The 144,179-nt window shown below is 46.4% G+C and overlaps 3 protein-coding genes and 4 long non-coding RNA genes across 8 annotated transcripts; 5 read left to right on the top strand and 2 right to left on the bottom strand.

Moving 5' to 3' along the window:
• The first annotated feature begins 15,437 nt into the window (after positions 1 to 15,437).
• Positions 15,438 to 16,307, top strand: LOC144899484 (uncharacterized). The gene is made up of 3 exons (XR_013627615.1): positions 15,438 to 15,483; positions 15,812 to 15,886; positions 15,956 to 16,307. It is a non-coding gene; the product is annotated as an uncharacterized LOC144899484 (long non-coding RNA).
• A 4,168-nt stretch (positions 16,308 to 20,475) lies between these two features.
• Positions 20,476 to 29,454, top strand: LOC131102149 (uncharacterized). The gene has a single exon (XM_078792204.1). It carries the CDS (start codon positions 20,527 to 20,529, stop codon positions 27,808 to 27,810), a length of 7,284 nt encoding a protein of 2,427 aa, XP_078648330.1. The 5' UTR covers positions 20,476 to 20,526; the 3' UTR covers positions 27,811 to 29,454.
• A 16,015-nt stretch (positions 29,455 to 45,469) lies between these two features.
• Positions 45,470 to 52,613, top strand: LOC131102151 (uncharacterized). Its single transcript, XM_078792203.1, has 3 exons — positions 45,470 to 45,533; positions 47,343 to 47,430; positions 47,508 to 52,613. The coding sequence occupies exons 2-3, from the start codon at positions 47,391 to 47,393 to the stop codon at positions 51,416 to 51,418; spliced, it is 3,951 nt and encodes a 1,316-aa protein (XP_078648329.1). The 5' UTR covers positions 45,470 to 45,533; positions 47,343 to 47,390; the 3' UTR covers positions 51,419 to 52,613.
• Positions 52,614 to 58,618: 6,005 nt separating this feature from the next.
• On the bottom strand, positions 58,619 to 60,545 carry LOC131101574 (uncharacterized). Of its 2 annotated transcripts, XR_013627614.1 has the most exons (4): positions 60,483 to 60,545; positions 60,343 to 60,405; positions 60,008 to 60,119; positions 58,619 to 59,609 (listed from the first exon to the last, which is right to left on the bottom strand). It is a non-coding gene; the product is annotated as an uncharacterized LOC131101574 (long non-coding RNA). The 2 variants fall into 2 exon arrangements; XR_013627613.1 differs by lacking the exon at positions 58,619 to 59,609 and having other exon boundaries at positions 59,742 to 60,119.
• A 4,471-nt stretch (positions 60,546 to 65,016) lies between these two features.
• Positions 65,017 to 70,192, top strand: LOC144899547 (uncharacterized). Its single transcript, XM_078792202.1, has 3 exons — positions 65,017 to 65,074; positions 66,471 to 66,559; positions 66,637 to 70,192. The coding sequence occupies exons 2-3, from the start codon at positions 66,520 to 66,522 to the stop codon at positions 69,372 to 69,374; spliced, it is 2,778 nt and encodes a 925-aa protein (XP_078648328.1). The 5' UTR covers positions 65,017 to 65,074; positions 66,471 to 66,519; the 3' UTR covers positions 69,375 to 70,192.
• Positions 70,193 to 80,522: 10,330 nt separating this feature from the next.
• Positions 80,523 to 135,008, bottom strand: LOC144899546 (uncharacterized). Its single transcript, XR_013627741.1, has 4 exons — positions 134,832 to 135,008; positions 117,537 to 117,764; positions 116,395 to 116,487; positions 80,523 to 81,222 (listed from the first exon to the last, which is right to left on the bottom strand). It is a non-coding gene; the product is annotated as an uncharacterized LOC144899546 (long non-coding RNA).
• A 244-nt stretch (positions 135,009 to 135,252) lies between these two features.
• On the top strand, positions 135,253 to 138,183 carry LOC131101916 (uncharacterized). The gene is made up of 3 exons (XR_013627740.1): positions 135,253 to 135,303; positions 135,807 to 135,895; positions 137,277 to 138,183. It is a non-coding gene; the product is annotated as an uncharacterized LOC131101916 (long non-coding RNA).
• The last annotated feature ends 5,996 nt before the right edge of the window (positions 138,184 to 144,179 follow it).

Below are 144,179 nucleotides of genomic sequence, written 5' to 3'. Positions count from 1 at the left end.
TATACTCTGACATACTCTGATATACTCTGATATACTCTGATATACTCTGATACACTCTGACATACTCTTATACACTCTGACATACTCTGATATACTCTGATATACTCTGATACACTCTAATATACTCTGATACAGTGGGATATACTCTGATATACTCTGACATACTCTGATACACTCTGATAAAGTGAGATATACTCTGATACATTATGGTATACTCTGATACACTCTGATATACTGTGATATACTCTGATACACTCTGATATACTCTGATACACTCTGATATACTCTGATATACTCTGATACAGTCTGATATACTCTGATACACTCTGATATACTCTGACATACTCTGATACACTCTGATAAAGTGAGATATACTCTGATACATTATGGTATACTCTGATACACTCTGATATACTGTGATATACTGTGATATACTCTGATACACTCTGATATACTCTGATACACTCTGACATACTCTTATACACTCTGACATACTCTGATATACTCTGATATACTCTGATACACTCTAATATACTCTGATACAGTGGGATATACTCTGATATACTCTGACATACTCTGATACACTCTGATAAAGTGAGATATACTCTGATACATTATGGTATACTCTGATACACTCTGATATACTGTGATATACTCTGATACACTCTGATATACTCTGATACAGTCTGATATACTCTGATACACTCTGATATACTCTGACATACTCTGATACACTCTGATAAAGTGAGATATACTCTGATACATTATGGTATACTCTGATACACTCTGATATACTGTGATATACTGTGATATACTCTGATACACCCTGATATACTCTGATATACTGTGATATACTCTGACATACTCTGATATACTGTGATATACTCTGATACACTGATATACTGTGATATACTCTGACATACTCCGATATGCTGTGATATACTCTGATATACTCTGACATACTCTGATATGCTGTGATATACTCTGATACACTCTGATATACTGTGATATACTCTGATATACTCTGATACACTCTGATATACTGTGATATACTGTGATATACTCTGATACACTCTGATATACTGTGATACACTCTGATATACTGTGATATACTCTGATACACTCTGATATACTGTGATATACTGTGATACACTCTTATATACTCTGACATACTCTGATACACTCTGATAAAGTGAGATAAACTCTGATACATTATGGTATACTCTGATATACTCTGACATACTCTTATACATTATGGTATACTCTGATACACTCTGATATACTCTGACATACTCTGATACACTCTGATAAAGTGAGATATACTCTGATACATTATGGTATACTCTGATACACTCTGATATACTCTGACATACTCTGATACACTCTGATAAAGTGAGATATACTCTGATACATTATGGTATACTCTGATACACTCTGATACACACTGATACACTCTGATACATTATGGTATACTCTGATATACTCTGACATACTCTTATACATTCTGACATACTCTGATATACTCTGATACATTATGGTATACTCTGATACTCTCTGACATACTCTGATATACTCTGATACACTCTGATATACTCTGATACACTCTGATATACTCTGATACACTCTGATCTACTCTGATACACTCTGATATACTCTGATATACTCTGATACACTCTGATATACTCTGACATACTCTGATACACTCTGATAAAGTGAGATATACTCTGATACATTATGGTATACTCTGATATACTGTGATATACTCTGATATACTCTGACATACTCTTATACATTCTGACATACTCTGATACACTCTGATAAAGTGAGATATACTCTGATACATTATGGTATACTCTGATATACTCTGATACACTCTGATATACTCTGATACACTCTGATCTACTCTGATACACTCTGATATACTCTGATATACTCTGATACACTCTGATATACTCTGACATACTCTGATACACTCTGATAAAGTGAGATATACTCTGATACATTATGGTATACTCTGATACACTCTGATATACTGTGATATACTCTGATACACTCTGACATACTCTTATACACTCTGACATACTCTGATATACTCTGATACACTCTAATATACTCTGATACAGTGGGATATACTCTGATACACTCTGATATACTCTGACATACTCTTATACACTCTGACATACTCTGATATACCCTGATACACTCTAATATACTCTGATACAGTGGGATATACTCTGATACACTCTGATATACTCTGACATACTCTGATACACTCTGATAAAGTGAGATATACTCTGATACATTATGGTATACTCTGATACACTCTGATACACACTGATACACTCTGATACACTCTGACATACTCTGATACACTCTGATATACTGTGATATATTGTGATACACTCTGACATACTCTGATACACTCTGATTTACTGTGATATATTGTGATACACTCTGATACACTCTGATATACTCTGATATACTCTGATATACTCTGATACACTCTGATATACTCTGATACACTCTGACATACTCTGATACAGTCTGATATACTCTGATACACTCTGATATACTCTGACATACTCTGATACACTCTGACAAAGTGAGAAATACTCTGATACATTATGGTATACTCTGATACACTCTGATATACTGTGATATACTCTGATACACTCTGACATACTCTTATACACTCTGACATACTCTGATATACTCTGATATACTCTGATACACTCTAATATACTCTGATACAGTGGGATATACTCTGATACACTCTGATATACTCTGACATACTCTGATGCACTCTGATAAAGTGAGATATACTCTGATACATTATGGTATACTTTGATACACTCTGATACACTCTGATACACACTGATACCCTCTGATACACTCTGACATACTTTGATACACTCTGATATACTGTGATATATTGTGAAACACTCTGATACACTGATATACTCTGATATACTCTGACATACTCTGATATACTTTGACACACTCTGATACACTCTGATACACTCTGATATACTCTGATACACTGTGACATACTCTGATATATTGTGATACACTCTGATACACTCTGATATACTCTGACATACTCTGATACACTCTGATATATTCTGATACACTCTGACATACTCTGATATACTCTGAAACACTCTGATACACTCTGATATACTCTGATACACTCTGATATACTCTGATACACTCTGATATACTCTGATACACTCTGATATACTCTGATACATTCTGATATACTCTGATACACTCTGAGTGTAGAAATATTTCAATCCATTTTCTCGGGCAAGGCCAATGGCAGCCATCCTCCCTTATATTTCCACCTTCGACATCAAACCCTGATAACTACGTGATAAAGCCGTGGTCAGCCAGCTAGTCCTGCAGCTCAAAGAAGATTTGAGGTCTTCCATCAGGCATGAGGAGATAGTCTGACCAAATACAACAGGCTCTTGTTGCAGCAAAAAACGTGATTATATTTATGATATGTTTATTATTTATTGTATTATTTTGCAACTTGTTCATTCAAGATGTGACTTTAAGTTCTGTTACTGGTCTATAAAATATGACATGGGTTGGCACCTTCCTATCTGGTTGACCTAGATGTACCCTATGCTCCGTCTAGAAACCTACGCTCACAACACGCCGGCCTTTTGACAATCCCGAGAGCCAGGAAGAAGCATGGGGGCTCTAGTGGGCGAGGGAAGCGTCCCAGGCATCCACCCCCCCCCTCTGCTATACTCTGATACAGTGGGATATACTCTGATACACTCTGATATACTCTGACATACTCTGATATACTCTGATATACTGTGATATACTCTGATACACTCTGACATACTCTTATACACTCTGACATACTCTGATATACTCTGATATACTCTGATACACTCTAATATACTCTGATACAGTGGGATATACTCTGATATACTCTGACATACTCTGATACACTCTGATAAAGTGAGATATACTCTGATACATTATGGTATACTCTGATACACTCTGATATACTGTGATATACTCTGATACACTCTGATATACTCTGATACACTCTGATATACTCTGATATACTCTGATACAGTCTGATATACTCTGATACACTCTGATATACTCTGACATACTCTGATACACTCTGATAAAGTGAGATATACTCTGATACATTATGGTATACTCTGATACACTCTGATATACTGTGATATACTGTGATATACTCTGATACACCCTGATATACTCTGATATACTGTGATATACTCTGACATACTCTGATATACTGTGATATACTCTGATACACTGATATACTGTGATATACTCTGACATACTCCGATATGCTGTGATATACTCTGATATACTCTGATATACTCTGACATACTCTGATATGCTGTGATATACTCTGATACACTCTGATATACTGTGATATACTCTGATATACTCTGATACACTCTGATATACTGTGATATACTGTGATATACTCTGATACACTCTGATATACTGTGATACACTCTGATATACTGTGATATACTCTGATACACTCTGATATACTGTGATATACTGTGATACACTCTTATATACTCTGACATACTCTGATACACTCTGATAAAGTGAGATAAACTCTGATACATTATGGTATACTCTGATATACTCTGACATACTCTTATACATTATGGTATACTCTGATACACTCTGATATACTCTGACATACTCTGATACACTCTGATAAAGTGAGATATACTCTGATACATTATGGTATACTCTGATACACTCTGATACACACTGATACACTCTGATACATTATGGTATACTCTGATATACTCTGACATACTCTTATACATTCTGACATACTCTGATATACTCTGATACATTATGGTATACTCTGATACTCTCTGACATACTCTGATATACTCTGATACACTCTGATATACTCTGATACACTCTGATATACTCTGATACACTCTGATCTACTCTGATACACTCTGATATACTCTGATATACTCTGATACACTCTGATATACTCTGACATACTCTGATACACTCTGATAAAGTGAGATATACTCTGATACATTATGGTATACTCTGATATACTGTGATATACTCTGATATACTCTGACATACTCTTATACATTCTGACATACTCTGATATACTCTGATACATTATGGTATACTCTGATACATTCTGATATACTGTGATATACTCTGATACACTCTGACATACTCTTATACACTCTGACATACTCTGATATACTCTGATACACTCTAATATACTCTGATACAGTGGGATATACTCTGATACACTCTGATATACTCTGACATACTCTTATACACTCTGACATACTCTGATATACCCTGATACACTCTAATATACTCTGATACAGTGGGATATACTCTGATACACTCTGATATACTCTGACATACTCTGATACACTCTGATAAAGTGAGATATACTCTGATACATTATGGTATACTCTGATACACTCTGATACACACTGATACACTCTGATACACTCTGACATACTCTGATACACTCTGATATACTGTGATATATTGTGATACACTCTGACATACTCTGATACACTCTGATTTACTGTGATATATTGTGATACACTCTGATACACTCTGATATACTCTGATATACTCTGATATACTCTGATACACTCTGATATACTCTGATACACTCTGACATACTCTGATACAGTCTGATATACTCTGATACACTCTGATATACTCTGACATACTCTGATACACTCTGACAAAGTGAGATATACTCTGATACATTATGGTATACTCTGATACACTCTGATATACTGTGATATACTCTGATACACTCTGACATACTCTTATACACTCTGACATACTCTGATATACTCTGATATACTCTGATACACTCTAATATACTCTGATACAGTGGGATATACTCTGATACACTCTGATATACTCTGACATACTCTGATGCACTCTGATAAAGTGAGATATACTCTGATACATTATGGTATACTTTGATACACTCTGATACACTCTGATACACACTGATACACTCTGATACACTCTGACATACTTTGATACACTCTGATATACTGTGATATATTGTGAAACACTCTGATACACTGATATACTCTGATATACTCTGACATACTCTGATATACTTTGATACACTCTGATACACTCTGATACACTCTGATATACTCTGATACACTGTGACATACTCTGATATACTCTGATATATTGTGATACACTCTGATACACTCTGATATACTCTGACATACTCTGATACACTCTGATATATTCTGATACACTCTGACATACTCTGATATACTCTGATACACTCTGATATACTCTGATACACTCTGATATACTCTGATACACTCTGATATACTCTGATACACTCTGATATACTCTGATACATTCTGATATACTCTGATACACTCTGAGTGTAGAAATATTTCAATCCATTTTCTCGGGCAAGGCCAATGGCAGCCATCCTCCCTTATATTTCCACCTTCGACATCAAACCCTGATAACTACGTGATAAAGCCGTGGTCAGCCAGCTAGTCCTGCAGCTCAAAGAAGATTTGAGGTCTTCCGTCAGGCATGAGGAGATAGTCTGACCAAATACAACAGGCTCTTGTTGCAGCAAAAAACGTGATTATATTTACGATATGTTTATTATTTATTGTATTATTTTGCAACTTGTTCATTCAAGATGTGACTTTAAGTTCTGTTACTGGTCTATAAAATATGACATGGGTTGGCACCTTCCTATCTGGTTGACCTAGATGTACCCTATGCTCCGTCTAGAAACCTACGCTCACAACACGCCGGCCTTTTGACAATCCCGAGAGCCAGGAAGAAGCATGGGGGCTCTAGAGTCTTTTCTAATGGGGCTCCAACGTTGTGGAATGGCCTACCTGTTAATATTAGAGATGCTACCTCAGTAGAAATGTTCATTAAAATATTCCTGGCAGGTTTGATTGCCGCTCCTTCTCTCTCTCTCAGATCAGGGATGCGGTCTATCATCTACTCTTGTCTACTCTTACCTGCTTGTTAAGCCCTTTGAGGCTCTTTTGTGATAAAGGGCTATATAAATAAACTTGACTGGACTTGACTAAGAAGAAAGCCATGCAGCACCAGACAGTACTTGATGTACTGTTGTACTTTTTCACCTCAGTGGAAAGTAGAACAATGTTCATAAAAAGATTCCATTCTATATTTCATTTCATTTCATTTCATCACTCAATTGCTATTGAGTGTTAACAAGATATGATATGGTTGTCACAGACCTACGTTTTATAATATGTGTATTCCGTGTCAAGCAAAGGTTGCCAGGTATGGCTAAGAGAGAGGAATGCCGCATGCTAACTCATGCACTTCCCATTCACTCATATGAACGGGCAGTGCAGCCTCCACTCACCAAACGTAAACAAAGGGCCTCTTTGAGGCCTGAGACTGGTCGGGGGAGCAGGAGAACAAGAACAAGAGGTGAAACTGGGCTGACGTGTTACAGTGAAGGCACCGGGGTTGGGAGTTCATTTTCTTTCTTTTTATTGAGATAACAACACACCAGTCAATTTCAAGTCATTTTGCAGGATGAAGTAGTTCCACAACAGGCTGTTGCAAAACACAAAGTTAAGGTCACAAAAGGAAATGAAATATGTCTAATGAAGAAAATCAATGGTAAGAAATGATAAATTAGACAAGACTAGCCTTCCTATTTTCTCTGACAATGTCTTCTGCATTGGGTAATGGGAGTGTAAATGTGACTATAGGGGTGTTATTTCATGTCTAGAGTGTTCTAATAATGTTAAAAAGTGCATTTAAAAAGTGGTAACCAGGTTGTGTATGTCTTAACTGTCTTATCTTCTCTGATAATGTCTAATACATTGGGTAATGGGAGTGTAAAGGTCACTATAGGGGTGCTATTTTCATAGAGGGCTCTAATCATGTTAAAAAGTGCATTTAGAAGGTGTTTTTTAGAAGAACAGGTTTTCTATGTCTTGTTTTGTCTTAATAGGTCCACTATATTGAGTAATATGAGTGTAAATGTGACACTTGGGGTGTTATTTCATGTCTCGAGGCCTCTAATAATATTAAAAGGTGTATTTAGAAAGTGGTACCCAGGTTGTGTATGTCTTAAATGTCTTATTTTCTCTGAAAATGTCTACTGCATTTGGTAATAGGAGTGTAAAGGTGATTATAGGGGTGCTATTTCATGTCTAGAGGGCTCTAATAATGTTAAAAGTGCATTTAAAAGCTGGTAAAAGGGTTGTGTGTGTTAAATGTCATATTTTCTCTAATAATGTTTATATTGGGTAATAGGAGTGTATAGGTGACTATGGGGTGCTACTTCATATTTAGAGGGCTCTAATAATGTTGAAAGGTGTATGTAGAAGGTGGTAAACCACTTTTCTATGCCTTATATGTCTTATTCTTTGTGATGATGTCACTATATTGAGTAATAGGGGTGTAAAGGTAACTATAGAGGTGTTGTTTCATGTCTAGAGGACTCTAATCATGTTAAAAAGTGTATTTAGAAGGTGGTAAACAGGTTTTCTATGTCTCGTTCTGTCTTACTGGGTCTGCTATATTGGGTAATATGAGTGTAAATGTGGCTATACGTAGGTGTGTTATTTTGTGTCTAGAGGGCTCTAATAATATTAAAAGGTGTATTTAGAAGGTGGTAACTAGGGTGTGTATGTCTTAAATGTCTTATTTTCTCTGATAATGTTTATATCGGGTAACAGGAGTGTAAAGGTGACCGTGGGGTGCTATTTCTTGTTCAGAGGGCTCTAATAATGTTGAAAGGTGTATGTAGAAGGTGGTAATCAGGTTTTTTATGCCTTAATTTAATCATGTGTAAAGGCAAATACACACATGGTATGATGTAGGGAAGTTATAGGACAACCTTGGCACTTTCTAAACCTTAGGCTTTCTTGCTAGGTGATAGCATGATGACTGTTAGCATGTTAGCATTTAAGCTAATTTGCTCATGTCTAAAGGCAACTACACACATGTCATGATGTGGGGACACTGTGGGACTTCATTAAGACTTTTGGGACTTGAAGTTATGATGCTAGGTGCTAGCATGGTAGCCGTTAGCATGTTAGCATTAAAGCTAATTTACTCATGACTAAAGGCAAATATACACAAGGCATGATGCAGGGAGGTTATAGGACAACCTTGGCACTTTCTAAACTTGAGGCTTCCTTGGTAGGTGCGAGCATGATGGCTGTTAGCATGTTAGCATTAAAGCTAATTTACTCATGACTAAAGGCAAATATAGACAAGGCATGATGCAGGGAGGTTATAGGACAACCTTGGCACTTTCTAAACTTGAGGCTTCCTTGGTAGGGGCTAGCATAGGACAACTTTGGTTCTTTCTAAACTTGAGGCCCTCTTGCTAGGTGCTAGCATGATGACTGTTAGCATGTTAGTATTTTAGCTAATTTACTCATGTCTAAAGGCAAATACACACATGGCATGCTGTAGGGAGGTTATACGACAACCTTGGCACTTTCTAAACTTGAGGCATGTCTTGTTTTGTCTCACTGGGTCCACTATATTGGTAATAGGAGTGTAAATGTGACTATCGGGGTGTTGTTTCAATGTCTAGAGGGCTCTAATGTTGAAAGGCATATTTAGAAGATGATAAACAGGTTTTCCATTCTGTAACTTCCACAATTTTCCATTTATGATCAAGGAGTCCTACTTGGTGGTAGTGGACTAGTCGGGTCTGAAAGCTATGAAGCTCCACAAATGAGGGATTACGTACTTATGTACGTGTGTTGTGAAATTGCTTTTGAGACTTTTAATGAACATTCAAAAAGACATGATAGTAAGTGACATGTTTACCACCAGAGTATTAACTGAACTTTTTTTTACCTTGTGAGTCAGCTGGGGTGTGCGTGTGTGTGTGTGTGTGTGCGTGTGTGCATGGGTGTGGTCAAAGTGGCAATTAAAAGAGACACACCTTGAGCAGGAATACACTAGCAAGCTCACCTTAGCTACTTAGCAGCATGCACTAATTATCATAGCTTTGTCGTCACGTACTCCAGCAGGTGATCAGTGACTAAGAACAACACTGCTGTCATTCACTGGGCTTTTTTGCCACAATCCGTCAGGTAATTTGAGTAATTCACTTCCTCCAATTATGAGCATACAATGTGGCAACGAAGACTCCTTTTCAGGTCAGGAGGTAAATGATTGGCCGGGTGGTGGGGAGAATTTGGTCAGGGGACGGGACTTTCCATGGTCGATCATCTTATGAAGGCCGCGTTTCCACGTGTTCACGACAGTTGCTTTGCTACTGGCGGTGTTTCAGCATTCTGAGCCGCCAGCATCTTCTTTTTTTTTTTTTTTTGTCCCGTCCAGCCATTGGGGCAGATAGTATTGTTGATCTAAATGCCCTTACATGCTAAACAGATTTGCTCTGTGTCAGGAAAGGTGTTGGCTACAACTTCCCTGTAACTTCCCCATGAAGAGAGCGAGAGAGACAAAAACAGCAGCAACAAGAATTCCCATAACAACAACAGTGACTAACAGAACAGTTAAATGTCAATGATGGCTAAGGGTCACAATGCAGTGAAATGAAACAGTCCAACTTACCAGTAGCAATAGTAACAATGAAGACATGAACCGTGATAGTAAACACAATTACAGCCATACAGTTACAGTCATTAAAATCTCACTGCTTCATATCATTTTTATTGTAATAATAGCATACCAATAGCATATAGACATCAGGGATAAGATGGTAGATTGTGTAGAGAAGCACCCATGTGCTGTGAGTGTCCATATGGAGGTGTGTACTTCTGTGTATATATTCATATATGTGTGCGTAAGTGTGCTCGTGTATGTGTCCGCCAGCATCTTCAACCGCAAGCAACTGTAGTCGTCCTGGGGGCCTTCAATGGGGACTTTGTCATCCTCTTAACACCACCACTACATAAACACAATACAGTACTCCCTCCCTCATGGCGCCCCATTGCTTCCACACCCGATTGTGAGAAGTGAATTTCCACCAAGTAGGATTCTTTGTTGATAAATAAAATATTTTGGTAGTTGGTATAGCACAGAAAACCACATTTTAAAAATACACATCTTAACATTATTAGAGGCCTCGAGACATGAAATAACACCCCTATAGTCATCATTACACTGCTATTACCCAATATGGTATTCATATTCTGTGCTTAATCCTCACTCGGGTGGGGGTATGCTGGAGCCTATCCCAGCTGACTCTGGGCTGAGGTGGGGGGGGGGGTACACCCTGGACTGGTGGCCAGCCAATCACAGGGCAGATATAAACAAACACAAACAACCATTCCCACCTACATTCATACCTATGGACAATTTGGAGTGGCCAATTAACCGAGCATGTTTTTGGAATGTAATGGTAATACTAGTAATGGTAATGGCAATGGTAATGGTAATGGTAATGGAAATGGTTTTATTTCATTTGAACATGCACCACATTCCAATTGAGTGCATCCCATAATCAGTTCCCAGTTCCGCATGTCCAAAAGGAGTAGGAAGAAGCAAAGCTTATTAAATCCTACCACTCCATCTGGTACTTTCACAATCACTAACTGTTACATTTGTTCACTTCCTGCTTTCCATAATACAGTTTTTTTTAAATAATGCACCTCGTACCGTAGTACTCGGTGATATGAGCATCCAATGCCATAATGGGTACCATAGTAAGTGTCAATATAGTGATATATATAGCACATCATGACTGGTTCAAGACTCTTCATCCTTGTATTTAGCAAACATCAACTGCTTGTATTGTTTCTTGAATTGGCTCATCGTTGTGCATTGTTTGATTTCCTTACTCAATCCATTCCATAGTTTGATTCCACATACTGAAATGCTATGGCTAGCATAACATAGTCCTAGCATAGAAGTGTTTCAAATGTACTTCTTCCCTGAGATCATATTTCTCCTCTCTTGTAGAGAAGTATTGGATGACATTTTTAGCTAATTGCTGATTTTTAGCCTTATGCATTATTTTAGCTGTTTGAAGATGAACTATATCAGCAAGTTGAAGTATTTGTCATTTTACAAATAAGGAGTTAGTATGTTCTCTGTAGGCGGCATTATGAATTATCCTTACTGACCTTTTTTGCAGTACATTTAGCCAGTGAAGATTGCTTTTATAGTTATTAGCCCATATTTCCACACAATAAGTAAGATATGGTAGAACCAGAGAGCAATAAAGAGTGTGGAGTGATTTCTGATTGAGAACTAATTTTGCTTTGTTCAAGATTGAAATTTCTGGCCACCTTATGTTGTATATTTGTTCATATTTTCTTATTTGCTCATATTTTCATCTATTGTGATCCCCAGAAATGTATTTTCCTTCACCCTTTAAATGTCTACACCGTCTATTTGTATTTGTTGGTACGTGTGCTTTCTGCTGTTACTAAACAGCATGATTTTAGTTTTACTTAGGTTCAAGGACAATCTATTATCATCAAACCATCTTTTTAGTGTGACCATTTCTTCTCTGACCTTTCTAATGATTTCGTCTGTACTCCCTCCAGAACAAAAAGCAGTGGTATCATCCGCAAATAATACCAGCTTTCGTAAAGTCTTTCGTAACTTTGGAGATATCATTGATGTACAAGTTGAACAGTTTTGTCCACAGTATTGACCTCTGGACATGACCCACTCCACATGTAATATATGAACTTGCAGATGTGTATTCTCCTAGCTGTACGTATTGCTTCCTGTCAGCTAAGTAGCTTTTGACCCAGTTCAGAACTAATCCTCTTATTCTGTACCTTTCTAATGTTGATTGTATCAAAGGCTTTTGTCAGATCCATGAATACTGCGACTGCACACTTCCTAGGATCTATAGCGTTAGTCATTTCCTCCCTAATTTGGATCAGTGGCATGGAGGTAGAAATGTTAGCTCTGAATCCATACTGACTTTCTGGTAGTAATTTGTTCGCATTAATAAATTTATCCAGCCTATTGTTGAATAGCTTCTCAATAATTTTGGAGAATTGTGGTAGTAAGGAGACTGGCCACCTTCGTGTTTGTAAATGGGTGTTTGTCACCATTTTTACAAATTGGAACAACCTTAGCTGCTTTCATTTCTTGGGGAAATCTTCCGGTCTGAAAAGATAAATTACTGATAAGTACGACGTACTACGATCTCGTTGACTACCATCTTTATAGTGTCCATTTTGATTCTGTTACAATCAATTGATGTTTTTGCTTTACAATTTTTGACAATGTCAATTTCCTTTTTTGTTACATCTGTCCGAAACATAGAATTAGGATTCCTTTCTCCCTTGTCCTTTGTTTTAGAATCCCTTCTTCTAGTTTGGGACCAATATTGACGACAAAGTAGTTGTTGAACTTTTCAACTGTCTCATCCATATTGTCATTATAGGTGCTTTTTGTTACTTTTCCTGAGAATACTATTTAGAATGTCCCAGGTTGCTCGAATATTGTTTTTGTACTTGTCTAATAAGCTGTAATATTCCTTCTTACACACTCTTAGGATTGTAGTCAACTTATTTTGCAAACTCCACACAGAGATGGCTGAGGGGGGATTCCAACCCAGGTCTTCCCATCTCCTGACTCCATGCAAACCACTCGTCCAGAGAAGAAAACTTGCAAGACGAAATCACCCAGCAGAAATGAGCCAGCCCGTTAAGGCTCTTTTGTGATTAAGGGCTGTATAAACTTATATATAAAATAAAATAAAAAACAGCAGAAATTGTACGTAAATGGTAATGGTTTTATTTCATTTGAACATGCATCAGATTCCAAATGAATGCATCCCATAATCAGTTCATAGTTCCACATGTCCAAAAGGAGTAGGAAGAAGCAAAGCTTGTTAAATCCTACCCCCCTCCCACCAGGTACTTTTACAATCACTAACTGTTACATTTGTTCACTTCCTGCTTTCCTAATAAATAATAAATAATAATAAAAAAAGTTTTTTTCAAACTTTTTTTTTAGTAAATAAAGTCAAAGTATTCAAAGTCATACTTTTACGAGGATAAATTCGTAATGTTATGTGGAAAAACTATATTATTTTATTTGCAAAGTAATGATTTAAAGCTGTAATTCTATGAGAAACAAACACAACAAAATAATGTCACTTTGGGAAAAATGTGGTTGGTTAAAAGTTAAATATACATTATGGGGATTAAGTTATGATGTTGCAAGAAAAAAACTTTGGAATTGTTGGAATTTATAGCTTATTAGCAAATATCTCCACCACGTGTTACAATATCGAAGGGGCAAAGTTGTTCCATTTTTCAGGATGTGGCTTTCCTTGCTGGAAAAGGTTTGGCCAGCCCTGCCCTGGCGGATTACGTTGATATGGTTCCACACAGAAGCTGTATTGGATTGGACAAAAAGTACACTCACAAATACTGGAGGCAGTGCAAGACACACACGCCCTAAACCAGGGGTGGGCAAACTGCGGCCCACCAAGCATTTGAATCTGGCCCGCCAGTTGCTTTCTAAGTATTTCAACTTTTAACATACAAACTTTAGTAAAAAAAAAACAAATGACATAGTTTGATGTGGTGTGATGTTTAAAGTGCTCCTAAAAAAGGGACATGAGAACATCCAGCTGATAGTATAAAATTGGACAAACAATTCAAGGAAAATTATAAGTATAAAATAGTGTGTGTGTTAAATATATGTTCTGGCCCCCCGGACAATTTTGTTAACTTAATGCGGCCCACGAGTCAAAATATTTGCCCACCCAGAATACCAGAATTGAAGTTGTATATCTAGCATTTAGGCCAGCAGAGAAGGCTTTGCTGGCCCCAATGGCACACCACTGGCAAATTGCGAGCAGTCAAGTGGCCGTCTTTAGTCTGTCACTCGCCATCTTTGAATCCATGTCACACAGTGTGTTCAAGCTTATTACTTATTGAAATGCTTCCAAAAACACAATCTCGGACATCTGCCTCGACCGGCTGGGTTAGTAGCGACAGGCGGATGCTTGTGTGTCTGTACACACGTGCGATGGACAGTTCAGTCTGAACTCTGAACTGACAGCCACAGCCAACATCATTCTAATACTATGACCGGGTGGCGGTGGCACAGCGTCGGATGCAGGAAGCACCGCAGGATTGTGTGTCCCGGACGCCTTTCCACCATTTCAGTGGAGTCTAAGCACAAGCAAACAGAATCCGATTTCCCAGTCTGGACACATAATGACGTGAGCAGCGTAATTGATTAATTACAGGCTTCAATTGTTCAGAAATGTCGCTTGACAAGCGTCATGTTTTCATTACACACAAAACATTAGCAAGTAATTGCTCAGCAAGTGGGGACAAAGCAATTAAACAATTAGAGCCTCACCTTAATGAGGACGGGCGGGACAATTCTGGATATTACTCTCTTCAAGCTTTATTAAAGCAGGCAAAAGACGGAGACCAGAACATTAAGAGTCAAGTCAACCTCCAGTCCGGGATCTACATACGGACTTCATTCAGTTTGGTAAGTCATCTTGAACTCCAGCATAAAAGGACCATGGCGCAGTTGGACATTGTTGGATTTTGTCTTCATGAGTCTTGTAGAATAAGGAAAGATCAAACTTTGGAATGTTTCTCGAATCGGACTTTATGGACATTGGAAGCATCTGTGTTGGCTTGTTTTGTTTTGTTTTTTTACAAGAGATGGAAAAGAAAATGTCCTTTCATGGATCTCAGAGGACCATTGTGTCCAGTTTAGACATCCAACAATGTCCTGCTCTTCAATGCAAGACATTATTTTCATCTTACTTTCTTACACATCAATATTGTGACACTTGATTTTATTTTTACAGGAGTTAATCACGTTTTGGACAGAAAAAACATTAAGATGATCATAAGGCCTATAATTTTTGTATTTCTACTCATTGGTAAGTAATTCAATGAATAACTATATTTAGTAAAGTACCATCACTGATCACGCTTCTTCATGGAAACAGGAATCAACAATCAATCTGCTGAGGGAGGTTTTCAAGGTACCAGGATTAGTCGACGACTCCTCCAGAACACACTCACCACAACCATGAGTGCAGCCACCACAACAGGAAGCCCTGGTACAACCATGAGTGCAGCCGCCACAGGAAGCCCTGGTACAAGCGTGAGTCCAGCCACCACAGGAAGCCCTGGTACAAGCGTTAGCCCAGCCACCACAGGAAACCCTGGTACAAGCGTTAGCCCAGCCACCACAGGAAGCCCTGGTACAAGCGTTAGCCCAGCCACCACAGGAAGCCCTGGTACAAGTGTTAGCCCAGCCACCACAGGAAGCCCTGGTACAAGCGTTAGCCCAGCCACCACAGGAAGCCCTGGTACAAGCGTTAGCCCAGCTACCACAGGAAACCCTGGTACAAGCGTTAGCCCAGCCACCACAGGAAGCCCTAGTACAAGCATTAACCCAGCCACCACAGGAAGCCCTGGTACAAGCGTTAGCCCAGCCACCACAGGAAGCCCTGGTACAAGCGTTAGCCCAGCCACCACAGGAAGCCCTGGTACAAGCGTTAGCCCAGCCAGCACAGGAAGCCCTGGTACAAGCGTTAGCCCAGCCACCACAGGAAGCCCAGGTACAAGCGTTAGCCCAGCCACCACAGGAATCCCTGGTACAAGCGTTAGCCCAGCCACCACAGGAAGCCCTGGTACAAGCATTAGCCCAGCCACCACAGGAAGCCCTGGTACAAGCGTGAGCCCAGCCACCACAGGAAACCCTGGTACAAGCGTTAGCCCAGCCACCACAGGAAGTCCTGGTACAAGCGTTAGCCCAGCCACCACAGGAAGCCCAGGTACAAGCGTTAGCCCAGCCACCACAGGAAGCCCTGGTACAAGCGTTAGCCCAGCCACCACAGGAAGCCCTGGTACAAGCGTTAGCCCAGCCACCACAGGAAGCCCTGGTACAAGCGTTAGCCCAGCCAGCACAGGAAGCCCTGGTACAAGCGTTAGCCCAGCCACCACAGGAAGCCCAGGTACAAGCGTTAGCCCAGCCACCACAGGAAGCCCTGGTACAAGCGTTAGCCCAGCCACCACAGGAAGCCCTGGTACAAGCATTAGCCCAGCCACCACAGGAAGCCCTGGTACAAGCGTGAGCCCAGCCACCACAGGAAACCCTGGTACAAGCGTTAGCCCAGGCACCACAGGAAGCCCTGGTACAAGCGTTAGCCCAGCCACCATAGGAAACCCTGGTATATCCGTAAGCCCAGGCACCACAGGAAGCCCTGGTACAAGCGTTAGCCCAGCCACCACAGGAAGCCCAGGTACAAGCGTTAGCCCAGCCACCACAGGAAGCCCTGGTACAAGCGTTAGCCTAGCCACCACAGGAAGCCCTGGTACAACCGTGAGCCCAGCCACCACAGGAAGCCCTGGTACAAGCGTGAGCCCAGCCACCACAGGAAGCCCTAGTACATCCGTGAGCCCAGCCACCACAGGAAGCCCTGGTACAACTGTGACTCCAGCCACCACAGGAAGCCCTGGTACAAGCGTTAGCCCAGCCACCACAGGAAACCCTGGTACAACCGTGAGCCCAGCCACCACAGGAAGCCCTGGTACAAGCGTGAGCCCAGCCACCACAGGAAACCCTGGTACAAGCGTGAGCCCAGCCACCACAGGAAGCCCTGGTACAACCGTGAGCCCAGCCACCACAGGAAGCCCTGGTACAACCGTGACTCCAGCCACCACAGGAAACCCTGGTACAAGCGTGACTCCAGCCACCACAAGAAGCCCTGGTACAAACGTTAGCCCAGCCACCACAGGAAGCCCTGGTACAAGCGTCAGCCCAGCCACCACAGGAAGCCCTGGTACATCCGTGAGCCCAGCCGCCCCAGGAAGCCCTGGTACAAGCGTGAGTCCAGCCACCACAGGAAGCCCTGGTACATCCGTGAGCCCAGCCACCACAGGAAGCCCTGGTACAAGCGTGAGCCCAGCCACCACAGGAAGCCTTGGTACAACCGTGAGCCCAGCCACCACAGGAAGCCCTGGTACAAGTGTGAGTCCAGCCACTACAGGAAGCCCTGGTACATCCGTGAGTCCAGCCACTACAGGAAGCCCTGGTACAAGTGTGAGTCCAGCCACTACAGGAAGCCCTGGTACATCCGTGAGTCCAGCCACTCCAGGGAGCCCTGGTACAACTGTGAGCCCAGTCACCACTATGGACGAAACCACAGTAATGATTGTGTCACCAGCTGTACAAAGATCCGCAGAGGCAGCAGTTGCAGCAGCCACAACAGCCACAGCAGCAGCAGCAGCATTGACGGGAGCAGCTGTGGCAGCAACAGCTGCCACTTCAGGTGGATTCTCAGCAGCAAACGCGGCAGGAACTGTTTCATCAGCTGCAGACGCAGCAGCTGCTGCTTCATCTTCTCTTTTACAAGGCACAATAAACGCATCAACAGCAGCACAAGCGGCAGTAGATGCAGCAAATGAGGCTGAAACGGCTGCAGCAACAGCCGCAGAAGTGGCAGCAGCAGCAACAGGACACTTGGCCAGTCTTGCAAATAATCTATCCATTGCAGCAGCAAATGCATCATCTGCAGCGAGAGCAGCAGCAGATGCTGCAGTCTTAGCAGCAAACCTTACAGAATCTGGAAACATAACAGCTAACGCACCACTTATCATAGAAGCTGCAAGAAATGCCAGCCAAGAGGCTCTAGTGGCTGCACAAGCCCTCAGAGCATTACTCAATTCCTCAGCCCTTCCAGCAGCAACAGCGGCCACTGTAAAAGAAGCGCTAGTGTCAGCTGAAACTGCTGCTGAACTGGCAAATGAAACGGCAGCCCAGGCCTTACAGGCACTGGACACAGCAGAACAAGCATTGGCACCAGGCGCAGGAAGTACGGAAGCGGAATTAGCTGCAGCATTAGCCGTAGAACAAGTACAAAATGCCGTAGATTTGGCAAGAGAATCCACAGAGGTGGTATCACAGGCTGTGGAAGCACTTCCTACAATAGATGCTGAGGTTGCCGAAGCTTCAGCAGCAGCCTCCTTAGCAGCAGCAGCAACGGCCCTCGCAGCCTCAGCAGCAGCAGCTACTGGTGCAGATCTAATGGACCAAGTCAACGCTGCCCTTCTAAGGGCAGATGAAGCAACTACAGCTGCTACATTAATTGCAGAGGGACTAGCAGATCCACAAACAGCTGCAGATCTAGCTCGAAGCACCGCAAGTAATGCAGCAGATGCAGCACAATCTGTTGCTCTCGCAGCACTTGGCGCTTCATCACCAGGAAGCGTTGAGGAAGAGCTAGCGCTGCAATCGTTAGCTGCGGCGACGGCAGCCAGACAAGCGGCGATGGCAAACCTTGATGAACTTGATGTTGCTGCAAGAGAAGTTGTGGACGTATCAAGGGATTCTTCAGAACTATTTTCAGAGCTCTCCAGTCAGGTGCCATCCAATTTGACCACTGAAATGCTAGCCGCGCTTCAGGATGCAGAAGAAGTTGCCTTATTCACAGAGTCTACAGGACTCATAGCAGAAACGTTGAGCAGTAGCGCAGACCCACAAGCCACTGCACAAACTCTTGCAAGAGCTGCATCGATTGCAACGCAAGCAGCAAATGAAATGGCGGGACCCACTCCTGGTAGCCCAGGGACCACTGTGAGCCCAGGAACCACCACTGGCCCAGGCACCACTGTGAGCACAGGCACAACAGTGATGACAGCCACCACAGGAAGCCCTGGTACATCAATGAGCCCAGCCACCACAGGAAGCCCTGGTACAAGCGTTAGCCTAGCCACCACAGGAAGCCCTGGTACAAGCGTTAGCCCAGCCACCACAGGAAGCCCTGGTACATCCGTGAGCCCAGCCACCACAGGAAGCCCTGGTACAAGCGTGAGTCCAGCCACCACAGGAAGCCCTGGTACAACCATGAGCCCAGCCACCACAGGAAGCCCTGGTACAACCGTGAGCCCAGCCACCACAGGAAGCCCTGGTACAAGCGTGAGCCCAGCCACCACAGGAAGCCCTGGTACATCCGTGAGCCCAGCCACCACAGGAAGCCCTGGTACAAGCGTGAGTCCAGCCACCACAGGAATCCCTGGTACATCCGTGAGCCCAGCCACCACAGGAAGCCCTGGTACAAGCGTGAGCCCAGCCACCACAGGAAGCCCTGGTACACCCGTGAGCCCAGCCACCACAGGAAGCCCTGGTACAAGCGTGAGTCCAGCCACCACAGGAAGCCCTGGTACATCCGTGAGCCCAGCCACCACAGGAAGCCCTGGTACAACCGTGAGCCCAGCCACCACAGGAAGCCCTGGTACAACCGTGAGCCCAGCCACCACAGGAAGCCCTGGTACAAGCGTGAGTCCAGCCACCACAGGAAGCCCTGGTACATCCGTGAGCCCAGCCACCACAGGAAGCCCTGGTACAAGCGTGAGCCCAGCCACCACAGGAAGCCCTGGTACAACCGTGAGCCCAGCCACCACAGAAAGCCCTGGTACATCCGTGAGCCCATTCACTACAGGAAGCCCTGGTACATCAGTGAGTCCAGCCACTACAGGAAGCCCTGGTACAACTGTCAGCCCAGTCACCACTATGGACGAAACCACAGTAATGATTGTGTCACCAGCTGTACAAAGATCCGCAGAGGCAGCAGTTGCAGCAGCCACAACAGCCACAGCAGCAGCAGCAGCATTGACGGGAGCAGCTGTGGCAGCAACAGCTGCCACTTCAGGTGGATTCTCAGCAGCAAACGCGGCAGGAACTGTTTCATCAGCTGCAGACGCAGCAGCTGCTGCTTCATCTTCTCTTTTACAAGGCACAATAAACGCATCAACAGCAGCACAAGCGGCAGTAGATGCAGCAAATGAGGCTGAAACGGCTGCAGCAACAGCCGCAGAAGTGGCAGCAGCAGCAACAGGAGACTTGGCCAGTCTTGCAAATAATCTATCCATTGCAGCAGCAAATGCATCATCTGCAGCGAGAGCAGCAGCAGATGCTGCAGTCTTAGCAGCAAACCTTACAGAATCTGGAAACATAACAGCTAACGCACCACTTATCATAGAAGCTGCAAGAAATGCCAGCCAAGAGGCTCTAGTGGCTGCACAAGCCCTCAGAGCATTACTCAATTCCTCAGCCCTTCCAGCAGCAACAGCGGCCACTGTAAAAGAAGCGCTAGTGTCAGCTGAAACTGCTGCTGAACTGGCAAATGAAACGGCAGCCCAGGCCTTACAGGCACTGGACACAGCAGAACAAGCATTGGCACCAGGCGCAGGAAGTACGGAAGCGGAATTAGCTGCAGCATTAGCCGTAGAACAAGTACAAAATGCCGTAGATTTGGCAAGAGAATCCACAGAGGCGGTATCACAGGCTGTGGAAGCACTTCCTACAATAGATGCTGAGGTTGCCGAAGCTTCAGCAGCAGCCTCCTTAGCAGCAGCAGCAACGGCCCTCGCAGCCTCAGCAGCAGCAGCTACTGGTGCAGATCTAATGGACCAAGTCAACGCTGCCCTTCTAAGGGCAGATGAAGCAACTACAGCTGCTACATTAATTGCAGAGGGACTAGCAGATCCACAAACAGCTGCAGATCTAGCTCAAAGCACCGCAAGTAATGCAGCAGATGCAGCACAATCTGTTGCTCTCGCAGCACTTGGCGCTTCATCACCAGGAAGCGTTGAGGAAGAGCTAGCGCTGCAATCGTTAGCTGCGGCGACGGCAGCCAGACAAGCGGCGATGGCAAACCTTGGTGAACTTGATGTTGCTGCAAGAGAAGTTGTGGACGTATCAAGGGATTCTTCAGAACTATTTTCAGAGCTCTCCAGTCAGGTGCCATCCAATTTGACCACTGAAATGCTAGCCGCGCTTCAGGATGCAGAAGAAGTTGCCTTATTCACAGAGTCTACAGGACTCATAGCAGAAACGTTGAGCAGTAGCGCAGACCCACAAGCCACTGCACAAACTCTTGCAAGAGCTGCATCGATTGCAACGCAAGCAGCAAATGAAATGGCGAGACCCACTCCTGGTAGCCCAGGGACCACTGTGAGCCCAGGAACCACCACTGGCCCAGGCACCACTGTGAGCACAGGCACAACAGTGATGACAGCCACCACAGGAAGCCCTGGTACATCCGTGAGCCCAGCCACCACAGGAAGCCCTGGTACAAGCGTTAGCCTAGCCACCACAGGAAGCCCTGGTACAAGCGTTAGCCCAGCCACCACAGGAAGCCCTGGTACATCCGTGAGCCCAGCCACCACAGGAAGCCCTGGTACAAGCGTGAGTCCAGCCACCACAGGAAGCCCTGGTACAACCATGAGCCCAGCCACCACAGGAAGCCCTGGTACAACCGTGAGCCCAGCCACCACAGGAAGCCCTGGTACAAGCGTGAGCCCAGCCACCACAGGAAGCCCTGGTACATCCGTGAGCCCAGCCACCACAGGAAGCCCTGGTACAAGCATGAGCCCAGCCACCACAGGAAGCCCTGGTACACCCGTGAGCCCAGCCACCACAGGAAGCCCTGGTACAAGCGTGAGCCCAGCCACCACAGGAAGCCCTGGTACAACCGTGAGCCCAGCCACCACAGAAAGCCCTGGTACATCCGTGAGCCCAGCCACTACAGGAAGCCCTGGTACATCAGTGAGTCCAGCCACTACAGGAAGCCCTGGTACAACTGTCAGCCCAGTCACCACTATGGACGAAACCACAGTAATGATTGTGTCACCAGCTGTACAAAGATCCGCAGAGGCAGCAGTTGCAGCAGCCACAACAGCCACAGCAGCAGCAGCAGCATTGACGGGAGCAGCTGTGGCAGCAACAGCTGCCACTTCAGGTGGATTCTCAGCAGCAAACGCGGCAGGAACTGTTTCATCAGCTGCAGACGCAGCAGCTGCTGCTTCATCTTCTCTTTTACAAGGCACAATAAACGCATCAACAGCAGCACAAGCGGCAGTAGATGCAGCAAATGAGGCTGAAACGGCTGCAGCAACAGCCGCAGAAGTGGCAGCAGCAGCAACAGGAGACTTGGCCAGTCTTGCAAATAATCTATCCATTGCAGCAGCAAATGCATCATCTGCAGCGAGAGCAGCAGCAGATGCTGCAGTCTTAGCAGCAAACCTTACAGAATCTGGAAACATAACAGCTAACGCACCACTTATCATAGAAGCTGCAAGAAATGCCAGCCAAGAGGCTCTAGTGGCTGCACAAGCCCTCAGAGCATTACTCAATTCCTCAGCCCTTCCAGCAGCAACAGCGGCCACTGTAAGAGAAGCGCTAGTGTCAGCTGAAACTGCTGCTGAACTGGCAAATGAAACGGCAGCCCAGGCCTTACAGGCACTGGACACAGCAGAACAAGCATTGGCACCAGGCGCAGGAAGTACGGAAGCGGAATTAGCTGCAGCATTAGCCGTAGAACAAGTACAAAATGCCATAGATTTGGCAAGAGAATCCACAGAGGCGGTATCACAGGCTGTGGAAGCACTTCCTACAATAGATGCTGAGGTTGCCGAAGCTTCAGCAGCAGCCTCCTTAGCAGCAGCAGCAACAGCCCTCGCAACCTCAGCAGCTGCAGCTACTGGTGCAGATCTAACGGACCAAGTCAACGCTGCCCTTCTAAGGGCAGATGAAGCAACTACAGCTGCCACATTAATTGCAGATGGACTAGCAGATCCACAAACAGCTGCAGATCTAGCTCGAAGCACCGCAAGTAATGCAGCAGATGCAGCACAATCTGTTGCTCTCGCAGCACTTGCCGCTTCATCACCAGGAAGCGTTGAGGAAGAGCTAGCGCTGCAATCGTTAGCTGCGGCGACGGCAGCCAGACAAGCGGCGATGGCAAACCCTGGTGAACTTGATGTTGCTGCAAGAGAAGTTGTGGACGTATCAAGGGATTCTTCAGAACTATTTTCAGAGCTCTCCAGTCAGGTGCCATCCAATTTGACCACTGAAATGCTAGCCGTGCTTCAGGATGCAGTAGAAGTTGCCTTATTCACAGAATCTACAGGACTCATAGCAGAAACGTTGAGCAGTAGCGCAGACCCACAAGCCACTGCACAAACTCTTGCAAGAGCTGCATCGATTGCAACGCAAGCAGCAAATGAAATGGCGGGACCGACTCCTGGTAGTCCAGGGACCACTGTGAGCCCAGGAACCACCACTGGCCCAGGCACCACTGTGAGCACAGGCACAACAGTGATGACAGTGACTGCTGCACTACAAAGATCCACAGAGGCAGCAGTTGCAGCAGCCACAACAGCCACGGCAGCAGCGGCAGCAGTAGCGGGAGCAGCTGTGGTGGCAACAGCTGCCACTTCAGGTGGATTCTCGGCAGCAAATGCGGCAGGAACTGTTTCATCAGCTGCAGACGAAGCAGCTGCTGCGTCATCTTCTCTTTTACAAGGCACAATAAACGCATCAACAGCAGCACAAGCTTCAGTAGATGCAGCAAATGAGGCTGAAATGGCTGCAGCAACAGCCGCAGAAGTGGCAGCAGCAGCAACAGGAGACTTGGCCAGTCTTGCAAATAATCTATCCATTGCAGCAGCAAATGCATCATCTGCAGCGAGAGCAGCAGCAGATGCTGCAGTCTTAGCAGCAAACCTTACAGAATCTGGAAACATAACAGCTAACGCACCACTTATCATAGAGGCTGCAAGAAATGCCAGCCAAGAGGCTCTAGTGGCTGCACAAGCCCTCAGAGCATTACTCAATTCCTCAGCCCTTCCAGCAGCAACAGCGGCCACTGTAAGAGAAGCGTTAGTGTCAGCTGAAACTGCTGCTGAACTGGCAAATGAAACGGCAGCCCAGGCCTTACAGGCACTGGACACAGCAGAACAAGCATTGGCACCAGGCGCAGGAAGTACGGAAGCGGAATTAGCTGCAGCATTAGCCGTAGAACAAGTACAAAATGCCGTAGATTTGGCAAGAGAATCCACAGAGGTGGTATCACAGGCTGTGGAAGCACTTCCTACAATAGATGCTGAGGTTGCCGAAGCTTCAGCAGCAGCCTCCTTAGCAGCAGCAGCAACGGCCCTCGCAGCCTCAGCAGCAGCAGCTACTGGTGCAGATCTAACGGACCAAGTCAACGCTGCCCTACTAAGGGCAGATGAAGCAACTACAGCTGCTACATTAATTGCAGATGGACTAGCAGATCCACAAACAGCTGCAGATCTAGCTCGAAGCACCGCAAGTAATGCAGCAGATGCAGCACAATCTGTTGCTCTCGCAGCACTTGGTGCTTCAGCACCAGGAAGCGTTGAGGAAGAGCTAGCGCTGCAATCGTTAGCTGCGGCGACGGCAGCTAGACAAGCGGCGATGGCAAACCCTGGTGAACTTGATGTTGCTGCAAGAGAAGTTGTGGACGTATCAAGGGAGTCTTCAGAACTATTTTCAGAGCTCTCTAGTCAGGTGCCATCCAATTTGACCACTGAAATGCTAGCCGCGCTTCAGGATGCAGAAGAAGTTGCCTTATTCACAGAATCTACAGGACTCATAGCAGAAACGTTGAGCAGTAGCGCAGACCCACAAGCCACTGCACAAACTCTTGCAAGAGCTGCATCGATTGCAACGCAAGCAGCAAATGAAATGGCGGGACCCATTCCTGGTAGCCCAGGGACCACTGTGAGCCTAGTAACCACCATTGGCCCAGGCACCACTGTGAGCACAGGCACAACAGTGATGACAGCGACTGCTGCACTTCAAAGATCCGCAGAGGCAGCAGTTGCAGCAGCCACAACAGCCACGGCAGCAGCGGCCGCAGTAGCGGGAGCAGCTGTGGTGGCAACAGCTGCCACTTCAGGTGGATTCTCGGCAGCAAATGCGGCAGGAACTGTTTCATCAGCTGCAGACGCAGCAGCTGCTGCTTCATCTTCTCTTTTACAAGGCACAATAAACGCATCAACAGCAGCACAAGCGGCAGTAGATGCAGCAAATGAGGCTGAAATGGCTGCAGCAACAGCCGCAGAAGTGGCAGCAGCAGCAACAGGAGACTTGGCCAGTCTTGCAAATAATCTATCCATTGCAGCAGCAAATGCATCATCTGCAGCGAGAGCAGCAGCAGATGCTGCAGTCTTAGCAGCAAACCTTACAGAATCTGGAAACATAACAGCTAACGCACCACTTATCATAGAGGCTGCAAGAAATGCCAGCCAAGAGGCTCTAGTGGCTGCACAAGCCCTCAGAGCATTACTCAATTCCTCAGCCCTTCCAGCAGCAACAGCGGCCACAGTAAGAGAAGCGCTAGTGTCAGCTGAAACTGCTGCTGAACTGGCAAATGAAACGGCAGCCCAGGCCTTACAGGCACTGGACACAGCAGAACAAGCATTGGCACCAGGCGCAGGAAGTACGGAAGCGGAATTAGCTGCAGCATTAGCCGTAGAACAAGTACAAAATGCCGTAGATTTGGCAAGAGAATCCACAGAGGTGGTATCACAGGCTGTGGAAGCACTTCCTACAATAGATGCTGAGGTTGCCGAAGCTTCAGCAGCAGCCTCCTTAGCAGCAGCAGCAACGGCCCTCGCAGCCTCAGCAGCTGCAGCTACTGGTGCAGATCTAACGGACCAAGTCAACGCTGCCCTTCTAAGGGCAGATGAAGCAACTACAGCTGCTACATTAATTGCAGAGGGACTAGCAGATCCACAAACAGCTGCAGATCTAGCTCGAAGCACCGCAAGTAATGCAGCAGATGCAGCACAATCTGTTGCTCTCGCAGCACTTGGCGCTTCATCACCAGGAAGCGTTGAGGAAGAGCTAGCGCTGCAATCGTTAGCTGCGGCGACAGCAGCCAGACAAGCGGCGATGGCAAACCCTGGTGAACTTGATGTTGCTGCAAGAGAAGTTGTGGACGTATCAAGGGAGTCTTCAGAACTATTTTCAGAGCTCTCTAGTCAGGTGCCATCCAACCTGACTGGTGAAATGTTAGCAGCACTTCAGAACGCAGAAGAAGTTGCCTCATTCACAGAATCTACGGGATTAATCGCAGAAACGGTGAGCAGTAGTGTCGACCCGCAAGCCGCTGCACAAGCTGCTGCAAGAGCTTCATCATTAGCAGTGCAAGCAGCAGATGAAATGGTGCAACCCCTTTCTGCACCACAGAGTCCTGGTACACAATCCCCTCTTGATTTGGCCCAAGAAGCAGTGGTGGCTAGCTTAACAGCCTCAGCTGCAGCAGCCACGGCTACTACCTCGGCTGCAGCAGCAGCAACTGCATCATCAGCCATCCCTGCAGCCAGGAGCGCATCGACGGCCGCCAGCGAAGCAGCGAGTGCCGCCACTTCACTGACCGCTGGTCAGGAAACAACAGACTTTGCGGTGCTTGAAGCAAACGAAGCAGCCGGAGCAGCTGAAAATGCGGCCGATGCTGCCATGACAGCAGCACAAACATCTGGATCGACCCTGGAAGAGCAGCTGGCAGGATTAGCCGAGGACTCAGCCAGAACAGCGACAAAGGCGGCAACCGCTGCACAGATGGCAGCCACTGTCCCAGCAACAGAGCAAATGCTATCGGACGCCCTGGCAGTTGCCACAGAAGTAGCCACAGAATCTGCAGATCTGACACAACAGTTGGAAGATTTACTGTCAAGTGCATCACCACAAACTATCGTGGAGCGTGTTGAACTCCAAGGATTGCTGTCTGTGGCGGAGGTAACGCAGGTGTCCACAGAGTTCGCCAGAGAGGCAGCGGCGTTGGGAGTGATGGTGGCCACAACAGGAAACGAGGTGGACATCGAAGCGATGAATGCTTTTGCCGAAGCGTCGGCAAGAGCCGCTGAAGTCGCAGCGAGTACTTCGGGGACGTTTATAACGACCTCGCTGGAAACAAATGGTGCAAACATTGAGATGCTGTCGTTGGCCGCAGCACTCGCCGCCGTGGCTGTGGTGCTCCTATGAAGCGTGTCGTAAATGAAGGACTTGTGAACTGGGTGAAGAACACTATTCTATTTATAGCCTGTATAAGTGTATATGTGATGTTTCATGTCTGCCCCTCATGACTGATACAATTCCAATGTTGGCAAGGATTGTATTTCTCTAGAAGGAAGACAAAAGACAAAAGCCGCTGCGAACAAAGCAGCATTTCCCATTCCATTTGGGAGCATATGACGCAGAAGGACTTTTTCAACTATCCATTGGAACCTGTGGAAAACAACCATCTCACTTTCATGTGGACTGATACAGTACATGCTAACCTGCTAAGAGTTCTTCATACTTGAAGGAAATGCTAGTGTGGAGTTGCCAGTGACAACAGGAGGAGAATGTGAGTGACAGCTTTAGTGACCAGCGCTCCATGAAACCATGCAATGCTGCTCTATGTTGGACAAGTCTATGCTGATGCTTTGGTCACGTTGTTGTCAAAATAAAAATGACTGGACTGATGACTGTCTATATGTGCCCTGTGATTGGCTGGCGACCAGTCCAGGGTGTATCCCCCCTCTCGCCCGAAGACAGCTGGGATAGGCTCCAGCACCCCCGCGACCCTCGTGAGGGTCTGATGACTTCGCTCTGTCCGCACACACCATGCAGCGTTCTTGGTGCTCTGCACGTGTCTATCCCACTGGAAGCACTAATAATTACCGCCTTCTGTAGAGGTTAACACGCCATCTTTTCCATGCTAAAATATACTTATTGATGTCATAGGGAAATGTTAAACGATACTGTTTTACGTAGAAGCTGAAAACATTGTAGGGTACATGATTGTTTTTGGATAATTTTTTAGATAATAAAGAAATAAGACCGCATGGTGTTTAGCATGCAGGTAAGGGTTTAGCATGCAGGCCACACAGTCAGGAGATCCGGAAGACCTGAGTTTGATTTTCTGTGTGGAGTTTGCATGTTCTCCCCGTGCATGTGTGGCTTTTCTCCGGGTACTCCGGTTTCCTCCCACATTCCAAAAACATGCTAGGTTAATTGGCCACTCCAAATTGTCCATCGGTATGAATGTGGGTGGGAATGGTTGTTTGTCTATATGTGCCCCTATATGTGATTGGCTGGCCACCAGTCCAGGGTGGACCCCACGTCTCGCCCGAAGACAGCTGGGACAGGCTCAACAATTCTGGCTATGAAAATGGAAATCCCGTACTCTTGGAACACTGTGAGGGACACGGTCGAATGTCTTTTCCAAGTCCACAAAGCACATGTAGACTGGTTGGGCAAACTCCCAGGTCCCCTCCAGTACCATTGCAAGGGTTTAGCTGGTCCAGTGTTCTGCAACTCCTGTTCATGTTGTGGGTCTTTGGAGCTGTTCTGTGGGTTGACTGCGACTGTATACACCATCCTTGGCCTCACGCTGTAGAACACAAAAGGAGGAGGGCCACCTTTGTCTCTACAGCAGTCCAGCTTCTGAACTTGGGTCCCGCCCTGTCCAGATTTTGCACAACCTCCATTTAGCTTGTTTAATTTTTTTCTTTCATGTTTAATTATTATTTATTCTTCTAGGTATGTGTGTGTTCAGTAGTATTTGCTGTTTTACTTGTCCTTGTCTTGCTTTTGACATTTTTATTTCATATGCTGCTCTCTGTGTCCTTTAAATTTCCCTTTGGGAATAAATAAAGTGTTTGAATTGAATTGAATTGAATTGCTTACCCGAGATTTTTCTTGGCCTGTCACTCCGGGCCTTAACTGGACCTGTGCCTGCGGTCTTCCATTTCTTCACTATGTTCCTCAGAGTGGAACCTGACAGCTGAAATCTCTGAGCTAGCTTTTGTATCCTTCCCCTAGACCAGGGGTGGGCAAATATTTTGACTCGTGGGCCGCATTGAGTTAACAAAATTGTCCAGGGGGCCAGAACATGTATTTAACACACACATTTTCCTTGAATGATTTGTCTAATTGTAGCTGTATGTTCTCATGTGGCTTTTTTCAGGAGCACTTTAAACATCAAACTATGTCACTAAATTTTACATTTAAAAAAAAAATGACTAAATAAGACATGTTGCCAGTTTGTATGTTAAAAGTTGAAATACTGAAAAAGCAACTGGCGGGCCGGATTCAAACACTTGGTGGGCCGCATGTGGCCCCCGGGCCGTAGTTTGCCCACCCCTGCCCTAGACCATGATGTTGAACAATCTCTGCTCTCAGACTGCGTTTTTCTTCCTGGTGTTTTTCTTCTTCTGTTGTTTATTGGCGGTTGGCAAGCAGCTTTGGTGTGCATTAGCGCCATCTGTGGAACAGAATCTAAACCCTTCTATACGCCATTCACAAGTACACTTTTATTCCAAAAAAAATACATATCTATATAAAACATGTGCCGAGCTTAATTATAAAATATTAGCAAGATTGAACTTTATCTTTTCCTGTTCCCGGGTGCGTTCTTTCAGCGAATGCTGAGATATGACGTAACAAGCAGCTCGAGACGTTCTTCGATTTAAAAAAATGGAGGCCAGCAATCGGCACTGGACTGCTGAGGAAAGTTTGTTTTTGATCCAAACAAAATTTCAAGACTGGACGAAGGAAAAACTGGCAATACGGAGTTATTCCAACAAGTGGAAGAAAAACTCGAGAAAGTCGGTATCACGTGATGTTGGTGTTTACGCTTTAATAGCGAAAATATTGGAATATTCCTTTCCATGGGTACCATTGCTTTCGGAAAGGTCATTCGGAAAGATTCCCTTCGGAAAGAGAAAAACTCCAACATATATGGTCCTAATGTTGATGACCCCTCTTTTTGCACACCTTTTTGTCTTCTCTCTCTGCACCCCTGGATTCAAACTTGATCTTGGGAGGAGACTTCAACTTAGTATTTCATCCAGATATAGATACAGGTCTAGCCCAGCTGGGGGACATCGTGAGTCTCAATCAACAACAACACTGAAGAAATATATGATTGATTTTGGTCTTTGTGATGCTTGGCGCTCTTATCACCCTACTCACAGGGAACATACGTACGTATTTCTCACCAGTGCACCACACGTACTCTCCTATTGACTACTTCTTAACAAGTCGCTCAATCTTATCAGACATATCCAATATTCACATACACCCTATCATTATTAGTGATCACGCACCAGTCGCTCTCTTTTTAACTAACCAAACCACAGGTACACCCACCAAATGTTGGAGATTTAATACACCATTGACACCGACTTTCTAAAAGAGAGAGAGTGGACAATGTTTTTAGATTTTAATGACCAACCGGAAACCTCGACTTGTGTTCTCTGGGAGACAGCAAAAAATGATCTTCTATTCATCATACAGTAAAGTCTCGTTATATCAATATTCTCGGGAGTCTGAAAAAATATCGATATAACCGGACTATCGATATATCCGATCCTGCGCCGAACTGCATTAAAAGTGGGCAATAAATGGGGGATCTTTGATATGGCATGTAATTTTCTCCTTGAGTTCATGGATTGCGTATCTAGCATGCTTTTGTACTGTAGTGAAGTGAAAAATAAACTTATGCATCAAACAAAAACATCTTTACACTTTTGACTGTTTCTTTTTTTTTTTTTTTTTGTCCCGTCCAGCCATTGGGGCAGATAGTATTGTTGATCTAAATACCCTTACATGCTAAACAGATTTGCTCTGTGTCAGGAAAGGTGTTGGCTACAACTTCCCTGTACCATGAAATTTTATTTGCCGTTATTTGATGTTTTTGTTATGCCATTTGGAGCGACTGGACCGGAGCAAGAAGAAGAACAGAAAAGAAGAGGAGAGAAGAGAAAGGTGGGGTCGGGAGGGGGGGGGCAGTAGAGGGAGAGACAAAAACAGCAGCAACAAGAATTTCCAAAACAACAACAGTGACAAACAGAACAGTTAAATGTCAATGATGGCTAAAGAGATATCAGTGAAATGAAACAGTCCAACTTACCAGTAGCAATAGTAACGGTGAAGACATGACCCATGATAGTAAACACAATTGGAACCATACGGTTACAGTAATTAAAATCTCACTGCTTGACATCATTATTACTGTAATAATAGCATACAAATACTATATAAACATCAGGGATGAGATAGTAGATTGTATAGAGAAGCACCCATGTGCTGTGAGTGCCCATATGGAGGTGTGTTGTGTATGTGAATGCGAGTGTGTGAATATGTAATTGTCACTGAGAATGACAAAAGGAGAGAGACTGCCTTCTACCACCCAGCAAACCCCGCCCCGCGCAGTCAGGTCAAGCCCCAACCGCCAGAGATCCTCCGGCCCCATGGGTGCGGGCAAAGCCAGGGCCGACTCCCCAAGACCCGCCCCCGAAGCAACCCCCCGAAGAGACCAGCAAGAGGCCATGGAGGAGCAATCCCAACCGGCAACAGGGCGCCAGCAGGCCGGAGGAGAGCCGCACCCCCGAGACCAGCGGGAGACCATACCCCACTAGGGCAGAAGGGCATCGAAGGCCACACACCCGTGGGCACAGGGGCGCCCCCGCCGGCCGGAAGGTAGCCCGTCCATGGCCGGAGGCACCGCCTCCCGCCCCCCACACACCCCCAGGAAGCAGAACCAGGCCCGCCCCAGGTAACCCCAGGCCTGACCACCGACATAGGACCGCCCTGGCCAGGACAGAAGAGGCCCGGGCACACTGCCCCATGGAGGACCGGGCGGTAGAGATGGAACGCCCTACGCCAGACCCCGCAGAGCCCCCCCCGTATATCTATATAGCCATATACCCACATACACACCCACACACACATATACATATATATATATATATATAAAAAGATATCTGAATACAACACAATTAAATACATGCATGGAAAACAAAAACTGCAACGTTTACATTACTTATTCTGCAATACTTTAAAAAAATCTTCCATCTTCTTCTGCTTCCCCTTTTCACCTTTTAACACAAAAGATTCAATATTGTTTAACATTTCTCAACAATCTGATGCATTTTCTCTCGACTCAACTCTCAACTCGTAATTCCATAACAAAATTGTTCGTGCGGATCTTATCTCTAAAACGCTTCACGAGCTTCACAACTCCAATTTATACCTGCTTTCTTCCCTTTTGATGTTTACTAGTATTGTAGATTTACTTATCATATTAATCTTTAAGATACAAGTGGATTGATTTATTTCAAACAACAAGAGATTGCTTCTTTGATCAAGCAATACCGTAAGTTTACTTTCATAATTTATCAGTAAAGCTAGTGCCAAGAATATTGAACACATCTGAAAACACTAAGTCTATTCCCTGAATCTTCCCTCTAAATTATACAAATATTTACTTCTTTACTTCAAAAGACTGTTTAATAGTTACCTCATATTAATTACCTGTAATCCTCTAATTACCGTCCGTCGGTGGAAAAGCCGAAACGGTGTTAGCCGAAAATCAAACAATACGCCGTTTACAGATTTCGCTAATGGTGGTATTGAAATCCTTAAGCAAATATTGATTCAGCTTTAAGCTGCTTTTGTATCGATATAAGCAGACCAAATTGGCTGGCGGGAGATGAAAAGGGCATCGTAGTAACCGGATTATCGTAATAACCGGGTATCGTACTAACCGGAACTAATTATATCATAAAAGACTAGAAATTTGCCGGGAAATGAAAATAGTATTGTAATAAGCAGTACTATCGATATAACCGATATCGATATAACGAGACTTTACTGTATAAGAAAAAGAAAGAAAGATTATTGGAGTTGGAATTGGAGAAAAAAATCAAACTCCTTGAAACCGCTTATGCAGATTCACAAGATGACAATACTCTGAATAACCTAAGAACATTGAAATTACATTTAAAATAAATTACTGAGAAGAAAATTCAGTTCCAATTACAAAGACTACGTTTGGAGAAGTTTGAACATGCCAATAAATCTGGAAAATACTTAGCTAACCAACTAAAACTTAATAAAGAAATCTCCTCCATTAGAAACTCAGAAGGTAACATCACTCACCTTCCAGAGGAAATTCATTCAGTTTTTAGGGACTTTTATAAAGAACTATATATACCTTACATTAACCCTTCTGTTCCAGACATTGAAACATTTCTTAGCACCAATTACCACAATTAGAAAAAAATCAGGTGACAACCCTGGACTTACCCATTTCACTAACAGATCTTTATGATGCTCTACAGCAAATGGCAAATAACAAAGCACCAGAACCGGACGGGTTCCCTGCTGAATATTATAAAACATTCTGGTCATTGCTAGCCCCAGTATTTTTTAAAATGGTTCTGTAAATAAAAGAAAATGCACGCCTACGCCCAAATATGAACTCTGCTGGCAGTCTCACCCAACATTACCTTCCAGTTATCGTCCAATTTCACTTATTAATGCGGATCTTAAAATAATATGCAAAGTATTAGCTAGAAGACTGAAAAAAGTTACCCCTCATATAATACATCCCGATCAATCAGGATTTAAGGAGGGGAGACACTCGGTTAGCAATGTACGCCGCTTAACTAATCTGATTGATCACTCTATCTTCCATAATTTGGAAACCACAATCGTCTCACTAGACGCTGTAAAAGCATTTGACAGAGTTAACTGAAAATTTCTCTTAGCAACCCTACAGAAATTTGGCCTTGGAGACTCATTTAGAACGTGGATCCAAATATTATATAGCACCCTGAAAGCCTCCGTTCGGGCCAATAATCTGATCTCTCCAGAATTGACTTTACAAAGACGTACTAGGCAAGGTTGTCCACTCTCTCCCTCATTGTTTGCTATCTTCATTGAACCTTTTGCAGCCGCAATTGGACAACATGTAAATATTAAAGGGATCCACACAACAAATGTTCATCATAAGATAAGCTTTTATGCTAATGATGTGTTACTCTTCCTAAAAAACTCACACTCCTCACTTCACCAAGCTATCACACTCATCAATAACTTTAGCACCTGTTCGGACGACTCTATTAACTGGTCTAAATCAACAGTATCCATTAATTTAGTTTTCCAGAGCACCCCCTCTATACCACTGCCCTCAGGGAATATCAGGTTTTTGGGTACCAACATTTCCTCCAATCTGTCCTGATCAGACCTGATCAACTTGAATTATACCCCACTGTTAAAATCGATTGAGGATGATCTTGACCGTTGGAGAACTTTGCCAATCTCTCTTATGTTACCTTGTGTGTCAGTTTGGGAGTACGCCCGGTTCCTGTTGTTATTTGGACTCTTACTGCTCTCTTTATGCATCTGCAGATGTGGACCTCCCTTGGGTTGGGCGGAGCTACCTGGCGGGCGCAGCTGTTGCCAATCATCCTCATTTCCGGTCCCCTTCTTAAGGCAGGAGGGTGCTGGATTATTCCTTTGTGGACGTGACAGACCAGCTCCTAGCTGCGGCCCTGCTTCTGTGCCTCTCCAGCGCTGCTCACGCCTCGGCCACGCACCCCCCTACCCATCCGGTAGCCCGCTGGCCTCTAAGACTGCTCACTGCTCTTTCTGGTATTTTGTGTTGTGCCTGCGTGCACTCTGTCACGGAGCCCCCTCATTTGTGCTTTGTCGCCTTTAGTTTATTGCGTCTCGCTCACCTGAACTATTAAAGCAGCTAAAACTTACATGAGCTTGCTGTGTCCTGCATCCTAGGGTCCAACCTCTCTGCCACACGGCCAAATTGTGATAATATTAAGTATTATTATTATTACTACTACTATTATTATTATACATACATAACTATTATTATTAATATTGTCACGATGGGGCGTTACTCCCTCGTGACAGCTTTTGTAGTTCCTTCCTTGCCTCTGTTCCGGTGTCCATGCCCTTATTTTATAACTACTTCCTTTCTTGTTCCCTTGCGTTTTCTCTATCCAGGCTCATTTCACGCACCTGTCCCTAATTTCACACTCTCTATTTAGTTCAGGTGTGTTCAGGTGCGCTTTCGTTTGTGGCTTCATTGTCTTTGGTTTGGCTTGTTTTGTAGTGGCTGTTATGTTTCCTGCTGCTGCCATTATTGCATGAAACAACCTTCTATCTGCACTTTTGGTCCTGCTCTCTGCATCCTGGGGTCTCATCGCAAAGCCCTCAAGTGCAAACGTGACACATATACTATTATTATTATTCTCAATTCATGTATTATTTGAATGAATTAATGATTTTTTTTATTTGTGTATGGAAGGCATGTGTGATGTATCGGGACCACTCTGGCTGTGGCTGTTTCCCCGGCACCTGGAGAGCACATGGGAGGTGGGCTCGGGGTGGGGGAGGGTGCGGTCCTGAGGTGGGCGATCCCTGCTTCTCTCCCTTTGGTAGAGGGGCAGCCAGATGGGGGGGCTGGCTGTGGGTGTGTGGGTGCTGGGGCGGATGGTGGGTAGTGTGGTGCTCTGCACGGCGCTGGCCGGGATTGGTGGGGGGGTTCTTGCATGGGGCCAGGATGGTGGGCTCTGGGTCGTGGGGGAGCTTTGGCCGGGGTATTGGGGGCAGGTCTTCCCACCTCCGAGGTGTCATACTCGGCGGGTCGGTTTGGTGGGGGGATGGGGGATGTGGTGGTGACACGTCTGCGTTGTGGTGGGAGGAGGGCCGGGGGGGGGGGGATTCGCTTTTTGCGCCTGCTGGGGTGTCGCTCTTCTCGTGGGCTCTGCTGCGTGGCACATGTGTCTCTGTCCCTCCCTGGCACTTTTGGCTTGCGTGCCATTGGGGCATGGTCATTCTCTGCTTCATGCGGGCCTCGGTTCTCCTGCGGTCTTGGTGGTTTCGCTCCCTGGGCTGCCATGGGTCCCTTCTGTTCTGGCAGTTGTGGGGGCTGTCTCGGGGCGCGTGGCTTGTCTGGGGTTGTGTAACTAGCGTGATCTCTGGTGGGGCACCCTGCATTGGGGCGGTCATGCTCGGGGGGTTGGCGGGCCATACTGGTTGCCCTGATGGGCCGGGCGGGGCCTGTGGCCGGTGCTGCAGCCCATAGCTTGCTCCAGGTGGTGCTGTGCTGGCTCCCGCTCGGTTGGTCGGTAGTGCGGGGTGGGCGTGTGGGGCCCCGGTTCTCCCTGCTGCATTGCACCACCTCACATACATGCAGGACCTTGGGGAGTGATCTGCAATTGGATGAGCCGGGGGTGAGGGGTTTCCTTTCCTGCTCCTTGTCCCTTGGCATTCCTGTGGCTTGGTCACCCTTCAATTTTAACCGCACTGTAGACACTCAGTTCTTGGGGGGGATCTGGGCAGGTATGGGGTCCACCATAGCTCAGCTGTGCTCTACTTTTAATTACTTCATATGGTACATACACACATATACACACACATAGGTCAGCCCTTTGGAGCAGGGTTATTTTTAGTTGCACAATATACATAATACCATTCCATTACACACATGCGTGTGGCGGACTGGGCTGGAAAGCCCAGTGTCAATGTTGCGGTGCGACCCCAGGATGCAGAGAGCAGGACCAAATGCAGGTAAAATAATATTTATTTTAGCTATAATAGCAGCAAAAGGAAACGCAACTCAACTAGCTGAGGGACAAACTAACAATAATCCCACACAGGGAGAAGCACACACCTGAACTAAATAGACACTGAAATTAGGGACAGGTGTGGTTAACTATGACAACGGACAAAGACAGGGCAAAACAGGAAGTTAAATACCAACATAAGAGTCCAAACCGGAAACCAAACAAACTGCCACGAGGGAACCCACATAGGGCGTGACAGTACACCCCCCTCAGGGACGGATCCCAGACGTCCAAGACAGTTAAAAGTCAAAAAGAGATGGGTGGTGGGGGGACCGGAGGTGGGTTGCCGATGGGACCCTTCAGGGGGTCGGCCGGGGCGGCAGGACCGGCGGAGCCAGCAAGACCCCTCCAAGTGATGGAGGGAATGGTTGGGTCGGTAAACACCCTCCGGGGGGTGCCCTCGACCAAGCGCGAGGTAGGCATCCTCAGGGGGCCACCCTGGGTGTAGAACCTGGGCTCCGGCAGAAAGTCTAGAAGCAGCAGGTGTCCAGCCCTGACGCGGCGACGGTGAAGCAGCAGGCGTCCGGCCTTGATGCGGCGACGGTGAAGCAGCAGGCGTCTGGCCCTGACGCGGCGACGGTGAAGCAGCAGGCGTCCGGCCCTGACGCGGCGACGGTGAAGCAGCAGGCGTCGTCCATGCCAGAGCCTCTCCATCTGCTCCAGCAAGCCCTGCTCCTCGTCTTGCTGGTGGAGGGGCTGTGCCTCCTCACTCCCCCAGCAGGTGGCGCCATCCTCCCCTTCCATCGGCGGGCTGGGCTGTGCTTCCAGCATAGCCCAGCAGGTGGTACTAGCCCCCCCTCTCGAAGGCGGATCCCGGACGCCGTCATCAGAGGGAGCCAAAACCAGGGAAGGGGGAGGGAGGCTTGGAGGAGGGTCACTGGCTCCTCCAGGTCAGCAGTCCCGGCCGCAGCCACTTGTTTGGGCTTGAAGCTGCGAGGCTTGGGCACGGGAGGAATCAGGGATACCGCGCAGCTTGGCATGGGAGCCGGGTCTTGGGAACCCCTGGGGCTGCGCGGCTTGGCGACTGGAGGAATCCGTGAGGCCACACAGCTTGGCGCGGGAGCCGGGTCTTGAGAACACCTGGGGCTGCGTGGCTTAGGGACTGGAGGAATCTGTGGAGTCACGCAGCTTGGCACGAGAGTCGGGGTTTGAGGAACCTTGAAGCTGCGTGGCTTGGGGACTGGAAGAATCTGTGAGGCCACGCAGCTTGGCATGGGAGCCGGGTCTTGAGAACACCTGGGGCTGTGTGGCTTGGGCACAGACGGAATCTGGGATGCCACGCAGCTTGGCACGGGAGCCGGGTCTTGGGAACCCCTGGGGCTGCGCGGCTTGGGCACTGGAGGAATCCGGGATGCCACGCAGCTTGGCACGGGAGCCGGGTCTTGGGAACCCCAGGGGCTGCGCGGCTTGGGCACAGGCGGAATCCGGGATGCCACGCAGCTTGGCACGGGAGCTGTCGGGGAATGCACGACGACTGCTGCGACTCGGCAACAGCGAGAGGGTTGAGCTGTGCCGTGGCGTGACATGGCGAGGCGGAAGAGGGTGGCCACACCTCTTGGCGACGTGCCGTGGGCTGGCGACGCCGCCGCGTCGGAGGATGTGCAGTGGGTACAGGGAACACCGACGCCATGGGCACTAGGGTGCCGTCCGGCCCCCACACCATAGTATCCAGTTCCTCCGGGGTGTACCTTGCACATTCCTGCTCCATCGCCTTGAAGAACTGCCGGGTCCATTCGTCGAGCTCTGCGAGATCGTCGTCGGGTTCATCGAAGCCGGCAGGGCATGAGGGCGGGTGCACCTTAGCTTGGCGTGGAGGGGAGGACGAGCTTGGCTTCGCTCTGTGGCGCCGCGGCTTGCGTCGGCGTCGCGGAGGGTTTGGAGTGCCGTCGGTGGGTCCGGGATACAGCCATGCCGTGGAAACGAACGTGTCGTCCGGACCGCGCACCAAGTCCTCCATCTCCCATGGTGGTATCGCCATCTCCTCGTCCTCCATGGCCTTGAGGAGCTGCCAGGTCCAATAATCGCTCTCCGCGAGGTCGTCGTCACTTGGTGGGATCATTCTGTCACGGTACGGCATGTCAATGTTGCGGTGCGACCCCAGGATGCAGAGAGCAGGACCAAATGCAGGTAAAATAATATTTATTTTAGCTATAATAGCAGCAAGAAGAAACGCAACTCAACTAGCTGAGGGACAAACTAACAATAATCCCACACAGGGAGAAGCACACACCTGAACTAAATAGACACTGAAATTAGGGACAGGTGTGGTTAACTATGACAACGGACAAAGACAGGGCAAAACAGGAAGTTAAATACCAACATAAGAGTCCAAAACGGAAACCAAACAAACTGCCACGAGGGAACCCACATAGGGCGTGACACCTACCCTGCGTTTGGCCCACTGGCTGCTGGGGCATGGCGTCTCGCTCAGGGCGGTCTCGGGGCTGTGGCTCTCCTCTGACCTGTTGCCGCCCGGTTTCTGGTCGGGATTGCTTCTCCATGGCCCCTTGCTGGTCTCTTTGGGGGGATGCTTCGGGGGTGGGGTCCCGCACCCACGGGGCTGGTGGTTCTCTGGCGGTGGGAGTTTGACCTGGCTGTGTGGCGCGGGGTTTACTGGGTGGTAGGAGGGAGTCCCTCTCCTTTTGTCATTCTCAGTGACAATTACACATTCACACACTCACACATACACACACATCTAAGCACAGATATGAATATGCACACCAACAGAAGTACACACCTCCATATGCTCCCTCACAGCACATGGGTGCTTCTCTACTCAATCTACCATCTTATCCCTGATGTCTATATGCTATTGGTATGCTATTATTACAGTAATAATGATGTCAAGCAGTGAGATTTTAATTACTGTAACTGTATGGCTGTAATTGTGTTTACTATCACGGTTCATGTCTTCATTGTTACTATTGCTACTGGTAAGTTGAACTGTTTCATTTCACTGATATCATCTCCATTGTGACCCTTAGCCATCATTGACATTTAACTCATGCAGTCCTGTTTGTCACTGTTGTTGTTATGGGAATTGTTGTTGCTGCTGTTTTTGTCTCCCTCTCTACTGTTCAACTGTTACTGTAACTGTTGTTACATAGTTTATCTGATGCCTTAGGCTCATCACCTGACACTAGTTCACCTGTTGATTTTGTGTCATGTTAGCTTGCAATGGGACTTGCAAGGGTTAAAAGGGGGAGGATGTTACATGGTTAAAATCCTTAGCCTCAGCATTTTTAACCATACTCTCTTTGGCCCTTGAAGGCACCATGTCATGACATGCTCACCTGGGTTCACTCATTCAATCACTAAGCAAGAAGCTACATAAGCTGCGCTGACTTCACTCTCCTCAGTTGCGTGGGAAGAGAAGCCAGGGACCCCAACTGCAGGCCAGGTGCCCTGCCTGTGGGATTGAGTCCACTCCTTGCGTGAGAAAACAAGGCCAGGAGCCTGGACCTTCACCACTCTCGTCTTCCACCCTCTCACTCACAACTAGCACATCTGGACATTACCTCCTCACTCCATAGATTCCACATGCTACCGTGTGGTCCCATTCATTTGAGTTGTGCGTCCATCGGAAACCGGAAAACTGGACTACCGGGTGTGTATACAAGTATTGTATATATTTAAGTTCTGTTTTACACTTTATGTTCAATATAATTCACAAACCACCTCCTTGTAGACTGTTCCCCTCATCCTCCCCAGCTCTTGCTGTGTATGCCGGCGACTTCAATAGCCATCACACTGACCAGAGGCACAGCAGCTCCAATGCTGATGGCGACTCCCTGGCAGACTAGGCCTCAACGCTTGATGTGACACCCATGTACGATCCAAAGGTGTTAGAATAAAATGTAGACACAAGTATTATAGTGCCAGTTATCACCCTTATATGCATTTGCTTAGACAATAGAAAGAGTGTTTGAATGTGCTGAAAAAGAAATGTTCCCGCCACCCTGATCAGAGACCCCCAGCGACCCCCAGGTCCTGGAGGTGCCTGGATGTGCCAACAGCAACCTTGCAGATGTTCAGCTCGTGCAACTGCCTTCTCCACCCCCCCCCTTAGAGTTGCACGACCATGTACTAGGGACCCCCAAATAGAATAAAAAGAGGAGTGTGAACTGCATATTCAGAGTGGAGCGGCATGTCACTGGGTATGTTGTTTCACTCTCCTCGCTGCGAGTAACTTTGAATATTGTTGTCTGTCTCTTCTGTATTTCTGCATTTAAGTGTTTTTAAAAGTGTCACAGGAGTTTGAACCTTACAAAAGGTAAACAGCACCTTCCCCTGTGCACGTTGGAACAGCGACACCAACCCAGATGTAGATATTGCTCAACGGCACTTCCAGTGGGACATATCCTGGATATGTTTCTTTGGCCACAGCATCCACAATTCTTCATCAGCATCCCATCTGTGGTCCAACCTGTGGTTCCTAGTCTACCACCTCCATGCTCCAACAACCTGACAGAAGCCTATCAGTGCGAGATGCTTACGACCGCTGCTAAAAACAACATCCCAGAGGAATTTGCAAAGCCTATATCCCGAACTAAACCTCCCACCCGCCAACAAAAGCAATCAAACAACTCGATCCCAAACAACGTCTTGCAGGCTGAGGAGTAGGGTGGTTTTCCCAATTGCTCTAGTTTGTTGCCCGTTGGCCATGATGAACTTTGGTATTTCACTTGGTTCCAGTACTTCGACTTCCTTATGTATCGTCTTCCATAGGGAGTGGCTCGTCAGAGAGTAAGAGGACGGTAATCATACGCAACGTCTTGCAAACACTGATTAGGTGTTTGCCCATTGGAATGTCGTTGCTCCACAACCCCTGATTGATAGTCAAGTGCTGGCTGGGAGTTGATCATGCTCCAGGGTATGTGTGTAATTGTGCTGTGTGTAAAAGTACTTGTGTGAGAATTGATGTGGATAAAAAATTGTGGGGATACATAGAAGTAATTCAATGTACGTATGTGTTAGGTGTGGTGCTCCAACTAAATGGGTGTTCTTGCAAATGAGTGCGTAAATGCACGTTTGTGTGCGTGTGTGCTTGAGCTGATATTTTACAAGCCACACAACTAAACATTTCACACTCCCAAATGTTATATAAGCGTCACTATTAAATGAATAAAAGGGCCAATGACCCCTGCTAACAACCACCACTCTGTGGCAATCGCACCCTCTTAGTAGGTCGCGGGTCGACCAGATATCAGCTGAGAGAAAACAAAAAATAACATAATGGTCGTTTGCCTCCAAAACGGATGTCTAGTTGCATCAAATCAATGGCGTATGCCGCCCTCTACTAAACTAACTCAACCTCCCACCCGCCATCTAAACCTGGCCTATATAAAATAGGACCAGTATAAATTAATCAATGTGTACAAAATATTCTAATCAATATACAATACAAGTCATATCGTAATTAATAACTTAATTATTGTACAATATATTTGTTCAAAAAGATGAATCCTCTTATAATAAATAATCAAAAGTACTAAATTTGAGTCTTAAACTCCAGTCTGAGTTTGATCTTCTCTCGACCTCCAAAGTTGATGCTAAGTATGATGCTAAAAACCAAACAGCAGTACTTTGAGATCGGAGACAAGGCTGGCAAGCTTTTTGCCCACCAAGCTAGATCCTTTCTAGATGGATCCCCACAATTAAATCACCATCCGGGACGACCATCCGGGAATTGATAAACGACACATTTCTAGACTTTTATTCAAAATTGTACACTTCAGAGAATTCACTAGACGTTTGGGAAGGCCATAACCCCATGGCACCGCTACCCCAAAATCAATAATGACACGGCAAGCAAGATGGGAGCCTCAATAGGAGGAGGTTGGAGGTGAAGGAAGCCATTGGGCAGTTACAAAATGGAAGATCTCCTGGCCCTGACGGGTTCACCGTAGAATTTTATCAAGAATATTCAGACCACTTTCTACAGAGGGACCATCGAGAGCCTGCTGACCAGCTGCATCTCCGTCTGGTCTGGGAGCTGCAAGGCCTCGGACTGGATGTGGTGAGGACAGCGGAGAAGATCATTGGGACCCGCTCCCCCCCATTAAGGACATAGCAAACACCCGTCGGATCTACTCTGACCCCACACACCCCCAGCATGGACTGTTTTCTCGCCTGGCATCGGGCAGAAGGCTCTGCAGCATCCGCTGTAGGACGACCAGGTTCAGAGACAGCTACTTCCCCCACCTGCCTACACGCACAACCAAAACTTTAAATTATTGTTATTAATTCTAAATTATTTCAATTATTTGCACAAATTACTGTTTACGCTGTACATTGTTCATATTTGATGTAATCTATTTATTCTCCACATTATTATTTATTATTTATTATTACACGGGAGCCAGGCAACGACATTTCGTTGGCAATTTCACTGCTGTGTTATTGTGCAATGACAGTAAAGAAAGTCTATGTCTATGTCTAAGAATATTCAGACCTTATATGCCCTCATTTGGTTCACGTTTACAACGAATCCGACTCTGTTGGCAAACTACCCCCAACTATGTTAGCGGCTAACATCTCCCTTTAGTTGAAAAAAGATAAGGATCCCCAGGAATGTGGTCATTATTTTCAATGTTGGCCAAAAGAAGGCCACACGCCTTCAAGAGACCTTACCGATTATAATCTCTGCGGATCAGACCGGGTTTATGACCGGTCGGAACTCATCATTTAATACCAGACGGCTCTTGAACGTGATTGTCTCCCCGAACCCTGATATACCCGAAGTGGTGGTCTCACTGGACTCAGAGAAGGCATTCGATAGGGTCCAATGGGAATTCCTGTACTCTGTGCGAGAAAAATTTGGCTTCAGCTCCAATTTCATTAAATGGATAAAATTGCTTTATAGTAATTCCCCAACTGGCCACATTCTTACTAACGGGGTAAGTCAATTTTAAAATTTGAAAGTATTACCAGTATTCCCAGTATTACAATATCACCCACAATTTGTCCCGCTATGCTGACCTAATATTGTACGTGTCAAACCCTGTTACAGCCATACCGGTCATTTCAGACATTTGAACTCAATTCGGCAACTACTCGGGTCATAAATTACATTTTAGTAAAAGGGATCTCCTCCCCATCAACTCTAGGAAGATGCTTGTCACTTCCTTCCCATTTCAGACCACCTGGGGGGTTCCGCTACTTAGGTGTGTTTGTTCCCGCATCCCCCTGGGACCTCTTCACCAAGAACTTTTGGAACGGTCTCGCACTGCCTAATTTTATTCGCTATTATTGGGCATGTAACATTGATAAGCTCCTTAATTGGATTGACCGAGGAGCTGCCGCAGGCCCATGCTGAGCTCAAATGGAATGACAATCTTCTAGGTAGTCCTTACAATCTCTTCTGATCGCACAACTTCCCCTTAAGATTCACAACGTCTCCGACTCTGTTGTTGTTGACTTGCTGAAAATATGGAATCAATTCCATAAAAATGGTGGGTTAAAGGAACCTTCAACTCTTGCCTCAATAGCCGACAATCACCTTTTCTTGCCATCTCAATCTGACGCTACATTTATTAAGTGGAGAGAGAAAGGTCTGTTATACATCAGGGACGTAGAAGAAGACAGTATGTTTACTGACCTTATCAAACTCGCAATTCTTCGTACAAGCCACTTACCATCCATTTCCTGAAATGGATATAAGGGTGATAACTAACACTATATTCATTCTATCTACATTTTATTCTAACAACCATAGTTTGCTTTTATACTGTATCTTCACATGGTTTGGTCTTATTGTCGTTTAGGGTTAGGGTTAGGATTAGGGTTAAGGTTAGGGTTAGGGCTAACCTACATCCTGTCCTGCCTGTTCAATCTTTTTCTTTTCATCCGTTCCTCTGTTCCCTACATGCCCTGTTCCAAACAGTTCCAAGTATTTCTAACACTGGCTGGAGAGGTAAACACCTGAGTGGTCAAGCTGACCGGGGTGCTGTTGGGGGTTTGGAGTGGCTGAATAAATAGGAGACAAAAGGCTGTACACTTGTGTGTGTGTGTGTGTGTATTTCATTTCAACGTGCGTCACTTAATTGTTCATGAAAGCGATGATTGAAAATGTTGCTTGACAAGATTTTCTACTAATTACACACCTAACCATATCATTCGAAGGATCAATTATTAATTGAAAAAAATGGTCTAAGTCACCGTCAAGAGGGCGTGACGTCATGCTGTTTAGTAAGGCAGCATATAAACCTTAGACCAGGACAGAGACCAGGACATTCAGAGTCAAGTCAACCTCCAGTCTGGGATGGAACTACAGACCTCGGTGAGGTGAGTCCTTCCTCTTCCTTGAACTCCTGTGAAAAGAGTGTTTGTCCTTTAGACAGAGGCAGAAGACCATGCCACCTTTAGACATTGTTGGACTTTGTCTCCATATGTCTTGTAGAACAAAGGCAGCTTCAACTTTAAGATGAGTTTAAAGTCGGTTTATAGTGGGGGGGGGGGTTTAAATTGTCCTTTCATGGATCTTGGAGCACCGTTGAGTCGGTCCATCAATGTCCATCAACGCTCTTCACTGCAGGGACATTCTTCTCAAGTTTTTCTGTAAAAACGCAACAAGCCAACTTTGTTTGTACGGGACTCTTTAAAAACAACAACCACCGACCAAAGGGCTAAATAGGAATAAAATGGGTAAAAAGTACAAGACAAAAATGAAATACATAAAAACAACAAAAAAAACTCTGGTTATTTGGGTTCGGGTTACGGGGGCGGTAGTCTCAGTAGGTGACTCCAAGGTGTTCCCAAGTCAGCTGTGAGACATAGTCCCTTTAGCATGTCCTGGGTAGTTCTGGCATACACTTTTGGTGCAACTTCATCAGTGTTGTATCCTGGGTTCGCTGGGTGTTTCGGGTCTCACAACAGATACCCTTGCCCAGATGACCCAGTCGGGTTGATCAGTCCCGGTTGTGCCTTTAGTGCTTTAGTTGTTGCCCAGGGATCTACCCGCTCGATCCACAGCCATCTAGATGCATTTTCTGCTGCCTCAGTGATGTTCTTGATGGCTCGTCTGTTGTGCTCTCCTTTCACTCCCAACATCTTGAGTGCTCTGATGAGAGACAAATCTTCTGCACTCGACCTCGATGAGGTTGCATGGGGTCCTCCATCCTCTACTTCAGCATTGACCTGCCAGCTCTTCGTACTTGGCCCTCTTCCTCTCAAAGGACTCTTCCATATGGTCTTCCCAGGGAACTCCAGCAGGACCACTTGCCTAGTTGTTTCTGACACCAGGACCATGTCTGGCCTGAGAGTGGTCATGGCAATGTTTTCTGGGAATTTGAGGGTCAACTTTCAGCTGCCAGTCTAGAGCTGTCACCAGCAGCCCCCCTGCTTGACTCCGGCACTGCTTTGGCTCCTCCCCAGGCCTAACAACGGGTATGGACTGCGTTGTTGGTTGTTGGTGTGGTGAGATCCCTGTGCTGATGACGTCTGCGATGACCCGCTGCACTTGATCATGGCGTCAGCGGTAGTGCCCGTCCCCCAGTGCTCTTGGGCTGATGTGACCTGATCCAAATCTGCTAGAATATGTATTAAGCACATTTGGACCTTAATGAGGTTAGCTTTAACACAGCTACAATATGCAAAAGCAAGAAGGGGGAGTGAGACAAAAAAGGTTTGGAACCTGTCATTAAAAATTCATCCATCCATCCATCCATCCATTTTCGATGCCGCTGATCCTCACCAAGGTCGTGGGTATGCTGGGGCCTATCCCAGCTGATGAACAGACTATTTCACTTAAATTCTTCTCTTGAAGAAATTACTTTTCTCAGTGCTTTTTGTTTGTCTCACTCTGCTTTCTTGCTTTGCATATTGTAGCTCTTCTTAAGATCCACATGTGCAAAAACTACATCCTAGCTTTTTGTACAGTGCTCTTACCATTTTGATTTACTAACCTCATAATTAGGTTTTGAGAAAGAGTCTCAAGGTGAATAATAACACTTTCTCTTTGAAGTACACTTACGTTAAACTGACTGATGTTTACCGATCAAGATCTCAGTTTTCCTATTTTACATTTGGTGAGAAACAGATGTATTTAAAAAAATTCACTATCAATACTAATACGCTTTGTTTTTGTTTTTACAGACAATAATCACATTTTGTTTGGGACATCAGAGCACATAAAACATCAAGATGACCAAGAAGACTACAGTTCTTATTTTTCTGCTTATTGGTAAGCCATCTCAACGATCAACTACAATATATACTGCAGCTAAATGCCATCACTGACCAACTTCTCAATGGAAACAGCCATCAACAGTCAGTCTGCTGAGGGAGGATCTGAATACACCAGGATTGGTAGACGACTTCTGGAGACAACAATAGACCTCCCCAGCACTGCTACTACCTTGACCCCAGGCACCCCCAGCAGCACTGGCGCCATCGCTGCCACTACCCTGAGCTCAGGCACCCCCAGCAGCACTGCCCCCACCGCTGCCACTACCCTGAGCCCAGGCACCCCCAGCAGCACTGCCCCCACCGCTGCCACTACCCTGAGCCCAGGCACCCCCAGCAGCACTGCCGCCACCGCTGCCACTACCCTGAGCCCAGGCACCCCCAGCAGCACTGCCGCTACTGCTGCCACTACCTTGAGCCCAGGCACCCCAAGCAGCACTGCCGCCACCGCTGCCACTACCCTGAGCCCAGGCACCCCCAGCAGCACTGCCGCCACCGCTGCCACTACCTTGAGCCCAGGCACCCCCAGCAGCACTGCCGCCACCGCTGCCACTACCCTGAGCCCAGGCACCCCCAGCAGCACTGCCGCCACCGCTGCCACTACCCTGAGCCCAGGCACCCCCAGCAGCACTGCCGCCACCGCTGCCACTACCCTGAGCCCAGGCACCCCCAGCAGCACTGCCGCCACCGCTGCCACTACCCTGAGCCCAGGCACCCCCAGCAGCACTGCCGCCACCGCTGCCACTACCCTGAGCCCAGGCACCCCCAGCAGCACTGCCGCCACCGCTGCCACTACCTTGAGCCCAGGCACCCCCAGCAGCACTGCCGCCACCGCTGCCACTACCCTGAGCCCAGGCACCCCCAGCAGCACTGCCGCCACTGCTGCCACTACCTTGAGCCCAGGCACCCCCAGCAGCACTGCCGCCACCGCTGCCACTACCTTGAGCTCAGACACACCCAACAGCACTGCCGCCACCACTGCCAGCACTATGAGCCTAGGCACTACTGCCACCACTATGAGTTTAGGCACTACTAACACTACTGCCACCACTGTGAGGCTAGGCACCACCAACACTACTGCCACCACTGTGGACCCAGGCACCACCAACACTACTGCCACCACTGTGGACCCAGGCACCACCAACATTACTGCCACCACTGTGGACCCAGGCACCACCAACACTACTGCCACCACTGTGGACCCAGGCACCACCAACACTACTGCCACCACTGTGGACCCAGGCACCACCAACACTACTGCCACCACTGTGGACCCAGGCACCACCAACACTACTGCCACCACTGTGGACCCAGGCACCACCAACACTACTGCCACCACTGTGGACCCAGGCACCACCAACACTACTGCCACCACTGTGGACCCAGGCACCACCAACACAACTGCCACCACTGTGGACCCAGGCACCACCAACACTACTGCCACCACTGTGGACCCAGGCACCACCAACACTACTGCCACCACTGTGGACCCAGGCACCACCAACACTACTGCCACCACTGTGGACCCAGGCACCACCAACACTACTGCCACCACTGTGGACCCAGGCACCACCAACACTACTGCCACCACTGTGGACCCAGGCACCACCAACACTACTGCCACCACTGTGGACCCAGGCACCACCAACACTACTGCCACCACTGTGGACCCAGGCACCACCAACACTACTGCCACCACTGTGGACCCAGGCACCACCAACACGACTGCCCCCACTGTGGACCCAGGCACCACCAACACTACTGCCACCACTGTGGACCCAGGAACCACAGTAATGATTGTGTCTCCAGCAGTACAAAGAATTGCAGAGGCAGCAGTTGCAGCAGCCACAACAGCCACAGCAGCAGCAGCAGCATTGACGGGAGCAGCTGTGGCAGCAACAGCTGCCACTTCAGGTGGATTCTCAGCAACAAATGCGGCAGGAAATGTTTCATCAGCTGCAGACGCAGCAGCTGCTGCTTCAGGTTCTCTTTTACAAAGCACAATAAACGCATCAACAGCAGCACAAGCAGCAGTAGATGCAGCAAATGAAGCTGAAATGGCTGCAGCAACAGCCGCAGAAGTGGCAGCAGCAGCAACAGGAGACTTGGCCAGTCTTGCAAATAAACTATCCATTGCAGCAGCAAATGCATCATCTGCAGCGAGAGCAGCAGCAGATGCTGCAGTCTTAGCAGCAAACCTTACAGAATCTGGAAACATAACAGCCAACGCACCACTTATCATAGAGGCTGCAAGAAATGCCAGCCAAGAGGCTCTAGTGGCTGCACAAGCCCTCAGAGCATTACTCAATTCCTCAGCCCTTCCAGCAGCAACAGCGGCCACTGTAAGAGAAGCGTTAGTGTCAGCTGAAACTGCTGCTGAACTGGCAAATGAAACGGCAGCTCAGGCCTTACAGGCACTGGACACAGCAGAACAAGCATTGGCACCAGGCGCAGGAAGTACGGAAGCCGAATTAGCTGCAGCATTAGCCGTAGAACAAGTACAAAATGCCGTAGATTTGGCAAGAGAATCCACAGAGGTGGTATCACAGGCTGTGGAAGCACTTCCTACAAGTGATGAAGAAGTTGCCGAAGCTTCAGCAGCAGCCTCCTTAGCAGCAGCAGCAACGGCCCTCGCAGCCTCAGCAGCAGCAGCTACTGGTGCAGATCTAACGGACCAAGTCAACGCTGCCCTACTAAGGGCAGATGAAGCATCTACAATTGCTGCATTAATTGCAGATGGACAAGCAGATCCACAAACAGCTGTAGCACAAGCTCGAAGTGCCGCAAATTCTGCAGCAGACGCAGCAGAAACAGTTGCTTTTGCAGCCCTAAATGCTTCAGCACCAGGAAGCATTGAGGAAGAGCTAGCGCTGCAATCGTTAGCTGCAGCAATGGCAGCCAGACAAGCCGCGATGGTAAACCCTGGTGAACTTGATGTTGCTGCAAGAGAAGTTGTGGACGTAGCAAGGAATGCTTCAGAACTATTCTCAGAGCTCTCTAGTCGGGTGCTATCCCTTCGGGTTGTTGTAACGCTGGCAGCACTTGAGGATGCACTTGAAGTCGCCTTGTTTGCTGAATCTACAGGAATCCTAGCAGAAATGGTGAGCAGTGCTGCAGACCCGCAAGCTGCTGCACAAGCTGCTGCAAGAGCTTCATCAATGACAACGCAAACAGCAAATGAAAGCTTTTCTGGTCCTGGTACACAATCCCTTCTTGATTTGGCCCAAGAAGCAGTGGTGGCTAGCTTAACAGCCTCAGCTGCAGCAGCCACGGCTACTACCTCGGCTGCAGCAGCAGCAACTGCATCATCAGCCATCCCCGCAGCCATGAGCGCATCGACGGCCGCCAGCGAAGCAGCGAGTGCTGCCACTTCACTGACCGCTGGCCAGGAAACAACGGACTTTGCGGTGCTTGAAGCAAACGAAGCAGCCGGAGCAGCTGAAAATGCGTCCGATGCTGCCATGACAGCAGCACAAACATCTGGATCGACCCTGGAAGAGCAGCTGGCAGGATTAGCCGAGGACTCAGCCAGAACAGCGACAAAGGCGGCAACCGCTGCACAGATGGCAGCCACTGTCCCAGCAACAGAGCAAATGCTATCGGACGCCCTGGCAGTTGCCACAGAAGTAGCCACAGAATCTGCAAATCTGACACAACAGTTGGAAGATTTACTGTCAAGTGCATCACCACGAACTATCGTGGAGCGTGTTGAACTCCAAGGATTGCTGTCTGTGGCGGAGGTAGCGCAGGTGTCCACAGAGTTCTCCAGAGAGGCAGCAGCGTTGGGAGTGATGGTGGCCACAACAGGAAACCAGATGGACATCGAAGCGATGAACGCTTTTGCCGAAGCGTCGGCAAGAGCCGCTGAAGTCGCAGCGAGTACTTCGGGGACGTTTATAACGACCTCGCTGGAAACAAATGGTGCAAACATTGAGATGCTGTCGTTGGCCGCAGCACTCGCCGCCGTGGCTGTGGTGCTCCTATGAAGCGTGTCGTAAATGAAGGACTTGTGAACTGGGTGAAGAACACTATTCTATTTATAGCCTGTATAAGTGTATATGTGATGTTTCATGTCTGCCCCTCATGACTGATACAATTCCAATGTTGGCAAGGATTGTATTTCTCTAGAAGGAAGAAAAAAGACAAAAGCCGCTGCGAACAAAGCAGCATTTCCCATTCCATTTGGGAGCATATGACGCAGAAGGACTTTTTCAACTATCCATTGGAACCTGTGGAAAACAACCATCTCACTTTCATGTGGACTGATACAGTACATGCTAACCTACTAAGAGTTCTTCATACTTGCCAGTGACAACAGGAGGAGAATGTGAGTGACAGCTTTAGTGACCAGCGCTCCATGAAACCATGCAATGCTGCTCTATGTTGGACAAGTCTATGCTGATGCTTTAGTCACGTTGTTGTCAAAATAAAAATGACTGGACTGATGACTTCGCTCTGTCCGCACACACCGTGCAGCATTCTTGGTGCTCTGCGCATGTCTATCCCACTGGAAGCACTAATAATGACCATGGTTTGATGTCATAGAGAAATGTTAAACGATACTGTTTTTCATCAAAGCTGAAAACATTGTCATGTACATGGTTGTTTTTGAATGAAGATGTCAAACTATAGTTAAAATGAAGTTTGCAAGACATCAAGAGAAGTTCCAAAGGTTTACTGGTTGTAATCGTCACTGTGCAATTTGAATTTTTAACCCTAACCCTTTTCTAAAATATAGCCATTAATTAATCATACTGCCATGACCTTTTTAGTAAAATAATGTTGAAGTAGTATTGAAGAAAATTTCACATATTTAATGCTTAAATTCATCATTTTCAAGTCTAAAAGGTAGTTAACAGAACTAAAATACCAATTTGCTTTGAAAGACCCAATGATATGCAGTATTGTAGAGTGTAGAGTTCTTCTTTCTCTTTGGGCATTTCCCTGCAGGGGTCGCCACAGCAAACCGATCTCCTGCATCCAACCCTGTCTTCTGCATCTGTCTCTCTCATGTCCTCCTTCACTATCAGAATCACAATCAGAAACGGTTTTATTGCCAGGTATGATCAAAGACATACTAGGAATTTGTTTTGGTGAAGTAGGTGCAGACACATCTATTAAAAAATGAAAATACAAACTATACAGAATAAACAGTATAAATATATGTACACAGTCTGTTTTACTTTGATATTATATTATATATACTAAGTGCAGTCTGATTGTTTTCCTAAGAGTCCAAACTGAGCGTTAATGTAACGCATATAGTGAAAGTGTCAAAGTGGCAGGATGAGGCAGAGGTGGGGTGTGAAGAGTGTCGGGGGGGGGGGTTCTGCAGACCGAATGACACGCCGCAGCCTGCCTTTGTCCTTAGCAGTGGCAGCAGCGTACCAGATGGTGATGGAGGAGGTGAGGATGGACTCAATGATGGAGGTGTAGAAGTGCACCATCATTGTCTTTGGCAGGATGAATTTCTTCAGCTGCCGTAGGAATGTAGGAAGTACATCCTCTGCTGAGCCTTCTTGATGAGGGAGCTGCTGTTCGGCTCCCACTTGAGGTCCTGGAAGATGATGGTACCCAGGAAGCGGAAGGACTCCACAATGTCAATGGTAGAGTCACAGAGGGTGATGGGGACAGGAGAGGCTGAGTTCTTCCTGTTGTCCACAACCATCTCTACTGTTTTTAGGGCGTTGAGCTTCAGGTTGTTCAGGTTGCACCAAGTCGCCAGATGGTCAACCTCCCACCTGGAGGCGGACTCGTCGCTGTCAGAGATGAGTCCAATGAGGGTGGTGTCGTCCGCAAACTTCAGGAGCTTGACAGACTGGTGACTGGCGGTGCAACTGTTTGTGTACAGGGAGAAGAGCAGAGGAGAAAGAACGCAGCCCTGGGGGGATCCGGTGCTGATGGTTCTTGTATCGGAGACGTGTTTCCCCAGCTTCACGCACTGTTTCCTGTCAGACAGGAAGTCTGTAATCCACCTGCAGGTGGAGTCAGGCACGCTCAGCTGGGAGAGCTTCTCTTGGAGCAGAGTTGGGAGGATGGTGTTGAAGGCAGAGCTGAAGTCCACAAACAGGATCTTAGCATAGGTTCCTGCAGAGTCCAAGGTGCTGGAGGATGAAGTGGAGGGTCAAGTTGACTGCATCGTCTACAGACCTGTTGGCTCTGTAGGCAAACTGCAGGGGGTCTAAGAGAGGGTCGGTGATGGCTTTGAGGTGTGAGAGCACAAGGCGCTCAAAGGACTTCATGACCACGGAGGTCAGGGCGATGGGTCTGAAGTCATTAAGTCCTGTGGTCCTTGGCTTTTTGGGAACAGGGATGATGGTTGAGGTCTTGAAGCAGGCAGGCACGTGGCATGTCTCCAGTGAGGTGTTGTAGATATCTGTGAACACTGGAAACAACTGATCAGCGCAGTGCTTCAAGGCGGACGGAGACACAGAGTCCGGTCCAGCTGCTTTCCGGGGATTCTGTCTCCTGAAGAGTTTGTTTACGTCTCTTTCATGGATGGAAAGAGTCGTCCCTGAGGTGGGTGAGGAGGGGTAGGCGAGGGCCTTTAAGGCGGGTCTTGGTGGAGATGACTGTAGCTGGAGCTGTTGGAAGGTGTCGAGGGGGGTGGTTGCTGGACTGTCCTTTTGTCTTTCAAAGCGGCAGTAGAACTCGTTCAGGTCGTTGGATACGTGTCGATTGTTGATGGAGTGGGGGGCTTTAGGCTTGTAGTTGGTGATCTGCCTGATCCCTTTCCAGACGGACTCAGAGTCGTTAGCTGAGAATTGGTGTTGGAGCTTCTCAGAGTACTGTCGTTTAGCCTCTTTCACCACCTTGCTAAACTTGTACTTGGACTCTTTGTATTTGTTTTTGTCCCCACTCCTGAAGGCCTCCTCCTTCGCCAACCTTAACTGTCTGAGTTTGGATGTGAACCAGGGTTTGTCGTTGTTGTAGCTCACCCCGGTGCGTGATGGAACGCAGCAGTCCTCACAGAAGCTGATGTAGGACGTCACAGCCTCTGTGTACTCATGCAGATTGTCGGTAGCAGTCCTGAACACATCCCAGTCAGTGGAGTCCAAACACGCCTGGAGATCCTCTACACCCTCCCTGGTCCACTTCCTTGATGTTCTCACTACAGGTTTGCAGAGCTTTAGTTTCTGCCTGTACGCAGGAATCAGGTGGACCATGATGTGGTCAGAGTGTCCCAGTGCGGCACGGGGGACGGCGTGATAAGCATCCCTGACTGTAGTGTAACAGTGATCCAGAATATTCTCCTCTCTGGTCGGGCATTTAATGAACTGTTTGTATTTAGGGAGTTCCTGGGTAAGGTTGCCTTTGTTAAAGTCGCCAAGGACAATAACTAAGGAGTCCGGGTTGGTCCGCTCCACACACAGTATCTGGTCGGCGAGCATGCGGTGTGCGTCCTGCACGTTGGCCTGCGGCGGGATGTAGACGCCAACCAGAATGAATGAAGCGAACTCACGGGGTGAATAAAAGGGCTTGCAGTTAATGGTGAAAGATTCCAGGTCAGGAGAACAGTGCTGCTGGATCACTGTCACAGCGTTGCACCAACCACTGTTGATGTAGAAACAGATTCCTCCACCTTTATTTTTGCCGGAAAGTTCTGTGTCTCTGTCCGCGCGATGGAGTTGGAAGCCAGCCAGCTGTAGCGCAGAGTCCGGTAATAATCCACAGAGCCACATCTCAATAAAGCACAAAACCGCAGATGAATAGAAGTCCCTGTTTTTTCCCAACAGCAGTTGTAGTTCCTCTAGTTTGTTGGGAAGTGAACACACGTTAGAGAGAAATATCCCCGGTAGCGACGTGCGTAATCCCCGCTGCAAAGGCGCACAAGCGCGCCGGCCAGTTTTCCTCTCCTCCGGCGTTTCACTGCATGTGCAAGGGTGAGCGCACCTTTGACCAGTGTGTCCAAAATTTCCACTGTTGGAAGCAGAAATTTGGGGGATAAATCCTCTGCTGTTGCTCCCCTGATGTACATGAGCTCTTCTCTGGTGAAAGAGCTCCCGGTACCGGCACAGTTTTATAACACAAAACAAAACAAAGCAAGGCGCACCAACAAACAATGTGACAAACAAATGACAATGAAGCCAAAAAAAAAAGAGCACACACCTGAACTAAATAGGGCTGTTACATGAGGGTAACGCCCCATCGTGACAAAGAGCAGCGTAAAGGTGACTATTGGGTGTTATATCATATCTGGAGGGCTAGAATAATGTTAACAAATTGATTTAGAATGTTGTAAACACGTTTTCCATGCTCTAACTACCAAATATTCTATTCTATTCTGAACCCAGAAAGGCTCAGAAAGAAGTATGGAGGCTCTAAAGCCTTTCCATTCAGGCCCCAATGTTGTGCAATGCTCTACCTGTTAAAACTACAGCTGCTACCTCAGTAGAAATGTTCAAGTCCCGACTTAAGACTCATTTCTACACTTTAGCATTTAGATAAAAATATTCCCTGCCTGTTTGACTGCCGCTCCTTCTTTCTCTCTCTCTCTCTCTCTCTACCCCCCCCCCACCCCCAGAATATTTACCCAAACGGCCGGGAGAGCATCGCCACCCCAGCAGGCCCAACCCTGAGGCGCATGGCCCCCAACCCCACACGCCAGCCACCAGGCACCCGTCCCCACGAGCGAGATCAGGCCCCATCCCAACACACAGCCTGGTCTCCGCAGCAGCCACCACAGTGCAGCAACCCCAAGCTACCGCCCAGACCACAGGCCACCAGCAACATGGGCCCCGCTTCCTGGAGACTGCTGAGCGCCACCCGCCCCCCCAAGGGCACAGAAGTGCTCGCAATCCAAGACAGTCCAAGGGAAGTACCACCAACCGCGCCCCAAGGGCAAGCCCCAGCATCAGCTGGTTCCAGCGGGACCCCCAGGAAGGCTAGGCAGGCCAAATCATCACGCAGCCCAGGCCACCCCAAGCGAGCCGCCGCACCCCAGGCTCTCTGGTCCAGCCCAGCACACCCGCGTGTGTAATGGAATGGTATTGTGCAATTAAAAATAGGCCTGCACCAAAGGGCTGTGCAGGTGCATGTGTGTGTATGTATCATATGAAGTAGTTAAAGTAAGTAGCTATAGTTAACCCATGCCTACCCAGATTCACCCCCCCACCCCCATAAGTGTCTACAGTGTGGTTAAAATTGAAGGGTGACAAAGGAATGCCAAGGGAAAAGGAGCAGGCAAGGAAACCCCTCACCCCCGGCACATCCGATTGCAGATCACCCCCAAGATCCTGCATGTATGTGCCCCCGGTCCCCCTAAGGCAGGGGGCTTCACCTGAGATCGCACCAGCTACGCCACCTGTCAGGTTCAAACTCCTGTGACACTTGTAAAAACACTTAAATACGGAAATACAGAAGAGACAGACAACAATATTCAAAGTTACTCGCAGCGAGGAGAGTGAAACAACATACCCAGTGACATGCCGCTCCACTCTGAATATGCAGTTCACAAACTTCTCTTTTTATTCTGTTTTCGTGGGTCCCTACTACATGGTCATGCAACTCTAAGGGGGGGAGAAGGCAGTTGCACGAGCTGTATTTGTTTGTCTATGTGTGTGTGTATATGTGAGAGTCATTACTTTTATTGTTTTATGAGTTCTTATCTTGACACATTCTTGCAGGATTAACATGAACATCTGCAGGGTTGCTGTTGGTGCATCCAGGCACCTCCAGGACCTGGGGGTCGCTGGGGTTCTCTGATCAGGGTCACGGGAACATTTCTTCTTCAGCACATTCAAACACTTTCTATTGTCTTAGCAAACGGACATAAGGGTGATAACTAACACTATATTCATTCTATCTACATTTTATTCTAACATTTCCCTCCTGTTTATCACACATTTATCTGTTTGCAGTTGCTCCTTGAGTCTCCTCTCGTTTTTTTTACCTAGAAGGTAATCTTTGTCATAAAATGTGCTTACATCTAAATGGAAGTGTTCTCGTCATCTGAGTCAAAGTACTTGTCTTGGTCAGGGAACAAGTCAGGGGAATATCTATAATGGCTATCCGAGTCATCATCACTGTCATTGCTGCCACCTGCCACCAGTAGGGGGTACATTTCATTTACCTTTGTTGACATTGGTGCCATGGTTAAATCCACAGTCCATGTGATTCTAACCTTTAAGATAGGGATACAACAACATCCACGTAAGGCACACAAAAGAAGCGCAACAGCGAGTGCAATAAGCATGGACATCACATAAGGAGACCATTGCCCCCAAAATGCTCTCCACCAGTCACTAAACATCTCAGTGTCAACACCAGAGTTCCTTCATCTTGGTGTTTAGCGCCTTTAAACCAGAAATCGCACATGTCAGCATTCCTGTGGAATCTGTATTGTTGGGGATGAACGTGCAACATTGGTCGCCAAACATGGAGCACACTCCCTGCTGATGTGCCAGCAGTCCATCCAAGGCGATGTGATTCTGGAAGGCCATGAGTGACGGGGCATGGAGTTTTTCTCCAATTGCTGTGAGTACGGCCTCGGTGTAGATCCCAAGCTTCTGTATGTTATACTGGAGGTAGTTAATCCTAGCCACATTTTTGTTAATTGTTATGTTATAATAATACTTTCAAAACCTGCTGCAATCTGATCAGGATGCATTGTTCGGTTTTCTGGACAAGGGCATGTGCTATAATCTTCACTGCTCAGCACGATGCCTCAGAGTCTAGAACTCTGAAGTCCCCTATGTCACAGACTGGTCTTTAACTTCCTCGTCAGACTCCCGAACAATGACTACTTTACAATGGGTTTGATGTATCCAAGTGTTTCTTTCTGCAATTCTTAATCCTGTTGGTGTTGTTAACAATACTTGATAAGGCCCTTCCCACTTGGGAGAGTGCCAGTGTTTTTTTTACACTTTTAATCAATCTCCCAATCTCCTGGTTTCAGTCTCATGTATTCTATCAAAGTGGACACTTTGTTTCTTCCATGCATTTTTTGTTCTACCAGTCCTCCACTTTGGGGATGGTACGCACCATGGTTCTTTAAGTCCATGTGGAACATTGTTCCTATTTTCTTTACAAGTTGATTTACAAAGTAAATACCAAGTTAAACTGTGATCAGTACCAGTTAACCATCAGGTCAACTCCATCCCATCTGAAGCCAATCTACAAAAGCTCTGGAATGCAAGAATCAGGGCTGACCTTCCTTCACGTTTATTTAGCTCAATAATGTCCATGTGTATTACTTGAAATTAATATTGTGGTTTTGGAAATTGGCCACGCCTCGGTCACAAGTTGCCCAGGACGTTGTGTTTTGCACACGTTAAAAACGCTCTACATGTTTTGAATAAGATTTTTTTAATACAAATTAAAGTGGGTGTTAATAGTGTGACACATGCCTCCTGTTGACCCACGTGTAACATCATGGCTCAACATAGCAGCCCACTTATACAATTTTTTGGCAAGATTGGTTTATTATCTCTCTTCTCAACATTTTTTGTCCAGGGTTGCTTCATTCCTAAGCCAGTGGTCAATTTCCTGTTTTGGACTCTGTTGTTGCATGTCTGCCAGTATCTTGTAACAGTACTTGTCATTTTTTAGTGTTAAGATGGTTCAGTTCCTTTGGTGCCGCTTGTTTTACCATTTTATCAGCGAATGCATTTCCTAAAGATATTGGATCGGAATTAACTAACCCTAACCCTGGTGAGGTCCGTCGGTGGCCTTGTGCTGGTCTTGACTCCTCAGCTCTGGTGCTTGGCCTCCCAAGGCAGTCTCTCTCCTTTTGTCATTCTCAGTGAAAATTACACATTCACACAAACGAGCACACATATATATAAATATATACACAGAAGTACACACCTCCATATGGACACTCACAGCACATGGGTGCTTCTCTACACAATCTACCATCTTATCCCTGATGTCTATATGTTATTGGTATGCTATTATTACAGTAATAATGATGTCAAGCAGTGAGATTTTAATTACTGTAACTGTATGGCTGTAATTGTTTTTACTATCACGGTTCATGTCTTCATTGTTACTATTGCTACTGGTAAGTTGGACTCTTTCATTTCACTGATATCATCTCCATTGTGACCCTTAGCCATCATTGACATTTAACTCATGCAGTCCTGTTTGTCACTCTTGTTCTTATGGTGCACTTCTACACCTCCATCATTGAGTCCATCCTCACCTCCTCCATCACCATCTGGTACGCTGCTGCCACTGCAAAGGACAAATGTAGAGTGTACAATGTGCTATTACCTTTAACATTAGCTTTAGACACTTTAAATTGTAATTGTAATATCTAGGCTAGAATCAGAAAATCCAGATTTCGGCTCTGGGAGTGAGAAGGAAAAAGGCGAGGCAATTTGAAGTTGTGGTGGTACCATATATTATAAAGTGAAAAACCAGAACAATACAAATTCACAACACTAATTTACAAATACATTTCAATGAGCTCAATTTACAAAACGCATTCATCTCATATACTGAGAGTCCCAAAACATACAACTGTCCAATGGCCCAGTAATCGAGTGTCCAGAGGGTCAGGAGTGGAGGAAAGGAGTGAAGTTTTTTTATGAAGGCCAAAGAGGGACAAAAGGAAAAGGACGGCCTCCTACCAGCCCGATCAGAGCAGAGCAGGTGGGTGACAGCTCATCAGTTCATCTGGGCTTCCAGCTTCCAGGCGTGTTGCCTCAATGCAGGGTTCCTAGCTTGCCATCAAAACCTGGCCTATGTAAAATAGGACCAGCAGACATATCAGACAGTCGTATCATAACTTCAATTGTACAATATATTATCATTTATAATAAATAATTGCACTTATGTATTATTCATTATAATCAAACTAGTATTAATCTTATAATCCAATCAATCAATTGAGAGAACAGGCTGACATACAAAGATACTAATAAACGGTGCTAATGCCGTTTAGCAATGAAATGCCAACACTCACCAATTCCATAGATGTGATCGAACACTGCTCTTTTTAGTTCAGCGTTGCGCCGGTGGACGGCCCCTATATTCCGAATCATGCATGTAAAATATTTAGACGTTCTCCATGTATAAACTTCAACAACGAAAACTTTTAAATACCTGCAGCGATTCTCCACATGCGTCCCTCACCGCTACCGGTGTGTAGTCCCTTCCGAACTATATATACGGCACTGATTGGCGGCGCACCGTCACGTGACCTAATGACGTTGCACCCCAAACATTGTACGCACGGTAAATTTAGTAAATTTAATTATTTATATTGTTTATATAACTTTATTTTCCATCTTGAATTAATATTTATATTATTGTTTATATAACTATTTTCCATCTGGGTTCTACAAAGGCAGGCTGCGGCGTGTCATTCGGTCTGCAGAGAAGGTGGTTGGCTGCAATCTCCCGTCCCTCCAGGATCTGTACGCTTCCAGGACCCTGAGGCGTGCAGAAAGGATTGTGGCCGCTCCCTCTCACCCCGGACATAGACTCTTTGAGACGCTCCCCTCTGGCAGGTGGGAATTGTTGTTGCTGCTGTTTTTGTCTCTCTCTCTACTGTCCCCCCCCCCCCCAAAACTCATAAAACTCAAGAACTCATAAAACATTAAAAGTAATTACTCTCGCATATACACACACACATATACAAACAAATACAGCTCGTGCAACTGTGACCCGTTGACACATGCATCACCACGGCAGCCCAGGGAGGGACACCACCGAGACCGCAGGAGAACTGGGAACCACATGAGGCAGAGTACAACCATGCCAGCCAAAAGTGCCAAGGAGGGACAGAGACACGTGTGCCACACGAGAAGAGCGACACCCCAACGGACGCAAAAGCGAATGCTCACGCACAGCCCCGCCTTCCGCCACACCGCAGACATCACATGACATCACACACTAGAACAAGTCGGGGCACAGGTGATGAGTGAGCCTGTTAGAACGGGTGTGGCGTCTGTAACATTATGGCTGACTGGCGCGAGGCCCGACCTTAACAATACACATAGCTCTATCTGTAGAATAAAGTGACATATGTATTATGCAAACCGATCCACAATCCATGAAAGTACCTCAGTCGGTCTTGCCTTCTACTGAGGTAGCACTTGGTGAGAAACCTGAAACTCCCTCTTTGGTCTCTTTCACTTGTGATAATTCCACAAATAACTATCACTTATTAACTTCTTATTGTGTGTGTAACAAGTCAAAATATAGCATGGGTTCTAGACGGAACAATGTTATTAATATTACTACGACTAATTCTCTGGGGGTGAACAGCCTCACTTAGTCAACTTTAAAGAAAACTCATTAACGATCTCAGAAGAGACCATAATCTCTACATGATGAATCTTTGCGAGACCTGGTTGAAACCAAATGATTTAATATCCCTTAATGAGGCAACTCCACCTAATTTTCCCGAGTTCTCAGGTTTCACGTCCTAGTAGGAAAGGTGAGGGTGTTCTCACTCTGCTCTTAACTTTAGTACTTTGCTCAAAATCCAACTTTAAAACATTTGAGGTCCTCATCTTGCGATCAACAGCGTCGTTGCCATTTTATCTGGCACTTCTCCCCCGGTCTTGTCTTGTCCCCCCGTTCCCTACTCTGGCTTCTTGGATCAATTCTCTGAATTTACTGAAGACCTGGTAACACACGCAGACAATATTGTACAATATTGTATGGGTGACTTCAATGTCCATGTCAATTCTCCCGAGGAGTCCCTTAGTGTGGCTTTTCCGACAATAATTGATACTTTTGGCTTTGTTCAATTCATTCACACCAATGGAAATACCTTAGATTTAGTCTCGGGACATTACGACCTCCAATGGAACAGTCCTTCCTTATACAAGCATTGTGTCTGACCATATTTCATGACGTTTGAAGTTTTAACCCAATGCCACCGCTCTGACCGGAATCAGTGCTCAAGCAGTCCTAATATTAGTTCTTCAACTGTCACTGCACCGTTTCCTCTTTTTCTTCATATACGTGTCTTATGGTTAATATTACAAATTATTTTAACAAGGTTTTATGAAATGCTCTTGATATCGTAGCACCTTTAAGATATAATTCTCGTCCTAAAAGACTTACTTCATGGTTTACAGATGAAGCTCAAAGGCTGAAACAGTTATGTCAGAGAATGTAGGGCAAATGGCGTGCAACTAAACTTGAGGTCTTCCGTCAGGCATGGGGAGATAGTCTGACCAAATACAAACAGGCTCTCCTTGCTGCAAAAAACAATTATTTTTCTCAATTAATTGACCTTAATAAGAATAACCATAAATACCGATTGGACACAGTAGCATTGCTAACACAGAAGAGGACCTCTTCTAGTAGTTCCTCTTACTCGGCCAATGAGTTCTTGCAATTTTTCACAAATAAAGTCGAGCTCATCAGGAATGAAATAATTGTCACCCCCTCAATTGTAAATATTATAAATCTATCACTTTCATCTGGCACCGTGCCTGCGGCTTTCAAGACTCCGATGATTCCACCAAGCCTTGATCCTGAGAGTATTTCTAACTTTTGGCCGGTGTCTAACCTTCCATTTATTTCCACAATCCTTGAAAAAAATTGTAGCACAACAGCTCAATGATCACATGGCTTTGGGTGATCTATTTGAACCTCTTCAGTCTGGTTTCAGGATGGACTCTACTGAATCAGCCCTTGCTGAAGTCACAAATGATCTTCTATCTATGGACTGTGACATCCTCAATATTGTTACCGGATCTCAGTGCTGCCTTCGATACCGTCAATCACGCCATCCTACTGGGACGCCTTCAAACGCATATTGGTGTTACTGGTCCAGTACTCAGGATCTTCGGGATCAGATGTGACTTTTTTCGTCCTGTCCAGCCATTGGTACAGATTAGTATTATTGATGTAAATGCCCTTACATGCCCCCAGGTGGGGTGGGTGTTAACAGAAGGGAGAAATTTGAGAGAGAGAGACAAAAACAACAGCAACAACAACAATTCCAATGACAACAAGAGAGACAAACAAGACTAAATCAGTTAAATGTCAATGATGGCTAAGGGTCACAATGGAGATGATATCAGTGAAATGAAACAGTCCAACTTACCAGTAGCAATAGTAACAATGAAGACATGAACCGTGATAGGAAACACAATTACAGCCATACAGTTACAGTAATTACAATTTCATTGTTTGACATCATTATTACTGTATGGCTGTAATGTACAAAAGGAGAGGGACTGCCTCCTACCACCCAGTAAATCCCGGCCCATGCAGCAAAGCCAAGCTCCCACCACCAGAGAACCACCGGCCCCACGGGAGCGGGCAAAGCCAAGACCGGCCCTCCAATATCGTGCCCCCGAACCCCCCAAGAGACCAGTAAGGGGCACCGAGAAGCAATCCCAACAGAGAAACAGGGTGCCAGCAGCCCGGAGGAGAGCCAACCCTTGAGACCGGCGAGAGACCACACCCCACTAGGGTTGAAGGGCATTGAGGATCATAACACCAGCGGGCCCGGGGGCGCCCCCGCCAGCTGGAAAAAGAGCCCGCACACGGATGGAAGCGGTGTCTCCCCACGCCACCACCCACCCCCAGGAAGCGGAGCCGGGCCCACCCCAGGCAACCCCAAACCTGACCATTGACACAGGACCGCAGGACCAGAGCTCAACCCCTGTACCCCGTTAATTTAAAAAAAGAAGTAATAAATAAATAATTAAAATAATAAATACATAAAAACAACTCAGACACACGCACAACCCTGTGCCCACTCAACATGCCCGCACGCACACACCGAGGTCGTTCCCCCGGGGTGTTACAGGGTGGGGGATCCACGGGTCCCACAATCCAGGCCTCGACAGCCGCTTGTGTCAGCGTCACTCACAGACGGACACGGACAGACGGAAGAGTGGATACCTATCTCTCAAAGTCACCATGAATACGCAATCAGATGTTTGTTTGGTGTCAGCATTTTTTACCTGAGGCCTGGAACACACGTCACGTGCTGGAAGACACAGCCATCCCTACGAGAGCGGATATTGGTGCCGTATTACATATATATATGTAATACGGCACATATATTACATAATATCATCAAAGTACATTTTAATGCATCACAGAATGGATATCAATACAGCGATACAGTGCTGTTTGAGGTTTTATCCAAATAGGTACCTCCCAATGACGTGCATTGTTAGTCAGCTCATATGAAATAAGAAGCGCAGAAAAGGGAAAGAAATTTGTTGATGATTGCCAAAATGTTCCAAAAGTGCAGTTTTCCTACAAGAGGTCCTTGTGGCCTTGATTGACTTGCAGAGTTTCATCTCCAACAACAGGTAAATGCCTGAGTGGTGAAGCTGACCAGGGCGCTGCCAAGGTTTGGAGTGGTTGAATGAAGGGAAGGGAACAACCTGTACACTTGTGTGTATGTGCGTCTGTTTCACTTCAACGTGCGTCACTTAATTGTTCATGAAACAAACGCATGATTGAAAATGTTGCTTGACAAGATTTTGTACTACTTAAACACCCAACCAAAACTTTAAGACGGCCAATTAACTACCTAAGAATAGTACAAACTGATTGAAAACACAATGTCTAATTTGTTGTAATGAGGGCGTGATAAGTTTTAGCGTCATCGTCTTTAGCAAGGCGCCATATAAACCTTACACCAGGACAAAGATTGGGACATTCAGAGTCAAGTCAACCTCCAGTCTGGAATCGAACTACGGACTTTGACGGTGAGTCCTTCCTCCTCCTTCAAATCCTGGAAAAAGATGAGTGTTTGTCCTTCACACAGAGTCAGAGGACCATGCTACTTTTGGACGTTGTTGGATTTTGTCTCCGTAAGACTCCGTAAGACCATAAGAGAACAAGGAGAACGTTTTTTTGGTTTTTTTTTGTCGTAGGGGTAGAAACAATAACGAGCGTTTGTGAGAAAATGTCCTTTCATGGATCTTGAAGCATCGTTGAGTCTGGGAAAGTTTTGACGTCCCTCAATGTCCCGCTCTTCACTGCAGGGACATTTTTCATGCTGTTTTCTGTAAAAACCCAACAAGCCAAGCGACTTTATTTGCACAGGACTTTTTAAAAACAGCACGCACTGATCGAAGAGCTGAATATGAATAAAATGAGCAAAAAGTACAAGATGAAAAATGAACGACATCATTGAAATCTAACTGTCCAGGACTACGAACGAGGGGTCCAACGATTCACAAAATCCACGGCTCGGTTCGCTTCGATATACTTACGCTTTGATACGCTTACGCTTCGATACAAACAAAACAGCTTGCCTTTTTTGAATGAGAATTTTATTTCAATTGCCAACATTTGTCCGTCATTTCTCTAAGTACAGTTCTGCTGCACACACTTGGCACAATATATAAACGTATATAAACGTATCTGATGGAGAGCCAGGTGGTGCATTTTTAGAAAGTCAAATAGTAAATATTACAAAGGATTTTGTTATTGATAGCATACAACTTCAGGAAAAAATGACTGCTACATTTTTTTACAGCATTATCAATATGAATGTATTTATTATGACTTATTTTGACCAAGGTAAAAAATTTCGCCTTCCAGGTAGTACGAGCACTTTACATTTCGACTTACATCCCGACGTGAAATGAAGGGTTGGGCCTAATTGGCCCATTTGGGAGCCGCAACTACAAAGACACAAGCGCACCAACAAAAGACGAAAATGAGAGCATGAGGCAGGAAATGCCAAATAACTGCTAAAAAACAATTGTGTCAGTATCGGTTGATATTGGTGTCAGTAATAAAACGCTGGGCAATATCCATCTTTTTCTATGCCGCTTAACCTCACTAGGGTCATGGGTATGCTGGAGTCTATCCCAGCTGTCGTCGGGCAAGAGGCGGGGTGCACCCTGGACTATATTTGGTTTAATGTGGCTGATAAAGTTGAGATCCGAGTCCATTATTACACTTAGATTGCTAACCTCATAATTAGGTTTTGAGAAAGAGTCTCTTACGTTACACTTACATTAAACTGACTGACGTGCAACAAGACTTTTACCGATCAAGATCTCAGTTTTCCTATTTTACATTTGGCGAGAAACAGATGTATTTGAAAAAAATCCCCATCAATACTAATATGCTTTGTTTCTGTTTTTACAGAAAAAAATTCACATTTTGTTTGGGGCATCAGAGCACATAAAACATCAAGATGACCAAGAAGACTACAGTTCTTATTTTTCTGCTTATTGGTAAGCCATCTCAACGATCAACTACAATATATACTGCAGCTAAATGCCATCACTGACCAACTTCTCAATGGAAACAGCCATCAACAGTCAGTCTGCTGAGGGAGGATCTGAATACACCAGGATTGGTAGACGACTTCTGGAGACAACAATAGACCTCCCCAGCACTGTCCCTACCGCTGCCAGCACTACGAGCCCAGGCACCACTAACACTGCTGCCCCCACTGTGGGCCTGGGCACCACCAACACTGCTGCCCCCACTGTGGGCCTGGGCACCACCAACACTGCTGCCCCCACTGTGGGCCCGGGCACCACCAACACTGCTGCCCCCACTGTGGGCCCGGGCACCACCAACACTGCTGCCCCCACTGTGGGCCCGGGCACCACCAACACTGCTGCCCCCACTGTGGGCCTGAGTACCACCAACACTGCTGCCCCCACTGTGGGCCCGGGCACCACCACCACTGCTGTCCCCACTGTGGACCCAGGCACCACCAACACTGCTGCCCCCACTGTGGGCCCGGGCACTACCACCACTACTGCCCCCACTGTGGGCCTGGGCACCACCAACACTGCTGCCCCAACTGTGGGCCTGGGCACTACCACCACTGCTGCCCCCACTGTGGGCCCAGTGGCACCAGCTGTACAAATGTCCACAGAGGCAGCAGTTGCAGCAGCCACAGCAGCCACAGCAGCAGCAGCAGCATTGACGGGAGCAGCTGTGGCAGCAACAGCTGCCACTTCAGGTGGATTCTCAGCAACAAATGCAGCAGGAAATGTTTCATCAGCTGCAGATGCAGCAGCTGCTGCGTCATCTTCTCTTTTACAAGGCACAATAAACGCATCAACAGCAGCACAAGCGGCAGTAGATGCAGCAAATGAGGCTGAAATGGCTGCAGCAACAGCCGCAGAAGTGGCAGCAGCAGCAACAGGAGACTTGGCCAGTCTTGCAAATAATCTATCCATTGCAGCAGCAAATGCATCATCTGCAGCGAGAGCAGCAGCAGATGCTGCAGTCTTAGCAGCAAACCTTACAGAATCTGGAAACATAACAGCCAACGCACCACTTATCATAGAGGCTGCAAGAAATGCCAGCCAAGAGGCTCAAGTGGCTGCACAAGCCCTCAGAGCATTACTCAATTCCTCAGCCCTTCCAGCAGCAACAGCGGCCACAGTAAGAGAAGCGTTAGTGTCAGCTGAAACTGCTGCTGAACTGGCAAATGAAACGGCAGCCCAGGCCTTACAGGCACTGGACACAGCAGAACAAGCATTGGCACCAGGCGCAGGAAGTACGGAAGCGGAATTAGCTGCAGCATTAGCCGTAGAACAAGTACAAAATGCCGTAGATTTGGCAAGAGAATCCACAGAGGTGGTATCACAGGCTGTGGAAGCACTTCCTACAAGTGATGAAGAAGTTGCCGAAGCTTCAGCAGCAGCCTCCTTAGCAGCAGCAGCAACGGCCCTCGCAGCCTCAGCAGCTGCAGCTACTGGTGCAGATCTAACAGAACAAGTCAACGCTGCCCTTCTAAGGGCAGATGAAGCATCTACAGCTGCTGTATTAATTGCAGATGGACAAGCAGATCCACAAACAGCTGTAGCACAAGCTCAAAGTGCCGCAAATTCTGCAGCAGACGCAGCAGAAACAGTTGCTTTTGCAGCACTAAATGCTTCAGCACCAGGAAGCATTGAGGAAGAGCTAGCGCTGCAATCGTTGGCTGCAGCAATGGCAGCCAGACAAGCGGCGATGGCAAACCCTGGTGAACTTGATGTTGCTGCAGGAGAAGTTGTGGACGTATCAAGGAATTCTTCAGAGCTGTTTTCAGAGCTCTCTAGTCAGGTCCCATCCAACCTGACTGGTGAAATGTTAGCAGCACTTGAGGATGCAGGACAGGTCGCCTTGTTTGCTGAATCTACAGGAGTCCTAGCAGAAACGGTGAGCAGTGCTGCAGACCCGCAAGCTGCTGCACAAGCCACTGCAAGAGCTTCATCAATAGCAACGCAAGCAGCAAATGAAAGCTTTTCTGGTCCTGGTACACAATCCCCTCTTGATTTGGCCCAAGAAGCAGTGGTGGCTAGCTTAACAGCCTCAGCTGCAGCAGCCACGGCTACTACCTCGGCTGCAGCAGCAGCAACTGCATCATCAGCCATCCCCGCAGCCAGGAGCGCATCGACGGCCGCCAGCGAAGCAGCGAGTGCCGCCACATCACTGACCGCTGGCCAGGAAACAACGGACTTTGCGGTGCTTGAAGCAAACGAAGCAGCCGGAGCAGCTGAAAATGCGTCCGATGCTGCCATGACAGCAGCACAAACATCTGGATCGACCCTGGAAGAGCAGCTGGCAGGATTAGCCGAGGACTCAGCCAGAACAGCGACAAAGGCGGCAACCGCTGCACAGATGGCAGCCACTGTCCCAGCAACAGAGCAAATGCTATCGGACGCCCTGGCAGTTGCCACAGAAGTAGCCACAGAATCTGCAGATCTGACACAACAGTTGGAAGATTTACTGTCAAGTGCATCACCACAAACTATCGTGGAGCGTGTTGAACTCCAAGGATTGCTGTCTGTGGCGGAGGTAACGCAGGTGTCCACAGAGTTCGCCAGAGAGGCAGCGGCGTTGGGAGTGATGGTGGCCACAACAGGAAACGAGGTGGACATCGAAGCGATGAATGCTTTTGCCGAAGCGTCGGCAAGAGCCGCTGAAGTCGCAGCGAGTACTTCGGGGACGTTTATAACGACCTCGCTGGAAACAAATGGTGCAAACATTGAGATGCTGTCGTTGGCCGCAGCACTCGCCGCCGTGGCTGTGGTGCTCCTATGAAGCGTGTCGTAAATGAAGGACTTGTGAACTGGGTGAAGAACACTATTCTATTTATAGCCTGTATAAGTGTATATGTGATGTTTCATGTCTGCCCCTCATGACTGATACAATTCCAATGTTGGCAAGGATTGTATTTCTCTAGAAGGAAGACAAAAGACAAAAGCCGCTGCGAACAAAGCAGCATTTCCCATTCCATTTGGGAGCATATGACGCAGAAGGACTTTTTCAACTATCCATTGGAACCTGTGGAAAACAACCATCTCACTTTCATGTGGACTGATACAGTACATGCTAACCTGCTAAGAGTTCTTCATACTTGAAGGAAATGCTAGTGTGGAGTTGCCAGTGACAACAGGAGGAGAATGTGAGTGACAGCTTTAGTGACCAGCGCTCCATGAAACCATGCAATGCTGCTCTATGTTGGACAAGTCTATGCTGATGCTTTGGTCACGTTGTTAATAAAAATGACTGGACTGATGACTTCGCTCTGTCCGCACACACCATGCAGCGTTCTTGGTGCTCTGCACCTGTCTATCCCACTAGAAGCACTAATAATGACCGCCTTCTGTAGAGGTTAACACGCCATCTTTTCCATGCTAAAATATACTTATTGATGTCATAGAGAAATGTTAAACGATACTGTTTTACGTAGAAGCTGAAAACATTGTCGGGTACATGATTGTTTTTGGATGAAGATGCCAAACTATAGTCAAAATGAACTTTGCAAGACATCATCAAGAACAGTTCCAAAGGTTTATTGGTTGTCATCTCTAACCACATTGCATTTCGACTCAATATTAGAAAATAAAATCATGCTACACCATCTGAATGCTCAGGCTGAGTTTCTCACTCAACAGGATTACATATGCTAACTGAACCTGGACATGATTTTTCAGGAGTGGGAAATACGAGATGCAGAAACTTACAACCCAGGACAGGGTGCACTCGTCAGATTGAGAACCTACCAGGTGCATGATCCTCATCGGCCCCTGAGGCTTTCCCGGGAGTATAATGGCTTCCCGTGGCGTTCCTCAGAGAACAGCTGGATCCGTTCACCTGTCTGAGGCTCCGGCTACGAACTTACTAGCCGCCCGTGGCGTGTCAATGTCTGCAGACGAGACTCTGTGCAGCAAAATCTGGACTGGACTTGACTGGACTGGACTGGGCTGGGCTGCACTGGCCTGGACTACCATCAGAGGCCACCATGGCTAATATACCACATACGCCACCTGGTGGACAGGTCATCTGTTACTGACAGTTACATTAAACTCAGCAGCAGGCTAATCCAAGCATCTTACTTGTTTTCCACCAGCATTCCTGCTCTACATGGCCAAACTTTAGGTGGTATATTGGCGCTATCTCCTCCTCATTTTCCTTGAGAAAACATGAACAGTAAAAAAATAGATCCTTCAGACAGATCCTTCAATGATTTATGAATGACATCAATGAATCACTGATGACAAAGTTGTCCTTTTCATTTCCAAATTCAAGTGTTTTGAGTTGTAGGGATGATTTACAGTATAGCCAAGCTAATATACAGCAGAAACAAACGGTGAATCATTTCTGTCAAAATGGTATTTTAGACAATAACAATAATCAACCATTGCAAAATAAATAAATTCTCTGGTCTTGGGTGCTTGGCCACCCCATGACGTGGGCCCAGGCGGGGCACTCCTGCTCTGGGGATTTGCTACCTGACGGGTGTCGGCTGGTGCTGAAGTTAGGGGGCCCAGGGGTTTTCTTGGAAGATCTTGGGGGGCATCCTTGCCTTTGCACCCTGGTCTCCTAGCTGTGAGGTCTGAGCACTAACCACTTGTCCGCCGTGCCGCCCCTGTTATGTATTCCCAGAGTTAAAACACGAACACACGGTGAGGCATCTTTCCAGTTTTATGGCCCCCGTTTGTGGAACAGCCTGCCGAAAGACCTGAGGGCCGTAGAGAACGTTGAGATTTTTTAAAATAGGCTCAAGACCCACTTATTTAATTTAGCTTTTAACTCTTGCTCTTCGTGTACTCTTTTTTAACTTTTGAACTTGACTTTTATCTAATGATTTTTTTATACCCTATACCTTTTGTTTTGGATCTTAACCAAATGTTTTTGTTTTATGTTTATTTCTATATATACTTTCTATATTCTTATTTTATGTTTTTATATTTCTTATCCCATACATCCAGTGCTTTTTCAGTGGGGGCTCTCTGCGCTGGGGGCTGTCCTCGGTTGGGGGCCGGGGTGTCCCTTCTTGTGGGGCTTACCGACTGGGGTGGCTGGGAGCTCTGTGGTGGTGCCCCACTGCAGCGCTACCTACCTGCCTACCTGTTGTGTGGTGGCCCCCTGAGTTGCAACCCCCAGTGTATGAAATACACGCTCTATGCAATGTCATAAGTAGCCACAGGAGGGCAGCATCAACCTGTCCAGCTCCATGATGCTGTGTGACCTTTTCAGACCTTTTTAAAAAGGCCACAAGGGAAAAAAAAGCGAAGATGGCAGCAAAGGATTCAAGGAAGGAAAAGGTGATGTTTGGATGATGATGATTTCATGTGGCTGTTAAAGTCCATTATCACCCCAGAGATTGACATCCAATGCCATAATGGGTACCGTAGTAAGTGTCAATATAGTGATATATATATCACTGGTTCAAGACTCTTCATCCTTGTATTTAGCAAACATCAACTGCTTGTATTGTTTCTTGAATTGGCTCATCGTTGTGCATTGTTTGATTTCCTTACTCAATCCATTCCATAGTTTGATTCCACATACTGAAATGCTATGGCTAGCATAACGTAGTCCTAGCATAGAAGTGTTTCAAATGTACTTCTTCCCTGAGATCATATTTCTCCTCTCTTGTAGAGAAGTATTGGATGACATTTTTAGCTAATTGCTTATTTTTAGCCTTATGCATTATTTTAGCTGTTTGAAGATGAACTATATCAGCAAGTTGAAGTATTTGTCATTTTACAAATAAGGAGTTAGTATGTTCTCTGTAGGCGGCATTATGAATTATCCTTACTGACCTTTTTTGCAGTACATTTAGCCAGTGAAGATTGCTTTTATAGTTATTAGCCCATATTTCCACACAATAAGTAAGCTATGGTAGAACCAGAGAGCAATAAAGAGTGTGGAGTGATTTCTGATTGAGAACAAATTTTGCTTTGTTCAATATTGAAATATTTCTGGCCACCTTATGTTGTATATTTGTAATATGAGGCTCATATTTTCATCTATTGTGATCCCCAGAAATGCATTTTCCTTCACCCTTTAAATGTCTACACCGTCTATTTGTATTTGTTGGTACGTGTGCTTTCTGCTGTTACCAAACAACATGATTTTAGTTTTACTTAGGTTCAAGGACAATCTATTATCATCAAACCATCTTTTTAGTGTGACCATTTCTTCTCTGACCTTTCTAATAATATCTTCTGTACTCCCTCCGAAACAAAAAGCAGTGGTATCATCCCCAAATAATACCAGCTTTAAGTCTTTCGTAACTTTGGAGATATCATTGATGTACAAGTTGAACAGTTTTGGTCCCAGTATTGACCCCTGGGGAACTCCGCACGTAATATATGAACTTGCAGATGTGTATTCTCCTAGCTGTACGTATTGCTTCCTGTCAGCTAAGTAGCTTTTGACCCAGTTCATAACTAATCCTCTTATTCTGTACCTTTCTAATGTAGTTATTAGGATGTCATGATTGATTGTATCAAAGGCTTTTGTCAGATCCATGAATACTGCGACTGCACACTTCTTATGATCTATAGCGTTAGTCATTTCCTCCCTTATTTTGATCAGTGGCATGGAGGTAGAAATGTTAGCTCTGTATCCGTACTGACTTTCTGATAGTAATTCGTTCGCATTAACAAATGTATCCAGCCTGTTGTTGAATAGCTTCTCAATAATTTTGGAGAATTGTGGTACTAGAAGATTGGCCAATAGTTTGTAAATTGGTGTTTGTCACCATTTTTAAAAATTGGAACAACCTTAGCTGAGGGAGGCTGGGCAAAGGGTCAGAAATCCACAAACACACAATCCCCTTCTCCAAGCTATGGAAGATGCATGTGGAGACATTCCAGCGGATGCTTTCCATGGCTAGGCGATATTTCCCCCGCTGCTTGGCCAGACAAAACCTTGCATGGGATGTAGATGACGTGCTGTGCCCTGACCCAAACAGAAGACGTGATGCAGCATAGTCTTTTGCTTTGTTATTGATTGATTTTTTGTTCATGATTATTATTATTTCTTTAAGTGAAGCTGTATACATTTAGATGCAGACCACTGTATGTGGAACTTTGTGTTGGCTGTGATGAACACTTCGTAGATTGTTTTTCTGTGAAAAATAAAAAAATATGTTTCTGTGTAACTTTGTGTTCTGAGTCAAAAAAATACCAAAAAACAATTCTAAAACATTTTGCAAGAAGTGTCAGACTGAACACAAAAAGGCCCGAGTCATCATGAATATGATGTAATCACAGTGTTTTACACTGAGCACATCAGTGTTCAACTGGTTCATACAAATGTTTGTTCATATCGTGGTTTGTGTGCGTCATTTGGAGACAAAACACCATTTTGAGAAGAATAAAGACTGTTTTGGTTGTAAAGTTTCATTTTGCAGGAGAATTGAGGGCTTTTCAGAAATGTGTGAGTGATTTTTGGATTTGTGTGTAGAGTTCTGAGAATATGAGGCATCCTTTCAGAAAATGTGTTTAAACAATCGAGAAAATCGAGAAAAAAAAAAGTTTCAGAAAGTTAGAGGTGAACCATGAACTATTTAGGTGAACCAGGAGGTGAGGGAGGGGGGTGGGAGTGTAGGGTTAGGTTTGGAAGAAAGGTAGAGCTGGGTGTCATCCGCGAAGCAGTGGAAGTGAATGTTAAATTTGCGGAAGATATGGCTGAGGGGGAGAAGGTAGGTTATGAAAATAAGGGGCCCCAGGACAGAGCCCTGGGGCACACCTGAGGTGACTGAGGGATCGGAGGAGAAAGACTGAAGTTGTATGAACTGAGTGCGGTCTGTAAGATAAGAGTGGAACCAGTGGAGGGGGGTGTGGGTGATGCCAATTGAGGAGAGTCTACTGAGGAGGATGGGGTGTGAGATGGTGTCAAAGGCTGCACTCAGGTCGAGGAGGATGAGAATTGAACGTGAACCGGTGTCAGCTGCAGTGAGGAGATCGTTGGTGATTTTGATAAGTGCAGTTTCAGTGCTGTGACGGGGACGGAAGCCGGACTAGAAGGGTTCATACAGACTGTTAAGAAGTGAGATGTGTGTGAAGTTGGGAGGAGACTATTCTTTCAAGAATCTTGGAAATGAAAGGTAAGTTGGAGATAGGGCGGAGGTTATTGACGTTTTTGAGATCTGAACCAGGTTTTTCCAGAATTGGGGTGACAGCAGCAGTTCTGAAAGCTAGAGGGACAATTCCGGTAGACAGTGAAGAGTGGATAATGGTAGAAATGAGAGGAAGCAGAGAGGAGAGGCAAGATTTGACCAGGATTGTGGGGATGGGGTTCAGCTGGCATGTGGAGGGCTTTGATTTGTGAATGAGGTCAGATATTTCAGAGGCATTGGGGAGTTGAAAGGAGGAAAAAGGCTGACTGTAGAGAAAGGGTTCGGGTTCGGGAATAACTGTCACGCCCTGTGTGGGTTCCTAAGTGACAGTTTGGGTTTGAGTTTCCTGTCTGGGCTTTGGTTTCCGTTTTGGACTCTTATGTTGGTATTTAACTTCCTGTTTTGCCCTGTCTTCGTTCGTTGTCATAGTTACCCACACCTGTCCCTAATTTCAGTGTCTATTTAGTTCAGGTGTGTGCTTCTCCCTGTGTGGGATTATTGTTGTTTGTCCGTCAGCTAGTTGAGTTGCTTGAGTTATTATTTTACCTGCATTTGGTCCTGCTCTCTGCATCCTGGGGTCGCACCGCAACACAGACATGCCGCACCGTGACAGAATAATCCCACCAAGAGACGACGACCTCGCGGAGAACGATTTTTGGACCTGGCAGCGTTTCAAAGCCTTGGAAGATGAGGAGATGGCGAGACCGCCATGGGAACTGGAGGAGATGGTGCGCGGGCCGGACGACACGCTCGTTTCAATGGCGTGGTTTTATCCCGGACCCACCGATGACACTCCAGACCGGCCGTGACGCCGATGCAAGCCGCGGCTCCGGAAGGCGAAGCCACGCTCGTTTTCCCCTCCAATAAATGCCAATAAACAACAGAAGAAGAAAAACACCAGGAAGAAGAACGCAGTCTGACAACTTTCCGTTTGAGCGGATACAAGATACCTCAATCGGATTGGGGAAAGGAATATTCCACCCCTGGGAATCCGATTATATATTTATTCGGATTGGCACTTTTCTTTCGGAATGAGGTGTATACAAAGGTTACATTCTTTCTGAATGGAATTGGAATATTTGGGTCCATTTGTATACGGCTATTGTCTGCTTGGATATTCTTTAGATGGTTAAACATTTTTTGTCTTTTTTCTCCAGACCCGACTCCCCTGACATTCCAAGTGGCAAATTGCAATGAGACATCCTAGACTAGCTTATGGTGATGTGTGTGTATAGATGTACAAATGTGAAGTATACGTATGTATCTGTAGGTAATGTAAGCGTATACATTTAAATATATGCTTAAATTGCACAAAGGTATATTATAATGTAGTCCTCCTGATCTAACTAGTGAAAGGTAATATTTGTGTATGCATGTGTGAGATGTGTGTGTGTAAGGCAGTGATGAAGGATTGTGTATCAGATGTACAGTACGAGCCACCTGTGTGTAAATGTGTGCATGCATGTGTGTCTTTATGTATCCAATGTTTGTATTTGCCGGTTTGTGACTTTGTGAGTGTGTGTGAGCTGTCGAGACATGTTGATGCAGAGGACAGACAGGTGACAGACGGGAAGATTATTAGCATTGGGGATGTTCACTTACCATATTGGGATGATTAATACAGCCATGGTTGCGGTATAGCTGTCCATTGGCAAAGAGTTTATCCACCGTGATGACAGCTCGGCACCCCTCGGTGATGAACTTCTTTTGGACAGGGAACAGGCGACGGCGTCTGTCGAGGATCTCCCTTGGAAAATGGTCGTTCCCGCTGAAGTCCGTCCCCTTCAGCTCTCGGCCTTTCACCTGCTCCTTCTGCTTGAAGTGTTCAAATTTTGCCCCGATGGGTCTCGGCCTTCTATTTTCTGGCTTTCTGACTTCTTCTTGGCTCCCAGCCGGTGGACACGATGGAAGGTGATGTTCTCAATGATGTCAGCTGGGAGTTTGAGCCGTTTGCTGCTGTGTTGTTTCTCTGTTGAGTTGCACTTTTGGACTCTGCTTTTGGTTTCTACTTTTGCCTTGTTTTTTCTAGTGGACACCCTTTGTTACACGACTGTGTTTCTGCATTTTGGGTTCCAGACCGGCTCTCTCCACCTGTCGTGATGTTAATGTTAATGTTAATGTTAATGTTAATGTTAATGTTAATGTTAATGTTAATGTTAATGTTAATGTTACTATTACTATTACATTACGATTACTATTACATGACTATAACTTTTACTATTACAATACTAATACTTTTACATTTATTACTATTACTATTACTATTACTATTACTATTACTATTACTATTACTATTACTATTACTATTCATTCATGCATTTTCCTCCACTTATCCGGGTCCGGGTCGCGGCGGTAGCAGTCTTAGTGGGGAAGCCCAGATTTCCCGGTCCCCGGCCACCTCCTCCAGCTCCACCGGGAGGACACCAAGGGGTTCCCAGGCCAGCTGTGAGACATAATCCCTCCAGCGTGTCCTAGGTCTGCACCGGGGCCTTTTCCCAGCTGGGCATGCCCGGAACACTTCACCAGGGAGGCGTCCGGGAGGCATCCGGACTAGATGCCCGATCCACCTCAACTGACTCCTCTTGAGTCATCCTCCCGGATGACTGAGCTCCTCACCCTATCTCTTAGGGTGAGTCCAGCTACCCTACGGAGGAAACTCATTTCAGCCGCCTGTATCCGCCATCTCATTCTTTCGGTCATGACCCAAAGCTCATGACCATAGGTGGGGGTGGGAACATAGATCGACCGGTAAATTGAAAGCTTTGCCTTCCGGCTCAGCTCTCTTTTCACCACGACGGTCCGGTACAGCAACCGCATTACTGCCGAGGCTGCACCAATCCGTCTGTCGACTTCACGCTCCTACCTTCCCTCACTCGTGAACAAGGCCCCGAGATACTTGGCGGAGGCCAACGTTTACCGGAAACAGGCTCGACTTACTACTGGCATAGCACGTAGTAGCGTGCCACCAATCCCGTACTCCCGGAGCACCCCCCAAAGGCCACGAGGGTCACGGTCGAATGCCTTTTCCAGATCCACAAATCACATGTAGACTGGTTGGGCAAACTCCCATGCACCCTCAAGCATCCTCGTGAGGGTGTAGAACTGGTCCAGTGTTCCACGACCAGGACGAAAACCGCATTGGACCACTTGTAACAGAGTTTCGACCAACGGTTGTACCTTTCCCAGCACTTTCCCAGGGAGGCTGAGGAGTGTGATCCATAATGTGAAGCATAAGGGTCCGGTGAATTGTGTGTTGGGTGGCGGTCAAGGGCGGGTGCCTGGGCGACCTGGTCTTTGGCGGCCAAATCTAGTTCTTGGGACATGGAATGTCACTTCTCTGGTGGGGAAAGAACCTGAACTTGTGCGAGAGGTTGAGATATTCCAACTAGACATAGTTGGACTCACCTCCAACTCACCCACAGTTTGGGTTCTGCAAGCAAACTCCTCGAGAGGGGCTGGATCTTGTTCTACTCTGGAGTTGCTGCAGGGGAGAGGTGGCGAGCTGGAGTGGGCTTATTAATAGCCCCCCGGCTTGGTGCCTCTGTGTTGAGAGGGTGAACGAGAGGGTCATTTCCCTACGCCTTCGGGCTGGGGAAAGGGTCATGACTGTCATTTGTGCGTATGCACCAAATGGCAGTTCGGAGTACCCGGCCTTCTTGGAGTCCATCAGGGGGGTGCTGGAGAGCACCCCCAACTGGTGACTCCGTCGTTCTACTGGGAGACTTCAACGGCCATGTGGGCAATGACAGTGTGACCTGGAGGGGCGTGATTGGGAGGAACGGCCTCCCTGATCTGAACCTGTGCGGTGTGATGTTACTGGAGTTCTGTGTAAACCACAGTTTGTCCATAACTAACACCATGTTCCAACATAGGGATGTCCATAAGTGCACCAGTGCGCCAGGACACCCTAGGCCGCAGTTCTATGATCGACTTTGTAGTCGTATCAACAGACCTGCGTCCGCATGTTCTATATTACTATTACTACTACTATTACTATTACTATTACTATTACTATTACTATTACTATTACATTACTATTACATAACTTACTTTTACTATTACATTACTAATACTTTTACTGTTATTACTATTACTATTACATTACATTACTATTACATTACTATTACATTACTATTACATTACTATTACATTACTATTACATAACTTACTTTTACCATTACATTACTAATACTTTTACTTTTACTTTTACTTTTACTTTTACTTTTACTTTTATTACTATTACTATTACTATTACAGAACTTACTTTTACTATTACATTACTAATACTTTTACATTTATTACTATTACTGTTACTATTGCTATTACATTACTATTACATTACTATTACATTACTATTACAATACTGTTACTATTACATTATCACTATTACATTATTACTATTACTATTACTATTACTATTACATTACTATTACTATTACTATTGCTATTACATGACTATTACTTTTACGATTACATTACTAATACTTTTACTTTTATTACTATTACTATTACTATTACTATTACTATTACTATTACTATTATTACTATTATGAGTGGCATGTTCTCCCCTTGCACGCGTGGCTTTTCTCCGGGTACTCCGGTTTCCTCCCCCATTCCAAAAACATGCTAGGTTAATTGGCCACTCCAAATTGTCCATAGGTATGAATGTGAGTGTGAATGGTTTTTTGTCTATATGTGCCCTGGGATTGACTGGCCACCAGTCCAGGGTGTACCCCCCCTCTTGCCTGAAGACAGCTGGGATAGGCTCCAGCATACCCCTCCCCAGTGAGGATAAGTGGCATAGAAAATGAATGAATTATTATTATTGGTGAGTGCAGAGGCATACCAAAACATCATCAATCACATCTTTCGTGTGGAAGTGAACTACCAACACATGCCAGGCGGTGATGGCACGTTAAAAAGCTTCCGTTTAATACGGCATGTGAAGAACATACGTACACTTGATCGAGTTTGTGATGGCTGTGATCATCAGATCATCAGAGATGCTAACGTATCACTGGGAGCCATATGGCAATGACGGCCAGAAGGCTATACTAACAACCCAAAGAATTACTATATTTTATTATATAATCCATCACATCAGGTGACAAGCCTTCCCAGCGGCGGGGTCGCCGAGTGCTCTCTCGTACCTGAAAGTCCTGCTGGAGCTCCAGCAATGTACTCTCACATCCGAAGAGTCCTTCAAGAAAGCATCCGAATGAGGGACTTCATTCTTGCGGAAACAACAAATGGTTGGAAATGTCACCTGACAAGACTGTATCCATTACGCACCAACCCAAACAATACAAGCAACAATGGACTTACTCCCAACAGTAAAAACTAATTAGAATAAATGCTCTGATCAGCTTAATGAGGGTGGGACACGTCTTGACGTCAGGTTCTTTATTTCATCGGCATGTAAGAACAGAGCCCAGGACAGGAAGTTTGTGTGGTGAGTCCTCCCGCCTTTTAGGATGCCTATTTGTGACAAAGAGGCATCATGTCCGTATGCAGAGGAGCAGTCTGGTAGAATGAAGAGAAGTCAGACTGGATTCACTGGGAGTGTTTTCCAATAGACTAGAATATGCACTAGAATGGGCTTTTATTGTCACTGCACCAGAAGACACAACAACATTGAATGGGTGCTTCCTCCACAGCAGCGCACATTACGAAATACGAAAGACACTCAGGCAGTCCAACCTTAGATTAGGGCATTCAAAACAAAATAGAAACTCGAAATAAAGCAAATGTGGATAGGAAGACCGGTACCGTGGACCCTTGGTTAGCATCACTGATGCCACTGAAGGTGCCACTGAATCCATTTTTCCATAAGACGAATACAAACACTGCACACAAAGACACACATCACCATTTCTATACTATATTAAAATAGTACAACTACAAAAGGTTGTTGTGGGTGAACATTTTTGAGAATCAAGTACTGATGACATCATAGATAGGCTACCTATCTGACTTCCTGGTCTGGGTGCCATTTTGTAACTTAGCAGGCTTTCTTCTTTGTTAGAAGCTAAAGATGATTGGTGATCATAAATACAGGAAGAACACAGTTGGACTCAAACAGTGTGTACTAACCTGACAAGACGCTTGCAGTGTTGTACCCTAAGCAGAAAATGTACACAAACCAAATACATTTCCCCAGTTGACTGTCAAAAGTTAGATGCTAACCGAGCATTGATTAAGCCAACCAAGGTCCACATCGTTAATCCACATCGTTACAGATGCTGTTGGTTGGGTGGGAAAGGGGACAAGCCTGAGGAGAACCTGTGAGAGATGATACCAGGAGATCAGGGCCAAGTCTGACAGACTGAGGGTGGTTGATCAGGAAGTGTTTAATCCAGGAGCAGGTGAGGGGGCGGATCTGGAGATGGAGCCGATTGGGGACCTAGATGTCAGGGAGAGGTCCTGGATGCTGAGTTGTAGTCTTTACGTAGGTCTTGTTCTCCAGATGCCCCGGCACTGACTGGAGCGTTAGATTACATCTTCTGTGGACCAATCTGTCCTCCAGGCAACCTGTTGGGGATCAGAGAGATCAGAGACCAGTCATTCAAAATTGCCTTCTTGAGATCCAGGAGCACGACACCACCAACTGATGTTTTCAGTGAAATAACAAGTTTCAGCTTGGGTGGAGTAATTGGCTCTAAATTGGATCTAAATTGGCTCTAATTGTAAGGGGTGTAGAACAAAGGGTGCGGCGTTTAAACGATTAATCATTTGTTTTGCTGGCAGGTTCTCCGTAATCTCTGTTACCCTGGACACTGGTGGGTCTATAGTTTACCATAGAACTCTCCACTTGTCAAAATGGAGCTGCTTTCCACATGCTTGGGGACATTTTTGGTAGAACAGATGAATAATAACTTTGGAGACGGGCCATGTTTTGAGCATCACGGCATCCACACCAAACAACCATCTGGTCGGAAGCTGCACTGTAATTGAGCGTCTCATGGATAGCATACAGTAACATAGCGGCGAGCCTATTTCTGGTGTCTTCAGTTGATAACCTACTATGCAGTCCCACAACCCTTGTGGCCCACTGGTTCAAAGCGCTAAGTTTTTGTGGCCCTATAGGTGGCGCTTGAGGCCCAAGTCTGGGTCCCGGCCCTATGGTTACAGTTTTTCTCGATTGTTTAAACACATTTTCTGAAAGGATGCCTCATATTCTCAGAACTCTACACACAAATCCAAAAATCACTCACACATTTCTGAAAAGCCCTCAATTCTCCTGCAAAATGAAACTTTACATCCAAAACAGTCTTTATTCTTCTCAAAATGGTGTTTTGTCTCCAAATGACGCACACCAACCACAATATGAACAAACATTTGTATGAACCAGTTGAACACTGATGTGCTCAGTGTAAAACACTGTGATTACATCATATTCATCATGACTCGGGCCTTTTTGTGTTCAGTGTGACACTTCTTGCAAAATATTTTAGAATTGTTTTTTGGGTTTTTATGTATTTTTTGGACTCAGAACACAAAATTACACATAAATATATATTTGTTATTTTTCACAGAAAAACCATGTACGAAGTGTTCATCACAGCCAACACAAAGTTCCACATACAGTGGCCTGCATCTAAATGTATACAGCTTCAGTTAAAGAAATAATAATAATCATAAACAAAAAATCAATCAATAACAAAGCAAAAGACTATGCTGCATCACGTCTTCTGTTTGGGACAGGTCACAGCACGTCATCTACATCACATGCAAGGTTTTGTCTGGCCAAGCAGCGGGGGAAATATCGCCTATGGCGAATCCAGCCATGGAAAGCATCCGCTGGAATGTCTCCACATGCATCTTCCATAGCTTGGAGAAGGGGATTGTGTGTTTGTGGATTTCTGACCCTTTGTCCAGCCTCCCTCATTGTTAGACCATGGTTTACCACATGGTCAACCAAAGTGGCCCTGATCTCATCACAGATTGTGGCCCTCATCCCTCCTAGTCCTCGTCCTCTCATTCTCACACTTCTGGCTCTCCCTCTGATTTCAGTGTTGGCGTCCATTGTTCCAAAGAACAAAAAAGAAGAACAGAGAAACTCACCTGTTGCCGTTTTATGCTAAAGCTCTGATTGCTAAATGTAAAAATGTGTGCCAGGTGTTTACCCATGTGACGAGTCAGTGTGAATAATAGGAATATTAATTTGATTGTTTTGAGTGACATTGTGTTCTTTGTGAAAAGAATAAGTTTACTTCATGAAAATTGTGCCAAAACTCGGAAAATTGTGTGTAGTGTTTTGAAAAAAGTGTGTTGTAGATCTGCAGTCTGAGTGTAAAGCAGGACTTGTGCTTATAGTTTAGCAGACTTGGTTCATGTAGTTTGTGCATTGGTTATATGCTGTGGTCATTGTGTCTCAGGCATCACAAATTGTGTGTAAACAATCGAGAAAAACTGTAAAGAGGACCAATCATGCTCCACACAGAAGGCTTTCTAGATCTTCCAGATTCTGCAGTATTTCCATGGACTTCTTGTTTTCTGCCCAAACAGTCTATTAATTTACACCACCCCGGTCGTGATCTAGGCCACTCCACTGTGATGAGTTGCACTTCCAAGCGCTCCCGAGGACTTCTGGACAACTACTGAGCGCATGATGTCCAATTATTTACACAAAACAAACAAAGTTAGGACCATGAAAAACGGATACTTACAGTTTGCTATTCTGACGCTGCAACACGACCAAGTAACGTTGGCAAGGTCGTCCATATTCACAATATGGTCCCGTGAGCCTTCACAGATGGGTGTATTTTTCTCTTGCTGGCCAGGAATCAGAAACTCCAAATATGTCCCGCGTGCCATTGCTAACACGTAGACGGGGAGGGGGGCATGCCAGGTCCAGGTTGCACTGACATCATTACAATTCAGAGTTTAAAAAAAAATCTGTGAAATCATGTGCTGCTTTCAGGGCTCACTTCCAAATCTCATTACTGCCGCTTTGGCATCGCTTAACATGACAATACAACACAATACCGTGCACAGGCTGCACACGTGATAAAAAGGGCTTCTGTTTGAAAAACACAACATGAAAAAGTTCAGCGTGGTGTCCAACACTCAGCACAAAACTCTGCCATTTGGCTTTTAGCAACAAAAAAGGGAACGAGGCAGGTCGATTTTGACCCTAGGTTAGTGATACTGTTGTCATGTTTGATTTCAGGCCCCACGGACTGTGGAAAAGCGTTTTTTGTAAAAAGTATTTTCTAAAAGTGAACATGTAATGTGTAGCTCCAAATGTGGTGTGGATTTCAAGCTTTTATCAAGCCACGCACCATGAAACACAAACAACAAGCAAGACGTACAGCCTGATTCTTTCCATGCGACCAGACGCATCTCATCATCCCGGACGACCACGCCCACAAGCGTCATCAAATCTAAAATGTGAGTGAGTGAGACCTCTCACTCTGACACAAACATGTTTTTTTAATTCCAGTGTCAGCTCCAAATAAGATGAGTTTATTTACGATACTGGTTCTAAATTCGAAATGTTTGCAAACTGAGACCTGGGGGCCACATGCGGCCCGCTAAGTGTTCTTGAACCCTGGAGCTGAGTGCGGCCCGCAAGTCAATAAGGCCTTGGGTATACTAGTCGCTGGCAAGCAAAAGAGACGGACTCTGCAGTCTGCTGAGTCTTTTGCAGTACCTTTTGAAAAGACCATTTCGGGGTTTGAAAGCGAAAACGTTTTCAAAGTAGGAATGAGTGTGTGAAATGGGAGATTTTGTCACTAGACAGGTCTTCATATTAAAGGGTGAGAAAAAGAGTAAGTCTTTGAGGAAGCAGAGGCAAGAATTCTCCGCCCTCACCGGGGTAGAAGCTTGAGAATTACCTCAAAGAAAAGTTCATTACTCTCTCACTGACAAACAACCCTGTTGTTAGTTTTCCCTAGGAAGCTCATCATAACAGGGACCAAATTATTCCCAAGATGGGAAATAAAAGTGGGAAACCACAAGTCAAAAAAGAAGAATTAAAGTGCAAGGATTGGTGTTACATTTTTCAACTCCAACCAACCCAAATAAACCATCTAAAAATATGGATTAACAAGTATGGTTTTGATGGACAATTATCCATCCCTAAATTAATCAAATGACAACATGATATTACAAAAAACAACAAGAATAATAATAGTAGTAATAATAATAATAATAACAACAATAATAATAATGGAATAGAAAATGCTGAAATACAAATAAACACATACAAATAAATCCGATCCAATATCTTTGGCTCTTTGGCCATTTGGCGACTTGGTGCAACCTAAACAACCTGGAGCTCAACGCCCTAAAAACAGTAGACAACAGGAAGAACTCAGCCTCTCCTGTCCCCATCACCCTCTGTGACTCTACCATTGACATTGTGGAGTCCTTCCGCTTCCTGGGTACCATCATCTCCCAGGACCTCAAGTGGGAGCCGAACATCAGCTCCCTCATCAAGAAGGCTCAGCAGAGGATGTATTTCCTACATTCCTACGGCAGCTGAAGAAATTCATCCTGCCAAAGACAATGATGGTGTACTTCTACACCTCCATCATTGAGTCCATCCTCACCTCCTCCATCACCATCTGGTACGCTGCTGCCACTGCTAAGGACAAAGGCAGGCTGCGGCGTGTCATTCGGTCTGCAGAGAAGGTGATTGGCTGCAATCTCCCGTCCAGGAACCTGAGGCGTGCAGAAAGGATTGTGGCCGATCCCTCTCACCCCGGACACAGACTCTTTGAGACGCTCCCCTCTGGCAGGAGGCTGCGGGCCATCAGGACCAAAACCTCACGCCACAAGAACAGTTTCTTCCCGTCTGCTGTCAGCCTCATCAACAAGGCCCGGAACCCGGAAATGTGTCTGCACCTACTTCACCAAAACAAATTCCTAGTATGTGTTTGATCATACCTGGCAATAAACCCTTTTCTGATTCTGATTCTGATTCTGTGTGTCACACTATTAACACCCACTGTACTACATGTGGATTTAACGTATGGATTTAATTCTTTTTTTTTTTAATGTTTGTAGAGCGTGTTTAACATGTGCAAAACCCAATGCCCAGGGCAGTTTGCGACCTAGGCCAATTTCCAAAACCACAGTATTCAGTAATACACATGGACTTTATTGAGCTAAATAAAAGTGTAAAAAAAAACACTGACACTCTCCCAAGTGGGAAGGACCTCATCAAGTATTGTTAACGACACCGACTGCATTGAAATTGCAGAAAGAAGTACTTGGGTACATCAATCGCATTGTAAAGTAGTCATTGTTCGGGAGTCTGACAAGGAAGGTAAAGACCCATCTGTGACGCAGGGGACTTCAGAGTTCTACACTCTGGGGCATCGTGCTGAGCAGTGAAGATTATAGCACATACCCTCGGCCAGAAAACCGAACAATGCATCCTGGTTTTAAGGGCACTATAGCAGAATGGCACAAAATGTAACAGTAACCAAAATGCCCACCGGCTGACCAATAACTATAGTAGTCGGGTTAAGCTATAAATAATATAATAATTAATACCTGGTAAATGTTCATGTCAATGTGACTGTTGTAACAAATCCAATAGTAAAAATGAAAGGCATCACCATCATGAAAACAGATGCATCAGTAGATTTTAAAATGTTAGTATCAGGAATTTTTAACAACTGGTTTTTAAACATTGAACAAGCAGCAGAAAGTGCCGCAAACTATGTTAAAAATAGTAGTTGTGTTGCATGTATGACCATGACCCCACTTCTCCGGATTGTACCAGCACTGGTACCAGGACGCTACTTGCGTCCTTAAAGTAATGACACTGTCACCATCATGTTTATCTTTCAGCGCATGCTCAGATATGACGTGACACGCAGATCCAGACGTTCTTCACTTTTAAAAATGGAGGCCAGCAATCGGCACTGGACTAAGCAAAGTTTGTTTTTGATTCAAACTAAATTCCAAGACTGGACAGACGAAAAACTGATAATACAGAGTTATTCCAACAAGTGAAAGAAAAACTGATGTTGATGTTTACGTTTTACTGGGCATACCCCATTGACTATTCTGTTTGATTTTCACCGCGCATGTAGACGAGAGATTGGAATAATCCTTTCCATGGATACCGTTGTTTCCCGAAAGGTCATTCGGAAAGAGAAAAACATGTAAAAACGTGGCTACTGTCGAGTGTCTGTGGTGTAAAGACTGGCCGAGCAATGTAATATTGGTCCGTGTGGCAACACCTACCTTGTTCCACCGATAGACTTATTGATGCACGTGTGAGGTCGTGGTGACATTTTGTAACATTTTTGGTTTGTGGTGTGTCACAAGATTTTTCCAATGTAAAAAACTCTGCTCTAGAGCAGACGTGTGGTGGTGGTGCGGGGACGAATACCTTGATGACATCGTATATATGCGACCGGAACATGTGCAGTAGTGACATTACTGATTCCAGTATCTATCTACCCTATGAATGTTGACATGTTACTAAATGCTATCATTGAAGCAGATAAACATCACCTCCCAAACTATGTAACTCCTCCGATAGAGGTAACGAGGCCACAACGCAAACAAGAGGGTCGCAGGGGGAGCGGATATCAGCTGTAAGAAAAAGGAAACACTGGAAAATGGTGGTTTGCCTCCACAACGGCAGTTTAATGACTCCAAACCAAACCTGCATATCATCCCCTCCCAACCTAACTAACTAACTCAACTTCCCACCCGCCAACTAAGACAACCATGGAACACCAACTTAATCCCAAACGTTTACCCCCCACCCTGAAAGGGTCCCAAAGTTCACCTAAGAGTCAAAGTTTGGCCCATTTGCCATGATGGACCTCGGAATTCCGCTTGGCTCTAGGATTTCGCCCTCCTTCCTTATCGCCTGACTCATCAGAGAGGAGGAGCACCCAGAGTCAAGGACTGTATCCCCACGCGAGCCTCGCAGGCCTACAGGCACGGCCAAAAGGGCTTGTTCTCCCACTGCAAAGACGAGGTCAGCTGCTGTGCTTCGGCTTGACCCCTGCTCCGCCTTCTTGCCCGGCCTTTTCGCTGGGTTAGCCTGTTGTACACGGCTCCAATAGTCTTTGGCGTTACTCCAGTCCCTCTCAATTAGGGAGCCAACCTTAACCATCTGGTCCTTTGTGGATATGATACCCCGCAAACCGCTGGCCAGCCTTGGGTTACAGGCACCGAGTATGCGTCGCACGATTTCATCTTCCTCCATGTCAGGTCTCCATTTCAGCCACGGGGCGCAGTAATCATATGCAAAGTCACGCAAACACCGATTGGGGGTTTGCACATTGCAACGTAGCTGCTCCTCAATCTCAGATTGGTAGTTGGTGGGCAACAAAAGCCTCAAGAAAGGACTGCTTGAAGGTAGCCCAGCATGTTATTTTATTGCGAGCCGCCAACCTCCCGAGAGCCAGGAAGTTCTCACATTGCTCAATGAATTCTGTTACATCAGCTGAACTCCTGGACTCTCCAAACTGGGGAAACTCCAACCTTATAGGAGGTCTCGCTGTGACCGCCGGTGGAATGGGAAAAGTGGCATCGATGCCGGGTAGCTGGTTGCTGACTGACGCTGGAGGTGCAGGCGAGGCAGGTGACTCTTGGTCAGGGTCTTCTTAAGCTCTTCGTCCCACCTTGCATCTCGGCGTTTCAAGCAGGCTACAACCATTTGATCAAACTGCTGTAGCTTGGTGTCCACATACGCCTTTAATTCCGCCATCATCGTCTCCATTGTTGCTCTAAGCCCCTCATCCCAACTGAGGGTGCTGTCCACGGCCTCCTTGAGTCTATTCTCCAACACGTCCACCTTTTGTTGGAGGGACTGAAAGTGTTCCATGTAGAGCCCTGTTTCGTTATCACCCTCTTCAGCCTGTGCGGCGTCCTGATCCGGCTGGTCCAAATACATGGACCCTAACAGGCTGGTCAGTTCTGTGACTGCTGTGTGGGTATGCCTGTAGGTGACATGTCGGCAGGGCTCAAGGAGCGGTGTCGGGTCCTGGGCTGCTTCTGCTCCGTCCCCTCTGTCGTCCTCGTCTGACACCTGCTGGCTGGAAGTTGACATAACTCCAGTTCATGGATGCAAATGTGTTATGCTGTGTGTTGTTGTATGAGAATATGCGTGGATGGAAAATAGTAGAAATACCTTGGCCAAAATTGCTTACTGAATAAGTTAGCCTTGACACTGCACAAAATGCGCATTCACGTGAATGAGGGCGCAAATGCCCGTGTGTGTGCGTGCGCAAATGTGCCGCGAGCTGATATTGTTTCATGCCCACAACTAAATCGGAACGCAGCGCATGCGTAAAGTTCACCCTCCCCAAATGTATGTACAAGCAGAACTGAAAAATGTATGAGACGACAAGGAGCGCTGATATCAATACTAACTACCCCGGCATTTAGCCAGCTGATCAGAGGAGCATTGAACATGGATGGTAAAGTCACCACATATCCATATATGGCCAGACTTCAACATGATTTCTGCCAAAAAGAAAGAAACCATTTAGTCTTTGCTAGAATTACTAGGTGGGCGATAAACAACAGCATAGGCTTTGGTGGAAAGTGGGCGGCACTTAAAATCCTGCTTGTAGACAGTAGCGGTAGCCCCGTCCCTCCTGGCAAGTCGCGACATGTTGATGACAAAAATAGTCTGGGGGGGAGGAGCTCGAGAAAGCACGGTTGACGCCCGGCTGGTGGGGGTCCAACAGGGAGCCGTCTGCCGGCACAGGTGCAAGCAGCTCGTGAGGGAGCCACCACTCGTCCCACTCTTCCCACCTGGCGAGGAATCACACACGGGGCCCTGGTTTGGGTGGTGGGGTGGCTGAGCTTTTTTTAACAGGGCAGGTGCCCGCATGCTCTCAGCCAACCTGGCTTACGGCCTTCAGCATGGTATCATCCCCAAACCCACACCTGTTGCTCTGTCCCACACTGATTGATGTCCCCCAGGTCCATGCTCCTATACACACAGTTCCACCTCTGACCACCATACACACAATACTGGACTTGGACCTCAAACTTACACCAACACCTCTTTCATTCCGGTAATCATTACACTGCATCAACACATCAGACACCACCACACTCACTCTGTGAACCCTCATAACCTTCGACCACTCAATAGACACCCATACCCCACCTCCATGATCAACAAGCCGCCTGTCACCATCAATGTAGCACTTTTTAATGTTCGCTCTCTTTTAAATAGAACCTTTTTAATGAATGATGTGATTTTAGATATTAAGTTGGACTGTCTTCTTTTGACATGGCTTGGCACGGACGCATCTGTTGTTCTCACTGAGGACTGCCCACCAAATTTTCATTTTTTATATTCTACTAGAGAGGGTAGAAGAATCCTCATCATAAATGACTCGCTGATCTCAAATGGAGTGTCTTTTACACAGTTACAAGTCATTTGAGCACCATACCTTTACTTTTAGCAGCCCTCCGATTCAAGGTATTACTGTATACAGACCACCCCATCACTCTGGTTCTTTTATCAGTGAATTCTCTGAACTTTTATCAATCATTCACACTTCTTATAACAGGATTTTATTATCTGGTGATTTTAATCTACATGTTGATGATACCTCGGATCCGATATCCAGAGAGTTTTTAAACCTTTGAAATTGTCTTGATTTTAAGCAGCACGTCACACAGCCAACTCACAACAGAGGACACACCCAGGACCTGGTCATAACCCATGGCCTGTCCATCGATGTGTCCACTGTTGTTGACCTGGCTATGTCCGACCACTACTGTGTATTTTTTAGCATCACCAGTTTTAACCAGGAGGAGGCCCCAGTGAGAACAGTAAGGAGGCGCTATCTAACTTCTGAAGTAGCTGCAAATTTTATTGAGATTTTACAGAGCACTCCTGCTGGAATTTTACCTGCACCTTGTGATTTTATCGTTGATAATTTTAACAGTAAACTGAAGTCAACTCTGGACTCAGTAGCTCCACCTGTAACGAAAAGAATAAAAAGAAAACCTACACCCCCGTGGAGAAAAAACGATGAAATCAATAAACTGAAAAGAAAATGCAAGAGTACTGAGAGAAGATGGAGAAAAACGAAATTGATGGTTCATTACGAGATTTTACGTCAACAACTCAAAACCTACAATCACGCAGTCAAAAAGGCACGAATTTCCCATTTCTCACAACTCATTTCCAACCACAAAAACAATCCCCGCTTCCTCTTCTCCACCGTTAATATTTTAACAGGCACCAATTTTAATAAAGGTTTTAAGACACCAACAGATGATCTTTGTGAAAACTTTGCAGACCACTTCAGAATTAAAATCAAGGACATCAGATCCTGCCTGTTACCTCAGAAAGTCTTGTCTGTTACCACACCTGGACTGTTGTCCTTGCCTGAGGCGAGACTGGAGAGTTTTGCCCTGGTTGATGCAAGGACACTTGGTTGAGTTTTCTCCCAAGTAAGCCCAACAACCTGCCTTTTAGATCCAATTCCCACATCACTCTTAAAATCACTTTATGGATTCTTTGAGGAGCAGTTTTTAAACATCTTGAATTGCTCTCTTCAGACGGGTGTCTTCACCACTGCCTTTAAAACGGCGGTGGTGAAGCCCCTTTCGAAGAAGAGCAATTTAGACCCCAACAATCTTAATAATTACCGACCCGTATCCAACTTGCCGTTTTTAAGTAAAATTTTCGAAAAACTGTTTTTTTTTTACCAACTTAATGACTTTTTAAACAGAAATAGCATCTTGGAGAAACATCAGTCTGGCTTTAGGAGGAACCACAGTACCGAGACAGCACTTTTAAAGATTTTAAACAACATCAGGTGGAATTTAGATAACAAAAAGCTCACAGTGTTGATTCTACTGGATCTAAGCTCTGCTTTTGATACAGTGGACCATCATGTTTTATTAAATAGACTCAGACACCTGGTCGGCCTCTCCGGTACTGTTCTTAACTGGTTTTGTTCTTATCTCACAGACCGATGATTTTATGTAAGTATGGATACATGTTCCTCAGGAACCCATGAAATTGAATGTGGGGTTCCCCAAGGCTCAATTTTAGGTCCGCTCCTTTTTAATCTTTACATGCTTCCCCTTGGGGACGTCATCAGGAAGTACGGCATCAGCTTCCATAGTTTCCATGCTGACGATACACAGCTATACATCGCCGTGTCTGCTGATGACTCAGGGCCACTTGATGCCCTTTTTAACTGCATTGTAGACATCAAGTCATGAATGGCAGACAATTTCCTGCAGCTCAACCAGGACAAAACTGAGGTTTTAGTTATAGGTCCTGAAGGCCAGAGAGAAAACTTTTACCAAAACTACAGGATCTTAAACCAGCCGAATCTGTTAAAAATTTGGGTGTGATTTTTGACTCTGAGCTAAATTTTATCCCACATATCAAAAATATAACAAAAATAGGTTTTTATCATCTTAAGAACATAGCCAGAGTCCGCCCGTTTCTCTCTCAGGCCAGTACGGAGGTGCTAATGCATGCTTTTATATCCTGTCGTTTAGAACACAGTAATGCCCTGCTCTCCGGTCTTCCCCAAAAAAGTATTTTAAATCTCCAATTATTACAGAACTCAGCCGCACGTGTGCTGACGAGGACCAGAGGGCGGGAGCACATTACACCAGTTTTAAAGTCGCTACATTGGCTCCCCGTCCGCTTCAGGATCGATTTTAAGATTCTCTTACTGGTTTTTAAATGTCTTTACCAAAAGTATCCAGTGACATCATGATGCCTGCTGATGTTGGGAGATGTACAGTCTTCGTCCTGTTGGACCTGTCTTCGGCCTTTGACATGGTGGACCACACCATTCTAATAAACAGACTGCAAGACCTGGTTGGGATGCCAGGTCCAGTCCTTTGCTGGTTTACCTCATACTTGACTGGCAGAAGTTTCAGTGTGTCTGCCAACCATATAATGTCAGAGCCGGAAATGTACTATGTGGTGTCCCCCAGGGCTCAGTCCTGGGCCCCATTCTGTTTTTATTATATGGCCAATACAGCAATTTGGCGATGTTTCCTACCATCTTTTTAGATGGATGGATGGATAGACTTCCTTTATTGTCACTGCACAATAACACAGCAATGAAATTGCCAACGAATGGCCGATGATCTTCAACTGTACTGCTCATTTAAACCATCTGAGACCTACAAAGTGACCTCCTTGATCAACTGCCTGAGTGTGAAGCAGTGGTTCAATGAAAGCGGTTTCCAACTGAAGACTGAGATATCAGAGACCCTTGTCATTGCCCCAGATGCTGCTATCCCTACTGTTAAACAGCATTCAGGTGATCTGAGCCTCTCTGCTAAAACAAAAGTGAGAAACCTGGGAGTGATCTTTGACAAGAGCATGTCACTAGAGCATCATTCCAGGCAGCTGGCAAAAAACTGTTTCTTTCAGTTGCGCAATATTGCCAAAGTCAGGTCCATGGTTTCTAGAAGTGACCTTGAAATAATAATTCATGCATTTGTGTCCTCGCGGTTGGACTACTGTAACTGTCTCTTCACAAGTAGTCCAAAATGCTGCAGCGAGGCTCCTGACCAACACCAACAGGAGAGCCCACATTACACTCGTGCTAAAATCCCTTCACTGGCTCCCTGTTGTATACCGTGTCCAATATAAAATCTTGGTGCTTACTTTCGGAGCCCTGCATGGTCAGGCCCCTGCATACCTTTGCCATCTTATCAGCCCGACACCTCAGCCCGCCGTCTAAAGTTGTCTGGGCAGCATTTGTTACTGGTCCCACGGACTTCCTTTAAAACTCCAGGAGATCGATCGTTCAAAGCAACTGTGTCCCGGCTTTGGAATGAACTTCCTCTCAACCTGCGTAAACCAGCTTACTTACTTACGTACCTTCTTACTGGACTACCATCCCAGGCCATGACTCAATGGCAAGAATATTTTACCTGGATATTCTTGGAACCGCTAGACTTTTTTTCCAAAGACTTTGTGGCCGACTTGGAAGATGTCAGTTTCAGGATACTGCATATTCATTTTGTCAACTACAAATTATTTGGCACTTGCCAAGATTTAAAATGATTTTCCTGATGATGATTGAGGGAGGGGCATAGTTCAGGCGGGAGAGTGGTGGCCTCCCAACCTGAAAGTTGTGGGTTTGATCCTCCTGTGATCATGTGAAGTACAGTTGGTCCAGTTGGTCTTATCCAATGATCTATTTGAGATTTGACTAGCATGAGTTAAGATAGACCTGGATATTCCTGGAACCACAAGACTTCTCTTCTTTTTGGCCTCCTTGGAAGATGAATTTGGGCTCACTTCGAGATCAGTCACTTTCAAGATACGGCCAACATGCCATTTTATTTTTGCTTTGGATTCTTTCTCAAGTAAAATGAAGTAGCCTCATGGACGGATCATTTCACTTGTTGGAATCATTTTTTCCTGATATCTAGTCTGTTTGTCTACTTTATCGGCTTGATTCTTATTTTAAGGTCTGTCAAGTTTCATGATATACATTTATTAAAGGTAGGGCAGGTTGCTTGGTTTCCAGGTATTTCACTCTTTGTCAGTTGTAACACATCCTTAGAATAAGTATTTCCTGTCACGTATCGGCATCACTGTGTTGCGGTGCGACCCCAGGGTGCAGAGAGCAGGACCGAATGCAGGTAAAATAATATTTATTTTATCAATAATAGCAGCAAAAGAAAACACAACTCAGCATCAGCGAGGACAACCAAACAATGATCCCACAAAAGGGAGATGCACACACCTGAACTAAATAAGACCACAAATTAGGGACAGGTGTAAATGATTAAGGCAACCAAGGAAGACAGGAAAATACAAAATAAGAGTGTGAAACGGAAACCAAAACCTAGACCGGAGCTCAAACATAAACTGTCACGCAGGAACTCACGCAGGGCGTGACAGTACACCCCCCTCAAGGACGGATCCTAGACGTCCAAAACAAGTAGCAGTCAAAGAGGGATGGGTGGTGGGGGAACCGGAGGTGGGTCGCCGACGGGACCCTTCAGGGGGTCGGCCGGGGCGGCCGGCCCGGCGGAGCCAGCAAGACCCCTCCACGCGATGGAGGGAATGGTTGGGTCGGTGTACACCCTCCGGGGGGCGCCCTCGACCAAGCGCGAGGTAGGCATCCTCAGGCGGGCGCCCTGGGAGTAGACCCAGGTCTCCGGCCGAAAGTCTAGAGGCCGTCCGGCCCCGACGCGGAGACGGCGAAGAAGCAGGCGTCCGGTCCCGGCGCGGGGAAGGAGGCGTCCGGTCCCGGCGCGGGGAAGCAGGCGTCCGGTCCCGGCGCGGGGAAGCAGGCGTCCGGTCCCGGCGCGGGGAAGCAGCAGGCATCCGGTCCCGGCGCGGGGAAGCAGCAGGCGTCCGGTCCCGGCGCGGGGAAGCAGCAGGCGTCCGGTCCCGGCGCGAAGAAGCAGCAGGCGTCCGGTCCCGGCGCGAAGAAGCAGCAGGCGTCCGGTCCCGACGCGAAGAAGCAGGCGTCCGGTCCCGACGCGGGGACGGCGAAGCAGCGGACGTCCGACCCTGACGCGCCGACGGCGAAGCAGCAGACGTCCGACCCTGACGCGCCGACGGCGAAGCAGCAGACGTCCGACCCTGACGCGCCGACGGCGAAGCAGCAGACGTCCGACCCTGACGCGCCGACGGCGAAGCAGCAGACGTCCGACCCTGACGCGCCGACGGCGAAGCAGCAGACGTCCGACCCTGACGCGCCGACGGCGAAGCAGCAGACGTCCGACCCTGACGCGCCGACGGCGAAGCAGCAGACGTCCGACCCTGACGCGCCGACGGCGAAGCAGCAGGCGTCCGACCCTGACGCGCCGACGGCGAAGCAGCAGGCGTCCGACCCTGACGCGCCGACGGCGAAGCAGCAGGCGTCCGACCCTGACGCGCCGACGGCGAAGCAGCAGGCGTCCGACCCTGACGCGCCGACGGCGAAGCAGCAGGCGTCCGACCCTGACGCGCCGACGGCGAAGCAGCAGGCGTCCGACCCTGACGCGCCGACGGCGAAGCAGCAGGCGTCCGACCCTGACGCGCCGACGGCGAAGCAGCAGGCGTCCGACCCTGACGCGGCGACGGCGAAGCAGCAGGCGTCCGACCCTGACGCGGCGACGGCGAAGCAGCAGGCGTCCGACCCTGACGCGGCGACGGCGAAGCAGCAGGCGTCCGACCCTGACGCGGCGACGGCGAAGCAGCAGGCGTCCGACCCTGACGCGGCGACGCCGAAGCAGCAGGCGTCCGACCCTGACGCGGCGACGCCGAAGCAGCAGGCGTCCGACCCTGACGCGGCGACGCCGAAGCAGCAGGCGTCCGACCCTGACGCGGCGACGCCGAAGCAGCAGGCGTCCGACCCTGACGCGGCGACGCCGAAGCAGCAGGCGTCCGACCCTGACGCGGCGACGCCGAAGCAGCAGGCGTCCGACCCTGACGCGGCGACGCCGAAGCAGCAGGCGTCCGACCCTGACGCGGCGACGCCGAAGCAGCAGGCGTCGTCCCTGCCAGAGCCTGTCCATCTGCTCCAGCAAGCCCTGCTGCTCGTCCTGCAGGTGGAGAGGGCTGTGCCTCCTCACTCCCCCAGCAGGTGGCGCCATCCTCCCCTTCCATCGGCGGGCTGGGCTGTGCTTCCACCGTAGCCCAGCAGGTGGTACTAGCCCCCCCTCTCGAAGGCGGATCCCAGACGCCGTAATCCGAGGGAGCCGAAACCAGGGCAGGGAGGAGGGAGGCTTGGAGGAGGGCCACTGGCTCCTCCAGGTCAACAGTCCCGGCCACAGCCACCTGCCTGGTCCCGAAGCTGCGCGGCTTGGGCACGGGCGGGATCAGGGACGCCACGCAGCTTGGCATGGGAGCCGGGTCTTGAAAACCCCTCGGGCTGCGCGGCTTGGGCACGGGCGAAATCCGGGATGCCACGCAGCTTGGCACGAGAGCCGGGTCTTGGGAACCCCAGTGGCTGCGTGGCTTGGGCACGGGCGCCAGGTCTTGGGGAAACCTGGGACTGTGTGGCTTAGGAACTGGAGGAATCCGAGAGGCCACGCAGCTTGGCACGGGAGCCGGGTCTTGGAAACCCCTGGGGCTGCGTGGCTTGGGAACTGGCAGAATCTGTGAGGCCACGCAGCTTGGCACGGGAGCCGGGTCTTGAAAACCCCAGGGGCTGCGTGGCTTGGGAACTGGAGGAATCTGAGATGCCACGCAGCTTGGCACGGGAGCCGGGTCTTGGAAACCCCAGGGGCTGCGTGGCTTGGGAACTGGAGGAATCCGAGAGGCCACGCAGCTTGGCACGGGAGCCGGGTCTTGGGGACACCTGGAGCTGCGTGGCTTGGGAACTGGAGGAATCCGGGGAGCCTCGCCACTTGCCACGGGAGCCGTCAGGGAACGCCCGACGGGCTGAAACTCGGCAGCAGCGAGAGAGTTCAGCTGTGCCGTGGCGTGACATGGAGAGGCGGAAGAGGGCGGCCACACCTCTTGGCGACGTGCCGTGCGCCGGCGACGCCGCCGCGTCGGAGGGTGTGCAGCGGTTACCGGGAACACCGACGCCATGGGCACTAGGGTGCCGTCCGGCCCCCACACCATGGTTTCCAGTTCCTCCGGAGTATACCTAGCACATTCTTGCTCCATTGCCTTGAAGAACTGCCGGGTCCATTCGTCGAACTCCGCGAGGTCGTCGTCGGGTCCGTCGAAGCCGGCAGGGCAAGAGGGCGGGTGCACCTCGACTTGGCGTGGAGGGGAAGACGAGCTAGGCGTCGCTCTGTGGCGCCGCGGCTTGCGTCGGCGTCGCGAAGGGTTTGGAGCGTCGTCGGCGGGTCCGGGATACAGCCACGCCGTAGCGACGAACGTGTCGTCCGGACCGCACACCAAATCCTCCATCTCCCATGGCGGCATCGCCATCTCCTCGTCCTCCATCGCCTTGAGGAGCTGCCAGGTCCAATAATCGCTCTCCGCGAGGTCGTCGTCACTTGGTGGGATCATTCTGTTACGTATCGGCATCACTGTGTTGCGGTGCGACCCCAGGGTGCAGAGAGCAGGACCGAATGCAGGTAAAATAATATTTATTTTATCAATAATAGCAGCAAAAGAAAACACAACTCAGCATCAGCGAGGACAACCAAACAATGATCCCACAAAGGGGAGATGCACACACCTGAACTAAATAAGACCACAAATTAGGGACAGGTGTAAATGATTAAGGCAACCAAGGAAGACAGGAAGTGAAACAGGAAAATACAAAATAAGAGTGTGAAACGGAAACCAAAACCTAGACCGGAGCTCAAACATAAACTGTCACGCAGGAACTCACGCAGGGCGTGACAATTTCCATCTTAAATCCATCCATCCATTTTCTAGTATATATATGTATTATGTATATGTTCTATACTGGTGGCCAGCCAATCCCAGGGCACATATAGACAAACAACCATTCCCACCCACATTCATACCTATGGACAATTTGAAGTCACCAATGAAGCTAACAAGTTTTGGGGATGGGGGAGGAAACCATCGGAGAAAAGCCACGCATGCACGGGGAGAACATGCAAACTCCTCTCCTGACTGGTGGCCTCCATGCTAACCACCACCGTACGGCTCAAGCTTTAAATGTCCTGCTTATTTTTTGGTCTAAAAATCTTACAGCTAGGATTTCAGTCCTGCTTATTTCTTGATAAAGAAATAAGGATTGGAAAGTAAAATACTTAAACTAGCTGCATGGACAGATCATTTCACTAGTTTGAAGTATTTTTCCCCAAATCTAGTCTTTGTATCTTATATTTGGCCAGCCCTTTTTTGAAGTGTATTGCACATTAATATGTATATATGTGTGTAATACTGTAATACTATGTAATATGTATATATAACATACGTATTAGTACAAAATGAATATGCAGTATCCTGAAAGTGACATCTTCCAAAGAGGCCAAAAAGTTTTTAGAAGAGAAGTCTAGTGGTTTCAGGAATATTCAGGTCTATCTTAACTCATGCTAGTCAAATCCCAAACAGATCATTGGATAAGATGGTAAACAGTCTTTGACTTGGTTTGTGCTTTTCCACTGCCAAGGTACTCCAAGGCGCTTTGACACTGTTAGCACATTTAGCTAGTGGTGACGCAGCATCAGGACCAACTGGGGCTTCACTATCTTGCCCAAAGATACTGTACTTCACATGATCACAGGAGGATCAAACCCGCAACCTTTGGATTGGGAGGCCACCACTCTACCGCCTGAACCGTGCCACCCCATCATGAATATTTATTGTCTTGAAGTAGAATACCATGGCTGTAGAAGCTCTGCCATTGAGTCATTGTTGGGATCGGTCATGAAAGATCCTTTCTAGTCCGTCACTGACAGGATTCTGTTGGAGGAAGTCAACGTTCAAACATTAGCCTTTAGCACTTCTTACATCAAGCCTCTGAAACAAGATTTTATTTGTTGGGAAAACCAAAAGAAGTCATTTGGAGAGTTATTTGCTGCTTTTGAACATTTCTGAACCAAAGTAGATAAAAAGGAATCCCTCACTGTAAAATGATGGCTGTGCTATAAAGTCAGTAAGTCAACAGGCAAATGATCCAACACATCTAGAAATATCATTTGAGATCTTGGAAAAGTGTACCTGTTCAATCTTTTCAATCCACCGTTTGCCCACTTCTGTTTGCCGTACCTTTTGGTTCAGTGTGGCCACCGTGTGATTTGCATACCAAAGCAGAACAAGGAGTACAGTTGCGGGTTATTGTTGCTGAGGGAACCACCCAAAAACTGTACATACAATAAGACTGTACAGGATCATCTAAACATGAACAAAAGGAGCCCAAAACCTCCAACCTCCTTTGATCAAACATCAAACATGTTGTAGAAATGTTGCTTGGTGAGTTGCTATTGACGGCACACCCAACCTTGAGCATTTCACAGCTAAATGACTTCAGAAGAAAGGAAAAAGCTCATTACCAGGATACCTTAATGAGGGCGTGACCTGTCTGGGCGCCACACGCTTTCATCTGGCAGCATATAAAAGTTGGACCAGGACGGAGACCACAACATGAAGACTCAAGTCAAACTGCAGTCCGGGTTCTAACAACAGACTTTGGTCAGTGTGGTAAGTCCTTTCTTCACCTTGACTTCCAGCGTAAAGATGAGAGGACCATGCCGCTTTTGGACCTTGTCTCCATCAATCTTGTGGAATCAGGGCTTAAAGTATTCCGGATTATATATATACTTGTATATACGTATCATGTTCTTCACACAATTTGTATGTGGAAACACGAAACAGGATTTGAGAGAAAATGTCCTTTCATGGATCTCAGAACAGTTGAGTCCAGTCCAAGTTTGGACATCCGACCATGTCCTGCTCACCAAAGCAGGAACATTTTTCTTGACCGGAAGTTCCAGTGGAGACAGCCAGCTCAGTCCTGGAGGACCAAAGGGTTTCAGTGACACACAATGATGTAACATCACACTGGTAGAGCAAAACATGAACAGGAGGAGAAAGATGTCAGTCGTCCTCCTGAGCTCTGACCAACAGGACATCATCACTTTCTATATGCCCTTCAATGTTCCTTCTCCCTGTCTTACAGGAAGCCATCTGACTTTATCTTGGACATCAGAGGACACAAAGACAACACAATGATGATCAAGACTTTCATTCTTGTATTTCTGCTCGTAGGTAAGTCATCAAACACTCGACAAGACGTGAAATATCAAACTATATACTGAGACTCCAGAACTACATACTGATATCTGACTCCATGTTGATATAGGAATACATACTGATATAGGAATATACAGGGACACATGCTGATATAGGAATATATAGGAATACATACTGATATAGGACTATATAGGAATATAATAATATATTGTTTGTGTATATGTGCCCTGTGATTGGCTGGCCACCAGTCCAGGGTGTACGCTGCCTCTTGCCTGAAGACAGCTGGGATAGGCTCCAGCACCCCCGCGACCCTCGTGAGGATAAGCGGTAGAAAATGAATGAATGAATGGTTCACTTAAATGACAAAAAAGGAAATGATCTACAAAACTTGGGGAAAGGAGATGATTTCAAAGTAAAAAAGACAGGAAGCAAAAGAAGCAAAAAGGAGCAAAGAAAGACATGCCTGCACTTGACAGAAGCAGGAAGCAGACATACTGATACATAGTACATCATACATACTGATACATAGTACATCATACATACTGATAAATAGTACATCATACATACTGATACATAGTACATCATACATACTGATACATAGTACATCATACATACTGATAAATAGTACATCATACATACTGATACATAGTACATCATACATACTGATAAATAGTACATCATACATGCTGATACATAGTACATCATACATACTGATACATAGTACATCATACATACTGATAAATAGTACATCATACATACTGATACATAGTACATCATACATACTGATATATGATTGCCTTCCTTTCTAAAAGGGACCAACAGTATGCCAAGAAGAAGACATTCTGGCCTTTGGAAACGTGAAGATGCTTTGGAACAATCAAACAGACCACTGAAGGAATATGGAGGAAGATACTATGATGATGATTATGATAAAGAAGACGATGGTGACAATGACAATGATGAAGACGAGGATGAAGATGATGGCAATGAAGATGAGGATGAAGATGATGACAATGATGAGGATGATGATGAGGAAGATGATGAAGATGAGGACAATGAAGATGATGATGATGACAATGATGAAGGTGCTGCTGATGATGATGGTGATGACAATGATGATGAGGACGATGATGATGATAATGATGAGGATGATGATGAAGAGGATGATGATAATGAAGATGAGGACGATGAAGATGATGACAATAATGATGATGAAGGTGATGATGATGACAATGATGAAGGTGATGATGACGATGATGAAGGTGATGATGACAATGATGATGATGACGATGATGAAGGTGATGATGACGATGATGATGATGATGAGGACGATGATGATAATGATGATGATGGTAATGAAGATGATGATAATGATGATGATGAAGGTGAGGATGATGAAGATGATGATGGGGATGATGACGATGATGAAAATGATGATGAAGATGATGAGGACGATGATGAAGATGACGATAATGATGAAGAAAATGATGGTGATGAAGATGATGATGAAGGTAATGATGATGACGAAGATGATGATGACAACAATGATGATGACAACAATGATGATGAAGATGACAACGACGATGATGACAATGAAGACGAAGATGATGATGACGATGATGAAGGTGCTGATGATGAAAATGAGGAGGAGGAGGAGGAGAATGATGAAGATGATGACGATGATGAAGGTGATGACGACGACAATGAAGATGATGGTGATGACAATGATGATGACAGAGATGATGATGATGACGATGAAGACGGTGATAATGATGACAATGATGGTGATGATGATGAAGAGGAAGATGATGAAAGTAATGATGATGATGATGATGATGAAGACGATAATGATGACGAAGATGGTGATGATGATGACGAGGATGATGAGGAAGATGATGAAGGTGATGAAGATGGTGATGAAGGTGATGATGATGACGACAATGATGACGGAGATGATGACAATGAAGACGAGGATGATGATGAAGGCGATGATGATGAAGAAGAAGATGATGATGAAGAAGAAGATGATGATGAAGGTGATGACAATGATGACGATGATGATGATGACGAAGATGATGATGACGAAGATGTTGATGATGGCGATGATGAGGATGGTGATGAGGAAGATAACGATGATGAAAATGACGATGATGAAGATGATGGTGATGATAATGATGATGACGGCAATGAAGATGATGATGAAAGTAACGATGATGGCAATGAAGATGATGATGAGGGTGATGAAGATAATGATGACGAAGGTGATGACGATGACAATGAAGATGATGGTGATGATGATATTGATGACGAAGATGGTGATGATGATGACGAGGATGATGACGAGGATGATGACGAGGATGACGACAGAGATGATGATGATGACGATGATGATGATGAAGATGGTGATGATGATGACGAGGATGATGTAGGTGATGAAGAAGATGATGATGATGAAGACGACGATGACAGAGATGATGACAATGAGGATGAGGATGATGATGATGAAGGTGGTGACGATGTAGGTGATGATGAAGAAGATGATGACGATGAAGGCAATGATGATAATGACGAAGATGATGATGAGGAGGAGGATGATGATGAGGAAGATAACGATGATGAAGATGGTGATGATGGAGATGGAGAAGGTGAAGATGATGACAGAGACGGTGAAGATGATGATAGAGACGGTGGAGATGATGATAGAGACGGTGGAGATGATGACAGAGACGGTGGAGATGATGATAGAGACGGTGAAGATGATGATAGAAACGGTGAAGATGATGACAGAGACGGTGAAGATGATGACAGAGACGGTGGAGATGATGATAGAGACGGTGAAGATGATGATAGAAACGGTGAAGATGATGACAGAGACGGTGAAGATGATGACAGAGACGGTGGAGATGATGATAGAGACGGTGAAGATGATGATAGAAACGATGAAGATGATGACAGAGACGGTGAAGATGATGACAGAGACGGTGAAGATGATGACAGAGACGGAGAAGATGATGACAGAGACGGTGGAGATGATGACAGAGACGGTGGAGATGATGATAGAGACGGTGAAGATGATGATAGAGACGGTGAAGATGATGATAGAGACGGTGGAGATGATGACAGAGACGGTGGAGATGATGATAGAGACGGTGAAGATGATGACAGAGACGGTGAAGATGATGACAGAGACGGTGGAGATGATGATAGAGACGGTGAAGATGATGACAGAGACGGTGAAGATGATGACAGAGACGGTGAAGATGATGACAGAGACGGTGGAGATGATGACAGAGACGGTGGAGATGATGATAGAGACGGTGAAGATGATGATAGAGACGGTGAAGATGATGATAGAGACGGTGGAGATGATGACAGAGACGGTGGAGATGATGATAGAGACGGTGAAGATGATGATAGAAACGATGAAGATGATGACAGAGACGGTGAAGATGATGACAGAGACGGTGAAGATGATGACAGAGACGGTGAAGATGATGACAGAGACGGTGGAGATGATGACAGAGACAGAGAAGATGATGACAGAGACGGTGGAGATGATTGTCCAGATGAAAACAAGATGGTGATCAAGGGTACCAGCCTGGTGGTGAAGTTGGGTATCGGTGCCAAAGGTGCTGCCATTGAGGTTAAAGGCAGCGATGTGGTGGTTGAGTTAGCGCTACATAGTCAAGTTAGCAGTCACAATGTTAGCGACCATGACAACGATGGTGGTGTCAAGGTTCTCGTCCCCAAGTAACACATCTACCTCATCCTACTCTACCCATCCATTTCTATGGCGCTTTTCCTCACAGGGGGTATGCTGGAGCCTATCCCAGCTCTCTTTGGCTGTCTCCACCCCGGACCGGCACACAAACTCTGCCATCTTGCTGGACATTCTATCTTGTTTCTGTTTGCTCCTTTTCCACCAAGACCAACACAAGAGTTCCTGGACCTCCAAGGCTCCTGGGGTTCCTGTGTGTTTTGTGTTTCCACCGCACTTCAGAGTTGAATTGATTTATTCAAATCAGGCTGATGGCGTGTGAAGGATTTTTATATTTGTCATGATTCACATGACATGTCAGACCTTTGCTGTTGTTTCTCATCATTTCCTGTTTGGACTTTTGTTTTGTCGTGTTCATTTCATGTGGCCACTCACCCTTGCTTACACTTCACGTGTTGACAATTTGTCCACACAGAGCAGCTACCATATCCCATTTTGATCCAATGATCTACCAATGTACACCATCTGGCGTCCGCCTGTTGCCTTGTTGCCTTGTTGCCTTGTTGCCTTGTAGCCTTGTTGCCGTGTTGCCTTGTTGCCTTGTTGCCTTGTTGCCTTGTTGCCTTGTTGCCTTGTTGCCGTGTTGCCTTGTTGCCTTGTTGCCTTGCCACTCTGCCTGCAAGGTTTTTTAAGAATGTTTCAATTAAACCGACTGCACATATGTCTCTGCTGTCGGGTGTCCTCCCAAAACAACCATGGTGATACCAGGCTAATAATACTGTAGACCAGGAACAGGGGCCCCTAACCTTTTTATGAACAACCTCCAGAACACAATGCAGAGGAAAGAAAGGCGGGTTACAATGCCCCACTTTTGTCTTCATTTTTACAACCTCGACATTGCCAGTTGGAGTTGGATGTCTTCTTCTGATCTTTGTGAGCTTGTCGAACAAACGACTGACACATTAACGCCACCATCTGGTCAGAAGCTGCACTTTAACTGAGCATCTCTAGGAACCTCTGCTATAGAATATATCAAAGCTCTCTTTTCTGAGGAAAAGCTAACGGTCAACAACTAAACAACCTCCCATCTGCCAGTCAGGTTTTGGCCCGCATCATAGCACCCAAACTGCTCCTGGTCGTCAATGGCATGGCTATGAACACAACGTAGCATTTCAGTCTGAGTATTGATGGATTTGAGTTTCACATTTGACACAGTTGACCATAATATCAAAAACTGGGCGGGACTCTGCGGTACAGTCCTCCTCACACATGGTGAGTGGAGCTTGGTGGAGAAGACTGCTTCTCGCTGTTAACTATTATTATGTCATTACTTCAGATGTCAGATGTTCTTCCAAACAGATATGCTTATAGGTCAAAGGTCGGGGTGAAATCAACTTCAGTTCTGCTTCCTGCCTTTTCCTCAGTAGCTGTCTCTAGACCAGGGATGTCAAAGCCAAATACGCCGAGGGCCAAAAAATCTTATTTGCTACAAGCCGAGGGCTGGACTGGTTTAATGTTTATTAAAACATATTGAAATTATTGCACATAGCTTATTGAACCAAGACCAAACACAGCGGACATATTATTTCATGATGAAATAAATAAAGCAATATTTCCTTATGGATTTGTCAGAAATTTCAAGTGAAAATATTTTTCAACAGGCAAAAAGAAAAATCCTGAAATGTCCTGTACATTAAATGAACAAAGCAATATTTAGTCAGTAACTTCAAAGGAAACATTTTCAACAGGCAAACAGCAAAAAAGTAAATGTACTTTAAAACCAAAATGTGTTTCTTAATATTAAGATGAATGCATAAATAAGTGGATGCATTATAAACTTCAAATGCATTATTGTGTTATCATCTTACTGATCCCTGCTTTCAAAGAGTCAAATAAGAAAAGGAAATGCAGTTCCAACAAGGTTCCCTTTAGATATGATGAGACTGAATAATGACAGCCTTTATTGGGAGCCCCTATTGGTAATTCATGTCTTCAAGATTGACCTCTTTGCTAGCAGTTTGTGTTGTTTTTGTACATGCAGATCACTTCAGCTGCAATGCTGTGTCCTGTGTATTTGTTTGTAGATCTATCGTTATTTTGTTACAGTCGTATATATTATATGTTACTGAACGGTTGGCAAGCTGTGCCATGTGCATTTTTGGTGTCCGCTGCGAGCGCCATCTACGTCCCCCTTTGTCCCCCTGTCCCACATCTGGTGAGTCTGGATCTGGTCACCCTACCGTGAACATGTACTCTGCCTCCCACCTGGCTTGAAACCCCCTTGTTCTTAACGCCCACCTCACGCTTGGCCATTTTTCAGGAGGGGCTAGATGAAAGTTGATCTCTGTTCTGACTGCTGATGAATAATGAAGCAGCAACTTTGCGGGCTACCATTGCATTGTGGGTAATGCAGTGTTGGTACGTGCAAAACACGAGCAGGCGGCTCAGGGTACGACTACTCCGGTGTGACTGATAACACTCCCAAGCGCTGCGGACTGCTGCTCAGGAGAAGCAGGATGTAAGGGCGGTGCCTCCACCTCGCCTGTCCGAGGAGGAGAACTGATTGTCGGACACACGAGTAGGGCTCGACAATAACGATGTACCGATGGCCCGGGGTAAGTTAAAACAAAATTGGGGCAAGTAAATCCAATCAGTGATATTCCCGTCGGGCAAGTGCACTTTGGCATGCCATACTGCCAAGGGTTTTTTTAAAAGTGGTTCTTGTTGGATGTTGGTAAAACACGGTCTGCGTAATTCCGGTCGTAATTTGCAAACCAATCCTTGGAAATCTTGGAATGGACCAATCAGAATCATTTATTAAGATGGTCCAGCCGTTCTTGTTCGCGATCAACCAATCAGCGATGGTTTGACTAGGAAAACATCCATCATGGCGTCCCTGCCAACATGGTCTAATTCTTCACCAACTTGTGAAGGAAAGCAGCAAAAAGTGATGAACCTAAACAAGTATTTTATTAGCGGCAGCAAATCAAAGGATGGCACAGGTGAGTGAATCACATTGCTGTGACAATTTGAAGTGGTCCCAATGAAACACCACCGATTAGATCCAATACCAGGTGCTGATTTTGCACAAGCTACAAAATCTAGCGCTTCCATTTCTCTGTGTATTTTTCTCACCTTTGCTTCACAAATTATTGTTTGACCATTGAGTATTTTTTCTGGATTAAAAACACTTTACTAGTACACAAATGTGTCTATTCAATAATGTTTCATTGTGGTGCACAACTTATAAATATCACTGCTTACTACGACTACGATATGTAAGGTAGTATGGCATGCCATGTTAACATACGTTTCAGACATTCCTCCAAATACAATGCATCAGTACTATTATCTGATGAATTATTAGCATATTCGGGAAAGTCCAGGCAAGTAGTTCTCATTTTTGTTTTTAATGTAGAGCCCTGAGGAGTGTTGGCAAATAATGAGACACAAACCATCTCTGTAGTAGTGGGAAAAGGTCTCATGTTTATTTAGTACATCATTGAAATAGACCCCATGAGCAATAGCAACGACGTGGGTTACCAGAATTCTTTAGAAAGTCCTTTGGCAGAACATCTTGGAATTTGATCACATCCAAACACATCTTGTGTAACAATCGCTCACGTTGGCCTCCCAAAGTCGTGTACCTCTCTTAAGTTTGATCACCCCAAAGAGAGTGTACAATTTTACAATATATCCACCCCTATTGGGGGCCCCAAACCCCTTGGCGCCTTGGCACGTTACCATTAAAGCCTTTCCATTTTTCAAATAAAGTTCATGGATTAAGTTAATGGGGATGAACTTAGTTATGCATGCTTGCTTTCTCCACCCGCTCCCGTTACCACATTACCCCAAAACTTGGTGCTCCCCTGGTGGCTGTATGTGGCGATACAAGACACCGTCCCTTAGTTTGATTCTGGCCCACTGCTGGACCAACTGGAAAAGCAGCAATAGCTTGGCATGTGGCAGCAACTGAGGGTACATTTGTTGTCTGTTCATGAACTTCTTGGGGCACTTTCAAGCCAGGAAACAGAGATGTTATGCTCCGGGAATGCAACTGACACAACAACGCATCAGCATTACGATTGGTTGGTCCCGGTTGGGACTGGATCTCAAAATCAAAGACTGCCAATTCTAATGCCAATCGTGGCTCCACAGGCCCCACTTTAGCTGACTGCAGATAACTGAGGGGGTTGTTGTCAGTGAAAACCACCAATGCATTTCCTAGCAAATACTCTAGAAATTTTTCAGTCAATGCCCATTTCAATGCCAGGAATTCCAGCTTTCTGGAGTTGTAGTTGGATATATTCCTTTCAGTGGCTTTGAGGCCCTTTTCCATCCTGGTTCTGGGATAGCAGGGCCCCAAGTCCGCCATGACTTCGATTTCAAGGACAAATGGTTTAGTGAAATGTTCAGTGCAATGTCGCATTCAACCGCCTAGGACACCTTTCCCAGGTTTGCCTTTTTTCTTTTTTTTTTTTTTTTTTTTTTTTGTCCCGTCCAGCCATTGGGGCAGATAGTATTGTTGATCTAAATGCCCTTACATGCTAGACAGATTTGCTCTGTGTCAGGAAAGGTGTTGGCTACAACTTCCCTGTACCATGAAATTTTATTCATGGGGTGGACCGGAGCAAGAAGAAGAACAGAAAAGAAGAGGAGAGAAGAGAAAGGTGGGGTCGGGGGGGGGGCAGTAGAGGGAGAGACAAAAACAGCAGCAACAAGAATTCCCAAAACAACAACAGTGACAAACAGAACAGTTAAATGTCAATGATGGCTAAGGGTCACACTGGAGATGATATCAGTGAAATGAAACAGTCCAACTTACCAGTAGCAATAGTAACGATGAAGACATGACCCATGATAGTAAACACAATTGCAACCATATGGTTACAGTAATTAAAATCTCACTGCTTGACATCATTATTACTGTAATAATAGCATACAAATACTATATAAACATCAGGGATAAGATAGTAGATTGTATAGAGAAGCACCCATGTGCTGTGAGTGCCCATATGGAGGTGTGTTGTGTATGTGAATGCGAGTGTGTGAATGTGTAATTGTCACTGAGAATGACAAAAGGAGAGAGACTGCCTTCTACCACCCAGCAAACCCCGCCCTGCGCAGCCAGGTCAAGCCCCCACCGCCAGAGATCCTCCGGCCCCGTGGGTGTGGGCAAAGCCAGGGCCGACTCCCCAAGACCCGCCCCCGAAGCAACTCCCCGAAGAGACCAGCAAGAGGCCATGGAGGAGCAATCCCAACCGGCAACAGGGCGCCAGCAGGCCGGAGGAGAGCCGCACCCCCGAGACCAGCGGGAGACCATACCCCACTAGGGCAGAAGGGCATCGAAGGCCACACACCCGTGGGCACAGGGGTGCCCCCGCCGGCCGGAAGGGAGCCCGTCCACGGCCGGAGGCACCGCCTCCTGCCCCCCACACACCCCCAGGAAGCAGAACCAGGCCCGCCCCAGGCAACCCCAGGCCTGACCACCGACATAGGACCGCCCCGGCCAGGACCGGGCGGTAGAGATGGAACGCCCTACGCCAGACCCCCGCAGAGCCCCCCCCCCGTATATCCATATGGCCATATACCCACATACACACCCACACACACATATACATATATATATATATATATATAATTATAATAAAACTAATCATTATTTATCTAAGTATTTAAAACAATAAATACATAAAATAAACTCAAACACATGCACACCCCATCCACTCAATACACACACATGCAAGCACATGCTGTGGACGTCCCCGGTTTGCCTTTTTTCTTGGTGCCGTCTAATTTCGCTACTTATTTGATCATCTTTTCCGGTGCCTGCCTCGCTGCACCAGAGGCATCTAGTTTTCCGACAGCTGAGAGTAAACACCCCCTCCCACCACCTGGCTGTGTGCTCCCACTTCAGAGCCCTTGGCTCTTAGAAGCTGTTAGATTCACCCTACAGAATCTGGCCATGTGGCCTTCCCTATTACAGCGATGGCAGATGGGTTTGCCGTCTGCTTGGAGACTGAAAGGTTTAGCTAGATGAGGGGTTAGCATCACCCTGAGTAGGTCGTGAAGACTGGTCAATGACATGCTTCATAATAGTATCGAACTGAGCATGCTCTTTGCGAAGGCACTCTTATCTCTGCTATCTCGTCATTAGGGCTAGCAGTAACTGCATTTGCAATTGCCTCAAAACTATTCACTGCCTGGGAATATGCGTCACAAGAGTAAGCACAAGGCCTAACAAGGCCTAACAAGGCCTGACTCTACCTCCCTGTCCACTTGTTTCCAAAGACAAAGAAACAGCTGGTTCTTGAAGGACACAGTGTTTCAGCTCTCTGCGTAACATGTCATCATGCACGTGTTCGATGAATTGCTCACACTCAACAGCTCATCTGAACTTCGAATACCACCAGGAGTTTTACGTATCATGACAGCAATTAAAGATTTCAAAGCATGCTCGTCATGTGAAGATTCCCCCTCCCGCTGAGAATGTTGGAAAAACTGTAACTGTGCTGCTACATAAGACCGGGAGCAACTGGAGTTTTCAGTCAAGATAGCAACAATTTAGAGTAGAGTGAAAATTAACCTCAGACGTGGCACCTCCACCTGAATGGTCAGTAATAAACAGCTAAACTGTTCGGCTATTGACATGTGCTGACGTCAGGACATCGGCGTACCGCTTCAATCCATTGTTCAACAGTTCAGTTCACTTTTGCTCTCGAGGGACATTTACCACGTAGTTGACCTTTACAAAGCCACCTTTAGGTGACCTTTACAATGCCACCTTCAGGTGACCTTTACAATGCTACCTTTAGGTGACCTTTACAATCCCACCTTCAGGTGACCTTTACAATGCCACCTTTATGTGACCTTTACAATGTCACCTACTGAGCTGCCACTTGGGGCCACATGACAGGAAGTAGTGGATGACCCTGGCACGGATCTGGTACCTGCGATTGTCCCTGCAGCTGCTCGCTCATTAGCTGCTTTAAGCTGTTGTAGCTACCTACTGTATATAGTACTACCTACTGTATAGTACTACCTACTGTATATAGTACTACCTACTGTATAGTACTACCTACTGTATAGTACTACCTACTGTATATAGTACTAACTACTGTATACAGTACTACCTACTCTATAGTACTACCTACTGTATATAGTACTACCTACTGTATAGTACTACCTACTGTATAGTACTACCTACTGTATATAGTACTACCTACTGTATAGTGCTACCTACTGTATAGTGCTACCTACTGTATAGTACTACCTACTGTATATAGTACTACCTACTGTATAGTACTACCTACTGTATATAGAACTACCTACCGGATATAGTGATACCTAGTATATATAATACTACCTACTGTGTAGTGTATAGTAATACCTACTGTATATAGACCTACCTACTGTATATAGTACTACATACTGTTTAAAGTAATATCTACTGTATATAGTACTACCTACTTAGTACTACCAAGCTACTGTATATAGTATTACTTTCAGTATATAGTACTACCTACTGTACATAGTATAATGTAAACATATATAGTGCTACCTACTGTATATAGTACATAGTATATAGTTAGTTATAGAGTTGTGGAGTATCTCAAACAGATGATGAGGGTTTTTCAGGTCTTGTGTTGCTTTCTGCCATCAAGTGGTGAAGTCAGAGACAGCAGCCTTGGCTAGCAGGTAGCTGCTATCCTGTTCATGTTTATGTTAGCTATGGCGTCTCCAAGCATCTTTGACCTTTGACACTTGGTTCACTTGGTTCTTCCTTCTGCCGCTTTGTACGCCATGAGATAGTTTTCGCCTGGTTTGTTATAAGCAGTCACATTTTGCTCTGACGGCGGTAGAAATCTGTTAGTTGGCTTTAGACCGGTGCGGCAAGTCTACCACAAGAGTCTTTCCAGAGTCTTGGGAAAGAACCAGGATCGTTGCGGTTGGACGTGAGTTTTATCACCCTTTCCTTTGGAGGGAATTGTGGACGTCTTACCACTGGATTCCACCGGGAGCGTTTCATGATGTCCCGTCCTGCCGATATCAGCTTTCACAGGGAGACTTTGTTTGGATGGCTCCTCTGGACATGTTGAGAGTTGTAGTCTCAGGCTCATCAGAACAATCAACAAAAATGGTTCAAAAAGTCTTGTTTCACTTCACAGACAAGGAATTGCAAACGTGGTAGACGTGTGTAGACGTCTATGTGAGGAAATTGGACACAGCACATAAAGTGTCTGCAGCCATCAAACCAGAAAGCCACCCGGAAGGTCTTCCCGTGGGAGGAGGTTTTTGGTAATGGTAATGGTTTTATTTCATTTCAACATGCATCAGATTACAATTGAGTGCATCCCATAATCAGTTCCCAGTTCCACATCTCCAAAAGGAGTGGGAAGAAGCAAAGCTTATGAAATCCTTCCCCTCCATCTGGTACTTTTACAATCAGTAACTGTTACATTTGTTCACTTCCTGCTTTCCATAACACAGTTTAAGGTTTTTGTTTTGTTTTGTTTTTTTTGTCCCGTACCGGAGTACGAGGTGATATGAGCATACAATGACATTATGTGTACTATAGTAACTGTCCTGTTTTTCATTGTTTAGCTACTAGCATGCCAGACTGGTTGGTCTGGAGGTGCTCACCAGTCCTTACTGGCAGCATGCAGCCACTAGAGGACCTCATTCTCCACAACAAGGTCAGGTTTACTGCTGCTACTCCAGTCCAATACCAGAACTAGACTGGGAGTCAACAGCAAATGGTGAAGCTACCTGAAATAAAAGAATCATATACGTCCACATATGATGAACCACCTGAGGTGATGTAAGGTAGCCTGGTCCAGACCGTAGTACAGTACGTACCGGTCCAATCGTGAACGGTCCTAGCAACAAAAACAATACATCATACCAATACATAATAGCATGTGTGGAGTATAAATCTATCCCCCCGAGAGCCATCTTTCTACGCCCTTTATGGGCATTATTTATTTTCCCAGCGTTACAAATTAGTAGGAAGTACAATAAAAACTTTGTTTATAAAGGGCTTTGACTGCATAAAGTATGAAAATATGCAACACAAGTGCCTGACCGAGTTAAAAGCAAACTTCTCGACAAAATAGCACCATTCTCCACAGGAAGGATGGAGGTCGCCTGATGGCAGACAGGCCACTGTCCTTTGTAGGGGCAGGCTTTATGAAATTAATAGGCCGCATGTTGCGTTTGATCGGGGCTGCAAAGCAAGGCACCATGGAGCCCAGGAACATTGCAAGTGGCAGGATTTGATCAGATCGAATTACATCCCAGACGTCCGTGTTCATCATGTCTTTGGCACCAGTTTTTCATGAAAGTAGAAGTAACCCGAAATGTTCACTTCCCTTCCGTTCTTCAGTTCTATGCATTTTCAATCCTTTGACTTCATGTTTTTTTCAGACTGTGCTTGCAAAGAACTACAGAGATCAGTGTGGAGCAGCTTGCAGCATGCGGTGTATTAATAACACGACAAGACGCGGGCCATATTGTACGATAACTGTTGGACCTTTTCCACGTTGAGCGAAAAATAGGCTTACGCTAACCTTCAGGACCAGACTCAGCCGCCCTGAAAGACAAACATCACTCTTTTCAGGACAACAATGGGCCAGAGAACCCTAACCCTAAAGGGAGGAGGGGGGCCATCTCAGACAGACAGGGGGGGTTCCTTATTAAAATCTAAAAGGCAGGAGGGCCCAACATGACTTGTTTTTCATGGGGCCCAGAAATGCCCCCACTATTGACTGTATGACATGATAGGGAAACCTTCATTGAAATAAAAACATATTTGACTGACGTAGTATATCAATGGTAGTAGTAGTATATCAGTAGTATATCAATGGTGAAACCTCCAGAGGATGTGAGAGTACATTGGTGGAGCTCTAGCAGGACTTCCAGGGAACACGGACTAGAACTATCCATGTGTTAGTCCCACCTCGCCATTGGGCGTGAACCGACAGCCAAATGTCTTCTACGACAACCTCAACCATCCATCAGTTGACATCCAGTCAATAAACTGATAAATAAACTGTTGAGAAACTGATATCTATTCATTTATATTGATTTATTTAATTTATATTGATTTATTTAATTTATATTGATTTATTTAATTTATATTGATTTATTTCATTTATATTGATTTTTTTCATTTGTATTGATTTTATTTACCATACAGACTGAACTGGGAAGTGAAACAAACTGCAACAAAATGGAGAGCAGTGAAGCACGCAAGGTATTCAACAAACTTATACATGTCGGCAGGTCAGGTCCCCCCCATTTGAGAAGCAATGGGCTTGGGTAAGTCTGTACTCCACCCAACCACCCATGCACCCATTCATCCTCCCACCCACCCAAGTCCACCCATCCTCCCACCCACTGACCCATCCACTCATCCACCCATCCAAAATCCATCCACCCACGCATCCACCCATCCTCCCACCCATCCATCCACCCACGCATCCACCCACCCATCCTCCCACTCATCCATCCATCCACCCATCTATCCACCCACCCATCCATCCATCCACCCACGCATCCACCCACGCATCCACCCACACATCCATCCACCCATCCATCCATCCATGCATCCACCCCCCCATCCTCCCACTCATCCATCCACCCACCCATCCTTCCATCCATTCATCCATCCACCCACGCATCCACCCACCCATCCATCCACCCATCCATCCACCCATGCATCCACCCCCCCATCCTCCCACTCATCCATCCACCCACCCATCCTTCCATCCATTCATCCATCCACCCACGCATCCACCCATGCATCCACCCATCCATCCACCCATGCATCCACCCCCCCATCCTCCCACTCATCCATCCACCCACCCACCCACCCATCCATTCATCCATCCATCCATCCACCCACCCATCCTCCCACTCATCCATCTATCCACCCATCTATCCACCCACCCATCCATCCACCCACACATCCACCCACGCATCCACCCACCCATCCATCCACCCACGCATCCACCCCCATCCTCCCACCCATCTATCAACCCACCCATCCATCCATCCACCCACGCATCCACCCACGCATCCACCCACCCATCTATCCACCCACGCATCCATCCCCCATCCTCCCACCCATCTATCAACCCACCCATCCATCCATCCACCCACCCACCCACCCATCCATTCATCCATCCACCCACGCATCCACCCATGCATCCACCCACCCATCCATCCACCCACACATCCACCCCCCATCCTCCCACTCATCCATCCACCCCCCCATCCTCCCACTCATCCATCCATCCACCCACCCATCCATCCACCCACCCACCCACCCACCCATCCTCCCAGTCACCCACCAGGAAGTACATATATAGATGATTAGATGGAAGGCGGGTAGACATCAAGGAAAGCACCCCCATTGTGTCACAGGAAAGAAGCTGAACTGGATGGCTACACACTCCTGTTTTTCAAGTTCAAATGAACACACCAACATTTTTATATTAGCGCTGTGTTACACAATGTTCTTGCATGGAGGACAGGGCTGGGCAAACACATCCAGCCTGCCACTTGCTTCCAAACTACGTAACATCTTGTGTTTGCCATACAAGCTGTCTGGTCACATTGAAGCCGAAACCACCTTGTGATGGATGAAGGAGCTTTTTACGTGTCAGCATGCGGCCAGACAACACAAACACAAGTCAACACACGAGTGGACATACACTCTGTCTGTTCAGAAGAGGAGGGACATTCACATCCGTGTTTCATCCTTCATAGTTCATATTTATATCACATTTCATGCAATATTTACTTGGATTATTTGATTTTAAAGTGGCCCTGAAAAAATGACCAAAAAAGCACATCAAGAAGATTAGACTTTTCACTTTACAGCTTACACCTAAAATAAGACAAGTCATTCCAGGTGGACTATTTTTAATTTCTATAAATATGCAATTCTCACGACCAGTCCAGGCCTTTCGCCCCGAAGACAGCTGGGATAGGCTCCAGCACCCCAATCCTCATCCAAATCTTAAGAACAGATGAAAAATGTCAAGCATGTACATCATAATGACCAAATGTTGGATCATAAGGAGGTTGGAAAGTAGAGCTGAAAAAACTGAAAAACATGAGCAGTCTGGACATGTTCAAGATAGGGGTCAATCTTTTCCATGAAGAAATGAAAGTCAGAAAGGTAAGTGGTTTCAGCCACGCCCACTAGGATGTTCACTGAAACCTCTTGATGGCTCCACATGAAACAATCAAACGTGAACGCCCTGGTGAAACATGTAACCGTTCATGAAACAATTAAGACGTGGTTAGAAATGTTGCTTGACCAGATTCTCCTTTCTAAGGAAACGCTACCTGAACATTAACGCCAATTAGCCGCTGAGGACAATAAATAGTCATTCAATAATTGAGTTCTTACCTGCATGAAGGCGTGGCAAGAGTTGATCTCAGGCTATTCATGAAGGCGGCGTGTAACGCTAAGACCGGGGGACCGAAGGCGCGTCACTCCCATCTGGAATCCATCAACAGACGTCATTCAGTGTCGTAAGGCTGTTCTTCATCTTGAATTCCAATATAAAGGTGCGTGTTTGAAAGTGTATTGTGCGTCATCGTGGACACCGAGGCATGGTACTTTTGGACTTATGTGGACTTTGTCTCCATGAGGCTTGTAGAATAAAGATTAGAAGACAGATTAAACTGGATGTACTTTGAGATGATTTGCAGCCATCTTTGTTCAACTTGAGCCTGGTTCACTATGGTTTTATGTGGAAGCACTAACCATCCATGAAAATGTCCTTTCATGGATTTCAGAAGGAACATTTTTCTTGACCAGAAATTCCAGTGGAGACAGCCAGCTCAGTCCTGGAGACCAAAGGGTTTCAGTGACACACAATGATGTAACATCACACTGGTAGAGCAAAACATGAACAGGAGGAGAGAGATGTCAGTCATCCTGAGCTCTGACCAACAGGACACCGTACCCTGATGGACGCCACTTTCTATATGCCATTCAGTGTTCCTTCTCCCTGTCTTTTAGGTAAGTCATCAAACACTCCACAAGATGTGGAATATCAAACTATATACTGAGACTCCAGAACTACATACTGATATCTGACTCCATGCTGATATAGGAATACATACTGATATAGGAATATATAGGAATACATGCTGATATAGGAATACATAGGAATACATACTGATATAGGAATATATAGGAATACATACTGATATAGGAATATATAGGAATACATGCTGATATAGGAATATATAGGAATACATACTGATATAGGAATATATAGGAATACATGCTGATATAGGAATATATAGGAATACATACTGATATAGGAATATATAGGAATACATGCTGATATAGGAATATATAGAAATACATGCTGATATAGGAATATATAGGAATACATACTGATATAGGAATATATAGGAATACATGCTGATATAGGAATATATAGGAATACATACTGATATAGGAATATATAGGAATACATGCTGATATAGGAATATATAGGAATACATACTGATATAGGAATATATAGGAACACATACTTGTCACGATCAGGCTTCTCCCCTTCATGACAGCTTAGTTTTCCTCTGTTCCTCGTCCGTGCCCTTATTTTGTATTCACTTCCTCTGTTGCTCTGTTCTGTTTTCCATTCCTTTCAATTATCTCCAACACCTGTTTTCTATTTTCTGTTGCCTATTCAGTTCAGGTGTGCGCTTCCCTTTGTTGTCGGTTCATTGCCATTGCTGAGTTGGTCATGCTGTTGCGTCGTTCTGCAACATAGCGAAAATAAATATATTTTTTCCTGCATTTGGGTCCTTATCTCTGCACCCTGGGGTCGAACCGTAAAACTCACAAGCCGCAACGTGACAATACTGAGATAGGAATATATAGGAATACATACTGATATAGGAATATATACTGACATGGGAATATATAAGAATACATACTGATATAAGAATATATACTGAAATAGGAATATATAGGAATACATACTGACATAGGAATATATAGGAATACATACTGATATAGGAATATATACTGACATGGGAATATATAGGAATACATACAGATATAAGAATATATACTGACATAGGAATATACAGGAATACATACTGATATAGGAATATATAGGAATATATACTGATATAGGAATATATAGGAATACATACTGATGTAGGAATATATAGGAATACATACTGATATAGGAATATATAGGAATACATACTGATATAGGAATATATAGGAATACATACTGATATAGGAATATATAGGAATACATACTGATATAGGAATATATAGGAATACATACTGATATAGGAATACATTCCTTTACAACAGGAAGAGTGTGCAAGCAAAGACTCCAGATGACATGGATGGAGCAGTTGATGTAACAGGAGATGGAGCAGGTCATGTAACAGGAGATGGAGCGACCCAGCAAAGCAGGTTGTTTCTTTGGATGACCAGCAGCTTTGGGTTGGGTTGAGTCCAGGCACATTGGGGCACCATATTGTTATTCATGTTTTTGATGATGTCGTGAAACTTTTTGTGGCCTGCGATATGTCCTCCAGTTGGAACCCCAGATAGTCAGAAGTGATCAGTCTTTGAGATGAACTGTTATTAACTTGACATTTATTTCCTGTTCCACCTGTCTGTCATCAATCACTGACGTCCTGGGGAAGTGTGTTGGTTAGTGATGAAGATGCCAAATAACGGCTAAATGGTAATGCTTAGCTACGTTGATGGGCTTGAATACCTGTATGTTTTTTCTGTCATCAAGCAAACATTAAAAATATCTCATCTAACTTGATCATTATTACGCTTCAACTGTGGCCGTTATTTTATGGAAACATGTATCCACCACTGAAACATCTAAGTCCATCCATCCATCCATCCATTTGCCTCCACTTATCCGGGTCCAGGTCACAGGGGCAGCAGTCTCAGTAGGGAAGCCCAGACTTCCCGGTCCCCGGTCACCTCCTCCAGCTCCATCGGGAGGACACCAAGGCGTTCCCAGGCCAGCTGTGAGACATAATCCCTTCAGCGTGTCCAAGGTCTGTCACAGGGCCTTTTCCTGGGTGGGCATGCCCGGAACACCTCACCAGGGAGGCATCCAGACTAGATGCCAGAGCCACCTCAACTGGCCCCTCTCCATGTGAAGGAGAAGAGGCCTTCTCTGAGCCCCTCCCAGATGACTGAGCTCCTCACCCTATCTCTTAGGGTGAGTCCAGCTACCCTACGGAGGAAACTCATTTCAGCCGCTAGTATCCACCATCTCAATCATTCTTTCCGTCTGTTGACCTCACGGTCCCACCTTCCCTCACTCATGAACAAGACCCCGAGATACTTAAACTCCTCCACCTGGAGCAGGACCTCATTCCCAACCCGGAGGGCGCACGCCACGCTTTTCCAAACTGAGAACAATGATCATCTGCAAATAGCAGAGATGAGATCCTAAGGCCCCGGAACCGGACTCCCTCAACGCATTGGCTGTGCCTAAAACTCTGTCCATGAAAATTGTCAACAGAATGGGTGACAAAGGGCAACCTTGGCAGAGGCCAACGTTCACCGGAAACAGGCTGGACTTACTGCTGGCAATGCCAACCAAGCTCCTCCCCCGTTTGTGCAAGGACCGGATGGCACGTTGTAGCGTGGCACCAATCCTGTACTCCCAGAGCACCCCCAAAAGGGTGCCGCGGGGGACACGGTCGAATCCCTTTTCCACAGCACATGTGAAGTGGCTAATGCTAGCAGGCCTTAATGTATGGTGAATAGCATTAAGCAGGCTAATGTCAAATGTGTTACTGATATTATTGTACTAAAGATATGTGAAAAGTATACATTGGCTGTGGACATTGTCACTAGATTGACATGAGAAGACAAAGTCTTAACATCACAAATGCTACTGTATGGTAATGGTAATGGTAATGGTAATGGTTTTATTTCATTTGAACATGCATCAGATTACAATTGAGTGCATCCCATAATCAGTTCCCAGTTCCACATGTCCAAAAGGAGTAGGAAGAAACAAAGCTTATTAAATCCTACCCCTCCATCTGGTACTTTTACAATCACTAACTGTTACATTTGTTCACTTCCTGTCAATATAGTGATATATATAGAACATCATGACTGGTTCAAGACTCTTCATCCTTGTATTTAGCAAACATCAACTGCTTGCATTGTTTCTTGAATTGGCTCATTGTTGTGCATTGTTTGATTTCCTTACTCAATCCATTCCATAGTTTGATTCCACATACTGAAATGCTATGGCTAGCATAACGTAGTCCTAGCATAGAAGTGTTTCAAATGTACTTCTTCCCTGAGATCATATTTCTCCTCTCTTGTAGAGAAGTATTGGATGACATTTTTAGCTAATTGGTTATTTTTAGCCTTATGCATTATTTTAGCTGTTTGAAGATGAACTATATCAGCAAGTTGAAGTATTTGTCATTTTACAAATAAGGAGTTAGTATGTTCTCTGTAGGCGGCATTATGAATTATCCTTACTGACCTTTTTTGCAGTACATTTAGCCATTGAAGATTGCTTTTATAGTTATTAGCCCATATTTCCACACAATAAGTAAGATATGGTAGAACCAGAGAGCAATCCACCCACCCAATATTGAAATATTTCCGGCCACTTTATGTTGTATATTTGTAATATGAGGTTTCCAGCTCATATTTTCATCTATTGTGACCCCCAGAAATGTATTTTCCTTCACCCTTTCAATGTCTACACCGTCTATTTGTATTTGTTGGTACGTGTGCTTTCTGCTGTTACCAAACAGCATGATTTTAGTTTTACTTAGGTTCAAGGACAATCTATTATCATAAAACCATCTTTTTAGTGTGACCATTTCAAAGGACATGTAGACCGGTTGGGCAAACTACCATGCACCCTCTGTCAAGTTCAAACTCCTGTGACACTTGTAAAAACACTTAAATACAGAAATACAGAAGAAACAGACAACAATATTCAAAGTTTCTCGCAGCGAGGAGAGTGAAACAACATACCCAGTGACATGCCGCTCCACTCTGAATATGCAGTTCACACTCCTCTCTTTTTATTCTCTTTCGGGGGTCCCTACTACATGGTCGTGCAACTCTAAGGGGAGGGGGAGAAGGCAGTTGCACGAGCTGTATTTGTTTGTCTATGTGTGTGTGTGTGTATGTGAGAGCAACTACTTTTAATGTTTTATGAGTTCTTTATCTTGACACATTCTTGCAGGATTAACATGAGCATCTGCAGAGTCGCTGTTGGTGCATCCAGGCACCTCCAGGACCTGGGGGTCACTGGGGGGTCTCTGATCAGGGTCACGGGAACATTCCTTCTTCAGCACATTCGAACACTCTCTCTATTATCTAAGAAAATGGATATAAGGGTGATAACTAACAAATTAATACCTGTATCTACATTTTATTCTAACACCCTCCAGCACCCTTGTGAGGGTGTAGAGCTGGTCCAGTGTTTCGCGACCAGGACACAAACCGCATTGGACCTCTTGTATCAAAGGTTTCGACCAACGGTCGTACCCTTCTCTCCAGCACCATGGAATAGACTTTCCCAGGAAGGCTGAGGTGTGTGATCCCTCTATAGTTGGAGCACATCCTGCGGTCACCCTTCTTAAAGAGAAGAGCGGGGCAACCACCCCGGCCTGCCAATCCAAAGGTACTGTTCTTGACTTCCACGTAATGTTGAAGAGACGTGTCAGCCAAGATAGTCCCTTAACATCCGGAGCTTTTTGGAATTCCGGGCGCAACTCGTCCACCCCCAGAGCTTTGCCACTGAGGAGCATTTTGACCACCCCAGATACCTCAGCCTCGGTGATGGAACTGCCCGCGTGTCCTCAGACTCTGCTTCCTCTATGGAAGGTATGTTAGTGGGATTGAGAAGGGCCTCAAAGAATTCCTTCCACCATCCAACTACATCCTCAGTCTAGGTCAGCAGGTCCCCGTCCCCACTGTAAACCGCGTGGACCGGGCACTGCTTCCCTTTTCTGAGGCTCCGGACGGTTTGCCAGAACATCTTCGAGGCCGACCGAAAGTTGTGCTCCACTGACTCACCAAATTCCTCCCACACCTGAAGTTTTACCTCGACAACTGCCAAAGCCACGTGCCACTCGGACTGACGGCACCTGTCAGCTGTTTCAGGATTCCCACAAGCCAGAAGCCATCCATGCTTGATAGGACTCCTTCTTCAGCTTGACCTCTGGTGTCCACCATCGGGTGACTGGCACCGACCACCTTGTGGCAACAGCAACAGTTCCCTCAACCCCCCCTCGGCTCACCAATTGTCAACATCAACAGCTGCTCTTCCTCCATAGCCCCTTTACCTCAAGGTGTTCCCCAAGGTTTGGTGTTGGCCCTCTTCTCTTCATCCTCTACATCCTCCCACTTGACAATATCATCTGTTGTCATGGCCTCAGTTTCCACAGCTACGCCAATGATATTCAGTTGTACATCTCCAATATCTACTCCACCCTTGCCAACCGTTTAACCAACATCAAAACTTGGATGGAACACACTTCCTTAAACTCAACAGTGACAAAAGATGACTACACCATTATCATCATTGGCCCCAAAAACATCACAACATCCACCCATAACTTCTGTCTCCAACTGGATAGCGCCACCCTCATTCCTTCTTCTGTCATCCCTAACCTTGGCCTCCTCCTCGACCCTACTCTAAAGTAGTATAATAGACCCTATTGAACCCCACGTCAAACAATTAACCTGGACTGCATTTTTTCCCACCTGTATTGTCTAACTTTTTATACCCGACTTTTTATACCTTGTTTTTAGCTCTGAATGAATGACCTTTCAGAATCGCATCACCTTGGATGGACTGCTGGCGCATCAGCAGGGAGTATGCTCCATGTTTGGCGACCAATGTTGCACGTTCATCACCAACAATACAGATTGTATTGTTATTAATATATTATACGTATATATAGATTATTATAGTGTTAGTTATCACCCGTATATCCGTTTGCTTAGACAATAGAAAGAGTGTTTGAGTGTTTTGAAGCAGGAATGTTCCGTAACCCTAATCAGCGCCACAGGTCTTGGAGGTGCCTGGGAACGCCAGCAGTGACCTTGCAGATGTTCTTGCTCATCATGCAAAAATGTGCCAAGAACACATGCACAAAAAAAGTAATTACTCTCACATACACACACACAGACACACACACATAGATGAACAAGTACAGCTCGTGCAACTGCTTGCTCCCCCCCTTAGAGTTGCACGACCATGTAGTAGGGACCTCCAAAAAAATAAAAAGAGAGGAGCGTGAACTGCATATTCAGAGTGGAGCTGCATGTCACCGGGTATGTTGTTTCACTCTCCTTGCTGCAAGTAACTTTGAATTTAGTTGTCTGTCTGTAATCAAGTGTTTTTACAAGTGTCACAGGAGTTTGAACCTGACAGGTGCTTAGGCGACCTGGTCTTTGGCGGCCAAATCTGGTTCTTCGGACATAATAATAAATAATAATAATAAATTTTATTTGTGTAGCGCTTTTCAGAGTACTCAAAGACGCTTTACAGTAGAGAAAAAAGATGAAAATAGAGTTGAGTAAAAACAGAGTAAACGATGCATTAAAATACAATATCCATACATTCATTCACAGCTAAGACAAGGCTAAAAACGGGGCGCAGAAGTCAGGTATAAAAAGTTATACATTAAAAACGGATTTAAACAGGTGGGTTTTGAGTTGTTTTTTGAAGGTGGGAAGGTCGGGGCAAGCACGGAGTGAATGGGGCAAAGAGTTCCAGAAGGTGGGGGCAGCGATGGAAAATGCTCTGTCTCCCCAGGTTCGAAGCTTGGTCTTACAGGCGAGTGCCAGGAGGTTGGAGTCTGAGGAGCAAATGGGATGTGGGGGATTGTGTGGTGGTGAGGAGGCGAGCAGCTGAGTTCTGAATATATTGTAGTTTGTTGAGGGTTTTGGATGGTGTACTGTAAAGAATACTGTTGCAGTAGTCGATTCTGGATGTGATAAACGCGTGGATCAGGAATTCAGTGGCAAAGAATGAAAGTGATGGAGCCGGGCTATGTTCTTAAGATGAAAAAATGCTATCCAGTTTAATTGTTTGACGCGGGGTTCAAATGAAAGAGTAGGGTCCAGGAGGATGCAGAGGTTGCGGATGAGTGTGGCGCTGTCCAGTTGGAGACAGAAGTTATGGGTGGATGTTGTGATGTTTTGGGGGCCAATGATGATAATATCTGTATATCTATTGTGTTTTGATGTCAGTTAAGCAGTTGGTGAGGGTGGAGTTGATGGAGGTGGTGGAGATGTAAAGCTGAATGTGCTGTGTTTGGGACGGAAGCCGGACTGGAAGAATTCAAACAGGCTGTTGGAGTTGAGGTGAGTTTGTAGTTGAGCAGCTATGACACACGATTTTGGACAGGAAGGGGAGGTTGGATATGGGACGGAAATTGCGACTGAATATACCATAACCACAGTTTTGAGGTGAGAGAGGGCCACTAATGAAGATGGACTTGCCAGTTTTACAAAGGAATTGAAAGAGATTATGAAACTGTACTTTGGTGATTTCAGACTGACGGCGGAAAGCATCGACGCAACCTACATGATGCAACCTACATGACGCAACCTACATGTACGATTATTCTACGGATTGAAGGGGGGAGAGATCGCTCAACAATGTCAACAAGCTTTGTGTGGATGAGGGGGACAGTGGCTCCGGGAAAACAGGATGTTATGGCGTTGAAGAACTGAATGTTCCTCGTTATGGAGTCCCCAATGATGAGGGTGGTCAGGGAAAAAGTGGGCGGGGTGGTGCCAAAGAAACCTGGACAGATGATAGGGGCAGGATCACATGGGTTGGCAGCGTCACATGGGTTGGCAGCGTCACATGGGTTGGCGGCGTCACATGGGTTGGCGGCGACAGGGCAGCTGAAGTGGTAGAAGTTAAAGAAGCAAGATGGCGCCGTGGTGCAGGGGTGAAATTCACAACGGAGAGGCGAAGAGAGCCTTGGGGCCACGATGGCAGTTTAGCTGGAGTGGAGGTCGCCAAGGACTTGCTGCACCAGCAGGATGGCAGTGGTGACAGGAGCTGCCGGAGGGAGAGCTGGGGGAACATCCGCCTGAGCATGGATGACATCATGGAATGGCAGAGATGGACTATCCGTTGAGGCAGCGGGGGAGGCTGGATGAGTGGTTGATTCGGACCGTGGAGATGGGAGACGGAAGGTGATGGTGTTCATTAAGAGCTCAGCCTCGCGGCCTGCACATGGTAAAAATGCGCTCCTCCAACTCATGGATTTTTCCCAGGAGGATCGAGCAGTCGGGGCAGCCGGAAGTAGAGCTGAGTGGGCCATGGTGGGTAAGGTTGCTGAAAAACAGGCAGACGGCCAGTACAAGGCTGAAAGTGCACAAATCTGCTTACGACAGGCAGCAGTGGAGTAGTAGCGTGGTGGTTAGCCAAGACAGGGACTTACACGAGGGGGCTCCAATGGAGCCCACTGTGTAGATACGGCGTTGTGTTAGCAACTAAGAGTAACTACAGTGCAGGATAGGAAGGAGTGAGACTTACAGACAAGGGCCCAGAAAGGGGCCCAACTGAGAGTACACTTCTGAGATCCACAGAAATTCAGGGCATGGAATGTCACTTCTCTGGTGGTGAAATAGCCTGAACTTTTGAGGTTGAGACATTCCGACTAGATATCCCAATAACCCACAGTTTGGGTTCCGGAACCCAACTCCTCTAGAGGGGCTGGACCTTGTTCTACTCTGGAGTTGCTCCAGGGGAGAGGCGGCGAGGCTTGGTGCCTCTGTGTTGGAGTCATCCCCGGTGAATGACAGGGTCATTTCCTTACGCCTTCAGGCTGGGGAAAGGGTCCTGACTGTTGTTTGTGCGTACACGCCAAACGGCAGCTCAGAGTACTCTGCCTTCTTCGAGTTCTTGGAGGGGCGTGCTGGAGAGCACCCCAGCTGGTGACTCCGTCGTTCTACTTGGAGACTTCAACGCCCATGTGGGCAATGACGGTGTGCTGGAGGGGCGTGATTGGGAGGAACGGCTTCCCTGATCTGAACCTGTATGGTGTGTGATGTTACTGGGCTTCTGTGCGAGCCACAGTTTGTCCGTAACTAACACCAAGTTCAAACATAGGGATCCATAAGTGCACTTGGCACCAGGACACCCTAGGCTGCAGGTCTATGATCGACTTTGTAGTCGTATCATCACACCTGCGTCCGCATGTTCTGGACACACGGGTGAAGAGAGGGGCTGAGCTGTCAACTGATCACCAGTTGAAAGTGGTGATGAGCTGGATTAGATGGTGGGGGAGGGGGGGGTGCTGGACAGACAGGCTGTATGGGTGTGCTGGGAATGTCTGGCAGAGTCTCCCTTTCATCGAGTCTTCAACTCTCACCTCCGGCAGACCTTCTCCTGCATCCTCGGGGGAGGACCAGGATAGTCTGAATGGGCCATGTTCCATGCCTCCATTGCTGTGGCAGCTGATCGGAGCTGCGGCCGCATGGTGGTCGGTGCCAGTCCTGGCGGCAGGCCCTGAACCCAATGGTGGACACCAGAGGTCTGGGCCACTGTCAAGCTGAAGAAGGAGTCCTATCGAGAATAGATGGCTTGTGGGACTCCTGAAGCAGCTGACAGGTACCATCAGGCCAAGGAGAACGCGGCTTTTGCGGTTGTCGAGGCAAAACCTCGGGTGTGGGAGGACTTTCGGTCAGCCTCGAAGATGTTCTGGCAAACCATCCGGCGCCTCAGAAAAGGGAAGTAATCCGTCCACACTGTTTACAGTGGAAGGAATACTTTGAGACCCTTCTCAATCCCACTGACATACCTTCCATAGAGGAAGCAGAGTCTGAGGACACATACGTGGACAGTGCCATCACCGTGGCTGAGGTATCTGGGGTGGTTAAAACGCTCCTCAGTGGCAAAGCTCCGGGGGTGGACAAGTGCCGCCCAGAATTCCTCAATGCTCTGGATGTTGAGAGACTGTCTTTGCTGGCACGTCTCTTCATCATATCGTAACAATAGTAACAATGAAGACATGAACCGTTATAGTAAACACAATTACAGCCATACAGTTACAGTAATTAAAATCTCACTGCTTGACATCATTATTACTGTAATAATAGCATACCAATAGCATATAGATATCAGGGATAAGATGGTAGATTGTGTAGAGAAGCACCCATGTGCTGTGAGTGTCCATATGGAGGTGTGTACTCCTGTTGGTGTGCATATTCATGTGTGCGTAAGTGTGCTCATATGTGTGAATGCGTGTGTGTGAATGTGTAATTGTCACTGAGAATGACAAAAGGAGAGGGACTGCCTTCTACCACCCAGTAAACCCTGCCCCGCGCAGCCAGGTCAAGCTCTCACCGCCAGAGATCCACCGGCCCCGTGAGTGCGGGCAAAGCCAGGGCCGACTCCCCAAGAAGCATCCCTCCGATGAGACCAGCAAGAGGCCATGGAGGAGCAATCCCGACCAGGAACAGGGCGCCAGCAGGCCGCAGGAGAGCCACACCCCCGAGACCGGTGGGAGACCATACCCCACTAGGGCAGAAGGGCATCAAGGGCCACACACCAGCGGGCACAAGGGCGCCCCTGCCAACTGGAAGGGAGCCCGCCCACGGCCGCAGGCGCCGCTTCTAAGCCCAAGGAGACACAGACCACCAAGGGATAGCACCCCGACCCCGTTGTCGGGGCTACAACAGTGAGGCAGACAAAGGTGTGGCCGAGGCTGGGAGGCCTGCATATGAGCAACCGGAGGGGGCACGCAGGCGAGCAGCAAGGCAACCCACCATGCCAGCCAACACCCACCGGGCAGCGCACCCCCAGAGAGGAAGTGCCACAGCTCCAAGCCATGGGGAGGCCAAGCACCAGAGCCAAGGAGTCAAGACCAGTGCTAGGCCAACAACGGACCCCAATATCCACCGGGAGGCCCGACCCACCCCCAGAAGCAGCAGCGCACCACCCACGTACCGAAGAACCATCCCCGAAGACAGACCGGGGATGGGCAAAGACAAGGAAAGCGATGCAGCAGAGTATATAGACCAGTGGTAGCAGACACCCAAACGCCCAGGAGAGCATCGCCCCCCCCCCAGTAGGCCCGACCCCGAGGCGCATGCCCCCCACTCGCCACACGCCACCCTGGCCCCCGTCCCCACGAGCGAGATCAGGCCCCATCCCAACACACAGCCCGGTCCCCGCAGCAGCCACCACAGCGCAGCAACCCCAATCCACCGCCGCAGACTTCAGGCCACCAGTGGCATGGACCCCACTGCCCGGAGCCCGCTGAATGCCCCCCCCCAAGGGCACGGAGGTGCCCATGACCCAGGACAGACCAAGGAAGGTACCGCCAACCGTGCCCCTAAGGCAAGCCCCAGCGTCAGCTGGTTCCAGCGGGAGTGTATGGGAGTTTGCCCAACTGATCTAGATGTGCTTTGTAGACTTGGAAAAGGCATTCGACCGTGTCCCTCGCTGCGTCCTTTGGGGGGTGCTCCAGGAGTACAGGATTGGTGGACGCGCTACTACGTGCCATCCGGTCCTTGTACAAACAGGCAGGAGTTTGGTTCGCATTGCCAGTTGTAAATCGAGCCTGTTTCCGGTGAATTTTGGCCTCAGCCAAGGTGTTGAGGGAGTCAGGGCCTTAGGATCTAATCTCTGCTGTTTGCAGATGATGTGGTGCTGATGGCCTCTTCGGGCTGCGACCTTCAGCGTTTACTGGGACCGTTTGCATCTGAGTGTGAAGCTTCTGGGATGAGACTCAGAACATCCAAATCAGAGGCCATGGTTCTCAGTCGGAAAAGGGTGGAGTGCTCCCTCTGGATTGGGAATTAGGTATTGCCCCAGGTGGAGGAGTTTATGTATCTCTGGGTCTTGAGCTGGCAGGTACGTTAGTTTGTGGGTGAAACCTTCCCCTTGGACCTAGGCATTGTTGTGGTTGCTAGGCAACGCCATCGCCCGTTAGCTTGCCTTTACGGCTGTCTTCGGTGTTTAATGTTTGTTGTTATAGTGAATATTGTTTCTCTCCACTCGTTGTTACAGGAAGTCTCCACAAAGATTCCATGATGTTATGGAGGTCATGCTAGGAGCCACAAGCCATGCTAGCAGGCTAGCCTTGTAACAGCTCTCGGCTCCTTACAGTTCGTTGATGTGGTGAGTTCAGACCTCGCTTGTCCTGAATTAAGACAAAGTTGTCACAGAGTCCCCCAGAGGTGCTGACAAGTAATGGTTGGGAATTTTCCCAACAAAAGCTTCAAAACTCCGGTAGCAAAGTCCGAGCTCCTGCCATGTATTTCTAACTACATTTATAGGTCAGAGAAGTGGAAAAAGCATCATTGAATAAAGAAACCAGAAACGAATGAAATCAAGCCAAAAAATCATTTGGAACTTGTAATTAAAATTAGGCTATAAAAGTCAAAATGTGCTCCAAATGGTCATTTCCACATTGACACGGTCAGCCCCCTGATGGCTAAAGCTAAGAAGCTTTCTCTTCCTGAACATGGTGGGATGGTGGAGCTCCATCAGCCAGGCCTCTGGCAGCATGCCATTGCTGCTGAGCTTGGACGCAGGAAGACAGTCATTCCACTTTTTTGAAAGATCCTCAGCATTACCGGAGAAAAAAGTCAAGCGCTAGACCTCCAAAAAATGACATCTGCACCGAGCCAAAGGATTCGATGGGCTGTCCGTCAACACGGGGGGCGGTCCTGGACCCAAATGAAAGTGTCACGGTACGGCATGTCGGTGTTGCGATGCGACCCCAGGATGCAGAGAGGACAAGTAGGTGCAGGTAAAAGCTTAGCTTTATTTTCAAAAAGCGATTGCAGCACTGGCATACAACACGTCAACAAGTCAATGCACCAACAAGGGGAACACACACACGGCTGAACTAAATACAAATCAACAAATTACCAACAGGTGCGTGTAGGAGAGAAAGTGACGGAACACAGGAAATAGTACAAAATAAGAGCATGAGAGTAGGAACTAAGACTGACAAAGTGAAAACAAAAACTGTCACACAAGCAACGGTGTAGATTGTGACAGTAACCCCCCACCCCCCCAAGGACGGATCCCAGACGTCCAAAAAGAGTCCACAAACAAAAAGGGAAGGGAGGTGGGAGGACTGGAGTTGGGTTGCTGGCAAGACCTCTCTGGAGGTCGGCCGGGACGACATGCCTTGCGGAGCCAGCAGGGCCCCTATGAGATGCAGGGGAAAGGGCTAGGCCGGTGGGGGTGGCCGGGCCACCCTGGAGGGCGGTCTGAATGGTGAGCGGGCCGACGGAGGCGGGACTCCTCTGGAGGTCTCCCAAAACGGCACCTGAATTTCACCTGAATTCTTCTTTTCATTACACAAGTGTTTTTTGTCACACTCACCCTTCATAGTAGAATTCATTCATTCATATTCTACCACTTTTCCGAAGGTGTCGGGGGTGCTGGAGCCTATCCCAACTGTCTTTGGGCGAGAGGCGGGGTCCAGCCTGGACTGGTGGCCAGCCAATCACAGGGCACATATAGACAAACAACCATTCACTCGACAATTTGGAGTGGCCAATGAACCGAACATGTATTTGGAATGTGGGAGGAAACCGGAGTACCCGGAGAAAACCCACGCATGCACGGGGAGACCATGCAAACTCCACACAAAGATGGCTGAGGGTGGAATTGAACCCTGGTCTCCTAGCTGTGAGGTCTGTGCGCCAACCACTCTTCCGCCGTGCAGCCCCATAGTAGAATTAATAAGAAAAATCATAGGTGAAATGACAATATATACGAAAAATGCTTTGATAAAACCCAAGTCAAAATAAAAGAATGCTATTTGGTGACACTTGGGTGCAATACCAATAGACAGCGTAGACACTGACAGAGTGAACCAGAATACATTTTTAGGTGTTATAATAGAAAACTGCTTGGGCTGGACTTGTGTATCGCGATCCCGGAGATACTGGATCCGCATTTCGGATCACTTCCCAGTGCTGTTCATTATTTCACTGCACTGTTCTGTGGAGAAGCCCCCTGTTCCAGGGCGCCACAGAAGAACCTTCAACATCCTAACAGTGTCACAATTTTCTGTTACTTTCAATGACACTGCAATGTTTAACACATGTTCTGAGAGTGTTCTGGACTTGGATTGACTTTAACTGACTGTGATTTTAACTCAACTTGAAGGGATGAGCTATACCATGATCTGTATCTGTTTTTCTTCGTCTTTCTCTTTGGGCTTTTCCCTTCAGGGGTCGCCACAGCAAGCCAATCTCCTCCATCCAACCCTGTCTTCTGCATCTGTCTCTCTCTCACCAACTACCCTCATGTCCTCCTTCACTACATCCATAAACCTCCTCTTTGCTCTTCCTATACGCCTCCTACCTGGCAGCATCCTTCTACCAATATATTCACTATGTCCTCCTCCAACCATCTCAGTCTGGCCGATAACTGACTTTATCTCCAAGGCCTCTAACATGTAATGTCTCTCGACCAAACAACATGGCTGGTCTCACCACAGTTTTGTATACCATTTTAGCTGAAACTCTATCACACATCACGCCTGATCCTTTCCTCCAGCCGTTCCATCCTGCCTGCACACACTTCTTCACCTCCTTTTCACAATCTCCATTGTTCTGGACTGTTGACCCTAAGTACTTAAAATGATCCACCTTCTGTATCTCTTCTCCCTGTAACCTCACTCTTCCACTTGGGCCCCTCTCATTCACACACATTCACACACACTCAGACCGCCATGCATACTGTTGTTGTCTGACCCCTTTGTCTTGCAAAGGTTATCAAAACTGCCAAGGTTCTGTATTTATGTCAGCCCTTCTCTTTCCTAGTTAGGATGATACAATTTTTGTACACTCATCACTCATTGACATGGTTTGGCATCAAAGTTGCCACGGAACAGAGTAAGTCATGTCTTACTTACATATAAACACGTAAACACGATGCCACCATAGTGACAAGCATCCAAAACATATGCTAGAAAACAGCCATATTTTGACGGCGGGGGGGGGGGGGTGGTGAAATCGACAAGAGCAGCTACACACCATAACCAGCTTCTCACAGTCCCTTGATTTATTCCACCAACGTCCCGCCTCCAGGCACACTCCCAAGTGCTCAGGAGAACTTCCGGTGTCGTGCCACTAGCTGCAAACCCAACTTTATTGAGTTGATCATTCTATTCAAAAGCTGCAACACCGCCTGGGGCCAGCGTTGCCAGGTCTGACCTGAAAAGAGGCCTCAGAGAGGCCAAAGCAGCCTACAAGAGGAAAATAGAGGACCACTTCACTGCAAATGACCCCAGGAGGATGTGGCAGGGAATAAATCACATCACCAACTACAGAAGCAGCATCCTGGTGAGTGCGGAGGCTGATGCCTCGCTGGCAGACAGACCCCCAACAGTCACTCTACTCACCATCTACTACACCTACTCAACATCTTCCAGCACTATCACACTGACACTTCAAGAGCACAAAGTGAGACGTGTGCTGAAGTCTGTGAACCCCAGGAAGGAGGCTGGCCCTGATGGTGTACCTGGCAAGGTACTCAAAGCGTGTGCTGACCAACAGGCAGGAGTTTTCACCTGCATTTTCAACCTGTCTCTGTCACAGGCCATCATTCCATCCTGCCTCAAAGCCTCCACCATCATCCCTGTCCCCAAAATGTCAGCAGTGGAGAGCCTTAACGACTATGAGCCTGCACTTACACCTGTGGTCATGGAGTGCTGTGAGCATCTGGTCTGACAACACATCAGGACCTGTCTGCATGCCTCCCACTCTGGACCCCCAACAGTTGCTATATGCGGATGCTATAACCATAGCACACCTGGAGGACCTAGGAAGCTACATGAGGATGCTCTTCCTGGACTTCAGCTCAGCCTTCAACCACATCATACCAGAGATCCTTGTCCAGAAACTGTCCCATCTGGCATCTCCACCCCTATCTGCCAGTGGATTGAAGACTTCCTGATGGAGCGCCCTCAGTCCGTCAAACTTGACCCCCACCTCTCCTCCACCATCACACTCAGCACTGGTTCCCCTGGTTGTGTCTTGAGCCCCCTCCTGTTCACTCTTTACATGCAGGACTGCTCTCCGACTCATCTCCATCATCAACTTTGCGGATGACACCACCGTGGTCAGGCTCATCTCAGGGGGGGACGAGTCGAACTACAGAGGTGAAGTCAACAGACTGACAGCGTGGAGTTCAGCAAACAACCTGCCACTGAACACCACAAAAACAAAAGAGTTAATACTGGACTTTAGGAAGAGCAGAGCCGACCCAGCCCCTCTTTACATCCAGAGGGACTGTGTGGAAAGGGTCAACTCCCATCAGATTCCTGGGCGTGCAGCTCTCTGCCCAGCAGCGACTCCACTTCCTGAGGGTGCTAAGGAGGAACAACCTGAACAACCTGAGTGATCAACACGGCACAGAAGATCACTGGCTGCTCTCTGCCCAGCCTGGAGGACGTTGCCAGCTCTCGCTACCTCAGCAGAGCTGCCGGCATCCCAATCCGATCCAAAGTAGAAACTGGACAGCCCCAAGTTTCTCAGGAAAATAGTTGGAGTCTCAATGGTAAATAGCTTTAGCATATTAGCATGAGTGAATGTGAGTGTGAATGGTTGTTTGTCTATATGTGCCCTGTGATTGGCTGGCCACCAGTCCAGGGTGTACCCCGCCTCTCACCCAATGACTGCTTGGATAGGCTCCAGCACCCTCACGACCCTTGTGAGGATAAGCGGTAGAAAATGAATGAATGAATGAATGAATGAATGAATATTAGCGTTAGGTTTTCTTCAATATCTGTAATGTATAATAAGTGTAATGTGGTAATTACAAGTTTATTGCAGGATTATTACTCGAGTAGAGCCACTGATTGTGGTGGGAAAAGGCTATTAGCAACACCTTCCTGTATGCACACTCTATAATGCTACACAGACAAGCCCTTCTGCGCCATGACTTCCCCAAAATAAAGACAGTTAGGACCCTGATAAACTGCTACTGACTGCTGACCCTTCTGACCCTTCCACCCTGCCAAGTAACGTTGGGAAGGCGTATTAGGCCTTTAGCAAGTTTGTGGGCTAGTCCAGCTGCATAGTGGCCCATGTTCACTAAACAGTCCAGTGTGAAATGCCCTTGACAGATGAAAATGCATTTCTTTTGCTGGTAGGGAATCAGGAACTCCAACCACTTGTGTCTGACGGTGGCGTCTTTCCCTTTAACCCAAAGAAACATTTCCTGGGTGATATTGCTAACACAGGTGGCACGGCGGTTCTCCCCGTGCATGTGTGGGTTTTCTCCGGGTACTCCGGTTTCCTCCCACATTCCAAAAACATGCTAGGTTAATTGGCCACTCCAAATTGTCCATAGGTATGAATGTGAGTGTGAATGGTTTGTCTATATGTGCCCTGTGATTGGCTGGCCCCCCCGCCTCTCGCCCGAAGACAGCTGGGATAGGCTCCAGCACCCCCCGCGACCCTCGTGAGGATAAGCGGTAGAAAATGAATGAATGAATGAATATTGCTAACACCATAAACATAGACGCAGTTCTTTTTTGGGGGTGGCGGGCGGAGCTTGGGGGAGGGAAGGGAGCGTATCTGTCCTACAGCCACGCCCATATACGTAAGCCCGCCCATCTGTGCCATCAAACACACCTCCTCTGAAACTGAGCATTTAGAACCATCCCAAAAGTCTTTCAGGGCTCACTTCCAAATGTACAAACCTCATTATCGGAAACTTTTGCTTTAACACCAGAATACAACATTCTAACTACACGTATAGGTCAGAAAGGGGGAAGAGCATCATAGGTCCCCTTTAAAACATGAATTGAAGGATAAGCCACTCCGGGGTCATTTCTACTTACCATTTTGTGTTTGAAGCCGACCAAGCTTCATCTGCATGTCTTTGTTATCTCAGCATCAGACATTTAGTCCCATCATCAGTGATTGGCTTAATTCTATGTTCTCCAAGAAACTTTTCACAAGTGTCAGTCAATAAAATGTTGACAAATCAAATCAGAAAGTAGACTGAGAGCAGTCACACCCACTGGGCTGTTTAATGAGATTGTGTAACAATAACATGGTGAGACATGTAATCATTCATGAAGCAATGCTTTAGGAAATGCTGCATGGCAAGATTCCCCTTTTAGTAGTAAGGAACGCACCATGGTATTAACACCAATTAGAGAACAAAAAGTACTAATTAAATAATTATGTCCTCTGAGATGACGCCTTTATTGAAGCAGCATATAAAAGTTGGACCAGGACGGAGACCGAAACACTGAGAGTCAAGTCAACCTCCAGTGTGGGTTCTATCAACAGACTTTGCTCAGTGTGGTAAGTCCTTTCTTTGTCAGCGTAAAGATGAGTGTTTGGAAGTGTATTGTGTGTCATCATGGACACACTGGACCATGGCACTTTTGGACATTGTTGGACTTGTAGAATAAAGAACAATGAAACCAGATGTCCGTCATGGCCTATTTCAAATGGGACTGTGCTTGCGCTTGGTGCATTTTCACGTGGAATCACTAACGAGGGCTGGTGAGAAAATGTCCTTTCATGGATCTCAGAACAGTTGAGTCCAGTCCAAGTTTGGACATCCGACCATGTCCTGCTCACCAAAGCAGGAACATTTTTCTTGACCGGAAGTTCCAGTGGAGACAGCCAGCTCAGTCCTGGAGGACCAAAGGGTTTCAGTGACACACAATGATGTAACATCACACTGGTAGAGCAAAACATGAACAGGAGGAGAGAGATGTCAGTCGAACTCCTGAGCTCTGACCAACAAGACATCATCACTTTCTATATGCCATTCAATGTTCTTTCTCCCTGTCTTACAGGAAGCCATCTGACTTTATCTTGGACATCAGAGGACACAAAGACAACGCAATGATGATCAAGACTTTCATTCTTGTATTTCTGCTCGTAGGTAAGTCATCAAACACTTGACAAGACGTAAAATATCAAACTATATACTGAGACTCCAGAACTACACGAGCACTGCCAGGAATTACGGGCGCCATTTTCAAAAAATCACCCTGGGACCAACACCTGGGGGGCAGGTGTTGTTACCCACATCTCTAGACTCTAGAGAAAACTACGGCCGGGGGGGCCACATTTGGCCCGCCAGTTGCTTCCAAAGCATTTCATTTAAGCTTTGAACATAAAAGCTGGCAACAGGCTTGCAAGTCAGTCAGTCTGAGATAGCTTTCACATGCGCGACCTGGCCAACACACACTCAACAAACACTTCATCTCCCCACTGGACTGTCGAGAAGTCAAAAAGGAGGGACGTTTACCCTTTTCTGTTCAAGTTTCTCCTTAATCATCACTGTTTTATTCTTCATAGTTCATATTGTATGTCACACATCCTTTATTCATGTAATTCCAGATAAAATAAACCTGTCAAATTCAAGTTTATTTGATGCGCTGAAGTATTCGAGCTAACTTTTCCAGTTAAAATAAATTCAAGTGGATTCTAAGAGTGCCATGTATGAAATAGTCAATAGAAACTTTGAGGCCATATTTTTCAACATCATTTTTATTTTGAAACCCGAATTCTGCATTTTCCTCATATGAATCATTTGTTTGGGATATTGGCGTACAGAAACAAATATCAAATGTTTCAATGATAATTTCAAAACAAAAAAGGTAACAAAAGAAAATGGCACCTGCCAAACACAAAGTCCCAACATTCAAAACGACGTGGAGGCACCTGCCTGGTGTTTCCGGGCGGGAGTTGTCACTGTCTCTCACCCCGGGCACAGTCTATGGTCAACAGAGCCTGTGGCGTCGTGGCGTTCATGCGGGTTTCTGATGGCAGCGTGGGAACAGCCCATACGCCCGGCTATATCACTGTAACTCAAACCCGCCTCCACCGTGTCGGTGACCGGAGACGTTGTTCACTTGGCACGACGCCGTTCACTGGACTAACAATGCTGGCCTTTTTTGGGCTGCTGTATATACTTCCAAAACCAACCCTCAAATGATGCACACACCCATTGACTATTGCGCAATTTGTCCACTTTTGCTCCACATGGGCCAAGCCATGTGCAATGAACTCCTCACTACCTCAACTACCCCGGCACTAAGTCAGTAATAAATCCACATGGCAGAATGACAACCCGCCTACCAGTACACATGAATACACTTCTACCTAAAAGTTGCTATTGACAATTCACTAGTTCATGCAACAGAACATAACAGATGTGCTTTTACAGTCTCACTGTTATTTGAATTGGACAATTCCAAATTGTTATTAACATTAATGAAAGATATATCGTGATATTTTACTCCATTTCTTTCAAACAGGAACCAAGACTCTGCCTACTCAAGCAATTGTTGTTACAACTCCAGATGATAACCCCACGACACCACCCACGCCGCCTCCCACGACACCTCCCACAACACCTCCAACGACACCTCCCACGACACCTCCCACGACACCTCCCACGACACCTCCCACGACACCTCCCACGACACCTCCCACGATGCCTCCAACGACACCTCCCACAACACCTCCAACGACACCTCCCACAACACCTCCCACGACACCACCCACGCCGTCTCCCACTGATCTTGAAGTAACATGTTTAGAGCTAGGCGATATACTCAAATTTAAGCTTCCCAATCCGATTCCTGCCTATTACTTTGCTGTTGAAGACAACTATGTCATCTTTAAGGTGCTCACTCCGCCAACTAAACCCCCAACAACCCCACCAACAACACCCCCAACAACACCACCAACAACACCCCCAACAACCCCACCAACTCCTCCTCCAACATCCTCAGCAACTCCTCCTCCAACAACTTCTGAACCAACAACCCCAGACGATGTCTAGCCTCTGGCCTGAATTTGAACTGCAGCGTTATTACTTTGACATTTATTTATCTGCTTATGTTCCTGTTCTACCTTTTAACTGTCATTTTATCACTGACCACTAGGGGAGGTGTGGTGGGGAGGAAGCCACTATAGCACGAGGCGTTGTGTTGTTCCTGAAGAAAATGCCAAATGGCGGATAAAGACTAGTGCATGCAGCCCTAATGTGCTTGGAGTTGTTATATTGTCTCATATATTTTTAACATCAAGAGAAAGAGGAGGAAGGTGGCCCCACTTTGGTTGAGGAGCTCACTGGTGAAAGGTATAAAGAATATCATGAATATTTTCTGCTCTCTGCTTTTTCTGTCAGCAACCAATCATTAAAAATCTCTGATCAAACTTACAGTTATTACTTATAGTTATTACTTGTAGTTATTACTACATTTATGGCCTGATCCAACCACATGAATTGTGTGTGTTGCAATGTGGGGAAGGGTTGGGACTGGTTTAGGTAAGTCCTCGTGTAAAAGTAACACTTTTGAATTCAAGAAATACCCATCCATCACTTATCCATCAATGGAGGGGTTGTCAGGGCAGCAAACCCAGACGTCCCTCTCCTCAGCTACTTAGTCCAAATCCTCCTGGAGGATCCTGAGGCGCCCCCCATAGTCTCTCAGTGTGTCCTGGGTCTTCCCCGCGGCCTCCTCCCGATCGGACGTGCCCTGAACACCTCCCCAGGCAGGCATCCTGACCAGATGGCTGAGCAACCTCATCCGGTTCCTCTCAATGCAGAGTTTCTCCTGAATGCCAGTGCTTCTCACCTGATCTATATGGGAGAAAACCGCTTGTCCTTTGCTCATGACCGTAGATGAGGGTAGGAACATACATAGATCGATGAATTGAGCACTTTGCCATTGGGCTCTGCTCTCTCTTCACCACAAGGACTGAGTGTCCAGTGTCGCATCCCTGCAGACACCGCACCAATCCCCCTGTCCATCACACGTTCCATCCTGCCCTCACTGGTGAACAAGACCTCGAGGTACTTGAACTCCTCCATGTTAACGACGTGTTAACGGAAGTTTTCATTAACGGCGGTATTCTTTTGACAGCTGATTAACGTACGTTCCTCCTGTTTTAATTCTGTGGCCCCAACCTGGAACAAATATTGATGGCAAATGGAGAAAGAAAAGAGTAGTTTGATTGGTAAAGTTAGCTTCAAAGTCTTAGCAGATGGCTCTTGTAGCAAGACCAAAGTTATTTGGATCTGCTGTGGCTGTGTTTGACTTATCACGGATTCCATGGCCTGCCAGAGACTGGAGCAGTGCAGGTATTGTTTTTATTGTCATATCCAGCGCTACCTTGGCATAAGAGTGGCCCGACTAACCAGTTTTTTTCACATTTTGACATCTCTCTGATGATTTTGGCATTGAACTGACGGCTAAATTGGAGTTCCAACTTCTACGTATTGATGGGCTGTCAATGTGATGACCGTGGCTGAAGTCTGGTGTTTTGCTGGTGTTAGCCATTTAGCATAGAACTACCACAATGATGCACATTAGCACTCAAAGTCATCAAAACTTACCTTTACGGGTTCCCACATAGTATCAGCATTCGTGAACAAGTATGAGGTGAAAGAAAAAGGGCGGAAATCCATCCAAATACATCCATACAGTCCTCTTTGCATCGGACAAATCGCAGCTTACGTTACACATTCAAATATTGGGGAATTCTCATGAATAGTGAGAGTATTGTAATAAAATAATATTTACTGTAATATAACAATGAATTTCTATGGATTTTAATTTGGGCAGCAATGATGATTCAGATAATTCCAATACCACAATTTTTCCACATTTTTAAAAATCACCTACGTCACCAACGTGCGTATCTCACCCAATCCCGCGGTTGCTGTTGTGGTTGATGGATAAAACAACTCAGCAGTAAGATGCACACTCCTTTCACCATTGCCACTCGTCGTATTTGAAGTCGCTATGTTGTGTGGAAAATTACTTGTTTGGTTGCGCCGTTCGTGCCATGAACGCCATTTTTCTCACGGACTTGTTAGTTAATAATAATAATAATTATAAATTGTATTTATATTGCACTTTACATTACAGAAATGTGCAGTGATTCCAGGGTGGGGGTGATATGATGGTATTTCCGCACCCTCATCAAGATCCTAGCCTAGCCACGATCCTTATCCCTGATATCTATATGCTATTGGTATGCTATTATTACAGTAATAATGATGTCAAGCAGTGAGATTTTAATTACTGTAACTGTATGGCTGTAATTGTGTTTACTATCACGGTTCATGTCTTCATTGTTACTATTGCTACTGGTAAGTTGGACTGTTTCTTTTCACTGATATCATCTCCATTGTGACCCTTAGCCATCATTGACATTTAACTCATGCAGTCCTGTTTGTCACTCTTGTTGTTATGGGAATTGTTGTTGCTGCAGTTTTTGTCTCTCTCTCTCTACTGCACCCCCACCCCAGTTTCTTTTCTTCTTTTCTGTGTTTCTTCCTGCTCCGGTCCGGTTGCTCCAAATTCGCATAATAGAAACATCAAATAACAGAAAATAAAATTTAATATTACAGGGAAGTTGTAGCCAACACCTTTCCTGACACAGAGCAAATCTGTTTAGCATGTAAGGGCATTTAGATCAACAATACTATCTGCCCCAATGGCTGGACGGGACAAAAAAAAAAAAAAAAGAAGTCACTGGATGTCATAATAAATTGGACTTTTGGTAAGTAAATACTCCGATGCCATCCTGCAGTATGCTCGAGTTTAAGTAGCATTAGCTAATGAGAAACATGAGAATCACACCTGGGATGTGACTTTGAGCCATCAAAAGCATGTAGTATGCAATATATCTGTTTTTTGATTTTTTTTTAATTAATATTGGAATCTGAATCGGCCCCCAAAAAACCAAATCATGAAAACACATACCTGTACGATGAGTGTATGTAAACTCCTGACAACAACACTCCTTATGTTGGGGGCGGTTAAAGTAAAAAATCTAATGAGGGCTTTGAGGATGAGTATGTGCAGGATAAACATACAATTCATGCTCAAACTAAGGGAGTAAGGTAGGTTTGGAAATGGCAATGATGTTTGAAGTTTCATTGCGATCCAGGAGAAGGTATCATTAGAGCGCAAGGTGATCAGAGGATAGGGGGAACAAACTCCGGGGCCCATGGCAGCCACCATGGATTTTTGTTTTAATACGTGGGCAGGGTCTCGTGAATGGTTATAAAAGAAGCCGTATAAAGCTGTTTCCCGTGTTACCCCACAACCCTTTCCTTCACTATATTGTCCAACTTTTAAGTTAAGACGTATGCATGCTGCGGACACACTAAAAGCAGAACATTGATCCATGGAAGATGGACTAAAGGGACTCTTAAAGTAGAAATAGCCTTCTCTTATCTTTCTGTCAAAGCCATTCCTGAATTTCAATGTACGTCACATTAGTAAGGATCTACTCAGTTCAATATATTATAATGCAATGTTTGGCCTTAATGGGAAATCCATAGTGGAGACACGGAGACATGTCATGCCAGCAAAGATGATGGAGGTTATGGGGGATGATCATACTTGATGTAGAGTACCGACCAGCATGGCTTCGGTTTTGGAGCTGATGAGTTGTAGGAAGTTGTGGTTCATCCACGCCTTAGTCTCCTCCAGACGGGCTGACAGGTGATGGCGATGATGACGGGGCTGTTGGAGGCGTCGGCTCTGTCCTGATGTAGAGCTGCGTGTCATCAGCATAGCAGTGAAATGACGCCCGCCTGCTGATGACACGGCCGAGGGGGAGCATGTATAGGGTGAATAAGAGGGGGCCAAGGACGGGTCCCTGTGGGACACCACAGGAGACAGGCTGGGTTGGTGATTTAGCACCTCCAAGGGAGACGCACTCCGTCCAGCCAAAAAGGACTGGAACCAGCTCAGAGCCAGGTCACAGAGACCAACGGTGGAGTGCAGACGATCCAGGAGGATAGCATGGTCGACAGTGTCAAACGCTGCCGATTGGTCGAGGAGGACGCCATCAGCAGGTCATCGGTGACCCTTACTAGGGCTGTCTCAGTGCTGACCGAAACCCAGACTGGAACGTCTCAAAGATGTTGTTGTCTTTGAGGTGGGTTTGGAGCTGAGCAGCAAATACCTTCTCCAGCACCTTGGACAGGAACGGGAGGTTGGAGATACAGTGAAGAAAATAAGTATTTGAACACCCTGCTATTTTGCTATTTCTCCCACTTAGAAATCATGGAGGGGTCTGAAATTTTCATCGTAGGTGCATGTCCACTGTGAGAGAGATAAACTAAAAAGAAAAATCCAGAAATCACAATGCATGATTTTTTAACAATTTATTTGTGTGATACAGCTGCAAATAAGTATTTGAACACCTGAGAAAATGAATGTTAATATTTGGTACAGTAGCCTTTGTTTGCTATTACAGAGGTCAAACGTTTCCTGTAGTTTTTCACCAGGTTTGCACACACTGCAGGAGGGATCTTGGCCCACTCCTCCACACAGATCTTCTCTAGATCAGTCAGGTTTCTGGGCTGTCACTGAGAAACACGGAGTTTGAGCTCCCTCCAAAGATTTTCGATTGGGTTCAGGTCTGGAGACTGGCTGGGCCATGCTAGAACCTTGATATGCTTCTTACGGAGCCACTCCTTGGTTTTCCTGGCTGTGTGCTTCGGGTCGTTGTCGTGTTGGAAGACCCAGCCACGACCCATCTTCAATGCTCTGACAGAGGGAAGGAGGTTGTTCCCCAAAATCTCACAATACACGGCCCCAGTCATCCTCTCTTTAATGCAGTGCACTCGTCCTGTCCCATGTGCAGAAAAACACCCCCAAAGCATGATGCTACCACCCCCATGCTTCACAGTAGGGATGGTGTTCTTCGGATTGTACTCTTCATTCTTCTTCCTCCAAACACGCTTATTGGAATTATGACCAAAAAGTTCTATTTTGGTCTCATCTGACCATAAAACTTTCTCCCATGACTCCTCTGTATCATCCAAATGGTCATATGCAAACTTAAGACGGGCCTTGACATGTGCTGGTTTAAGCAGGGGAACCTTTCGTGCCATGCATGATTTCACATCATGACGTCTTAGTGTATTACCTACAGTAACCTTGGAAACGGTGGTCCCAGCTCTTTTCAGGTCATTGACCAAGTCCTGTCGTGTAGTTCTGGGCTGATTCCTCACCTTTCTTAGAATCATTGAGACCCCACGAGGTGATATCTTGCATGGGGCTCCACTCCGATTGAGATTGACCGTCATGTTTAGCTTCTTCCATTTTCTAATGATAGCTCCAACAGTGGACCTTTTTTCACCAAGCTGCTTGGTAATTGCTCCGTAGCCCTTTCCAGCCTTGTGGAGGTGTACAATTTTGTCTCTGGTGTCTTTGGACAGCTCTTTGGTCTTCGCCATGTTACAAGTTAAAGTCTTACTGATTGTATGGGGTGGACAGGTGTCTTTATGCAGCTAACGACCTCAAACAGGTGCATCTGATTCAGGATGATACATGGAGTGCAGGTGGACTTCTAATGGGCAGACTAACAGGTCTTTCAGGGTCAGAATTCTAGATGATACACAGGTGTTCAAATACTTATTTGCAGCTGTATCACACAAATAAATTGTTAAAAAATCATGCATTGTGATTTCTGGATTTTTCTTTTTAGTTTATCTCTCTCACAGTGGACATGCACCTACGATGAAAATTTCAGACCCCTCCATGATTTCTAAGTGGGAGAAATAGCAAAATAGCAGGGTGTTCAAATACTTATTTTCTTCACTGTAGGCCTGTAGCTACCAAGGGCTTCCGGGTCCAGAGTTGGCCTCCTCAGGAGGGGAGTGATGATGGCGGATTTGAGAGCTGGCGGAACATGGCCAGCCTGGAGGGAGAGGTTTATGACATTGGTGATCAGGGGACCGATGGCACCGATGTTAGCCTTCACCAGGGCTGGGGGAAGGGATCCAGGGCACAGGTGGAGCTCTTCATCCTCCCGATGATGCACTCCACCTCTCGCTGTGAGGTGTTGAAGAAACAGCAGAGAGGCTGGGAGACTTCAAGCTGCGGGACGACAGCTGGAGCAGGGCGAGTAGAGGAGCCAGGGTGGAGAGAGCGAATGCCATCAACCTTGCTTCTGAAGAAAGTCTTTGCACTGCTTCTCTGTGGTCTCTCTGGGTATCTGGGTTTGGGGTTTAAGGAGAATTTAAGGTGTATCGTGGAAAAGGGCTGTTTGGAATTGCCGGAGCTGCTACTGATGATTCTGGAATAGAACTTGGACCGTGCATCCCTAAGGGCTTTGGAGTAGGCCTTTTGGTGTTTCTCAATAACATTCTCAATAATGCTCCAAAATTATTGAGAAGCTAT

The sequence above is a fragment of the Doryrhamphus excisus genome, linkage group LG7, assembly GCF_037039965.1.
Source record: "Doryrhamphus excisus strain RoL-2023G ecotype Guam linkage group LG7, RoL_Dexc_Guam_v1.1, whole genome shotgun sequence".
Lineage (NCBI taxonomy): Eukaryota > Metazoa > Chordata > Actinopteri > Syngnathiformes > Syngnathidae > Doryrhamphus > Doryrhamphus excisus.
This window is presented reverse-complemented; position numbering and strand designations above follow the sequence as displayed.

Excerpts from the sequence above, each read along its gene's own strand:
- LOC131102149 (XM_078792204.1), top strand. The coding sequence starts at position 20,527 with ATGGACGAAACCACAGTAATGATTGTGTCACCAGCTGTACAAAGATCC.
- LOC131102151 (XM_078792203.1), top strand. The coding sequence starts at position 47,391 with ATGACCAAGAAGACTACAGTTCTTATTTTTCTGCTTATTG. Across the intron at positions 47,431-47,507 it reads TCTTATTTTTCTGCTTATTG|CCATCAACAGTCAGTCTGCT; the intron begins GTAAGCCATCTC and ends CAATGGAAACAG.
- LOC144899547 (XM_078792202.1), top strand. The coding sequence starts at position 66,520 with ATGACCAAGAAGACTACAGTTCTTATTTTTCTGCTTATTG. Across the intron at positions 66,560-66,636 it reads TCTTATTTTTCTGCTTATTG|CCATCAACAGTCAGTCTGCT; the intron begins GTAAGCCATCTC and ends CAATGGAAACAG.